We start from the raw sequence: 144,179 nt of genomic DNA, 5'->3' as shown, positions 1-144,179 counted from the left end.
TGGGGAATGTAGCCGGGCAAGTGGTGTAAGTGTCAGTAGGAGAGCATTTTGGCGACAGTGACCATAATTCGGTGAGATTTAAGGTGATCATGGAAAAAGACAAAGACGGCCCGGAAATAAGAGTTCTAAATTGGGGGAAGGCCGATTTTAATATAAGGCAGGATCTAGCCAAAGTGGACTGGGAGCAGCTACTTATAGGAAAATCCACATCAAAACAGTGGGAGACTTTCAGAAGGGAAATAGAGAGAGTACAACGCCAACATGTTCCTGTAAAGGTCAAGGGTGGGACCAACAAGCAAAGGGAACCTTGGATGACAAGGGAGATACAAAAATGCATTAGGAAAAAAAGGGGGGCTTTTGGCAGTTACAAAAGTCTAAAGACGGAGGAAGCCCTAGAGGAGTATAAAAAGTGCAGGGGCATACTTAAAAAAGAAATTAGGAGGGCGAGGAGGGGCCATGAAATAACACTGGCGAGCAAAATAAAGGAAAATCCTAAGATGTTTTATAAGTATATTAAGGGCAAGAGGATAACCAGGGAAAGGGTAGGGCCCATTAGGGACCAAAGTGGCAATCTGTGTGTAGAGCCAGATGATGTAGGCGGGGTTTTAAATGAATTTTTTGCATCTGTGTTCACTATGGAGAAAGACGATGTAGACATAGAAATCGGGCAAGGGGACTGTGACATACGTGAACATATTAGCATCGAGAGGGAGGAGGTACTAGCGGTTTTAGCAGGCCAAAAAGTGGATAAATCCCCAGGCCCGGATGAGATGTATCCCAGGCTGTTGTATGAGGCAAAGGAGGAGATTGCAGGGGCTCTGACACAAATTTTCAGAACCTCTCTGGCCACAGGGGATGTACCAGAGGACTGGAGAACAGCTAACGTAGTACCATTATACAAGAAGGGTAGCAGGGATAAACCAGGGAATTACAGGCCAGTGAGCCTAACATCTGTGGTAGGGAAATTATTGGAAAAAATTCTGAGGGACAAAATTAGTCTCCACTTGGAGAGGCAAGGATTAATCGGGTATAGTCAGCATGGCTTTGTCAAGGGTAAATCATGTCTGACAAATCTGATTGAATTTTTCGAGGGGGTGACTAGGGGGGTGGATGAGGGAAATGCTGTGGATGTGGTTTACATGGACTTCAGCAAAGCTTTTGACAAAGTCCCGCAAAGGAGACTGGTCAAGAAGATAAGAGCCCATGGGATCCAGGGTGCCTTGGCGCATTGGATCCTAAACTGGCTGAGTGGCAGGAGGCAGAGGGTGATGGTCGAAGGTTGCTTTTGTGACTGGAAGCCTGTGTCCAGTGGAGTACCTCAGGGATCGGTGCTGGGTCCCTTGCTGTTTGTGATCTACATAAATGATTTGGATGAGAATGTAAAAGGTATGATCAGTAAGTTTGCGGATGACACGAAAATTGATGGGGTGGTAAATTGCGAGGAGGAAAGCCTCAGGCTACAGGGCGATATAAACGGGTTGGTCAGATGGGCGGAAAAGTAGCAAATGGAATTTAACCCTGAAAAGTGCGAGGTGATGCATTTTGGACGGACAAATAAGGCAAGGGAATACACAATGAGTAGTAGGACCCTCGGACGTACAGAGGGTCAGAGGGACCTTGGTGTACATGTACATAGATCCCTGAAGGCAGCGGAACAGGTAGATAAGGTGGTTAAAAAGGCATATGGGATACTTGCCTTCATTAGCCGAGGCATAGAATATAAGAGCAGGGAGGTTATGATGGAGCTGTACAAAACGCTGGTGAGGCCACAGCTGGAGTACTGTGTGCAGTTCTGGCCGCCTCACTATAGGAAGGATGTGATTGCTTTGGAGAGGGTGCAGAGATGATTCACCAGGATGTTACCTGGGATGGAGTGCCTCAGCTATCAAGAAAGACTAAACAGGCTGGGGTTGTTTTCCTTGGAGCAAAGAAGGCTGAGCGGGGACCTGATTGAGGTGTACAAAATGATGAGGGGCATAGATAGGGTAGATAAAAAGGAACTTTTCCCCTTAGTAGGGGGGTCAATAACAAGGGGGCATAGATTCAGGGTAACGGGCAGGAGATTTAGAGGGGATTTGAGGAGGAACTTTTTCACCCAGAGGGTGGTTGGAATCTGGAACTCACTGCCTGAAGGGGTGGTAGAGGCAGGAACCCTCACAACATTCAAGAAGCATTTGGATGAGCACTTGAAATGCCACTGCATACAAGGCTATGGACCAAATGCTGGAAAATAGGATTAGACTGGACAGGGATTGATGGACGGCGCAGACACGATGGGCCGAAGGGCCTCTTTCTGTGCTGTATAACTCTATGACTCTATGGCCTAGAAATTCAGTTGGTTGCGCCAGCCGGTAACGCCATACGAGGGGTATATTTCCAGCGCTAGGCACTTAGCGCCCGGGCGCAGACCGATCTGCGCCAACGCCCAAATTCAGTTGACATTTAGCGCCGGCGCAAAGTGTTTGCGCCCGCTCAGCTGCGCGCGCAGCTTATGACGTCATTTCGTCGTGCAACGCTGTTTGTGCGCCCCAAACCGGAAATTCAGTGGCGCCCGCCCAATGTGGGCGTGGCGCTGCTAAGAACTGTGAAGTGGAACGCAACAGAGGCCCTGTGGGCCTCGGGGAGCGCTAATTAAAGGGCACTTACACTGACCTATAAAGCCCAGCCATTTTGCTGCAATGACTTTACTGCTTTGGATTTCTGGACAGAGACCAAGGGGCAGAGCTTACTGATTTGGGACAACATAAGAGAGGTATTTTTGGCTTCTGGCCAGTGCTTTGAAATTTGATTCATTTGATTTCACTGTTTTCAACTTTATTATGGGGGCTGTATGGGGGTCCAACCCTCAGTTGCAGCATTATGTGCGAAGGGCTTGCAGACGCTGTGAGAGAGGGCAGAGGGGCCATCAGGCGTCGGCAACGTAGGCCTTACCCACTCAGGCAATACCGGCAGCAGGTGTCCTATCTCACCATGACTGCGGCACATTGTGTTAAGAGGCTGCGCTTCAGAAGGGAGGTGGTTGCAGAGATCTGCCACCTGCTTCACAGAGATCTGCGTCCACAGCTGATGTGCAGGACGTCTCTCTCGGTGGAAGTGAAGGTCACGGTGGCTCTGAACTTTTATGCAAGCGGCTCCTTCCAAGCCGCTGCTGGGGACATAGCGAACATCTTCCAGTTCGCCGCGCATCGCTGCATCCGGCAGGTCACCGATGCACTTTTCGCGAGGAGACACCAATTCATCTCCTTCCCCATGACCCGACAGAGGCAGGAGCAGCGTGCAGTCGGATTTGCCAGGATCGCGCGCTTCCCCATGGTGCAGGGCGCCATTGACTGCACGCATGTGGCTATGCGGGCACCTATCCACAATGCCAAGGATTACCGCAACCGGAAGGGCTACCATTCCCTAAATGTACAGCTGGTGTGTGACCACAGGCAGCGCATCCTAGCTGTCAATGCCTGCTTCCCAGGAAGCAGCCACAATGCATTTATCCTGCGCCAGACTACTGTGGCTGACATGTTCGAGGCACAGCCTCCACCAAGGGGATGGCTTATCGGGGACAAGGGCTACCCTTTGTGTACATGGCTCATGACCCCGCTCCACGCGCCCAGGACCCCAGCGGAGGAGGCATACAACGAAAGCCATCAAGCCACAAGGAACATCATAGAGCAAACGATAGGCATCCTCAAGCAACGGTTCTGCTGCCTGGATCGTTCCGGCGGATCTCTACAGTATTCGCCGGATAGAGTCTCCCAGTTCGTCATCGTGTGCTGCATGCTGCACAACCTGGCTATCCGCAGGACTCAGGCACTGCCACCTGACATTGCACCACCACCTCAGGAGGACGAGCAGGAGGACCATGAGGAGGAGGAGGAGGAGGAGGAGTACCAGCCCAGGAGGGAGCCACAAGGTCCAAGGGCCGTCCGCCGGGGGCTTATTGATCGACACTTCTAGGCCCCCGTCAGGGAATGGGCTGTGGCAATGAACGCACTTGAAGGCAGCTGCACCGCAAGCCCTCAGCCGGTTAACGCAACAACCACTTGAAACCTGAGACGTGGACATGCTGAATAAAGAAAAAGCTTTATTTCACAAACTCAGGGCCCTTCCCACATGAAACAGAAAAACAGACAAGACCCCCAAAAAACAGTCAAAAACATCTGTCACTCCCAAAACCTGGGGAGGACTAACAAAACTTGGCCATCCAAATGGCTTTCATCATCGGCCTTACAAAAATAAGCCCCCCGCTCCACAACACAAACACCCCCATAAAAACAAAAAATGCCTTGATCCTCGGACTTACCAAAATAATGCCCCCCCAGAACACAAGCCCCCCAATATAAAAAAACCGCTATCACCACACTCTAATGGGTGTGCCGAGAGGGCGAGTCCTTAGACAGGCTTCTCTGGCCCCTGCCCGACCTGCTGCTCCGCCTCAACCTGGGCCCTGCGCGTGTGGCAAGGCTGGGGGAAGGCTCATGAGGGCCACAATGCGTGTCGGCAGATGCCCTTGGGGGTCGGCCTAGACAAGGCCTGGCCCGGGAGGGGCCGGCTGCTGACTGCTGCAGCTGTGGCTGGCCAGCATCAGTCTCAGCAGCAGCTCGTCGCACCTTGGCTGGGGGAGTGGCAGTGTCGGCTGCACCAATGGGGGCAAGCTGGCTGATGGCAGGCGCGCGCTGCTCGCCAGAGACACTGGCACTCGGCCGGGCTGGCAGTGCAGCAAGCGCAGCAATCTGGTGGAGGCCAGACCGCTGTGCTGCAGCAGGGCGGCGGGTGCCCTGGTGATGCTTCCGCGCCACAGCGAGTGTGGCAGAAGTGAGTGCCCGAACTGCCCTGGTATGTGCCCGCATCAGCTCTGCCAGTGTCTGGACGGCACCACTCATCTCGCGAGTCGCGTCCTGGGCTGCCGCGAGTTGCTGGACACCCCTGTCGTGCGCTGCCGCGAGTTGTTCGACCCCCCTGGCCTGTGATTCCCCGAAAGCGACCACACTATGAGCCAGGGACTCAATGGCCTGAGGCATCTGTTGCACAACCCCCATGAACTCCTGGTGGTGCTGCTCAGATGCCGCCGACATCTCATCGAGGAGGCGCACCTCCTGGGTGAGGACCGTCTCCGGACTGGAGGGCGGACTCTCCCTCTGGGGAGAAGGCCGCCGAGCTGGCCGACCCTTCCCGCGTGCCTCGAGCCCACTGGACCCAGGATCTGCCCTCCCCTGCAACACCTCCCCCCTCTGGGGAGAAGGCCGGCGTGCTGCCGGACCCTTCCCGCGTGCCTCGAGCCCACTGGGCCCAGGATCTGCCCTCCCCTGCAACACTTCCCCCTGGCTCTCCTGCAGGCCAGACGTCTCCCCTCCATTGCCATCCCCTGGAGCGGATGAGGGTTCCCCCGATGTGCCGCCTTCCTCCTGGTCCTCGTCGTCCTCCTCGTCCAAGGGCCTGGCACTCTGAGCTTCAGGGACCACCTCCTCCTCACCAGCTGAAAGCAGGAAGGCACAAGAGTAGCTTTAGAGTGAGGACAGGGCGTCAGCGAGGGAGGCCTGAGTGGTGGCATTATGCGCATTTGACGGTCAGTGCGAAAGGATGTAGATCTGAAGTGCAAGGGCAACGACAGAGGTCCAACCGGTCATGTCCTTACCAGTGGGTCCCAGTACAGGGTCCGCATCTCCGATCGCAACAGGGCCAGTCACCCGGGCACGCATGAGTCGAGCCACGCTCTCCTCCAGCTCACTGAGCGGCTGGTACTGGGGAGGGCCTCCCCCGGTGGCAGACTGGCTCCTCAAATTCCGTGCCAGCTTGGCCTGCAAGAGAAAGGGCGGCCTCTAAGTACAGTGTGGTGCCCTGTTGCTGTGTGCACTGCCTCCCATGGTCGAATAGCTTGGCCAGTGTGGTGCCCTGTTGCTGTGTACACTGCCTCCCATGGTGTAATAGCTTGGCCAGTTAGGTGCCCTGTTGCTGTGTGCACTGCCTCCCATGGTCGAATAGCTTGGCTTAGCGCCTGAAGAGAGCATTGCAACGCCAGTTTCAGCGCTCGGCCAAACTCTTGGCCAACTCTACTGAATTTCAGCGATGTGGCCTACACTTTCCGGCGTGCGCTAACTTTAGCGAACGCCCGACTTTAGCGCCCCAAAAGTGTCCAGACTGAATTTCTAGGCCTATGACTCTGTGACTCAGGCTCTCTTCACTTTACCGTTATACACACTCAGGCTCTCTTCACTTTACTGTTATACACAGTCAGGCTCTCTTCACTTTACTGTTAGACACACTCAGGCTCTCTTCACTTTACCGTTATACACACTCAGGCTCTCTTCACTTTACTGTTAGACACACTCAGGCTCTCTTCACTTTACTGTTATACACACTCAGGCTCTCTTCACTTTACTGTTATACACACTCAGGTGCACTTCACTTTACTGTTATACACACATAGGCTCTCTTCACTTTACAGCTATACACACTCAGGTTCTCTTCACTTTACTGTTATACACACTCAGGCTCTCTTCACTTTACTGTTATACACACTCCGGCTCTTTTCACTTTACTGTTATACACACTCAGGCTCTCTTCAGTTTACTGTTATACACCATTAGGCTCTCTTCACTTTACTGTTATACACACTCAGGCGCTCTTCACTTTACTGTTATACACACTTACGCTCTCTTCACTTTACTGTTACACACACTCAGGCGCTCTTCACTTTACTGTTACACACACTCTGGCTCTCCTCACTTTACTGTAATGCACACTCAGGCTCTGTTCACTTTACTGTTATACACACTCAGGCACTCTTCACTTTACTGTTATACACACTCAGGCTCTCTTCACTTTACTGTTATACTGATGCGCTATCAATTACTCATAAAAGACTGAGAGTTAAGAGAGTAACTAAAGGCTTTTATTAACAAAAGAATGAAGGTCTGCCTCGAGTGGTCGACCGGTCCAGAAATACAAAGGGCTGGGGAGCAGTCACCTTTATACTAGGACTTGTGGGAGGAGTCAGCCGAGGCATGTACACAGTGGAATACAAACAGTGGTTTACCACATTCACCCCTGGTTTAAAATTGAGTCCGGTGGGGTGAAGTGTATTAAAAGTTAGTGTATTGGAGTCTCTCCGGAGATCTTGTCTGCCGCTGTGATCGGCGTGGCGACGGCAGGGGTAGTGGAGCTTCCGGCGTCGAGTCCTGCGTAGGCTGTGGCACAGGCGTGTCGTCCTCGTAGATGTCGAGCGGGTCACGGGGCCCAGGCCTGCCGTCTGCTGGGGCTGGATATCGGATCGTGGGGGGGAGGTGGTAGTGAGTAGTGGGTTACTGCGGCCCCCGAGGGTGCAAGGTCTCTTATGGAGACTGTGTCCTCCCGCCCGTCCGGCTATGCAATGTAAGCATACTGGGGGTTGGCGTGGAGGAGGTCGACCCTCTCGACCAGGGGGTCTGTTTTATGGGTCCTCACGTGTCTTCTCAGTAGGACCGGCCCTGGGGACGTCAGCCATGGCGGTAGCGATGTCCCCGATGTGGACTTCCTTGGGAAGACAAACATTTTCTTATGAGGGGTGGTGTTAGTGGCAGTGCAGAGCAGTGACCGAATAGAGTGGAGCGCATCGGGGAGCACATCCTGCCAGCGGGAGGTTGGAAGGCCCCTAGACTTTAAGGCTAGCAGGGCGGCCTTCCAAACTGTCGCATTTTCTCTTTCCACCTGTCCGTTCCCCCGGGGGTTGTAACTGGTGGTCCTGCTTGTGGCAATACCCCTAGTTAGCAGGTACTGACGGAGTTCGTCGCTCATAAACGATGAGCCCCGGTCGCTATGGATATAGCTGGGGAAACCGAACAGGGTGAAGAGGTCATTCAGACATTTAATGACCGTGGCACTGGTCATGTCCGGGCAGGGGATGGCGAACGGGAAACGGGAGTACTCATCAATAATATTGAGGAAGTGCACATTGCGGTCGGAGGAGGGGAGAGGCCCTTTAAAATCAACGCTCAGGCGCTCGAAGGGGCGAGTGGCTTTTACCAGGTGGGCCCTGTCTGGTCTATAAAAGTGCGGTTTGCACTCAGCGCAGACTTGGCAGTTCCTGGTCATGGTCCTGACCTCCTCAATAGAGTAAGGCAGGTTGCGGGCCTTGATGAAGTGGAAGAACCTGGTGACCCCCGGGTGGCAGAGGTCATTGTGGAGGGCCCGCAGTCTATCGATCTGCGCGCTGGCGCAGGTGCCACGCGATAGCGCATCCGGGGGTTCATTGAGCTTCCCGGGCCGGTACAAGATCTCGTAATTGTAGGTGGAAAGTTCGATTCTCCACCTCAAGATCTTGTCATTTTTGATTTTGCCCCTCTGCTTGTTGGGAAACATGAAAGCAACTGAACGCTGGTCAGTGAGCAGGGTAAATCGTTTTCCGGCCAGGTAGTGCCTCCAATGACGCACAGCCTCCACAATCGCCTGGGCCTCCTTCTCAACAGCGGAGTGTCTGGTCTCCGGGCCTTGGAGGGTTCGTGAAAAGAAGGCCACGGGTCTCCCCGCCTGATTGAGGGTAGCGGCCAGAGCAAAGTCGGACGCGTCGCTTTCCACCTGGAAGGGGATGGATTCGTCCACTGCGTGCATGATGGCTTTGGCAATGTCCTCCTTGATACGGTGGAAGGCTAAGCGGGCCTCTGCCGTCAAGGGAAAGGAGGTGGACTTGTTCAGCGGTCGGGCCTTGTCCGCATAGTAGGGGACCCACTGGGCGTAATAGGAGAAAAACCCTAGGCACCTCTTCAGGGCCTTGAGGCAGTGGGAGTTCCATAAGGGGACGCATCCGGTCGGGGTCGGGGCCGATGACTCCGTGTTCCACAACACAGCCAAGGATGGCGAGGCGGTTTGTGCGGAATATGCACTTCTCCTTGTTATATGTCAGGTTCAGGAGTTGGGTGGTGCGGAGGAATTTTTCGAGGTTTGCGTCATGGTCCTGCAAGTCACAGCCGTAGATGGTCACATTGTCCAGATATGGGAAAGTGGCCTGCAACGCATTTTGATCTACCATCCGGTCCATCTCCCTTTGGAAGACGGAGACCCCGTTGGTGACGCCAAAGGGAACCCTAAGGAAGTGATAGAGGCGGCCGTTTGCCTCAAAGGCAGTATACTGGCGGTCCTCAGGGCGGATAGGGAGCTGGTGGTACGCTGATTTCAGGTCAATGGTCGAGAAGACGCGGTACTGCACGATCTGGTTGACCATATCAGCTATGCGGGGGAGTGGGTAGGCGTCCAGCAGGGTGTAGCGATTTATTGTCTGGCTGTAGTCGATGACCAGGCGCTGCTTCTCGCCGGTCTTAACGACCACAACCTGGGCTCGCCAGGGGCTGGTGCTGCCCTCAATAATCCCTTCCTTCAGGAGCCGCTCCACTTCGGTTTTAATGAAAACCCTGTCCCCGGCACTGTATCGCCTGCTCTTTGTGGCGATGGGCTTACAGTCGGGGGTAAGGTTAGCAAACAGTGGGGGGGGGGGTGACTCTGAGCGCAGCGGGCAATTTGGAAGCTACTGGCTGCGGACTGTGAGTGGGGGTAGGGGTCCACCGTACGCCATCGTAACACTTTTAAGGTGGCACTGAAAATCTAACCCCAGCAGGACGGCAGCGCAGAGCTCGGGCAGGACCAGAAGTTTAAAATGATCGTACACAGTCCCGTCTACTACGAGTGTCACCACGCAGCAGCCGCCGATGTCCGCCGACTGGGACTTGGAGGCCATAGAAATCCGCTGGTGCGCAGGCAGGACTGGGAGAGAGCAACGCCGCACCATGTCAGGGTGGATGAAGCTCTCCGTGCTCCCAGAGTCAAAAAGGCAGATTGTATCGTGACCATTTACCTTAATGTCCATTGTGGAACTGGCCAGCTGGTGCGGTCTCGCTTGGTCCAGTGTAACGGATGCCAGCGTAGGGGTCGGTGTGTCGCTGCGGGTATCAGATGAGGCGGTGTTGGGGGCCTGCTGCGTTCCGGCTCTCGTCCAAGATGGCGGCGTCCATGATCCCCATGTGGCTGGAGGCGTCCAAAATGGCTGCTGTACCGGTGGTTCGCACATGGCCGGGGAGGCCCAAGATGGCGGCCCGCATGGCCCACACGCGGCGCTGCTGGGGTTCGGGGTGGCTTTGGCCCTGCAGACGCTAGCGTAGTGTCCCTTCTTCCCGCAGCCCGAGCAGATCGCGTTTTTCGCCGGGCAGCGCGCTCTGGGGTGTTTTGCCTGGCCACAGAAGTAGCATTTCTGGCCTTGGGGCACTGCTGTCTGGCCTTGGGACACTGCTGCGGGAGTTGGGCCGTTGCTGGGGTGTGGCTGGGGTGGCACGGTGCTATGAGGCGGTCCTACCGTGTCCCAGGCTGTCATTCCCCGCGGCGTCCACGGTGCAGAGGAGTAGGCATCCATGCCCCGGTAGGCTGCATCCAATGATAGTGCGAGTTCAGAGGCCTTGTTGAGGTCGAAGTCACTCTGCTCCAACAGTCGCTGTCGGGTGTAATTGGATCTGTGGCCCGCTACAAAAGCGTCCCGGATAAGTTCCTCTGTGTACACGGCGGCCTTTACATCCTTACAACCACAGGCCCGGCCAAGCACAGACAGTGCCTGAAGGTATTCCACGGTCGATTCCCCAGGTTGTTGTTTACGACTCCCCAGAAGGTGCCTGGCGTACACTTCGTTCACTGGGCACGTGTACTGGTCCTTGAGGAGCTTGATAGCGTCCGCGTACGAGGTCGCGTCTTGGATGACCGAGTACACTCGGTGGTTCACTTTGGAGGTCAGGACATCCAATTTGTCCTCATCCGATTTGATTGCTGCGGAGGCGGTCAGGAATTTTTCGAAACACTTAAGCCAGTGAGTAAACTTGGTGGATGAGTCCGCCTCCCGATGATCTAAGTCCAGGCATGCTGGTGTGAGGATCTTCTCCATTATAAAAATTTTGTTCATAAAATTGATGCGCTATCAATTACTCATAAAAGACTGAGAGTTAAGAGAGTAACTAAAGGCTTTTATTAACAAAAGAATGAAGGTCTGCCTCGAGTGGTCGACCGGTCCAGAAATACAAAGGGCTGGGGAGCAGTCACCTTTATACTAGGACTTGTGGGAGGAGTCAGCCGAGGCATGTCCAGGCATGTACACAGTGGAATACAAACAGTGGTTTACCACATATACACACTCAGGCACTCTTCACTTTACTGTTAAACACACGCAGGCACTCTTCACTTTACTATTATACACACTCAGGCACCCTTCACTTTTCTCTTTATACACACTCAGGCTCCCTTCACTTTGCTGTTATACACACTCACGCTCTCTTCACTTTACTGTTATACACACTCAGGCACTCTTCACTTTACTGCTTTAAACACGCCGGCACACTTCACTTTACTGTTATACACACTGAGGCACTCTTCACATTACTGTTATACACATTCAGGCTCTCTTCACTGTACTGTTATACACACTCAGGCGCTCGTCACTTTACTGTTATACACACCCAGGCACTCTTCACTTTACTGTTATACACACTCAGGCTCTTTCACATTACTGTTATACACACTCAGGCTCTTTCACATTACTGTTATACACACTGAGGCTCTCTTCACTTTACCGCTATACATACTCAGGCTCTCTTCACTTTACTGTTATACACACTCAGGCTCTCTTCACTTTACAGTTATACACACTCAGGCTCTCTTCACTTTACTGTTATACACACTCAGGCTCTCTTCACTTTACTGTTATACACACTCAGGCTCTCTTCACTTTGCTGTTTTACACACTCAGACACTCTTCACTTTACTGTTATACACACTCAGGCTCTCTTCACTTTAATGTTATACACACTGAGGCACTCTTCACTTTACTGTTATACACACTCCGGCTCTCTTCACTTTACTGTTTTACACACTCAGGCTCTCTTCACTTTACTGTTATACACACTCAGGCTCTCTTCACTTTACTGTTATACACACTCAGGCACTCTTCACTGGACTGTTATACAAACTCAGGCTCTCTTCACTTTACCGTTATACACACTCAGGTTCTCTTCACTTCACTGTTATACACACTCAGGCTCTCTTCACTTTACTGTGACACACACTCAGGCACTCTTCACTTTATGTTATACACACTCAGGCACTCTTCACTTTACTCTTATACACACTCAGGCTGTCTTCACTTTACTGTTATACACACTCAGGCTCTCTTCACTTTACTGTAATGCACACTCAGGCTCTCTTCACTTTACTGTTATACACACCCAGGCACTCTTCACTTTACTGTTATACACACTCAGGCTCTCTTCACTTTACTGTTATACACATTCAGGCGCACTTCACTTTACTGTTATACACACTCAGGCGCTCTTCAGTTTACTGTTATACACACTCAGGCTCTCTTCACTTTACTGTTATACACATTCAGGCTCTCTTCACTGTACTGTTATACACACTCAGGCGCACTTCACTTTACTGTTATACACACTCAGGCTCTTTCACATTACTGTTTTACACACTCAGGCTCTCTTCACTTTACTGTTATACACACTCAGGCGCTCTTCACTTTACTGTTATACACACTCAGGTTCTCTTCACTTTACTGTTTTACACACTCAGGCTCTCTTCAATTTACTGTTATACACACTCAGGCTCTCTTCACTTTACCGTTATACACACTCAGGTTCTCTTCACTTTACTGTTATAAACACGCCGGCACACTTCACTTTACTGTTTTACACAGGCATTCTTCACTTTACTGGTATAGACACTCAGGCGCTCTTCACTTTACTGTTATACACACGCCGGCACAGTTCACTTTACTGTTTTACACAGGCATTCTTCACTTTACTGTTATACACACTCAGGCACTCGTCACTTTACTGTTATAAACACTCAGGCTCTCTTCACTTTACTGTTACACACACTCAGGCTCTCCTCACTTTACTGTTATACACAATCAGGCGCTCTTCAGTTTACTGTTATACACACTAAGGCGCTCTTCACTTTACTGTAATACACACTCAGGCACACCACTTTACTGTTATACACACTCAGGCACCCTTCACTTTACTGTTATACACATTCAGGCTCTCTTCACTTTACTGTTATACACACTCAGGCTCTCTTCACTTTACTGTTATACACATTCAGGCTCTCTTCACTTTACTGTTATACACACTCAGGCTCTCTTCACTTTACTGTTATACACACTCAGGCTCTCCTCACTTTACTGTTATACACAATCAGGCGCTCTTCAGTTTACTGTTATACACACTAAGGCGCTCTTCACTTTACTGTAATACACACTCAGGCACACCACTTTACTGTTATACACACTCAGGCACCCTTCACTTTACTGTTATACACATTCAGGCTCTCTTCACTTTACTGTTATACACACTCAGGTTCTCTTCACTTTACTGTTACACACTCAGGCACTCTTCACTTTAATGTTATACACACTCAGGCTCTCTTCACTTCACTGGTATACACACTCAGGCGCTCTTCACTTTACTGGTATACACACTCAGGCTCTCTTCACTTTACTGTTATACACACTGAGGCACTCTTCACTTTACTGTTATACACGCTCAGGCTCTCTTCACTTTACTGTTATACACACTCAGGCTCTCTTCACTTTACTGTAATGCACATTCAGGCTCTCTTCACTTTACTGTTATACACACTCAGGCTCTCTTCACTTTATTGTTATACACACTCAGGCTCTCTTCACTTTACTGTTATACACACTCAGGTTCTCTTCACTTTATTGTTTTACACACTCAGGCTCTCTTCACTTTACTGTTATACACACTCAGGCTCTCTTCACATTATTATTTTACACACTCAGGCTCTCTTCACTTTACTGTTATACACACTCAGGCTCTCTTCACATTATTATTTTACACACTCAGGCTCTCTTCACTTTACTGTTATACACACTCAGGCTCTCTTCACTTTACTGTTATACACACTCAGGCTCTCTTCACATTATTATTTTACACACTCAGGCTCTCTTCACTTTACTGTTATACACACTCAGGCTCTCTTCACTTTACTGTTATACACACTCAGGCTCTCTTCACATTATTATTTTACACACTCAGGCTCTCTTCACTTTACTGTTATACACACTCAGGTTCTCTTCACTTTATTGTTTTACACACTCAGGCTCTCTTCACTTTCCTGTTATACACACTCAGGCTCTCTTCACTTTCCTGTTATACACACTCAGGCGCACTTCACTTTACTGTTATGCACACTCAGGCGCTCGTCACTTTACTGTTATACACACTCCGGCTCTCTTCACTTTACTGTTATACACACTCAGTCTCTCTTCACTTTAATGTTATACACACTGAGGCTCTCTTCACTTTACTGTTATACACACTCCGGCTCTCTTCACTTTACTGTTTTACACACTCAGGCACTCTTCACTTTACTGTTATACACACTCAGGCACTCTTCACTTTACTGTTATACACACTCAGGCTCTCTTCACATTACTGTGATACACATTCGGCTCTCTTCACTTTACTGTTTTACACACTCAGGCTCTCTTCAATTTACTGTTATACACACTCAGGTTCTCTTCACTTTACTGTTATGCACACGCCGGCACGCTTCACTTTACTGTTTTACACAGGCATTCTTCACTTTACTGTTATTCACTTTTCTGTTGTACACACTCAGGCGCTCTTCACTTTACTGGTATACACACTCAGGCATTTTTCACTTTACTGTTATACACACGCCGGCACACTTCACTTTACTGTTATAAACACTCAGGCGCTCTTCACTTTACTGTTATACACACTCAGGCACTCGTCACTTTACTGTTATACACACTCAGACACCCTTCACTTTTCTCTTTATACACACTCAGGCTCTCTTCACTTCACTGTTATACACACTCAGGCTCTCTTCACTTTACTGTTATAAACACTCAGGCGCACTTCACTTTACTGTTATACACACTCAGGCGCTCTTCACCTTACTGTTATACACTCAGGCGCACTTCACTTTACTGTTATACACATTCAGGCACTCTTCACTTTACTGTTATACACACTCAGGCGCACTTCACTTTACTGTTATACACATTCAGGCACTCTTCACTTTACTGTTATACACACTCAGGCGCTCTTCACTTTACTGGTATAAACACTCAGGCGCACTTCACTTTACTGTTATACACATTCAGGCACTCTTCACTTTACTGGTATACACACTCAGGCTCTCCTCACTTTAATGTTATACACACTCAGGCACTCTTCACTTTACTGTTATACACACTCAGGCACTCGTCACTTTACTGTTATAAACACTCAGGCTCTCTTCAATTTACTGTTATACACACTCAGGCTCTCTTCACTTTACTCTTATACACACTCAGGCTGTCTTCACTTTACTGTTATACACACTCAGGCTCTCTTCACTTTACTGTTATACACGCTCAGGTTCTCCTCACATTATTATTTTACACACTCAGGCTCTCTTCACTTTACTGTTATACACACTCAGGCTCTCTTCACTTTACTGTTATACACACACAGGCATTCTTCACTTTACTGCTTTAAACACGCCGGCATACTTCACTTTACTGTTATACACACTCAGGCTCTTTCACATTACTGTTATACACACTGAGGCTCTCTTCACTTTACCGCTATACATACTCAGGCTCTCTTCACTTTACTGTTATACACACTCAGGCTCTCTTCACTTTACTGTTATACACACTCAGGCTCTCTTCACTTTACTGGTATACACACTCAGGCACTCTTCACTTTACTGTTATACACACTCAGGCACACTTCAGTTTACTGTTATACACACTCCGGCTCTCTTCACTTTACTGTTATACACACTCAGGCGCTCTTCACTTTACTGTTATACACACTCAGGCACACTTCAGTTTACTGTTATACACATTCAGGCTCTCTTCACTTTACTGTTATAAACACTCAGGTTCTCTTCACTTTACTGTTTTACACACTCAGGCTCTCTTCAATTTACTGTTATACACACTCAGGCTCTCTTCACTTTACTCTTATACACACTCAGGCTGTCTTCACTTTACTGTTATACACACTCAGGCTCTCTTCACTTTACTGTAATGCACACTCAGGCTCTCTTCAGTTTACTGTTATACACACTCAGGCACTCTTCACTTTACTGTTATACACACTCAGGCTCTCTTCACATTATTGTTTTACACACTCAGGCACTCTTCACTTTACTGTAATGCACACTCAGGCTCTCTTCACTTTACTGTTATACATAATTACGCTCTATTCACTTTATAGTTATTCACACTCAGGTTCTCTTCACTTTACTGTTACAAACTCAGGCGCTCTTCACTTTACTGTAATACACACTCAGGCTCTCTTCACTTAACTGTTATACACACTCAGGCTCTCTTCACTTTACTGTTATACACACTCAGGCACTCTTCACTTTACTGTTATACACACTCAGGCATTCTTCAGTTTACTGTTATACATACTTAGGCTCTCTTCACTTTACTGTTATTCACTTTACTGTTATACACACTCAGGCATTCTTTACTTTACTGGTATACACACTCAGGCGCTCTTCACTTTACTGATATACACACTCAGGCACTCTTCACTTTACTGTTATACACACGCCGGCACACTTCACTTTACTGTTTTACACAGGCATTCTTCACTTTACTGTTATACACACTCAGGCACTCGTCACTTTACTGTTATAAACACTCAGGCTCTCTTCACTTTACCGTTATACACACTAAGGCGCTCTTCACTTTACTGTAATACACACTCAGGCACACCACTTTACTGTTGTACACACTCAGGCACTCTTCACTTTACTGTTATACACACTCAGGCGCTCTTCACTTTACTGTAATACACACTCAGGCACACCACTTTACTGTTGTACACACTCAGGCTCTCTTCACTTTACTGTTATAAACACTCAGGTTCTCTTCACTTTACTGTTACACACTCAGGCACTCTTCACCTTACTGTTATACACACTCAGGCGTTCTTCACTTTAATGTTATACACACTCAGGCTCTCTTCACTTTACTGTTATACACACGCCGGCACACTTCACTTTACCGTTATACACACTGAGGCACTCTTCACATTACTGTAATACACATTCAGCTCTCCTCACTTTACTGTTATACACACTCAGGCACTCGTCACTTTACTGTTATAAACACTCAGGCACTCTTCACTTTACTGTTATACAAACTCAGGCTCTCTTCACACTACTGTTATAAACACTCAGGCACTTTTCACTTTACTGTTATACACTCAGGCACTCTTCACTTTACTGCTTTAAACACGCCGGCACACTTCACTTTACTGTTATACACACCTAGGCACTCTTCACTTTACTGTTATACACACCCAGGCTCTCTTTACTTTACTGTTATACAAGCTCAGGCTCTCTTCACACTACTGTTATACACACTCAGGCACTCTTCACTTTACTGTTATACAAACTCAGGCTCTCTTCACACTACTGTTATAAACACTCAGGCACTTTTCACTTTACTGTTATTCACACTCAGGCACTCTTCACTTTACTGTTATACACACTCACGCTCTCTTCACTTTACTGTTATACACACTCACGCTCTTTTCACTTTACTGTTATACACTCAGGCACTCTTCACTTTACTGCTTTAAACACGCCGGCACACTTCACTTTACTGTTATACACACCTAGGCACTCTTCACTTTACTGTTATACACACCCAGGCTCTCTTTACTTTACTGTTATACAAGCTCAGGCTCTCTTCACACTACTGTTATACACACTCAGGCACTCTTCACTTTACTGTTATACAAACTCAGGCTCTCTTCACACTACTGTTATAAACACTCAGGCACTTTTCACTTTACTGTTATTCACACTCAGGCACTCTTCACTTTACTGTTATACACACTCACGCTCTCTTCACTTTACTGTTATACACACTCACGCTCTCTTCACTTTACTGTTATACACACTCAGGCACTCTTCACTCCCACACACGGAGCAGTAGAACGGCCATTCCCTAGTGTGAATGTCCTCATGTGACATAAGGTGGGCTAAATGAGTGAATCCCTTCCCACACTCGGAGCAGTTGAACGGTCTCTCCTTGGTGTGAACTTGCTGGTGTTCAGCGAGTTGCAATGAGTGGCTGAACCTCTGCCCACAGTGCGAGCAACTGAATGGTCTCTCAGAGTGTGGAGGAGCTGGTGTTCGGCCAGACGGAATGACTGCTGGAACCTCTTCCCACAGTGAGAGCAACAGAACGGTCTCTCGTCAGTGTGAACTCGCTGGTGTTCAATCAGCTCCTCAGAGGATTTAAAGCTGTTCCCACAATCAGAGCATTTAAAAGGTCTCTCATCAGCGTGATCAAGTTGGTGTGCAGTGAGGTGGGATCAACAAATGAATCCCTTCCCACACAAGGAGCAGAATGGCCTCTCCCTATTGCGAGCTCGCTGGCGTGTCAGCATGCTAGACAATTGAGTAAATCCCTTCCAATAGAGAGCAGGTGAACAGCCTCTCCCCAGTCTCCAGCTTGGACAGTTAATTGAATCCCTTCCCACAGTCCCCACATTTCCATGGTTTCTCCGTGGGGCAGGTGTCCTTGTGTCTCTCCAGGTTGGATGATCAGTTGAAGCCTCGCCCACACACCGAACACGTGTACGGTTTCTCCCCGCTGTGAACGGTGCGATGTTTTTTCAGGCTGTGTAACTGGTTAAAGCTCTTTCCACAGTCAGTGCATTGGAACAATCTCACTCGCGTGTGTGTGTCTCGGTGCTTTTCCAGTCACACTGCTGTTTGAAATCTTTTCCCACACACAGAACAAACATTTCTCCTTCCACATTCAAAGCACGATGATATTCAGGTCTTGATGAATCGAGTGAATCTGTAAGCTCTTCACATGATGTTTGGTTTGAGTTTCTCGTTTGCATATTTTCCCCTTCGAATACCCTGTAAAAGGAATTTACAAAAGTCATCACTGTAAGTACAGGATAGAAATTCAGAACAGACAATTCTAGTTTCTATGGAACATTCTCTCCTCTCTTGCTCCCCCAAAGCTGTAAATCCCCATCCCACACACTCTCCCTCCTCCCTGTGCTGAAATCCAAACGCATCGCACCGTCTCCAATATTTATTTCCTCCACTCCCAGTTTCCACCCTCCCTCTACCCTGGTTGGATTCAGTTCTACACTCGCTGTGTGCAGAGTGAGAATAAAATCAATGAACTGCTGATTTTCTCTGCGGGTCACTGGGCCTTTTTGGATGGACCAATAGGGTGAGACTGGGTTGGCCCAGGATCACATGTGTTCGGCTGGGAGAGCGGGAGGCTCCGCTCGGCCATGCAGAGAGCTCTGTGGATGGAGAAGAATGTCAACCAGAGTCTGCCGGATCTGCACAAACTCTCCACTGGGAGCGCCGACCCTCATCTGTGTGAATTCCTGGAGACCCGCTATCTGGATGAACAAGTGAAGATGATCAACAAGCTTGGAGATCACATCACCAACTTAAAGAGACTGGGACCCCTGCCTTGCAGGGAATGATGGCTTGTGACTTTGTACAAAGAGCCGAGACCTGAGCTCTGTAATGTCATTAACTGTAAATAAAATGTTCAATCTTAAATTAAAAAAAGATTATTTAAAAAAAACAAGAATCAGCCTAATTCAGGGGCCACTAATATGGGAGAAACATGTGGTCCAATCAAACTGACAGAGACCCTGAAGCCCCGCCCACTCTTTGTTCCAGCCCAAAGTACCGCGCATGCGCCGTGAGACCCACATGTCCAAGATGGTGGCCAGTGACCCGGATCACCCGGGCAGTTACTGACCGGGCCTGTAACCGGGGAAACACGGGGCTTGTGGCTCTTATTCGCAGCCTCAGACCTACACCAGGTATTTATAAAGCTTTTAAACCCACCCGTGGGTCCAAACGATTCCCTGCGACAACAATCTCCTTCCGGAACCCGGCCGCTGACCCGCCTATTCTGTTCAGATCATCGCCACCACTCGCACTGCGCATGCCCAGAGCAAATACTTACTGCGCTGGCGCACTCGGCTCCTGTCATCATTGATAGGACACCTTCCGCCGCGCGGGGGATTCTGGGTTAATGCACCACCATTGTTGTCATCGACGTGAACACCATATCTCCCCTCTACACTGTCCCATCAAACACTCCCAGGGCAGGTACAGCTCGTGTTAGATACAGAATAAAGCTCAAAGCACCCTCTACAATATCCCATAGAAACATAGAAGATAGGAGCAGGAGTAGGCCATTCGGCCCCTCGAGCCTGCTCCGCCATTCAATGTGATCATGGCTGATCATCCAAATTAAGTACCCAGTCCCTGCTTTCTCCCCATACCCCTTGATCCCTTTAGCCTTAAGAAATATATCCAACTCCTTCTTGAATATATTTAATGAATTGGCTTCTACTGCCTGGGAGTGGAGTGAGCAGCGACGCCTGACCAGAGCGGACCTGCGTGAGGTGCCAGCAGCGTGGCAACTTTAAAAGGAGGGGCGGGGCGAGGCCCAACCACAGCGGCTGACCTGGGAGTGGAGTGCGCAGCGACGCCCGACCAGAGCGGACCTGCATGAGGTACAAGCAGCGTGGCAACTTTAAGAGGGGCGAGGCGAGGCCCGACCAATTCAACAGCAGGGGAGAGAGGTAAAAAGTAATCAAAGTGTGACGTCACCAGGAAGCAGGTAAGTGATTGGCTGGTGAGTATTTCTCTCTTTTATTAAACTTTAACGCTGGTTTATAGTTTCTAAGGTCTCTCTAGTGTAGCAGGGACTGTTGGTAAACCAGTTAACTGTAGTGTAATTAGTGGGATTGATTGATTTAATTTAAATTCAATTAATTAAAGGGTAAGTCATGGCAGGACAGCCGGGCCCCATGATCTGCTCCTCCTGCGATATGTGGGAACTCAGGGACACTTCCTGTGTCCCTGACAACTACATGTGCAGGAAGTGCATCCAGCTGCAGCTACTGACAGACCGCATTGCGGCGCTGGAGCTGCAATTGGATACATACTGGAGCGTTCACGATGCTCAGGACATCGTGAATAGCACATTTACGGAGTTGGACACACCACAGGTAGAGGTTGGACAGGAAGAAAGGGAACGGGTGACCAACAGGCAGAGTACTAGGCGCAGGCAGGTAGTGCAGGGGTCCCCTGTGGCCATCCCCCTCTCCGACAGATACACCACTTTGGGTACTGTTGGGGGGGATGGCTTAACAGAGGAAGGCAGCAGCAGCCAACTTCCTGGCACCAGGGGTGGCTCTGCTGCACAGAATGGGAGGAAAAAGAGGGGTAGAGCTACAGTAATAGGGGATTCAATTGTAAGGGGAATAGATAGGCGTTTCTGCGGCCGCAAACGAGACTCCAGGATGGTGTGTTGCCTCCCTGGTGCAAGGTTCAAGGATGTCTCAGAGCGGCTGCAGAACATCTTGCAAGGGGAGGGTGAACAGCCAGCTGTCATGGTGCATATAGGCACCAACGATATAGGTAAAAAGCAGGATGAGGTCCTAAAAGCGGAATATAGGGAGTTAGGAGATAAATTTAAAAACAGGACCTCAAAGGTAGTAATCTCAGGATTGCTACCAGTGCCACGTGCTAGTCAGAGTAGAAATAGAAGGATACTTCAGACGAATACGTGACTCGAGGAATGGTGCCAGGGGGAGGGATTCAAGTTCCTGGGACATTGGAACCGGTTCTGGGGGAGGTGGGACCAGTTGAAAGCGGACGGTTTGCACCTGGGCAGGGCTGGAACCGATGTCCTAGGGGGAGTTTTTGCTAGTGCTGTGGGGGAGGGTTTAAACTAAAATGGCAGGGGGTTGGGAACCTGAGCAGGGAGACAGAGGACAGGGAAACCAGGATAAAAGCAAAAGATAGGAAGGAGAAAAACAAAAGTGGCAGTCAGAGAAATCAATGGTTTAAATCAAATATGGCCACAGTAAAGAATGATTCTAATAGGTCTAAGAGCGTTAAAAAAACAAGCCTGAAAGCTTTGTGTCTTAATGCGAGGAGCATTTGTAATAAGGTGGATGAATTGGCTGCGCAAATAGAAGTAAACAAATACGATTTGGTTGGGATTACGGAAACGTGGCTCAAGGAAGGCCAGGACTAGGAACTCAACATCCAGGGGTATTCGATATTCAGGAAAGATAGGCAAAAAGGAAAGGGACGTGGGGTAGCATTACTGGTTAAAGAAGGGATTAACACAATTGTAATGAAGGATATTAGCTCTGATGAGGTGGAATCTGTATGGGTAGAATTGAGAAATACTAAGGGGAAAAAAACGTTAGTGGGAGTGGTTTATAGACCTCCAAACAGTAAGGCGAGGTTGGGGATGGCATTAAAAGGGAAATTAAAGAAGCGTGCAATAAGGGCACAGCAGTCATCATGGGTGACTTTAATCTACATATAGATTGGGCCAACCAAATTAGTAACAATACTGTGGAGGAGGAATTCCTGGAGTGTTTATGGGATGGTTTCCTGGACCAATATGTTGAGGAACCAACCAGAGATCAGGCCATCTTAGACTGGGTATTATGTAATGAGGAAGGATTAATTGGCAATCTTGTTGTACGAGGCCCCTTGGGTCTGAGCGATCATAATATGATCGAATTCTTCATTAAGATGGAGAATGAAGTATTTGACTCGGAGACTAGGGTCCTCAATTTAAATAAAGGAAACTACGATGGTCTGAGGAGCGAGTTGGGTAGGATTGATTGGGGAATGGCACTCAAAGGGTTGATGGTGGATAGGCAATGGCAAACATTCAAAGACCGAATGGATGAACGACAGAATTTGTTCATCCCAGTTTGGCATAAAAATAAAACAAAAAAGGTGACCCAACCGTGGCTAACAAGGGAAATTAGGGACAGCATACGGTCCAAGGAGAGGGCATATAAATTGGCCAGAAAAAGCAATAATCCTGAGGATTGGGAGCAGTTTAGGATTCAGAGGAAAAAGGGATTAATTAAGAAAGGGAAAATAAAATATGAGAGTGAGCTTGCAGGGAACATAAAAACTGACTGTAAAAGCTTTTATAGATATGTGAAGAGAAAAAGATTGGTGAAGTCAAGCGTAGGTCCCTTGCAGTCAGAATCAGGGGAATTTATAATGGGGAACAAAGAAATGGCAGACCAACTAAATACATATTTTGGTTTTGTCTTCACAAAGGAGGACACAAATAACCTCCCAGAGATGCCGGGGAACATAGGGCCTGATGAAAGGGTGGAACTGAAAGAAATCAGTATTTGTAGGGAAATGGTGTTAGGAAAATTGATGGGACTGAAGGCCGATAAATCCCCAGGGCCTGATAGTCTACATCCCAGGGTGCTTAAGGAGGTGGCCCTAGAAATAATGGATGCATTGCTGGTCATCTTCCAGAACTCGATAGACTCTGGAACGGTACCCATGGATTGGCGGGTAGCTAATGTTACCCCACTATTCAAAATAGGTGGTAGAGAAAAGGCGGGGAATTATAGACCGGTAAGCTTGACATCGGTAGTGGGGAAAATGCTAGAGTCCATTATAAAAGATGTAATAGCAGAGGACTTGGAAAGCAGTGACTGGATCGGACAAAGTCAACATGGATTTACAAAAGGTAAATCATGCTTGACTAATCTACTGGAATTTTTTGAGGATGTAACTGGTAAAATAGATAAGGAAGAACCAGTGGATGTGGTGTATTTGGACTTTCAGAAGGCTTTCGATAAGGTCCCGCATAAGAGATTAGCGTGCAAAATTAAAGCACATGGGATTGGGGCAAGGTATTGACTTGGATAGAGAACTGGTTGGCGGACAGAAAGCAAAGAGTTGGAATAAACGGGTCATTTTCCGAGTGGCAGGCAGTGAATAGTGGGGTACCGCAAGGATCGGTCCAAGGACCCCAGCTGTTCACAATATATATTAATGATCTGGACGAGGGAATTGGATGTAATATCTCCAAATTTGCAGACGACACAAAGCTGGCTGGGAGGGTATGCTCTGAGGAGGATGTCGTGAAACTTCAGTACGATTTGGACAGGTTGGGTGATTGGGCAGAAACATGGCAAATGCACTATAATGTGGATAAATGTGAGGTTATCCACTTTGGTGGCAAAAACAGGAAGGCAGATTATTATTTGAATGGCAATAGATTGGGAGAAGGGGAACTGCAAAGAGACCTGGGCGTTCTTGTGCACCAGTCGCTGATGGTAAGCATGCAGGTGCAGCAGGCGGTTAAGAAGGCAAATGGTATGTTGGCCTTCATAGCAAGAGGGTTCGAGTACAAGAACAAGGATGTCTTGCTGCAGTTGTACAGGGCCTTGGTGAGACCGCACCTTGAGTATTGTGTGCAGTTTTGGTCGCCTTAACTGAGGAAGGACGTTCTTGCCATGGAAGGAGTGCAGCAAAGATTCACCAGGCTGATACCTGGGATGGCAGGAATGACGTATGGGGAGAGATTGTGTCGATTGCGCCTATACTCACTGGAGTTTAGAAGACTGAGAGGGGATCTCATCGAAACCTATAAATTTCTGTCAGGCCTGGACAGACTAGATGCAGGAAGGATGTTTCTGATGGCTGGGGAGTCCAGAACCAGGGGTCATAGTCAAAGGATAAGGGGTAAGCCATTTAGGACTGAAATTAGGAGGAATTTCTTCACCCAGAGAGTGGTGAACCTGTGGAATTCTCTGCCACAGAGGGCGGTGGAGGCCAGTTCATTAAGTATATTCAAGAAAGAGTTGGATATATTTCTTAAGGCTAAAGGGATCAAGGGATATGGGGAGAAGGCAGGGACAGCGCACTGTATTTGGATGATCAGCCATGATCTCATTGAATGGTGGAGCAGGCTCGAAGGGCCGAATGGCCTACTCCTGCTCCTATCTTCTATGTTTCTATGTGGCAGAGAATTCCACAGGTTCACCACTCTCTGGGTGAAGAAATTCCTCCTAATTTCTGTCCTAAATTGCTTACCCTTTATCCTTAGACTGTGACCCTTGGTTCTGGACTGCCCCGCCATCGGGAACATCCTTCCTGCATCTAGTCTGTCCAGTCCTGTCAGAATTTTATAAGTTTCAATGAGATCCCCTCTCATTCTTCTAAACTCCAGCAAGTACAAGCCCAATCGACCCAATCTCTCCTCATATGTCATTCCTGCCATCCCAGGTATCAGTCTGGTGAATCTTCGCTGAACTCCTTCCATGGCAAGAACATCCTTCCTCAGATAAGGCGACCAAAACTGCACACAATGCTCAAGATGTGGTCTCACCAAGGCCCTGTACAACTGCAGCAAGATGTCCTTGTTCCTGTACTCAAACCCTCTCGCTGTGAAGGCCAACATACCATTTGCCTTCCTAACCGCCTGCTGCAACTGCATGCTTACTTTCAGCCACTGGTGCACAAGGACACCCAGGTCTCGTTGCACTTCCCCTTCGCCCAATCTATTGCCATTCAGATAATAATCTGCCTTCCTGTTTTTGCCACCTCACATTTATCCACGTTATATTGCATCTGCTATGCTTCTGCCCAATCACCCAACCTGTCCAAATCATCCTGGAGTTTCTCGGCATCCTGCTCTCAGCACACACGCCCACCCAGCTTTGTGTCTTCTGCAAATTTGAAGATATTGCATCTAGTTCCCTTGTCTAGATCATTAATATATATTGTGAATAGCTGGGGTCCAAGGACTGATCTTTGCAGTACCCCACTAGTCACTGCCTGCCACTCGGAAAATGACCCGTTTATTCCAACTCTTTGCTTTCTGTCTGCCACCCAGTTTTCTATCCAAGTCAATACCTTGCCCCCAATCCCATGTGCCTTAACTTTACACGCTAATCTCTCATGCGGGACCTTATCGAAAGTCTTCTGAAAGTCCAAATGTACCACATCCACTAGTTCTCCCTTATCTATTTTACCAGTTACATCCTCAAAAAGTTCCAGTAGATTAGTCAAGCACGATTTACCTTTTGTAAATCGATGTTGACTTTGTCCGATCCTGTCACTGTTTTCCAAGTGCTCAGCTATTACATCTTTTATAATGGACTCTAGCATTTTCCCCACTACCAATGTCACGCTTACCGGTCTGTAATTCCCTGTTATCTCCCTACCACCTTTATTGAATAGTGGGGCAACATTAGCTACCCTCCAATCCATGGGCACTGTTCCAGATTCCATCGAATGTTGGAAGATGATCAGCAATGCATCTACCATTTCTAGGGCCACTTCCGTAATTACCCTAGGATGTAGATTATCAGGCCCTGGGGATTTATCGGCCTTCAGTCCCATCAATTTCCTTAACACCATTTCCTTAGAAATACTGATTTCTTTCAGTTCCTCCCCTTCATCAGACCCTATGTTCCCTGACATCTCTGGGAGGTTATTTGTGTCCTCCTTTGTGAAGACAGACCAAAATATGTATTTAGTTGGTATGCCATTTCTTTGTTCCCCATTATAAATTCCCCTGATTCTGACTGCGAGGGACCTACACTTGACTTCACCAATCTTTTTCTCTTCGCATATCCATAAAAGCTTCTAGTCAGTTTTTATGTTCCCTGCAAGCTTACTCTCATATTCTATTTTCCCCTTCTTAATTAATCCCTTTGTCCTCCTTTGTTGAATCCTAAACTGCTCCCAATCCTCAGGTTTACTGCTTTTTCTGGCCAATTTATATGTCCTCTCCTTGGATCTTATGCTATCCCTAATTTCCCTTGTTAGCCACGGTTGAGTCACCTTTTTTGTTTCATTTTTATGCCAAACTGGGATGAACAAATTCTGCAGATCATCCATGCGGTCTTTAAACTTGCCAATACCTATCCACCGTCAACCCTCTGAGTGACATTCCCCAATCAATCCTACCCACCTCGCACCTCAGACAATCATAGTTTCCTTTATTTAAATTCAGGACCCGAGTCTCTGAATCAACTGCTTCATCCTCCATCTTAATGAAGAATTTTGTCATATTATGATCGCTTTGACCCAAGGGGCCTTGTACAACAAGATAGCTAATTAATTCTTTCTCATTACATATTGGTCCAGGAAACCATCCCGTAAACACTCCAGGAATTCCTCCTCCACAGTATTGTTACTAATTTGGTTGGCCCAATCTATATGTAGATTAAAGTCACCCATGATGACTGCTGTGCCCTTATTGCACGCTTCTTTAATTTCCCTTTTAATGCCATCCCCAACCTCTGCATTACTGTTTGGAAGTCTATATACCACTCCCACTAACGTTTTCTGCCCCTTAGTATTTCTCAATTCTACCCATACAGATTCCACATCATCAGAGCTGATATCCTTCCTTACAATTGTGTTAATCCCTTCTTTAACCAGTAATGCTACCCCACCTCCCTTTCCTCTTTGCCTATCTTTCCCGAAGATTGAATACCCCTGCATGTTGAGTTCCCAGCCTTGGCCACGTTTCCGTAATCCCAATCAAATCATATTCGTTTACCTCTATTTGTGCAGCTAATTCATCCACCTTATTACGAATGCTCCTCGCATTAAGACACAAAGTCTTCAGACTTGTTTTTTTAACGCTCTTAGACCTATTAGGATTATTATTTACTGTGGCCATATTTGATTTAAACCGTTGATTTCTCTGACTGCCACTTTTGTTTTTCTCCTTCCTATCTTTTACTTTTATCCTTGTTTCCCTTTCCTCTGTCCCCCTGTTCAGGTTCCCAACCCCCTGCCATTTTAGTTTAAACCCTCCTCCAGAGCACTAGCAAACACTCCCCTTAGGACATCGGTCCCCGCCCTGCCCAGGTGCAAACCGTCCCGTTTGAACTGGTCCCACCTCCCCCAGAACCGGTTCCAATGTCCCAGGAATTTGAATCCCTCCCGCCTGCATCATTCTTCTAGCCACGTATTCATCTGAAATATCCTTCTATTTCTACTCTGACTAGCACGTGGCACTGGTAGCAATCCTGAGATTACTACCTTTGAGGTCCTAATTTTTAATTTACCTCCTAACTCCCTATATTCAGCTTTTAGGACCCCATCCCGTTTTTTACCTATATCGTTAGTGCCTATATGCACCACGACAACTGACTGTTCATCCTCCCCGAGTTAGATACAGAGCAAAGCTCCCTCTACACGGTCCCATCTAACATTCCCAGGGCAGGAACAGCACAGGTTAGATACAGAGTAAAGCTCCCTCTACACTGTCCCATCAAACACTCCCAGGGCAGGTACAGTACAGGTTTGATGCAGTCACTGACACCAATCTCCTCCTGTCTGATATAAACCAACCCCACAGGCCCAGAAAGATTAAACTCAACCCGTTACTTGGATTGGACTTGTCTCTGTTCCTATGCCGAGGAGATTGCTGTACCAGAAGGGGGGGATAACATTTGGGGACTCTCGATTCTCCACCAATTCCCATTCCCCTTCTTTCTGGTGGATAATGGAGATGCCAGTGTGTGTAATGTGCAAGTCAGTAAGAATTGTCAGCGTGGATTAATCAGCAGTGTTTAATTGGAAATGTTAATCAGTGGAACTTTTCAGACAATAAATTGTAGATTTTGTACCAAAGATCAATTTAGGGTTAAAATAAATTTCATAATTGTCAAATAATTTCTTATGAAAGTCCTAAATTAAGGGGAAAGATCACAGACAGTGGTTCTTAAAGGGACATTGACTTGTTGGGGCTGCAATCAGCTATATATCCAGAATATTAATAACCCTATAACTGGGCTGCAGTTTACTTTCAGCAGAAATAAACCTCAACTGTCAGGATGATTTCAGTCCTGGATGTGATGAATAGCCACAATATCAGAATGTAACTTCTGCAGTCACTTGTGAGCTCGCTGGTGTCTCAGCAGGTTGAATGACAGAGTGAATCCCTTCCCACACACGGAGCAGGTGAACGGCCTCTCCCCAGTGTGAACAGACTGGTGGCTCCGCACGTGAGATGACAGAGCGAATCCCTTCCCACACACAGAGCAGCTAAACGGCCTCTCCCCAGTGTGAACTCGCTGGTGTTGCAGCAGGGTAGATGAACAAGTGAATCCCTTCCCACACTCTGAGCAGGTGAACGGCCTCGCCCCAGTGTGAACTCGCTGGTGTCTCAGCAGGTGGGATGACTGAGTGAATCCTTGCCCACACACGTAGCAGGTAAAAGGCCTCTCCCCAGTATGAACTCGCTGGTGTATCAGTAGGTAGGATGAACTGGAGAATCCCTTCCCACACACAGAGCAGATCACTGGCCTCTCCCCAGTGTGAACTCGCTGGTGTGTCACAAGGTTGGATGATTTAGTGAATCCCTTCCCACACACCGAGCAGGTGAACGGTCTCTCCCCAGTGTGAACTCGCTGGTGTATTAGCAGGGTGGATGACTGAGCGAATCCCTTCCCACACATGGAGCAGGTGAACGGCCTCTCCCCAGTGTGAGTGCGCTGGTGTAGCATGAGGTCAGCTGACATCCTGAACCTCTTCCCACAGTGAGAGCAACTGAATGGTTTATCGTCAGTGTGAATTCGCTGGTGTTGAATTAGTCCCGCAGAGCTTTTAAAGCAGTTCGCACAGTCGGAGCATTTAAAAGGTCTCTCGTCAGTGTGAACTTGCTGGTGTTTCTGCAGGGTGGATGAAGTAGTGAATCCCTTCCCACACTCTGAGCAGGTGAACGGCCTCTCCCCAGTGTGACTGCGTTGATGAATTTCCAGCTTGGACGGGGAAATGAATCCCTTCCCACAGTCCCCACATTTCCACGGTTTCTCCATGGCGCGGGTGCCTTTGTGTCTCTCCAGGTTGAACGATCAGTTGAAGCCTCGTCCACATACAGAACACGTGTACGATTTCTCTCCACTGTGAATGGTGCAATGTTTTTTCAGGCTGTGTAACTGGTTAAAGCTCTTTCCACAGTCAGTGCACTGGAACACTCTCACTCGTGTGTGTGTGTGTCTCGGTGCTTTTCCAGTCACACTGATGTTTGAAATCTTTTCCCACGGACAGAACAGACAAACATTTCTCCTTCCACATTCAAAGGCCGATGATATTCGGGTCCTGATGAATTGAGTGACTGTCAGATCTTGATGTGATGTTTGGTTTGAGATTCACGTCTGCAAATCCTCCCCTTCTGATACCCTGTAAAAGAAGTTTACAAAAATCATCACTAAGTATATGATAGAAATTCAGAAGACAATTTTAGTTTCTGTACAACGTTCCTTCACACGTGGGGATTCTAACCCTGGGACTGTACATGGTGATCACTAAACACAAAACCCAGGCTGTTAATCATTTTCAGCTGCTGGACTTAGTGTGTGTCCCACAGCATCTCTCTCACTTTTAACATGTGAATAGAGCATCATGCCTGTAAACCTGGTTTGAAATTTAAATTCCCTCACCAAATGTATTTAACAAAAGATGAACAAGTAAACACATCACAGCCCACTAATCCAGCGCTACATTCACAGGAGGAAGTCTGTTATCTAACTCCACGAATGGACACAATAAAGAAAGATCCCAAATGTAAGAGTCCCTCGAATCCTTTGAAAAGACCTTTCAAATCCTGACCGGTTCCTTCCTTATTCTAGAATTCCCCAGCCTTGTGGGAGTCGACATTGGTCAAAAACTGCTAATTGGACATTTTTAACTGATTTTTCAGCTGTTTCAAGCTGACCAGGTCCTTCACTCAGAGAATCTCCAAGGAGACTCTTTGATTTAAACCCAGCTCTCCCCTCTTTTATATCCAGGATAAGATAACCGGGAATTTAAATACCTGACCACTCAAATTGAAAAGGGCCCGATATACAGACTGAAACAATCACACAGCTCTGGGTCAGTTTGAATTATTCCTATCTCCAGCCTGTAACCGATGAAACTTGTAATACTGAGGCTGAAATTCCACTTCCGGGTGCCGGATTCCGACCCCGGGGCTGTACATGGGGATTCTAACCCTGGGACTGTACACGGGGATTCCGGCCCTGGGATTGTACACGGGGATTCTAACCCTGGGACTGTACACGGGGATTCTAACCCTGGGACTGTACACGGGGATTCTAACCCTGGGACTGTACACGGGGATTCTAACCCTGGGACTGTACACGGGGATTCTAACCCTGGGATTCTAACCCTGGGACTGTACACGGGGATTCTAACCCTGGGACTGTACACGGGGATTCTAACCCTGGGACTGTACATGGGGATTCCAACCCTGGGACTGTACACGGGGATTCTAACCCTGGGACTGTACATGGGGGATTCTAACCCTGGGACTGTACACGGGGATTCTAACCCTGGGACTGTACACGGGGATTCTAACCCTGGGACTGTACATGGGGATTCTAACCCTGCGTCTGTACATGGGGATTCTAACCCTGGGACTGTACATGGGGATTCTAACCCTGGGACTGTACATGGGGGATTCTAACCCTGGGACTGTACATGGGGGATTCTAACCCTGGGACTGTACATGGGGACGCAGCTCTGAATGAATGAAAGATTTGCATTTCTATGGTGCCTTTCACAACCTTGGTTGCCCCAAAGCGATTTATAGCCAATGAAGTACTTTTTGAAGTGTAGTCACTGGTCAGTGTAGGGCAGGTGACAGCCAGTTTGCGCACAGCAAGCTCCTGCAAACAGCAATGTGATAATGACCAGATAATCTGGTTTTTTTTTTTTTTTTTTTTTATAAATGATGTTGATTGAGGGATAAATATTGGCCAGGATACCGGAGATAACTCCCCTGCTCTTCTTTGAAATAATGTCCTGGGATCTTTTACGCCCACCTGAGAGGAGAGCCAGGGCCTCGGTTTAACGTCGCATCTGAAAAAACGGCACCTCTGACAGTGCAGCACGCCCTCAGCACCGCACTGGAGAGTCAGTATAGATTTTTGTGCTCAAAAGTCTCTGGAGTGGGCTTTGAACCCAAAACCTTCTGGGCCTCTTTTACAATTCTGTGGCATGTAAACTCTAAGCTTGGCACTTACCAACACCTTCAGGAGAGATGGTGAGAAATGCCGTGTGTGGAGAGTGAGGATAAAATAACAGACATTGATTGGCTCTCCCGGCCACTAGGACCCAGATGGCAGGAGACACTGAAGCCCCGCCCACTCTATGTTCCTGTACTAAGATGGCCGCGCATGCACCATTAAACAATGAATCAAAATGGCGTCGCACTAGAACGTTCCGCCCTCCTTTACAATAAGAACATAAGAAGTAGGAGCAGGAGCAGGCCATACGGCCCCTCGGGCCTGCTCCGCCATTCAATAGGATCATGGCTGATCTGAACCTAGACTCACGTCCACTTCCCTGCCCGCTCCCCATAACCCTTAATTCCCTTATCAGCTAGGAAACTGTCTATCTCCGTTTTAAATTTATTTAATGCCGCAACTTCCACAGCTCGCTGAGGTAGCAAATTCCATAGATTTACTACCCTCTGAATGAAGAAGTTTCTCCTCATCTCAGTTTTGAAAGGGCAGCCCCTTATTCTAAGATTATGCCCCCTAGTTCTAGTCTCACCTATCAGTGGAAACATCCTCACCGCATCCACCCGATCAAGCCCCTTCACAATCTTATGTTTCGATAAGATCGCCTCTCATTCTTCTGAACTCCAATGAGTAGAGGCCCAACCTACTCAACCTTTCCTCATAAGTCAACCCCCTCATCTCCGGAATCAACCGAGTGAACCTTCTCTGAACCGCCTCGAGAGCAAGTATATCTTTTCTTAAATATGGAAACCAAAACTGTACGCAGTATTCCAGGTGTGGCCTCACCAGTACCCTGTATAACTGAAGCAAGACTTCCCTGCTTTTATACTCCATCCCCCTTGCAATAAAAGCCAAGATTCCATTGGCCTTTCTGATCACCTGCTGTACCTGCATACTAACCTTCTGTGTTTCATGCACCAGGACCCCCAGATCCCTTTGTACTGTAGCACTTTGCAATTTCTTTCCATTTAGATAATAACTTGCTCTTTGATTTTTTCTGCCAAAGTGCATAACCTCACACTTTCCAACATTATATTCCATCTGCCAAATTTCTGCCCACTCACTTAGCCTGTCTATGTCCTTTTGCAGGTTTTGTATGTCCTCCTCACTCACTGCTTTCCCTCCCGTCTTTGTATGGTCGGCAAACTTGGATACGTTGCACTCGGTCCCTTCCTCCAAATCGTTAATATAGTTTGTAAAGAGTTGGGGTCCCAGCACTGACCCCTGCGGAACACCACCAGTCACTGATTGCCAACCCGAGAATGAACCATTTATCCCAACTCTGTTTTCTGTTAGATAGCCAATCTTCCACCCATGCCAGTATATTACACCCAATCCCGTGATTTTTTAATCTGGTGCAATAACCTTGTGTGGCACCTTGTCAAATGCCTTTTGGAAGTCCAAATACACCACATCCACTGGTTCCCCTTTATCCACCCTGTTTGTTACGTCTCAAAGAATTCGAGCAAATTTGTCAAACATGACTTCCCCTTTATAAAACCATGCTGACTCTGTCCGATTAAATTATGCTTATCCAAATGTCCTGTTACTGCTTCCTTAATAATGGACTCCAACATTTTACTAACCAGTGAGGTTAGGCTAACTGGTCTATAGTTTCCAGCCTTTTGTCTACTTCCCTTTTTAAATAAGGGCGTTACATTAGCAGTTTTCCAATCTGCTGGGACCTTTCCTGAATCCAGGGAGTTTTGGAAAATTAACACTAATGCATCCACAATCCCTACCGCTACTTCTCTCAAGGCCCTAGGATGTAAGCCATCAGGTCCAGGGGATTTATCCGCCTTTAGTCCCATTATCTTACCGAGTACTACCTCCTTAGTGATTTTAATCGTGTTTAACTCCTCTCCCCCTATAGCCCCCTGTTTGTCCAGTGTTGGGATATTTTTAGTGTCCTCTACTGTAAAGACTGATACAAAATATTTGTTCAGCGTTTTTGCCATCTCCATGTTCCCCACCACTAATTTCCCGGTCTCGTCCTCTAAGGGACCAACGTTCACTTTAGCCACCCTTTTTCTTTCATGTAACTGTAGAAACTCTTGCTATCTGTTTTTATATTTTTTGCTAGTTTACTTTCATAATCTATCTTCCCTTTCTTAATTAATCTTATAGTAATTCTTTGCTGGCTTTTAAATGCTTCCCAATCTTCGATCCTCCCAATAGATTTGGCTACTTTATATGCCATTGTTTTCAGTCGGATACTATCCTTAATTACTTTAGCCACGGATGGCTGTCTTTTCTTTTATGCCCCTTTTTCCTCAGTGGAATATATTTTCCTTGAAAGTTGTGAAATATCTCCTTGAATGTACACCACTGCTCATGTACCGTCTTACACTTTAATCTATTTTCCTAGTCCACTTTAGTGAACTCTGCTCTCATACCTTCATAGTCTCCTTTATTTAAGCTTAGTACACTGGTTTGAGATCCAACTCTCACCCTCCAACTGAATTTGGAATTCAACCATGTTTGGTCACTCAGTCCAAGGGGATCCTTTACTAGGACATTTTTTATTAATCCTGTCTCATTACACAACACCAGATCTAAGATTGCCTGCCCCCTGGTTGGTTCAGTACCATACTGCTCAAGTAACCCGTCCCTAATGCACTCTATGAACTCTTCCTCAAGGCTGCCCTGCCCAATTTGATTTGTTCAGTCAATATGAAAGTTAAAATCCCCCATGATTATAGCTGTTCCCTTATTACAAGCCCCAACAATTTCCTGATTTATACTCCGACCAACAGAGTTGCAACTGTTAGGAGGCCTATAGACGATGCCCACTAGTGACTTTTTCCCCTTCTTATTCCTTATCTCCACCCAACTGTTTCACTATCCTGATCCTTTGACCCAATATCATTTCTCACTATTGCAGTGATTCCATCCTTTATTAACATAGCCACCCCACCTCCCTTTCCTTTCTGTCTGTCCTTCCTAATTGTCAAATACCCCTGGATGTTTAGTTCCCAGTCATGTTTCTGTAATGGCCACCAGATCATACCCATGTGTAGTTATTTGTACCGTCAACTCGTCTATTTTGTTACGAATGCTGCGTGCATTCAGATAAAGAACTTTTAAATATGTTTTGTGACAATTTATTCCTGCTTTTACCCCCTTTACTACTTTACCTTTATCTTTATACATTCTGTCCCTTCCTGACACACTCTGGTTTTTAATTCCCCCACTGCTACCTTGCTCTATTGCCTTCTCCGCTGACATTTTTATTTTTTGCTCTCTTGAAACCTCCCCCCCACTAATTAGTTTAAAGCCCTCTCTACAGCCCTAGTTATTCGATTCGCCAGGATTCTAGTCCCAGCACTGGCCAAGTGAAGCCCGTCCCAACGGAACAGCTCTCTCCTGTCCCAGTACTGGTACCAGTGTCCCAAGAAGCAAAACCCATGTCTCCCACACCAGTCTTTGAGCCACGCATTTAACTGATTTTATTTACCCTAGCCAAATTTGCTCGTGGCTCAGGTAATAATCCGATTATTACCCTAGTGGTTCTGTTCTTTTAAAAATTTGGCCCCTAGCTGCTCATACTCCCTCAACAGAACCTCTTTCCTTGTCCTATCTATGTTGTTGCTACCAACATGGACCACGACAACTGGATCCTCCCCCTCCCACTCCAAGTTTCTCTCCAGCCCAGAGGGCAGCACGGTGGCATAGTGGTTAGCACTGTTGCCTCACAGCGCCAGGGACCCGGGTTTGAATCTGGCCTCGGGTGACTGTCTGTGTGGAGTTTGGCACATTCTCCCTGTGTTTGCGTGGGTTTTCTCCGGGTGCTCCGGTTTCCGCCCACAGTCCAAAGATGTGCGGGTTAGGTTGATTGGCTATGATAAATTGACCCTTAGTGTTAGGGGGATTAAATACGTGGGGTTACGGGGATAGAGTGGGATATGCGTCGGTGCAGGCTCGATGGGCCGAAATGGCCTCTATCTGCACTGTGGGGTTTCTGTGATTCTGGAGATGTCCTTAACCCTGGCACCGGGCAGGCAACACAGCCTTCGGGACTCTCGCTCTCGGCTGCAAAGAACCCTATCTATCCCCCTAATGATACTATCCCCTACAACATTTCTTTTTACTCCCCACACTTCAATGGCCCCCCATTCCACGGTGCTGTGGCCAGGTTGCTCATCCTCCCTGCAGTCCCTGTTCCCATCCCCACAGGGAGTAAGAGCCTCGAACCTGTTGGACAAGAGCAAGGGCTGCGGCTCCTCCAACACTACCTCCTGGATCCCTGTACCTGCCTCACTCATAGTCACACCCTCCTGTCCCTGACCACGGACTACATCTGAATTAGTTAATCTAATTGGTGTGACTACTTCCTGGAACACAGAGTCTAGGTAACTCTCCCCCCTCCCTGATGTGTCGCAGTGTTTGAAGCTCGGACTCCAGCTCATCAACACAGAGCCGGAGTTCCTCGAGCAGCCAACACTTACTGCAAATGTAATCACTGTGAACATCAATGGTGTCCACCAGCTCCCACATATTGCAGCAGCAACACATCACCTGCTCTGCCATTCTATGTAATTAATTAAATTTATTATTATTTTTAAATGATATATTTAAGGGCCCTGGTTTACAAACTGTCCCGCTACACCACAGAGATCTTAACAACTATAAACCACAGAGTTAAAGTTTTAAAAAAAAGATATACTCCCAACCAAATCACTTACCTGCTTTGTGGTGACATCACACCGTGATTACTTTTTACTTCCCTCCCTCCGAGATTGGCGAGGCCTACCCGCGCTCGGGCTCACCTTTTATAGGTCGCTGCCGCTCGAGTTCCCGCCACTGCCGCACTGAGGCCTACCGACGCTCGGGCTCACCTTTTTATACTGCCGCCGCTCGAGTTCCCGCCGCTGCCGCACTTAAGCCTACCCACGCTCGGGCTCACCTTTTATACTCACCGCTCGAGTTCCTGCCGCTGCCGCACTGAGGCCTACCGACGCTCAGGCTCACCTTTTATACTGCCGCCGCTCTGATGGCAACTATGTTCCTGTACTAAGATGGCCCCGCATGCACTGTTACACAATGAATCAAAATGGCGCCGCACTAGAATGTTCCGCCCTTCTTTACAATGATGGTGACCGTTAACCTGGGCCTGTTAGCGGGAGAAATCCCCGCAGCTGCAAACACGGGATTTTCAGGTTATTATTCAGGGCTTCCGACCTACCCCAGTTGTTTAGAAAGCCGCCTCACCTACCTACCGGACCATTATTCTTCTGCGCTCCTCGATTCTTACCCGCTGCGGAATCGCGTTCCCGGCTTCGGTTCCTGTACATGCTCGATATACCCCCCACCGCGCCTGCACACTGGGCTCCTGCAGTCTGGGTGCGGCACATTCCCCACCGTGGGGAATGCTGGGTAAAAGCCCCCGGAAAGACCATGTTAGTGACCAGAACAGGATTTACTGTGATTGCATTGAGGACTGAACCATGTTCATTCCAGCAGTTATGGTTTGTTTCTGCTGATCGTAATAACCTGCGTTGTAAAATAGTGAATAAATCAGCTTTGTTTCAAACACACAGTGTGCCAAATATTTGATTTGATTTCTCCATGATAAGAGAAGAATGATTAATGATCTGTTACCAACTGTTTAATTTTTGGGCCTTTGCTTACTCTAGATTATTTCCGTTTTCATCTAGTTCACCTTCTATCACATCAAACCCCAAGCTTGCTCCGTTTGAGTATACGACTTGTGGGTGTCATAGACTGAACTGTAGTGTCTCACTTACACTCATCTTCACACCACAAGGACTGGAGTGCATCATCACCACAGGTAATTAAATGTTAATAAATTAAGTTTCCTTTAATGTTTTAAGTTAAGTTACAGTTTATTTGTTAGCACAAAAAAAGAGTACGCTCAGCTGCAATTCCTTTGAACAATAGCTTTATAGAACTGTCTTGCATAAGTTTTGAAATGTGTTATCATCTGTATCTGTATTACCCTTTGTGGATTCGATTTAGTAAAACTCCTCCACACGTACTGCATGTGATAACCATTGAAATGTTCTGATCTTTGTAATAGTAATTTCTGAGCTTGATGGTCTCGTTGATTTAATCTCGTTACTAACATACCTTGCACTATTTCTTTAATCGAGATAATTGCTTCAAATACTTCCATTATCAGGTCTTTAACTCCTCCATTGATCCCTGTCTATGATCCTTTGTTAGGAGCTAGGGTTAGGGTGTAGGCTTACGGGTTAGTGGTTGGGGCTCGTGGTTATTGGTTAGGATTGGGGTCAGTGGTTGTGGCCAGTGGTTATTGGTTAGGATTGGGGTTAGTGGTTGGGGCCAGTGGTTATTGGTAAGGATTGGGGTTAGTGGTTGGGGCCAGTTGTTATTGGTTAGGATTGGGGTTAGTGGTTGGGGCCAGTTGTTATTGGTTAGGATTAGGGTCAGTGGTTGGGGCCAGTGGTTATTGGTTAGGATTGGGGTTAGTGGTTGGGGCTAGTGGTTAGGATTGGGGTTAGTGGTTGGGGCCAGTGGTTATTGGTTAGGATTGGGGTTAGTGGTTGGGGATAGTGGTTATTAGTCAGGATTAGGGTTAGTGGTTGGGGGTAGTCAATTGGAGGTTAGGCTTAGGATTTAATGATTAGGGTTCGAAACCACTATTAACAACTTCTTTTTTCATTTCATGTTTTTTAACCTCACACAGATGAGTCACGGAACAGCCTCATGAATTGTTCATTCAAGGAACATTCTTTCTGGCTGGAGCCTGATTTTTTCCCTTCTTTCACATCTCTACAGTTCTCACGGAAAAATACATACACTTTGGAATTTGGGGACAAGAACAGGCGGATCCAGGTGTTGGGCTAGTTACATCCAATCATCAGCCTGCCTGAAAAGGGCTTCTGAAAATAACCTGTCACCATCTGATTCCACCGTCATATCTTCATCCAATACCTGCCTTTCACCTTCATTAAAGCAGGTTTCACCACCATGACCATTCTCCACACTGAGGCTCTCTGATTTCCATTTATCGTCTCAGTGTAAGTGGTCCCTGGATTTGGTGTCACAATGTAAGTGGTCCCTGGATTTGGTGTCACAATGTAAGGGGTCCCTGGATTTGGTGTCACAGTGTAAGTGGTCCCTGGATTTGGTGTCCAGATTCTTTTCCAGCCATTTTGAGCTGTCCCTTACCCCGACACCAGAAAGTCAACAAACCCTTCAGGACTCTCGATCCTGACTGTAAAGACAACTATCTATTCTTCTAATTATAGAATCCCCTATACGACAATGTTTCCACTCTGCTTCTCCACCCCTTGGACAGCCTCCTGTTCCATGGTGCCTTGGGCAGCATTCTAGCTGTCCTTCCCAGTCTTTCTCCTGATCCTCACCAGGTATTGAGTACTTTGTACTTGGACAGGAGCAGTGTCTGCTGGACTTCCTTCACTACTTCTACATTCCCCTTTCCCGGCTGACTGACAGTCACACACTCCCCTTCCTGCACCTGTGCTTTCTTCTGGTGTGTGACTGTACTCGAGTAAATTATCCAGTAATTCCTGCTCCTCCCTTATATGTCGGAGTGTCTCTAGCTCGGACTCCAGCTCACTGACTCGGAGCTGGAATGTCATGAGGCAGAGACATTTGCTGCAGATGTGGCAGTCTGGGACAGTCTCGTTGTTCACAAACTCCCACATACTAAAATCCCCACACACTGCCTGGTCTTTATGAATGAATGAATTTTATTTTTTGTTATCTGTAATTTATTTCATAAACTGTGATCAATTACTTTGCTATTTATCAGTTATGAGCATCTTTAAAAGTAGTTAGAATTTAATCACTTACATAGTTTTCCTTTGACTTACACTTACTTGCACCACGCTCTAGATCTATGGTCACCCGGTGCGGAGGGGAGCAGGCAGGTTGGAGAACCTCCTCGTGGGTCAGCTCCTGGGCCTGGCCAAGAAAGCCATTAATTGGTCCAGGCAGCGGGCGGTCGAGGGGGTCGTTCAGCCCGATTGCCTGCCTCTCTTCCGCGGCCATGTTCGCGCCCGGGTGGCCCTGGAGATGGAGCACGCGGTGTCCGCCGGCACACTCGAGGCCTTCCGCGACTGGTGGGCACCGCGGGGACTGGAGTGCATCATCACCCCGACAACCACATTTTAATTTAATTTGTTAAGTTTCATTGTAAAGTCTTATTAGTTACAGTTTATTTGTTTAAGTGTGCATGTAAAAGAGTACACTTACTTGCACTAATAAATCCTTACTAAGTCAAGCTTAACACTAACCACTAAAGAGACTAAAAACACAAAGGAATATCAATGCACTTACCGATATACTTATGTTAATTTACTCAGCTGTGTGTTGATTATGATAGAAGCATAGAAGATAGGAGCAGGAGTAGGCCATTCGGCCCCTCGAGCCTGCTCCACCATTCAATGAGATCATGGCTGATCATCCAAATTCAGTACCCTGTCCCTGCCTTCTCCCCATATCCCTTGATCCCTTTAGCCTCAAGAAATATATCCAACTCTTTCTTGAATATATTTAATGAATTGGCCTCCACCGCCCTCTGTGGCAGAGAATTCCACAGGTTCACCACTCTCTGGGTGAAGAAATTACTCCTTATCTCTGTCCTAAATGGCTTACCCCTTATCCTTAGACTGTGACCCCTGGTTTGGACTCCCCGACCATCGGGAACATCCTTTCTGCATCTAGTCTGACTAGTCCTGTTAGAATTTTATAAGTTTCAATGAGATCCCCTCATTCTTCAAAACTCCAGCGAGTGTAAGCCCAATCGACCCAATCTCTCCTCATACGTCATTCCTGCCATCCCAGGTATCAGTCTGGTGAATCTTCGCTGCACTCCCTCCATGGTAAGGCGACCAAAATTGCACACAGTACTCAAGCTGTGGCCTCATCAAGGCCCTGTACAACTGCAGCAAGACATCCTTGTTTCTGTACTCGAATCCTCTCGCTACGAAGGCCAACATACTATTTGCCTTCTTAACCGCCTGCTGCACCTGCATGCTTACCTTCAGCGACTGGTGCACAAGGACACCCAGGTCTCGTTGCACTTCCCCTTCTCCCAATCTATTGCCATTCAGATAATAATCTGCCTTCCTGTTTTTGCCACCAAAGTGGATAACCTCACATTTATCCACATTATACTGCATCTGCCATATCACCCAACCTGTCCAAATCATACTGGAGTTTCTCGGCATCCTCCTCACAGCACACATGCCCACCCAGCTTTGTGTCGTCTGCAAACTTGGAGATATTACATCTAATTCCCTCGTCTAGATCATTAATATATATTGTGAATAGCTGGGGTCCTACCACAGATCCCTGCCGTACCCCACTAGTCACTGCCTGCCACGCAGAAAAGAGCCGTTTATTCCAACTCTGCCAACCAGTTCTCTAGCCAAGTCAGTACCTTGCCCCCAATCCCTTGTGCTTTAACTTTATATGCTAATCTCTTATGCGGGACCTTATGTAAAGCCTTCTGAAAGTCCAAATATACCACATCCACTGGTTCTACTTTATCTATTCTACCAGTTACAACCTCAAAAAATTCCAGTAGATTAGTCAAGCATGATTTACCTTTTGTAAATCCATGTTGACTTTGTCCGATCCCGTCAGTGTTTTCCAAGTGCTCTGCTATTACATCTTTTATAATGGACTCTAGCATTTTCCCCACTACCGATGTCAGGCTTACCGGTCTATAATTCCCCGTTTTCTCTCTACCACCTTTTTTGAATAGTGGGGTAACATTAGCTACCCTTCAATCCATGGGAACTGTTCCAGAGTCTATCGAATTTTGGAAGATGACCAGCAATGCATCTACTATTTCTAGGGCCACTTCCTTAATTACCCTAGGATGTAGATTATCAGGCCCTGGGGATTTATCGGTCTTCAATCCCATCAATTTCCCTAACACCATTTCCCTACAAATACTGATTTCATTCAGTTCCTCCCTCTCATTAGACCTTATGTTCCCTGACATCTCTGGGAGGTTATTTGTGTCCTCCTTTGTGAAGACAGAACCAAAGTATGTATTTAATTGGTCCGCCATTTCTTTGTTCCCCATTATAAATTCCCCTGATTCTGACTGCCAGGGACCTACGCTTGACTTCACCAATCTTTTTCTCTTCACATATCTAAAGAAGCTTTTACAGTCAGTTTTTATGTTCCCTGCAAGCTTACGCTCATACTCTATTTTCTCCCTCTTAATTAATCCTTTTGTCCTCCTTTGCTGAATCCTAAACTGCTCCCAATCCTCAGGTTTACTGCTTTTTCTGGCCAATTAAATGTCCTCTCCTTGGATCTTATGCTGTCCCTAATTTCCCTTGTTAGCCACAGTTGAGTCACCTTTTTTGTTTTATTTTTATGCCAAACAGGGATGAACAAATTCTGTAGTTCATCCATGCGACCTTTAAATGTTTGCCATTGCCTATTCGCCATCAACCCTTTAAGTAACATTCCCCAATCAATCCTACCCAACTCGCACCTCAGACCATCGTAGTTTCCTTTATTTAAATTCAGGACCCTAGTCTCTGAGTCAAATACTTCATTCTCCATCTTAATGAAGAATTTGATCATATTTTGATCGCTCCATCCCAAGGGGCCTCGTACAAGATTGCTAATTAATCCTTTCTCATTACATAATACCCAGTCTAAGATGGCCTGATCTCTAGTTGGTTCCTTGACATATTGGTCCAGGAAACCATCCCGTATACACTCCAGGAATTCCTCCTCCACAGTATTGTTACTAATTTGGTTAGCCCAATCTATATGTAGATTAAAGTCACCCAATAACAGCTGAGCCCTTATTGCACGCGTCTCTAATTTCCCATTTAATGCCATCCCCAACCTCCGCATTACTGTTTGGAGGTTTGTATACAACTCCCACTAATGTTTTCTGCCCCTTGGTATTTCTCAGCTCTACCCATACAGAGTCCACATCATCAGGGCTAATATCCTTCCTTACTATTGTGTTAATCTCCTCTTTAACCAGCAATGCTACCCCACCTCCTTTTCGCCTGTCTTTCCTGAATATTGAATACCCCTGGATGTTGAGTTCCCAGCCTTGGTCACCCTGGAGCCATGTTTCTGTAATCCCAATCATATCATATCCGTTTACATCTATTTGCGCAGCTAATTCATCCACCTTATTATGAATGCTCTTCGCATTAAGACACAAAGCCTTCAGGCTTGTTTTTTTTTAAACACTCTTCGACCTTTTAGAATTATTATTTACTGTGGCCATGTTTGATTTAAACCCTTGATTTCTCTGACTGCCACTTTTGCTTTTCTCCTTCCTATCTTTTGCTTCTATCCTTGTTTCCCTTTCCTGTCTCCCTGCACAGGTTCCCAACCCCCTGCCATTTTAGTTTAAAGCCTTCCCAACAGCACTAGCAAATACTCCCCCAGGGACATCGGTCCCGGTCCTACCCAGGTGCAAACCGTCCAGTTTGTACTGATCCCACTTCCCCCAGAATGTCCCAGGACTTTGAATCCCTCCCCCTTGCACCATTCCTCTAGCCACGTATTCATCTGAAATATCCTTCTATTTCTACTCTGACTAGCACGTGGCACTGGTAGCAATCCTGAGATTACTACCTTTGAGGTCCTATTTTTTAATTTACTTCCTAACTCCCTATATTCAGCTTTTAGGACCTCATGCTGGTTTTTACCCATATTGCTAGTACCTATATGCACCATGACAACTGGCTGTTCACCCTCCCCCTCCAGAATGCTCTGCAGCCACTCCTTAACATCCATGACCTTTGCACCAGGGAGGCAACATACCATCCTGGAGTCTAGTTTGTGGCTGCAGAAACGCCTATCTATTCCCCCTACAACAGAATCCCCTATTACTCTTCCACTCTTCCTCCTCCCGTTCTGTGCAGCAGAACCACCCACGGTGCCAGGAAGTTGGCTGCTGCTGCCTTCCCCCGATAAGCCATCTCCCGCAACAATATCCAAAGCAGTATATCTGTTTGAGAGGAGGATGTCTACAGGGGACCCATGCACTACCTGCCTGCGCCTACTGCTCTGCCTAGCGATCACCCATTCCCTTCCTGCCTGTGCAGCCTTTATCTGCGGTGTGGCCAACTGATTAAACGTGATATTCACGACGTCCTCAGCATCGCGAATGCTCCAGTATGTATTCATTCGCAGCTCCAGCGCCGCAATGTGGTCTGCCAGTAGCTGCAGCTGGATACACTTCCCACACACATGGTCGGCAGGGACACAGGAAGTGTACCCGATTTCCCACATAGTGCAGGAGGAGCATGCCATGGGGCTGGCATGTCTTGCCCTTTAATTAATTCAAATCAATACCACTAATTACACTACAATTAAATGATATACTCAAGGGCCCTTGTTTTCTAGCACTCCCCGCTACTCAACAGCGACCTTAGCAACTACAAACCACAAAATTAAGACCTTTCAAACCGTATAAACTATTAACCTAAACTGTCAAACTATAGAGTAGTATAAATACTCACCTGGCCGTACTCACACAATCAGCTGCTTCCCCTGCGCAGGCGTCACTTTCTGTACTGCGACGTCACTCTCGAATTCTGCCGCCGCTCCTGCTGCTCGACTGGGCCTGAAAATCACCGGCCTTTATTTTCACCCACAGCCGCTGCTCCCTTGCAGAGCCGCCGCTCCCGATGATGTCACTTTTTCGGTGTCCTCCGGTGCGATTATTTATTATTTACTGTTGCTCCATGGTTTAAATTACTGAGCACCTCCTTCCCCCTCAACATCTAATTCCCATTCTCACCAAATTCCCCTTACCTTCTTCTTAGGCAGTCCCTCGGAACAGAGGATGACTTGCCTCCACACTAAAAATGAGGTCTCAGGTGACTGATGAGTCCACTGTGGGACCTACAGTCTCTGTCACAGGTGGGGCAGACGGTGGTTGAAGAGGCAGGTGGGTGGGGTGCTTGGGTTGACGTGCGCTCCTTGCGCTGTCTGCGCTTGGCTTCCACTTGCTCCCGGCGAAGAGGTGTTTGGCGCCTTCCCAGATGCTTCTCCTCCACTTTGTGCGGTCTTGGGCCAGGGATTCCCAGGTGTCGGTGGGATTGTTGCACTTTTTCCAGGAGACTTTGAGGGTGTCCTTGAAGCATTTCCTCTGTCCACCTGGGGCTCTCTTGCCGCGTCGGAGCTCCGAGTAGAGCGCTTGTTTTGGGAGTCTTGTATCGGGCATGCGGATGATGTGGCCCATCCATCGGAGCTGATCGAGCATGATCAAAGCTTCGATGCTCGGTATGTTGGTCTGAGTGAGAACATTGATGTTGATGCGCCTATCCTGCAAATGGATTAGCAGGATCTTGTGGAGGCAGCGTTGGTGGTATCTCTCCAGTGCTTGGAGATGCCTGCTGTTGTGTCTGTGTGTTGATAGAGACACTGAAGACAGGAGTTGGTTTCACAGGTGTTTACTGAACAAAGTCTGGAGGGGAACTAACTGATACAACACAATATACAGGCTTATATAGCCCGAGTGGCCATTACCGGCATTACAGTACACATGGGGCTCTTAAAGGCACATACACTACAATTCCTCCCCTTTTAGTCAACCAGTACATAATATTTTAAGTAATTATTAATTACATGTTACAAGAAAAATAATCTACACCTTGCTGCAGTTAATTAATTATAAGTCAGTCTCTCTGGAGGCTTCCTGACTCGGTCCGGATAACGCCTCGGTGGTGTAGTAGGTTCTTTTGACAAGGCTGATTCGGCTTGAATGGCAGTGTCAGGTTCATCGGGTTCCATTATCACCGGATCGGAGGTAGATATGGGTATCTCTACTTCATCGTTAGACGTAGAGAGTTGTGGTGTAGGTTGTCCCCTTTCGGATGACTCTATGATTTGGTCAGCATGGCGCCTTATTATGCTTTCTCCGATGTCCACGGTATACATCAGCGGTCCTAGTAGTGTGCAGATAGTTCCAGGCTGCCATTTCTCGGTACGGTACTCCCTGGCCAAAACTTGTTGACCTATCTGGAAGGTTCTAGTTGGCCTTTCATTCATGCCTTGAAATTGCCGGTTCTCCACGTCCCTTCTGATGTTGGGCTTGATCAAATCCAGCCGGCATCTTAGGCTTCTATTGAAGAACATCATGGCGGGAGTTTGGTTTGTAACCATACGTGTTGCATTCCTGTATGCGAACAAGAAGTTATCCACCTTGTGCTGAAGTTTTATGTCTTCATTACCCATGGCCTTTATGGCCTTCTTGAAGGCCTGGACAAACCTTTCAGCCAATACATTGGTGGCGGGAAGGTATGGGGCGGACGTGTAGTGCTTAACCCCATTGTTTTTTTTTTTTTTTTTAAGAACTTCCTGAATTCTTCGGACACAAATTGCGGTCCATTATCAGAACAGATCTGTTCCGGCAGCCCATTCCTGGCAAATATGGTCCTTAATACTGTGATGGTTTTTTCCCCGTGGTGGTGGAGGACATCTTTATTACCTGCGGCCACTTGGAGTGTGCATCAACCGCGATTAAGAACATCGAGTCCATAACTGGACCAGCAAAGTCGACGTGTACCCTTTGCCAGGGAGATGAGGGCCACTCCCATGGCTGTAGAGGGGCTTGGGGTGGAGCGTTTTGGACCTTCTGGCATCCGAGGCAGCTCGTCATTTCTTCGATGTCTCCATCGAGACCTGGCCACCATACAAAAGCCCTGGCTAGGTTCTTCATTTTCACTCCACCCAGATGCCCCTCGTGAAGCTCCTTTAGCACTTTATCCTGGAGTTTGGGTGGAATCACCACTCTGTATCCACACATCAAGCTTCCTCGGCACAGACAGCTGTTCTCTTCTTTGCGAGAATGCTGGCAACAGTGGTTCGCCATGTGCTGGCCATCCCTTCACTGTTAAATCGTAGACTCGAGAGAGAGAGAGAGAGAGAGAGAGAGAGAGAGAGGGGGAGGGAGTCAGGTCATTTCTAGTTTCCCTTTCAATGGCAGAATTTGTTACTGGTAGACATTCGACTATGGTCGAGTGGAAAATCTCCACTGGGTCTACGGTAGGTGCTTCTTCTACCGTTGGCAACGGTAGCCGCGATAACACGTCAGCATTCCCATGCTGTTTTGATCCTTTGTATTCTATGTTGTATTGGTGTGCCCCTAGAAAAAGGGACCACCTCTGTAGCCTTTGTGCTGTCATAATGGAAACACCCTTTAGGGTTGAATATGGAGATGAGGGGTTGATGGTCAGTCAACAAGATAAATTTTTGTCCGTGTAGGTAATGGTTGAATTTCTTCACTCCCCATACCAGGCTGAGTGCTTCCCTGTCGATTTGGGCATAGTTACGCTCAGCCGAGTTCAATGAGCGTGACGCAAAAGCTATCGGCCGTTCCGAGCCATCAGGGAATTTATGCGACAATACTGCTCCTATGCCGTAAGGGGATGCATCACACGCCAGTCTGATTGGCAGTGATGGGTTGTAATGAGCCAAAACTTCTTTGGACGTGATTAAGTCTTTGCATTTATGGAAGGCACGTTTACAGTCTTCGCTCCATTTCCAAATTACTCCTGTTTGTAGCAGTTCATTAAGAGGGTGCAGAAGAGTTGATAAGTTCGGTAAAAATTTACGATAGTAATTTATTAATCCCAGGAACGACCTTAATTGTGAAACATTCTCAGGTGCTGGGGCTTTTATGACCGCTTCAATTTTCTCAGGTGACTTATGCAGCCCTTCCTTATTAATTATGTGGCCACAATATATTTGATTTTGGAAAAATTCGTACTTGGGGCGATTTGCTCGTAGGCCCCGTTCTCTCAGCCTAGTGAGCACCTGCTCCAAATTGGCAAGGTGCTTGTTGTCGTTTTCTCCTGTTACAAGGATGTCGTCTAGGTAGCATTGAGTCCCCGGAATCCCTTGGAGGACTTGCTCCATAGCTCTTTGCCAGATAGCTGGAGCGGATGCTACTCCGAAGACCAGTCGATTGTACTGGTACAGACCTTTGTGTATTTATCGTGAGATTTTTTTTTTTTTTTTTTTTAATATATAAAGAGGCCTCTTCAACCTCCATCTGTAGATATGCCTGTGCCAAGTCAATTTTGGTGAAACGTTTCCCTCCGGATAGTGAGGCGAAAATATCTTCTATCCTCGGAAGAGGATACTGTACCGTGTGAAGGACCGGGTTTACAGTCACCTTGAAGCCTTCACAGATGCGAATTTTTCTCTGTTCTTCAGATTTATCATTATTCAATGCTTTCTTCATGACTGGAACGATGGGTGTTGCCCACTCGCTCCAATCTATTTTGGATAATACGCCTGCTTTTTCCAAATTCTCCAGCTCTGCCTCGACTGCTGGACGAATTGCGTATGGCACCGGTCTTGCCTTAAAAAATTTGGGAATTGCTGCATCTTCCACTTTTATTGAGGCGGTGATGCCTTTCAAGGTTCCTAGTTTCTCTTTAAAAGACATCTTGGCCAATGCCAAAGTAGTGTTTCATCGTTCAGGTATGACGTCATCATCGTTTTTTTTCTTACTGGTCACCGTCAGTGCCTGAATGGAGTGCCAGTCTAAACGTTTTTTCCTGATCCATTCACGTCCCAACAGCGGTGGACCACCATTTTGTAGAATGTATAAATACAACTTTTGTATTTCCTTGCCGTTGTATATAACAGGCACCCTTATTTTTCCTTTGGGGTATACTTTCTGCCCCGTATAGGTTTTCAAGATAATGGATGTGTCTTTTAAAGGTATATGCGGAAATAGCCGCTCGTAATCCCGTCGATTTATGACGGTCAGAGCTGATCCTGTATCTAGCTCCATTTTAACTGGGGACCCTGCTATCGTGAGGGTAACCCAAATGGTCTGGTAATCTTCTTTGGCAATTACATTATGTAATTTGAGACAACTTAGTCGCTTGTTTTCGGAGTCGCTAGCGCTCTTCTGGTCTTCGGAGCTACTGTCAGTCATCATTTGTACCTTTCTGTACTTTTCTTTATTGATTTTTTTTTTCCCCGTCTGTGGATTTTTTTTGTCCAGATCGGCATACCCGTGCAATGTGTCCAATCTTTCCGCATTGCCTGCATGCTTTGTCCTTGAACCAGCAGTCCCTCTGGTCATGGGTGGATCTGCCACAGCGATAACATCTCTCGAAACCCTGTGTCATTTCATGGGTGCCGAAGTCCTGTGTCTTTTGTTGTATCTCTGCAGCTCCTCTTGCTGCTGCTTCGTATGATACAGCCATACTGAAAGCCTTGTCCAGTGTTAAATCTTTTTCAGAAAGCAGCCTTTTTTGTGTTCCTTCACTTAAGAGACCGCAGACGAATTTGTCTCGAAGATAATCTGCTAGCCCTGCCCTGAATTGGCAGTGTTTTGATAGCTTTCTTAATTCGGTGAGGTAATCAGCGTTACTTTCATTCTTGTGTTGATTTCTCTTGAAGAATTTGAATCGTTCCGCTATCAGCAGCGGTGTTGGGTTTAAGTGCTCCTGTAGGGTATCAACAAATTCTTTAAAATTCTTGTCCTTTGGTTTGGCTGGAGTGATTAAATTTCGTAACAGCCCGTATGTCTTTGCGCCCATTAGATTTAGCAGTACTGAAGCTTTTTTTTCATCTTCTATTCCATTTGCGGTGCAATATACCTCCACTCTTTCCATGTATGTGGTCCAATCCTCTATCTCGTTATCAAAAGCATCAATATTGCCAGACTTAGGCATCCTAGAAATAAAATGGCGCTTCCCGCACTTTTCTTTCTTTTCTGCAGAAAAGATATGGCGCTTCCCGCGCTTCCCCGCCGCTGCTGCCGATGACAACGCTGTTTCCCGCGGTTTCCGTTCGTTTTATTTATTTATTTACAGTTGGAGACTCGTTCCCGCTGGACTCTCTCCAGGTCTGAACGCCGACCTGCTTGCAGCGCCGGCCATCTCCAGAGTGCTCCCTCCCAGTCTGTTACTGCTTGCCTCTGCTTTCGCTGCTTGGCCCAGCTGTTGAGCCAGCCACTGGAGCCCCAGCCCGACACCCAGGAAGGATTATTGCAGTACCTGCCACCAGCTTGGCTAGCTGGTGAAACCACAGCTTTTTCTTTTTCTTGATTTTTCTTCAACTTTGGACGCCAGAGGGATCGATGTCCTTGAGGTGCTGCCAAATTGCAGGCAAGTCCGTTTCCAATTCGTCGCCACTGTTGTGTCTGTGTGTTGATAGAGACACTGAAGACAGGAGTTGGTTTCATAGGTGTTTACTAAATAAAGTCTGGAGGGGAACGAACTGATACAACACAATATACAGGCTTATATAGCCCGAGTGGCCATTACCGGCATTACAGTACACATGGGGCTCTTTAAGGCACATACACTACACCTGCTGTACATGGTCCACGTCTCTGAAGCATACAGGAGGGCGGGTATCACTACTGCTCTGTAGACCATGAGCTTGGTGCTGGGTTTGAGGTCCTGGTCTTCAAACACTCTCTTCCTCAGGCGACCGAAGGCTGCACTGGTGGTGCCTTTGTTGACAGTAGGCTCCCAAGGTATGGAAAGTGGTCTACGTTGTCCAAGGCCTTGTTGTGGATTTTGATAATCAGGGGGTAGTACTGTGTGGCAGGGGCAGGTTGGTAGAGGACCTTTGTCTTACGGATGTTTAGTGTAAGGCCTATGCTCTCGTACGCATTGGTGAAGGTGTTGATGATGGTTTGGAGTTTGATCTCCGAGTGAACACAGACGCAAGTGTCGTCTGCATACTGTAATTCGATGACAGAGAATGGGATGGCCTTGGATCTGGACTGGAGGCGACGGAGGTTCCCCGTTTGTTCTGTAGATTAGCTCCACTCCAGCGGGGAGCTTACCGAGGGTGAGATGGAGCATTGCAGCCAGGAAGATCTAGAAGAGCGTTGGTGCGATGACACAGCCTTGCTTGACCCCGGTCCGTTTAGCAAGTCCGTTTATCACCCTGTTTAGCAACTCACTCCATTAAATAGATTCTCCAGCTCTGCGCCACACCGCTCATCCTCCTCCTATTCTCTACTCCAAAGGTATCTCTGTCCTCAGCTATTCCACTCACTTCTCCTGCACATTGTTGTTGAGCAAAATGGCAACGGTTATTACCTAGAACACTCCGCGGGCTAGAATAGGCCCTATCAATGCTGCAGAGGCTGGTGCGCAGGCGCGTGGTGGGCACGGTGCAGGGCGGGTCCCACGTGTGTGCAGTGCCGCCAGTCGGGTGATGGTGGCGGAAGGCGGGGAGAACATTCCGGAGCGGGAAGGAGGTGGCGGAGCGCAGGGGAGCAATAGAACCGGCGGGGAGGCTTTATAAACACCCGGGGTGGGCCTCCGGCCCCGAACAAGAGCCTCCGGGCCGGGCGTTTGTCCCGAGCGGGGCGGCAGCTGTGGGGTTTTCTCCCGGTGACAGGCCCGGGTTAACGGCCGCCATCTTGAGAGGCTCAGGGGGCAGCAGGGCGCATGCGCGGCCCCCTTGGCCAGGAAGAGAGAATATTGTCAATTTCTATCCTGGACTCGCAGTGATGGCTTTTGTAAACTCCTTTTACAGGCTGTGAGAAGGGCAGCATTTACACACCGCAATCTCAAACCAAACATCACATCAAGATCTGACAGAGTCACTCCATTCATCAGGACCTGAATATCATCGGCCTCATTGAATGTGGAAGGAGAAATGTTTGTCTGTTCTGTCTGGGAAAAGATTTCAAACATCAGCGTGACTGGAAAAGCACCGAGACACACACACACCCGAGTGAGAGTGTTCCAGTGCATTGACTGTGGAAAGAGCTTTAACTAGTTACACAGCCTGAAAAAAACATTGCACCGTTCACAGTGGGGAGAAACTGTACACGTGTTGTGTGTGGACGAGACTTCAACTGATCGTTCAACCTGGAGAGACACAAGGACGCCCGCACCACAGAGAAACCGTGGAAATGTGGGGACTGTGGGAAGGGATTCAAATATCCGTCTGAGCTGGAAACTCATCGACACTGTCCAACTGGGGAGAGGCCGTTCACCTGTTCCGTGTGTGGGAAGGGATTCACTCAATCATCCCACCTCACTGAACACCATCTTGTTCACACCACGAAGAGACCTTTTAAATGTTCTGACTGTGAGAAGAGCTTTAAAACAACAAAGGATCTGCTGAGGGACCAACGCACTCACACTGGGGAAGAGACCGTTCATCTGCTCCATGTGTGGGAAGGGATTCACTCAGTCATCCACCCTGGTCACACATCAGCAAGTTCACACTGGGGAGAGGCCTTTTATCTGCTCTGTGTGTGGGAAGAGATTCATTAGTTCTTCCCGTTTCATTGTACGCCAACACACTCACACTGGGGAGAGGCCGTTCGCCTGCTCGGTCTGTGGGAAGGGATTCACTCGGTCATCCCACCTGCTGAGACACCAGCGAGTTCACAAGTGACGGCAGGGGTTGGATTCTGCTGTTGTTAATCACATCCAGGACTGAACCATGTTCATTCTGTCAGTTGGGATTTGTTTCTGCTGATGTTAATAACCCTATAACTGGGCTGGAGTTTCATAGAATCTTACAGCACAGAAGGAGGCCATTCACTCCATTGTGCCTGTGTTGGCTCTCTGGTAGAGTTATCCAATTATTCCCACACCCCAGCTCTTTCCCCATCGCCCTGCAATGTTTCCTTCTCAAGTATTCCCATTTATAAGCTGTTATTGAATCTGCTTCCACCACCCTTTCAGGCAGTGCATTCCAGATCACAACAACTCGCTGCCTAAAAAAATTCTCATCTCCCCTCAGATTGTTTTGCCAATTATTTTTAAATCGGTGTCCTCTGGTTACCAACCCTTCTGCCAGTGGAAACAGTTTCTCCTAATTTACTCTATCAAAACTCTTCATAATTTTGAACATCTGAATTAAATCTCCCCTTAAATTTCTCTGCTCTAAATAGAACAATCCCAGTTTCTCCAGTCTCTCCACATAACTGAAAACCCTCACCCCGGTACCATTCTAGTAAATCTTTTCTGCATCCTCTCCAAGGCCCGAGCCTCGCTGTCACTGTCCCTTTAATCCAATACTGACCCCTGGGGAACACCACTGTGTACGACCCTCCAGTCTGAGAAACAACCGTTCACCACCACTCTCTGCTTTCTGTCTCTGAGCCACAGTTACTGTCCCTTTAATCCCATGGGCTTTCATTTTGCTAACAAGTCTCAACCCTCTCCTGTACTTCATCAAAAAACTCAATCACGTTAGTCAAACATGATTTGCTTTTAACAAATCTGTGCTGACTTTCATTTATTAGCCCAGACTTTTCCAAATGTGAACGAATTTTGTCCTGGATTATTGTCTCACCACCGACATTAGGCTGACTGGCCTGTAGTTGCCGGGTTTATCCCTCGCCCCTTTTTAAAAAAAAAATAAAAACAGGGGGGGTAACATTTGCAATCCTCCAGTCCTCTGGCACCACCCCCATATCCAAGGAGGATTGGAAGATTGTGGCCAGAGCCTCCACAATTTCCACCCTTACTTCCTTCAGTAACCTAGGATGCATCCCATCCGGACCAGGTGACTTATCTACTTGGAGGACTGCCAACCTTTTCAGTATATCCCTCTATTTTTATCCTATCCAATGTCGCTACTACCTCCTCCTTTACACCAACACCAACAACAACTTGGATTTATATAGCGCCTTTAACGTAGTAAAACGTCCCAGGGTGCTTCACAGGAGCGTTATTAAACAAAATTTGACACCAAACCACAGAGAAAAGAGGCCCACAGCCTGTTCATCCTTTCCTGATATGTATACCCTCACATTTCTGGTATCATCCTTGTAAATCTTCTCTGCACCCTCTCCAGTGCCTCTATATCCTTGTTATAATATGGTGACCAGAACTGTACGCAGTACTCCAAGTGCGGTCTAACCAAGGTTTGATACAGGTTTAGCATAACTTCCCTACTTTTCAATTCTATCCTTCTAGAAATAAACCCTAGTGCTTGGTTTGCTTTTTTATGGCCTTGTTAACCGGTGTTGACACTTTTAATGATTTGTCTATTTGTACTCCTAGATCCCTTTGCTCCTCTACCCCATTTAGATTCTTATTTTCCAAGTACTATGTGACCTCCCTATTTTACTCACCAAAATGTAATACCTCACATTTATCTGTGTTGAATTTCATTTGCCAATTATAGGCCCATTCTTCAAGTTTATTAATGTCTTCCTGTAATGTGTTGCAGTCCTCCTCAGTATTGGCTATGCCCCTCAAGTTGGTGTCATCCGCAAATTTAGAAATTGTGTTTTTGATTCCAAAGTCTAAATCGGTAATATAAATTGAACAAATAGAAGTTTGATTGGTCCACATGTTTCTCCCACATTAGTGGCCCCTGAAAGGGAGCCTTGTTGGGCTGATTCTTGTCTGGTGACCCTGGGCCAACCCAGTCTCACCCTATTGGTCCGTCCGAAAAGGCCCAGTGACCAGCAGAGAAAATCAGCAGCTCATTGATTTTATTCTCACTCTGCACACAGCGGGTGTAGAACTGAATCCAACCAGAGTAGAGGGAGGGGGAAAACTGGGAGTGGAGGAAAGAAATGTTGGAGATGGTGCGATGGGTTTGGATTTCAGCACAGGGAGGAGGGAGAGAGTGTGTGGGACGGGGATTTACAGCTTTGGGGGAACAAGAGAGGAAAGAATGTTCCATAGAAACTAGAATTGTCTGTCCTGAATTTCTATTCTGTACTCAGCGAGGACTTTTGTAAACTCCTTTTACAGAGAATCAGATGGGGAGGATTTACAAACAGGAAACTGAAACCAAACATCATGTCAAGATTTGACAGAGTCACTCAATTCATCAGGACCTGAATATCATCGGCCTTTGAATGTGGAAGGAGAAATGTTTGTCTGTTCTGTCCGTGGGAAAAGATTTCAAACATCAGTGTGACTGGAAAAGCACCGAGACACACACACCCGAGTGAGAGTGTTCCAGTGCACTGACTGTGGAAAGAGCTTTAACCAGTTATACAGCCTGAATAAATATCGCACCATTCACAGTGGGGAGAAACCGTACACGTGTTCTGTGTGTGGACAAGGCTTCAACGGATCGTCCAACCTGGAGAGACACAAGGACACACACACCACAGAGAAACCGTGGAAATGTGGGGACTGTGGGAAGGGATTCAATTAACTGGCCCAGCTGGAAACTGGGGATAGGCTGTTCACCTGCTCCCTCTGTGGGAAGGGATTCACTCGTTCAGCCCACCTTTTAACACAAGGACATTCACACAGGAGACCGTTCCCATGTTTTGTGTGTGGGAAGGGAGTCGCTTGTTCAGTGCACCTTTTGACACACAAGCGAGTTCACACTGGGGAGAAGCCATTCACCTGCTCCATGTGTGTGAAGAGATTCACTCAGTCATCCAACCTGCTGAAACACCAGCAAGTTCACAAGTGACTGCAGGGGTTGGATTCTGCTGTTAATCACATCCAGGACTGAACCTTGTTCATTCTGACAGTTGGGGTTTGTTTCTGCTAATGTTAGTAACCCCTATAACTGGGCTGGAGATTAATATTTTGATATCTGCCAAATAAATCAGCTTTGTTTCAAACAGTGTATCGAGTCCTTGATTTCTCCAAGATAAGAGGAGACTAATTGATGACCTGTTACCGACTGCTCCATTTTTGGGCCTTTTCTCCTTTCTAACTCTAGATTATTTCAGTTCTCATACCTTCGGTTACTCTCATGGACAAGTCCCAGCTCCCCATACCTTCCAGAGTGCCTCTCCTAGCCTTGGTATCCAGGGAAGGTATCAGTAACACGCCCGGGGTCACTAAACACAAAACCCAGTCTGTTAATCACTGCCAGCGAGTGGACTTAGTGTGTGTCCCACAGCATCTCTCTCACCTTCGATATGTGAATAGAGCATCAAAACCTGGTTTAAATTTAATTCCACTCAGCAAATGTATTTAACAAGTAAACACATCACATCAAATCATTGGCAAAAATCCAGAGGGGAGATGAGACATTTTTTGCTCCGTGAGTTGTGATCTGGAATGCACTGTCTGAAAGGGGGTGGACGCAGATTCAATAGTAACTTTCAAAAGGGAATTGGATCTACTTAAAGGAAAAGTTTGCAGGGCTCTGGGGAAAGGGCCAGGGAGTGGGATTAATTGGCAACTCTTTCAAAGATGATCACGGCCCTATAAGGCAGTTCTATATTCACAGGAGAAAGGCTGATATCTAACTCCCTGAGAATAGAGAAAGATCCCAACTCTCTGAAAACACCTTGAATTCTTTCTAAAAGCCTTTCAAATGCTGACAGATTCCTTCCTTCTTTTGAAATTCCACTTCTGTGCGCCGGGGGTGCAGGCAGTGCTGGGCACAGAGGGAGCAGCAAACCAGGTTCAGAGTGGGCTCGCTGGGTGTCCCTTACCCGGGGTTTTCCGATGAGCAGCAAACCGGGTTCAGAGTGGGCTCGCTGGGCGTACCTTACCCGGGGTTTTCCGATGAGCAAACCGGGTTCAGAGTGGGCTCGCTGGGCGTACCTTACCCGGGGTTTTCCGATGAGCAAACCGGGTTCAGAGTGGGCTCGCTGGGTGTACCTTACCCGGGGTTTTCCGATGAGCAAGTTAATAAGGGCGTTAAAAATAGCAAACCAAGCACTGGGCTTCATTTCTAGAGGGATAGAATTGAAAAGTCGAGAAGTTGTGTTAAACTTGTGTCGAACCTTGGTTAGACCACACTTGGAGAACTCGGCACAGTTCTGGTCTCCATATTATAAAGAGGATATAAAGGCACTGGTGTCGGTGCAAAGATTCACAGGGTTGATCCCAGAACTGAGAGGATGTACTTATCAGGAAAGACTGGACAGGCTGGGGCTCTTTTCTCTCGACCTGATGAGAGGTCTTTAAAACTGGGAAGAGGTTTGATAGGGTAGATGTAGAAAAGATGTTTCCTTCTGAGGGGGGAGTTCAAAACTGGGGGCCATAAATATCACAGTCACCAATAAATCCAACGTGGAATTCTTTACCCAGAGTGTGCTGGGCACAGAGGGAGCAGCAAACCGGGTTCAGAGTGGGCACGCTGGGTTTGCCCGTGACCTGGGCTTTCCGTTGAGCATGTGCTGGGGCCCAGTGGGATTTCACTGCTCTGGGGCATTTCTGAGTGTGTCACAGGAACATTAGGAACAGGAGGAGGCCATTCAGCCCCTCGAGCCTGCTCCACCATTCAATTAGATCAGGGCTGACCCGTATCTTAACTCCATTTACCCGCCTTTATTCCACATCCCTTGGAACAATTACCTCACAAAAATCGATCATCTCAGTCTTGAAAGCTTCAATCGACCCCCAGCATCCACAGCCTTTTGGGGGGGGGGGGGGGGGGGGGGGGGGGGGGGGGGGGAGAGGGAAAGAGAGTTCCACATTTCTACTACCCTGTGTGTGAAAAAGTGCTGCCTGATTTCACCCCTGAATGGCAGAGCTCTAATTTTAAGATTCTGGCCTCTTGTTCTTGATTCCAGCACCAGAGGAATCCTCCATGGCCTCCCCTCTCCTTATCTCTGCGAACTCCTCCAGCCCGACAACCTCGGAGATCTCTGCGTTCCTCCAATTCTGGCCTCTTGCACATCCCCGATTTTAATCACTCCACCATTGGCGGCCGTGCCTTCAGCTGTCGAGGCCCCAAGCTCTGGAATTCCCTCCCAAACCTCTCCACCTCTCTATCTCTCGTTCCTCCTTTAAGACATTCCTGAAAAACTACTGCTTTCAACAAGCTTTTGGTCATCTGCCCCAATATCTCGTGGCTCAGTCAAATTTGGTTTGATAACGCTACAGTGAAGCACCCTGGGATGTTTTACTACGTTAAAAGCGCTATCTAAATGCAAGTTGTTGTTGTCATTCTCCAACCCCCCTCAACCCGACTCCTTTCACCCCTACGCTCCAACCCCCCTCACCCCAACTCCCCGACCCCCCTGTAATGAAATCTGTTTGTCTTGCCTGTATCCGTTTTGCACTCATGTATATTACCCTCCCCCACACGGTGTATAGTTTCACTTCCTCTTTCCGGACTAACCTGGAAGGTTCCAGGTCTTGGCTCTTGGCTCCGCCCCGGACTTCTCTTACTTAAAAATCTCAGGATCTGTATGACTCATTCCTGTGAGCCAGTCGGTGTGTTGAGATGTTAGCTCTGATCTTAGTGATTAAAAGCCAACTTGTTTAAGCCTATAACTTCTAGTTGTGGTTATTGAAGGCACATCAATTTTAATCACTAAAGAATACTAGGATGGATCGACTCCTAAAACCAGAGCGTCTGGACTTGGATCCACATTCTGCTGAAGCATCAAATCAATTTGGACACTGGCCCAAATGCTTCGAACTCTTCGCGAGGTCCTCATCCGCTAGCGAGGTAGATAAACTGAGTCTACTGACTACTTGCGTTGGTCATCAGATTTATTCATTCATCCAGGACGCCACCTCTTACACGGAGGCCATCACTATCCTGAAGGCCCAATACCAGAGGCCAGTAAACGAAGTGTATGCCAGACATCTGCTGGCTACACGCAGGCAGCAACCTGAGGAATCAATGGACGATTTCTTACAGGGCCTAAAGGACTTGGTCCGGGACTGTAACTGCAAGGCCGTGACGGCCAACGTGTACTCTGACGAATTGGTCCGCGATTCCTTCATCACGGGCCTCAAATCGAATTATACCCGGTAGAGACTGCTGGAGAAGGAGGTCCTGGACTTAAAAAAGGCAGTGGCCACTGCGCGATCGCTGGACGTGGCCCAGAAAAACTCTGACTCTTATTCTTCCGGCCATGCGGCCCTCACCGCCTCGTGCGCGCCGCCATCTTGGAATCAGCCATCTTCCCCATCCAGGTCTCAGACCAGCTCTACACCGCCGGAGTCCCCACACAGAAGTTCACCCAGGAGTCCTACTACAGCGGCAATGTCTCGAGGCCCGAAATGCTACTTCTGCGGCCAGGCCAAGCACCCCAGACAACGATGCCCAGCGAAGGACGCTACATGCTTCAAATGTAAGAAAAAGAGGCATTTTAGCAAAGTCTGCAGGGGGAATCCGATTTCCAACTCCATCACCGCCTCGTGCGTGCCGCCATCTTGGGAGCCGCCATCTTTTCCCGACTCAACGGCCACCCAGGGTCCAACAGTGGCTTCGATCACGGTGGATCAATCGAGGCCACATCCGTTGACAAAATCCATGATGGACATCCAAGCAAACGGGAATTTAACAAAATGTTTAATTGACTGTGGGAGTACCGAGAGTTTTATCCACCCTAGCCTGGTACGGCGGCACTCATTAACGGTAACCCCTACACTGAGCAGAATTGCTATGGCTGCTAAGCCCCACACTTCGGACATTTTGGGCTACTGTGTGGTAACACTGACTGTAAAAGGCACGGACTACAAGGATTTTAAACTCCTCGTGATGCCAGAACTCTGTGTTAATGTAATCTTGGGCCTGGACTTCCAGTGCCACCACGAAAGTGTCACGCTAGCATATGGCGGGTCCCAGCCGCCACTCACATTCTGTGGCCTATCAACCTTAAAAATCAGCCCGCCCTCTTTATTCCCTAATCTCGCTCCGAACTGTAGGCCCATAGCGACCAAAAGTAGACGGTACAGTCTGGAAGACAGACACCTTATCAAGGCGGAAGTGGACAGACTCCTGCGGGAAGGCATTATTGAATGCAGTACCAGTCCGTGGCGTGCCCAAGTAGTCATAGTTAAAAATAGCGAAGAAACGGATGGTAATTGACTACCGCCAGACTGTTAATATTTATACCCAGCTGGACGCCTACCCTTTACCCCGCAGATCAGAAATGGTCAACCAGATTGCGCAATACCGAGTCTTCTCGACTATCGACCTCAAATCCACGTATCACCAGCTCCCCATTAGAACGGAGGACCTCCCATACACCGCCTTCGAGGCGAACGGACGCCTCTACCATTTTCTCAGAGTGCCCTTCAGGGTAACAAATGGGGTCTCGGTCTTCCAACGTGAGATGGACCGCATGGTTGACGAGAATAAACTACAAGCTACCTACCCCTATCTGGACAATGTCACTATCTGCGGGCACAACCAGCAAGACCACGATCTAAATCGCGAGATTTTTAAAAACTGCCCTAAAGTTGAATCTAACCTACAACGAAGACAAATGTGTCTTCAACACAACCTGTCTCTGTATCCTCGGCTGTGTGGTGGAAGATGGGGTAATTGAACCGGACACTGACCGATTACGCCCCCTAAAAGGAATTGCCCCTGCCACACAATCCCAAAGCTTTAAAAAGGTACCTGGGATTTTTTTCATATTATGCCCAATGGGTGCCCAATCCCTCATTAAATCGACGTCCTTCCCACTATCAGCTGAAGCTCGGGAGGTTTTCACCAGTATCAAACAGGACATTGAAAGGGCTGCACTGTATGCAGTGGACGAAAGCATTCCCTTTCAAGTCGAAAGCGATGCGTCAGACTTTGCCGTAGCTGCGACCCTCAATCAGGCTGGGAGACCTGTGGCCTTCTTCTCCCGAACCCTTCAGGGACCTGAAATCAGGCACTCTTCTGTCGAGAAGGAGGCACAGGCTATAGTGGAGGCAGTGCAGCACTGGAGACACTACCTAGCCGGCAAACGTTTCACCCTGCTCACCGACCAGCGGTCGGTGGCTTTCATGTTTAATAACAAAGGGGGAAAATCAAGAATGACAAAATACTCAGGTGGAGGATCGAACTATCCACGTTCGACTATGATATTATGTACAGGCCGGGAGCCCTTAATGAACCCCCAGACGCCCTATCGCGGGGAATGTGTGCCAGCATTCATACGGACAAATTACAGGGTCTCCACAACGACCTCTGTCACCCAGGGGTCACCCGACTATACCATTTTATAAAGTCCCGCAATCTGCCCCACTCCATCGAGGAGGTCAGGGCAATGACCAGAGCCTGCCGCATCTGTGCGGAATGCAAGCCTCGTTTCTACAGGCCTGACCGTGCACACCTTATCAAAGCCACACGGCCATTCGAGCGCCTAAGTCTGGACTTCAAGGGACCCCTTCCCTCTGCCGACCGTAACGTATACTTCCTCAATATCATCGATGAATATTCCCACTTCCCCTTCACCATTCCCTGCCCAGACATGACCAGTGCCATGGTCATCAAGTGTCTCTGTAATCTATTCTGCATGTTTGGCATGCCGAACTACATACACAGCGATAGGGGGACGTCATTTATGAGTGACGAACTGCGCCAGTTCTTGCTCTCGAAGGGGATAGCCACTAGCAGAACCACTAGCTACAACCCCCGGGGTAATGGGCAAGTGGAAAGGGAGAATGCTACTGTTTGGAAGGCTGTCACGTTAGCCTTAAAGTCAAAAGGCCTTCCGACCTCCCGCTGGCAGGAAGTCCTCCCAGACGTGCTCCACTCCATAAGGTCTCTGTTATGTACAGCCACTAACGCTACCCCTCACGAAAAGATGTTCATTTTCCCCCGGAAATCCACCTCGGGCATATCTCTACCCGCGTGGCTGACGTCTCTGGGGACAGTACTATTGCGGAAGCACGAGGGAGGCCATAAAACGGACCCCCTTGTGGAAAAGGTACAGCTCCTCCATGCAAACCCTCAGTACGCCTATATCGAATACTCTGACGGGTGAGAGGACACGTTCCATAAAAGACCTCGCTCCCTCGGGGAGCGGAGAGAACGATGAGAGACTACCCAAGGAAGACCTACACCAAAAAGAGAGACAGGACACCCAGGAGGTATCAATACCCAACTTTAACCTGGAGAACACTGCAGATAACCTGGAAGACACTGCGGAGGCCCGGACAGCGGAGGAACCAGAATCCACTCCCCTAGAGGCACCCCAACCGGCTTTGCGCCGATCACTGAGAACCGCAAAACCTCCTAACAGACTCACTTATACCAACTTTTAAGAAACATCACCCCGATGGACTAAATCTAAAGAAGGGGTGAATGTAATGAAATCTGTTTGTCTTGATCCTGTACTCATGTATATTACCCTCCCCCACACGGTGTATAGTTTCACTTCCACTTTCCTGACTAACCTGGAAGGTTCCAGGTCTTGGCTCTTGGCTCCGCCCGACTTCTCAAAGATCTCAGGATCTGTATGACTCATTCCTGTGAGCCAGTCGGTGTGTTGAGATGTTAGCTCTGATCTTAGTGATTAAAAGCCAACTTGTTAAAGTCTATAACTTCTAGTTTTGTGGTTATTGAAGGCACATCACCCCCTCACCCCAACTCCCCTTTCACCCCTACTCTCCAACCCCCCTCACCCCTTAAGAACATAAGAAATAGGAGCAGGAGTAGGCCAATCGGCCCCTCGAGCCTGCTCCACCATTCAATAAGATAATGGCTGATCTGATCCTAACCTCAAATCTTCTATCATTCTCCATCCACCCGAACCCATGTGATCTCCCGGGAGAGGCGAAAAACCAGATAAAAACCCAATGGCCAATTTGGGAGAAAAAATCTGGGAAATTACTCTCCGACCCATCTAGGCGATCGAAACTCATCCAGGAGATCACTCTGTCCCTATATTTTCTACAGTACTTACCTTCTGTAAAGGCGATCTCCACCCCAGCCAGGAACAGGAATAAAAACCATCTCCTGAAATCTAACAGAATTAGAACACAAGAAGTAGGAGCAGAACCAGGCTACACGGCCCCTGGGCCCGCTCCACTACCCACAGGGCTATGACCATTCCGAACCTAGACTCATGTCCAATTTCCTGCCCGCTCCCCGTAACCCTTAATTCCCTTTACTTCTAGGAAACTATCGATTTCTGTTTTAAATTTATTTAATGATGTAGCTTCCACAGCTCTCTGGGGCAGCAAATTCCACAAACCTACCACCCTGAGTGAAGAAGTTTCTCCTCATCTCAGTTTTGAAAGAGCAGCCCCTTATTTTAAGATTATGCCCCCTAGTTCTAGTTTCACCCATCATTGGGAACATCCTCACCGCATCCACCCGATCAAGCCCCTTCACAATCTTATATGTTTCAATAAGATCACCTCTCATTCTTCTGAGCTCCAATGAGTAGAGTCCCAATCTACTCAACCTCTCCTCGTATGACCACCCCTTCATCCCTGGGATTAACCGAGTGAACCTTCTTTGTACTGGCTCCAAAGCAAGTATGTCCTTTCTTAAGTATGGACACCAAAACTGTATGCAGTATTCCAAGTGCGGTCTCACCAATACCTTGTACAACTGCAGCAAAACCTCCGTTTTTATATTCTATCCCCCTAGCAATAAAAGCCAACATTCCATTGGCCTTCTTGATCACTTGCTGCACCTGCATACTAACTATGAGTTTCGTGCACTAGGACCCCCAGATCCCTTTGTACTACAGTACTTTCCAGTTTCTTGCCATTAAGATAATAACTTGCTCTACTATTTTTCCTGCCAAAGTGCATAACCTCACACTTTCCAGTATTGTATTCCATCTGCCAAATCTCTGCCCACTTACTTAGCCTGTCTATGTCCCTTTGCAGGTTTTTTTTATGTCCTCCTCACTCACTACTTTCCCTCCCATCTTAGTATCATCTGCAAACTTTGATATGTTACACTCGGTCCCCTCCCCCAACTCCTCTTTCACCGCTACTCTCCAACCCCCTCACCCCAGCTCCTCTTTCACCCCTACTCTCCAGCCCCTCTCTCATCAGCCATTGACATCAATTGTCAGTGTATGTTCCATTGACAGCAGTCAGGATTTGAAAGGTATCTACAAATGATTCTAGAGGGTCTTTGAGTTGGGATCTTTCTTTATTATGTCCACTCGATGAGTGTGATAACAGACTTTCTCCTGTGAATGTAGAGCTGGAGTATTGGGTCATGATGTGTTTACTTGTTCATCTTGTTGACTCTAAAATTGGAGTCTTGTGGTTTCAGGCACCAGATACTCAAGCTCACAACAACAAATTGTCTTTCACTGACTTTATTAACAGCACTGCAAAGATACAGAGTATAGTTACCCGATCCAGAGAACAGGGATAATACAGTGGATTCAGAGCTCTCTTCTCCCCAGGTCTGTTCTAACAAGCTGTGACTACACTGCGATATTTATATTTAACTTGTTTATTACATTATTGACCTGACCCTGCCCAAACCATAACCACAAGGCTATCGGTCATTGTTCTGACTGTGACCACAAGGCTGTGTCACTATCACACACACACCCCGTTTCCTTGTTTCACATCTCCATACACAGACCATCTCTTTACACATCCCCTTTCTACACAATTACAGCCAACATGAGCAAGGACGTCAGGCTCATTCAAAGACACTCATTTCATGACAGCAAAGGTTACACTGGGACTAATCTTCAGTTATTTTCATTACAGGCACAATGCAGAGTAAAGATGAGACTTGCATTTATACCGCCTCTTTCATGACCTCAGGACGTCCCAAAACACTTTACAGCCAATGAAGTACTTTTGAAGCGTAGTCACTGTTGTAATGTAGAAAACGCAACAGCCAATTTGCGCACAGCAAGATCCCACAAACAGCAATGTGATAATGACCAGATCATCTGTTTTATTTTAGTGATAAATATTGGCCAGGACACCAGAGATCACTCCGCTGCTCTTCTTCTCAATAGTGCCATGGGATCTTTTCCACCCGAGAGAGCAGACGGGGTCTCGGTTTAATGTTTCATCTGAAAGACGGCACTTCCGATAGTGCAGCACTCCCTCAGTACTGCACAGGAGTGTCAGCCTAGGTTCTTGTGCTCAAGTCTCTGGGCTGGGACTTGAACCCACAACCTTCTGACTCAGAGGCGAGAGTGCTGCCCACTGAGCCAAGGCTGATACAGCAGCACCTCAACACTGCCTCATCACCCTGCAAGCTTCTGTTAAATATATTTGCTGAATAAATTTAAAACCAGGTTCTGAGGTGTGATGCTCTATTCACACATCGAAGGAGAGAGAGATGCTGTGGGTCACACACTAAGTCCAGGAGCTGAAAGTGAGTAACAGACTGAGTTTGTGTTTAGTGACCCCGGGCGTGTTACCGATACCTTCCCTGGATACCAAGGCTAGGAGAGGGACTCTGGAAGGTATGGGGAGCTGGGACTTGTCCATGAGTGTAACTGAAGGTATGAGAACTGAACTAATCTAGAGTTCAAAAGGAGAAAAGGTCCTAAAATGGACATCAATTAGTCCCTAATCTTGGCAAAATAACAAACACAACACAGCCCAGTAATAGGGGTTAATAACATTGGTCGAAACAAACATAGGATGTGATTAACAGCAGAATCCTATCCCTACAGTCACTTATGAACTTGCTGGTGTCTCACCAGGTAAGATGATCGAGTGAATCCCTTCCCACACACGGAGCAGGTGAACGGATTCTCCCTAGTGTGAACTCGCTGGTGTGTCCGCAGGTTGGATGAAGTAGTGAATCCCTGCCCACACAGAGCAGGTGGTGAACAGCCTCTCTCCACCGAGTGCGTTGGTGGGCCTTGAGACTGGATGATAGAGTGAATCCTTTCCCACACACGGATCAGGTGAATGGCCTCTCCCCAGTGTGAACCCCTTGGTGCGTTCGAAGATTGGATGCATGAGTGAATCCCTTCCCACATACAGAACCGGTAAACGGCCGCTCCCCAGTGCGAACTCGCTGGTGTTGAATGAGGTGAGATGACTGCCTGAAGCTCTTCTCGCAGTGAGTGCAACTGAACTGTCTCTAGTCAGTGTGAACAAGCTGATGTTTAATAAAATCTGCAGAGAGTTTAAAGCAGTTCCCACAGTCAGAGCATTTAAAAAGGTCTCTCATCAGTGTGAACTCGGTGTAAATGGAGGCTGGACGACAGAGTGAATCCCTTCCCACACACGGAGCAGGTGAACGGCCTCTCCCTGGTGTGACTGCGTTGATGAGTTTTCAGCTCAGATGGGTAATTGAATTGCTTCCCACAGTCCCCACATTTCTACGGTTTCTCCATGGTGTGGGTGTCCTTGTGTCTCTCCAGGTTGGACGATCAGTTGAAGCCTTGTCCACACACACAGAACACGTATACGGTTTCTCTCCGCTGTGAATGGTGGGATGATTTTTCAGGCTGTGTAACTGGTTAAAGCTCTTTCCACAGTCAGTGCTTCTTCTTCTTCTTAGGCAGTCCCTCGGAACACTCTCACTCGGGTGTGTGTCTCTCAGGGCTTTTCCAGTCACGCTGATGTTTGAAATCTTTTCCCACAGACAGAACAGGCAAACATTTCTCCTTCCACATTCAAAGGCCGATGATATTCGGGTCCTGATGAATGGAGTGACTGTCAGATCTTGATGTGATGTTTGGTTTGAGTTTGCGGTGTGTAAATGCCCTTCTCAGCCTGTAAAAGGAGTTTACAAAAGCCATCACTGAGTGTCCAGGATAGAAATTGACAAGATTCTCTCCTCCTGGTTCCTGGCCAAGGGGGCCACGCATGCACCCTGCTGCTCCCTGAGCCTCTCAAGATGGCGGCCGTTACCCCGGGCCTGTCACCGGGAGAAAGCCCCGCAGCTGCCGCCCCGCTCGGGGCAAACGCCCGGCCTGGAGGCTCTTGTTCGGGGCCTCAGGCCCACCCCGGGCGTGTGTGAAGCGGATAATGTTGAGTGTTTCAATAATAGGGCCTGGGGCCGCACTCGGGGTGTGAGCAGCCCGCGTCCCCCCCGGGGTTCATTTTTTTTTTTCATCCGTTACATAATAAATTAGTTACATTCATTAACCAATTATGGTCAACAATATAAATACAACAATAAATTTTACAGGTAAATCAATAATATTTACAGTACAAACTGCAACTATTTAATAAACCAAGAATTCCTACACGCCAGTCCAACTGGCATCGCTCAATCATTCCTCTATTCGTTCGTTCGCTCAAACGTAAGTTCCATGTGCATGACTGCGTACAGGTGTGCCATTTCTATCTGCGTGCATGCCTATGTGTTCGTTCATCCGTCCGGCAGGCTTCACTCACCAAGCGGGCCTTCATCCTGGGGAGCGAGGGCCCTTCATTCGGTCGAACGCAAGTTCCATTGAGTATGCGTGCATATATTTGTATCCACATGCGTGCGTTCACTAGAGCGTTCGTTCGTTTGATTAAGGAAGGCTTTAAACACTAAATAACACCACAAGATACAAAATCCCACAACCATATCAAAAAATCACTTAAGACTTCAAGTAAACTACTTTTAACCAGAACCCGAAACTTCTTCAACAAACAAGTAATACCAGTTCAACGCCAGTCCTATTGGCACTCTAATAACTCCTCGTCTTATCCAACCATATAATGTCATAATCCTTATCCACAGTCTTCAACCTTTCCACAGAAAAGAAGCCAACCACTTTCTCAAATCCCGTAAAAGAAGAAAACGACTACTCAAATTCCCTTCTTGCTGTTATCACTCACAGGACCCAGCCATCAAGACATAAGAACATAAGAAATAGGAGCAGGAGTAGGCCCATCGGCCCCTCGAGCCTGCTCCGCCATTCAATAAGATCATGGCTGATCTGATCCTAACCGCCAATCCACTATCACAGAACCATCTCCTGAATCTAACAGAATTAGACACACGAAATAGGAGCAGGATCAGGCTACATGGCCCCTGGGCCCGCTCCGCTACCCACAGGGCCATGACCGATCCGAACCTAGACTCATGTCCAAATTCCTGCCCGCTCCCCGTAACCCTCAATTCCCTTTACTTCTAGGAAACTGTCTATTTCTGTTTTAAATTTATGTAATGATGTAGCTTCTACAGCTTTTTGGGGCAGCATATTCCATGGACCTACCACCCTGAGTGAAGTAGTTCCTCCTCATCTCAGTTTTGAAAGAGCAGCCCCTTATTCTAAGACTATGCCCCCTAGTTCTAGTTTCACCCATCATCGGGAACATCCTCCCGCATCCACCCGATCCAACCCCTTCACAATCTTATATGTTTATGTTTCAATAAGATCGCCTCTCATTCTTCTGAACTCCAATGAGTAGAGTCCCAATCTACTCAACCTCTCCTCATATGTCCATCCCCTCATCCCTGGGATTAGCCGAGTGAACCTTCTTTGTACTGACTCGAGAGCAAGTATGTCCTTTCTTAAGTATGGACACCAAAACTGTACGCAGTATTCCAGGTGCGGTCTCACCAATACCTTGTACAACTGAAGCAATACCTCCCTATTTTTATATTCTATCCCCCTAGCAATGAAAGCCAACATTCCATTGGCCTTCTTAATCACTTGCTGCACCTGCATACTAACCTTTTGAGTTTCGTGCACCAGGACCCCCAGATCCCTGTGTACTTCAGTACTTTCCAGTTCCTTGCCATTAAGATAATAACTTGCTCTACGATTTTTCCTGCCAAAGTGCATAACCTCACACTTTCCAGTATTGTATTCCATCTGCCAAATCTCTGCCCACTTCCTTAGCCTGTCGATGTCCCCTTGCAGGTTTTTTATGTCCTCCTCACTCACTACTTTCCCTCCCAACTTAGTATCATCTGCAAACTTTGATATGTTACACTCGGTCCCCTCCTCCAAATCGTTAATATAGATTGTAAAGAGTTGGGGACCCAGCACTGACCCCTGCGGAACACCACTAGTTACTGATTGCCAGTCTGAGAATGAACCATTTATCCCAACTCTCTGCCTTCTGTTAGATAGCCAATCCTCTATCCATGCCAGAATATTACCCCAATCCCGTGATTTTTTATCGTAAGCAATAATCTTTTGTGTGGCACCTTGTCAAATGCCTTTTGGAAGTCTAAATACACTACGTCCACTGGTTCCCCTTTATCCACCCTATATGTTACTTCCTCAAAGAACTCCAGCAAATTTGTCAAACATGACTTCCCCTTCATAAAACCATGCTGACTTTGTCCTATTAAATTATGATTATCCAAATGTCCTGTTACTGTCTCCTTAATAATGGACTCCAAAATTTTACCTACCACAGATGTTAGGCTAACCAGTCTATAGTTTTCAGCCTTCTGTCTACTGCCCTTTTTAAATAAGGGTGTTACATTAGCAGTTTTCCAGTCTGCCGGGACCTTTGCCGAGTCCAGGGAGTTTTGGAAAATTATTACCAATGCATCCACAATCCCTACCGCCACTTCCCTCAAGACCCTAGGATGTAAGCCATCAGGTCCAGGTGATTTATCCGCCTTGAGTCCCCTTATTTTACCGAGTACCACTTCCTTAGTGATTTTGATCGTGTTTAGCTCCTCCCCCCCTTTAGCCCCGTTTGTCCAGTGTTGGGATATTCTTAGTGTCTTCTACTGTAAAGACTGATGTAAAATATTCATTCAGTGTTTTTGCCATCTCCATATTTCCCACCATTAATTTCCCAGTCTCATCCTCTAAGGGACCAACATTTACTTTAGCCACCCTTTTTCTTTTTATATAAACTATAAAAACTCTTACTATCTGTTCTTATATTTTTTGCTAATTTACTTTCATAATCTATCTTCCTTTTCTTAATCAATCTTTGTTATTTTTTGCTGTTTTTTAAAGTTTTCCCAATCCTCTATCCTCCCACTAGATTTGGCTACCTTATATGCCCTTGTTTTTAGTCGAATACTAGCCTTAATTTCTTTACTTAGCCACGGATGGCTGTCTTTTCTTTTACACCCTTTTCTTAGTGGAATATATTTTTTTTGGAAGTTGTAAAATAACTCCTTAAATGTACACCACTGATCATGTATCGTCTTACCCTTTAATCTATTTCCCCAAGCCACTCAATTCCGCTCTCATACCTTCATAGTCTCCTTTATTCAAGCTTTCGTTATTCCTTGCCGATATTACTTTGTTTTCCCCTTCATCTTCCTTTTACTTCTTTTTAATTTTTATCCCGTTCTCTTTTCCCATCTTATGGCTGTTCAAGCACCATACTATAGATGAAAACAGTCTGTCTTTCCTCCACCAAAATGGCGGCGCACAAACCGGCCCACATCACCGAAACAAAGCCTCACAGCTGCCACCAAACAGAACACAGGCAGGGCCGCTGGAACTCATTCGGGCCCGATACCGTTCTTCACCTTTAGAAACCGTGCAGCATGCTCACCCACAGCATCTCCCGACTCCGCTTCTGGCGACCAGCCGCTCCGTCCTTGACCTCCCGCCTAGGACACTCGCCTCTGGTTCTTCCACCCTGGGCCTTCCGCACTGTTGTTCAGGTTTAAAGGTCAAGCCCCGCCCCTCACACACTCCGATTGGTTGGAGGAAGTCCGCCCGCTCGGTCCTCCAGCACCGCCCCGCTCTTCCTATTGGTTCAGAGCTCCCGTCAATCAACCGGGCAGTGTGAGCTGAGCATGCGCGGGCCTTGGCAGCAGCCGCTGACACATCAGGTGAGAGGTCAGGGAGCGGGTTCATGAACCCCGGGGGGGACACGGGCCGCTCACACCCCGAGCTCAGGGAGCGGGTTCATGAACCCCGGGGGGACGCGGGCCGCTCACACCGCGAGCTCAGGGAGCGGGTTCATGAACCCCGGGGGGGACACGGGCCGCTCACACCCCGAGCTCAGGGAGCGGGTTCATGAACCCCGGGGGGGCGCGGGCCGCTCACACCCCGAGCTCAGGGAGCGGGTTCATGAACCCCGGGGGGACGCGGGCCGCTCACACCGCGAGCTCAGGGAGCGGGTTAAATTATTATACCAAGAAAGCAGTATGAGTGTCGGAGCGCACTGTGGACAGGATCTGCCCAGTGCTCATGGTAAAATAGTGAAATCTTTGCTATTCCGATCTTCTACTTGATCGGCCCTTCCCTCAGACTGCTCAAGCAGGGCAGAGAGAAACAGAAATCTCCTGACAGAAGCAGCACCTGAAGTTACATTGAGTGAAATACAGTCTGTCCACAAGGTCCACACAGGCTTCGTTGCTATAGAAACGATCACAACATTTATATCGGACCCAATGAAAGGTCTAATCAGAAACTGCCCTCGGGCTCCTTTCACCAAGCTGCCGCCAATGACCTCACAGACAGGCAGCAAATTCAATTGAAACTATTGTATTGGCAAACAGGTGACTGAATGCTCGTGTATTTCAACTGCTATATTCCAGGATATGTGAAATATATCTGAGTTTATATGAAGGTTTATACAGGGATCTTAATCTCGCAAGTCAAATTATTTTCCCAATGCAATCGAGAGTAATCTTCAGGTAACTAGTGTATCTCTCATGGCGTTGCTCAGGGTGAATACAATCTGGTGTGGGGGTCAATGATTACTGTGATTGAAAAATGTTAAATGGTGATTTTATTATACACCATTATAGGAGTGTTAATATTATAGGGCTCAAATTCTATGAGCATATGCAGATTTGCATAGAAGCTGTAATTAGTGGCCTTGATTATAATTAAAAATTCATCTAACTATGTAAAAAAAAAACAAAGATAAATAAATAAATAAACCCGGGGGGGACGCGGGCTGCACACACCCCGAGTGCGGCCCCAGGCCCCATTATTAAAACACTCAACATTATTCGCCTCCCCACAACTACCCGCCAGTTTAAGACACAAATTCAGGCACAACCAGGAAGTGCTGGGAAATCCCCAGCGAGTCAGGGAGCGTCTGTAAATGGAGGGAAAGGGTGACTGGTCAGGGAGCGTCTGTAAATGGAGGAGAAATGGTGACTGGTCAGGGAGCGTCTGTAAATGGAGGAGAAATGGTGACTGGTCAGGGAGCGTCTGTAAATGGAGGAGAAATGGTGACTGGTCAGGGAGCGTCTGTAAATGGAGGAGAAATGGTGACTTGTCAGGGAGCGTCTGTAAATGGAGGAGAAATGGTGACTGGTCAGGGAGCGTCTGTAAATGGAGGAGAAATGGTGACTGGTCAGGGAGCGTCTGTAAATGGAGGAGAAATGGTGACTGGTCAGGGAGCATTTGTAAATGGAGGAGAAATGGGAACTGGCCAGGGAGCATCTGTAAATGGAGGACAAATGAGGACTGGTCAGGGAGTGTCTGTAAATGGAAGACTGGCAGCTCAATATTCCGGGGTATAGAATCTTCAGGCGAGACAGAGGGGGATGTAAAAGAGGAGAGGATGTCGCAATATTAATCAAGGAGTCAATTACTGCAGTAAGGAGGGATGATATCTTAGCAGGTTCCTCTAATGAGGCCATATGGGTAGTACTTAAAAACAAAAAGGGGGCAAGCACTTTGCTGGGAGTGTACTATAGGCCCCCAAACAGTCAGGGGGAGATAGAGGAACAGATATCTAGGCAAATCTCAGAGAAGTGTAGAAATAATAGGGTAATAATAGTGGGGGATTTCAACTTCCCCAATATTAACTGGGATAGTCAGAGTGTGAAAGGCTTAGAGGGTGCGGAATTCTTAAAGTGCGTCCAGGAGAGCTTTTTGAGCCAGCATGTAGAAAGTCCAACAAGAGAGGGGGCGGTACTGGACCAAATTCGAGGGAATGTAGCTGGGCAAGTGGTAGAAGTGTCCGTAGGAGAGCATTTTGGTGGCAGTGACCATAATTCGGTGAGATTTAAGGTAGTCATGGAAAAGGAAGATGGACCAGAAATAAAGGCTCTAAATTGGGGGAAGGCCGATTTTAATATAATAAGGCAGGATCTGGCCAAAGTGGACTGGGATCAGCTACTTAGAAACATAGAAACATAGAAGATAGTAGCAGGAGTAGGCCATTCGGCCCCTCGAGCCTGCTCCGCCATTCAATGAGATCATGGCTGATCATCCAAATTCAGTACCCTGTCCCTGCTTTCTCCATATATCCCTTGATCCCTTTAGCCTTAAGAAATATATCTAACTCCTTCTTGAATATATTTAATGAATTGGCCTCCACTGCCTTCTGTGGTAGAGAATTCCACAGGCTCACAACTCTCGGGGTGAAGAAATTCCTTCTCATCTCTGTCCTAAATGGCTTACCACTTATCCTTAGACTGTGACCCCTGGTTCTGGACTCCCCGGCCATCGGGAACATCCTTCCTGCATCTAGTCTATCTAGTCCTGTTAGAATTTTATAAGTTTCAATGAGATCCCCTCTCATTCTTCTAAACTCCAGCAAGTATAAGCCCAATCGACCCAATCTCTCCACATACGTCATTCCTACCATCCCAGGGTATCAGTCTGCTGAATCTTCGCTGCACTCCCTCCATGGCAAGAACACCCTTCCTCAGATAAGGCGACCAAAACTGCACACAATACTCAAGATGTGGTCTCACCAAGGCCCTGTACAACTGCAGCAAGACATCCTTGTTACTGTACTCGAACCCACTCGCTACGAAGGCCAACATGCCATTTGCCTTCTTAACCGCCTGCTGCACCTGCATGCTTACCTTCAGCGACTGGTACACAAGGACACCCAGGTCTCGTTGCACTTCCCCTTCTCCCAATCTATTGCCATTCAGATAATAATCTGCCTTCCTGTTTTTGCCACCAAAGTGGATAACCTCGCATTTATCCACGTTATATTGCATCTGCCATGCTTTTGCCCAATCACCCAACCTGTCCAAATCATACTGGAGTTTCTTGGCATCCTCCTCACAGCACACACACCCACCCAGCTTTGTGTCGTCTGCAAACTTGGAGGTATTACATCTAGTTCCCTCGTCTAGATCATTTATATATATTGTGACTAGCTGGGGTCCCAGGACCGATCCCTGTGGTAGCCCATTAGTCACTGCCTGCCACTCGGAAAAAGAGACGTTTATTCCAACTCTTTGCTTCCTGTCTGCCAACCAGTTCTTTATACAAGTCAGTACCTTGCCCCCAATCCCATGTGCCATAACTTTACATGCTAATCTCTTATGTGGGACCTTATCGAAAGCCTTCTGAAAGACCAAATACACCACATCCACTGGTTCTTCCTTATCTATTCTACCAGTTACACCCTCAAAAAATTCCAGTGGATTAGTCAAGCACGATTTACCTTTTGTAAATCCATGTTGACTTTGTCCGATCCTGTCACTGTTTTCCAAGTGCTCTGCTATTACATCTTTTATAATGGACTCCAGCATTTTCCCCACTTGTAGGAAAATCCTCATCAGAGCAGCGGGAGTCTTTCAGAAAGGAAATAGAGAGAGTACAATGCCAACATGTTCCTGTAAAGGTCAAGGGTGGGACCAACAAGCCCAGGGAACACTGGATGGCAAGGGATATACGAGAATGGATTAGGAAAAAAAGGGAGGCTTCTGGCAGATACAAAGGACTAAAAACAGTGGAAGCCCCACAGGAGTATAGAAAGTGCAGGGGGTACTTAAAAAATAAGTTAGGAGAGCGAAGAGGAGGCATGAAAATACACTGGCGAGCAAAATAAAGGAAAATCCCAAGGTATTTTATAAGTATATTAAGGGCAAGAGGATAACCAGGGAAAGAGTAGGGCCCATTAGGGACAAAAGTGGCAATCTGTGTGTAGAGCTGGAAGATGTGGGTGAGGTTTTAAATGGATATTTTGCATTTATGTTCACTATGGAGAAGAACGAGGTAGGCATAGAAATCAGGCAGGGGAATTGTGATATACTTGAACAAATTAGTATTGAGAGGGAGGAGGTACTAGCAGTTTTAGCGGGCTTAAAAGTGGATAAATCCCCAGGCCCAGATGAGATGTATCCCAGGCTGCTGTGTGAGGCAAAGGAGGAGATTGCAGGGGCTCTGACACAAATTTTCAGAACCTCTCTGGCCACAGGGGAGGTGCCAGAGGACTGGAGGATAGCTAACGTAGTACCATTATTCAAGAAGGGTAGTAGGGTTAACCAGGGAATTACAGGCCAGTAAGCCTAACATCAGTGGTAGGGAAATTATTGTAAAAAATTCTGAGGGACAGAATTAGTCTCCACTTGGAGAGGCAAGGATTAATCAAGGATAGTCAGCATGGCTTTGTCAGGGGGAGATCATGTCTAACCAATTTGATTGAATTTTTTGAGGGGGTGACTAGGTGTGTGGATGAGGGTAGTGCAGGTGATGTAGTCTACATGGACTTCAGTAAGGCTTTTGACAAAGTCCAGCATGGGAGACTGGTCAAGAAGGTAAGAGCCTATGGGATCCAGGGCAATTTGGCACATTGGATCCAAAATTGGCTGAGTGGCAGGAGGCAGAGGGTGATGGTCGAAGGTTGTTTTTGTGACTGGAAGCCTGTGTCCAGTGGTGTACCGCAGGGATCGGTGCTGGGCCCTTTGCTGTCTGTACTGTACATTAATGATTTAGATATGAATGTAGGAGGTATGATCAGTAAGTTTGCAGATGACACAAAAATTGGTGGAGTGGTAAATAGCGAGGAGGGAAGCCTCAGGCTACAGGACGATATAAATCGGTTGGTTAGATGGGCAGAACAGTGACAAATGGAATTTAACCCTGAAAAGTGTAAGGTGATGCATTTTGGGAGGACTAACAAGGCATGGTAATACACAATGAATGGTAGGACCCTAGGAAGGACAGAGGATCAGAGGGACCTTGGTGTGCATGTACATAGATCCCTGAAGTCAGCAGGACAGGTAGATAAGGCGGTTAAATAGGCATATGGGATACTTGCCTTCATTAGCCAAGGTATAGAATATAAGAGCAGGGAGGTTATGATGGAGCTGTACTACACACTAGTTAGGCCACAGCTGGAATACTGTGTGCAGTTCTGGTCGCCACACTGTAGGAAGGATGTGATTACATTGGCGAGGGTGCAGAGGAGATTCACTAGGATGTTACCTGGGCTGCAGCGTTTCAGCTATGAAGAGAGACTGGACAGGCTGGGGTTGTTTTCCTTAGAGCAGCGAAGGCTGAGGGGGGACCTGATTGAGGTGTACAAAATTATGAGGGGCATAGATAGGGTAGATAGAAATGAACTTTTCCCTTTAGTAGAGGGGTCAATAACCAGGGGGCATAGATTCAAGGTAAGGGGCAGGAGGTTTAGAGGGGATTTGAGGAAAAGCTTTTTCACCCAGAGGGTGGTTGGAATCTGGAACTCACTGCCTGAAAGGGTGGTAGAGGCAAAAAGATTGGTGAAGTCAAGCGTAGGTCCCTTGCAGTCAGAATCAGGGGAATTTGTAATGGGGAGCAAAGAAATGGCAGACCAATTAAATACATATTTTGGTTCTGTCTTCACAAAGGAGGACACAAATAACCTCCCAGTGATGTCGGGGAACATAGGGTCTGATGAAAGGGAGGAACTGAAAGAAATCAGTATTTGTAGGGAAATAGTGTTAGGGAAATTGATGGGATTGAAGGCCGATAAATCCCCAGGGCCTGATAATCTACATCCTAGGGTACTTAAGGAAGTGGCCCTAGAAATAATTGATGCTTTGCTGATCATCTTCCAGCATTTGACGGAATCTGGAACAGTACCCATGGATTGGAGGGTAGCTAATGTTACCCCACTATTCAAAAAAGGCGGTAGAGAGAAAACGGGGAATTACAGATCGGTAAGCCTGACATCGGTAGTGGGGAAAATGCTAGAGTCCATTATAAAAGATGTAATAGCAGAGCACTTGGAAAACAGTGACAGGATCGGACAAAGTCAACATGGATTTACAAAAGGTAAATCATGCTTGACTAATCTACTGGAATTTTTTGAGGATGTAACTGGTAAAATAGATAAGGGAGAACCAGTGGATGTGGTGTATTTGGTCTTTCAGAAGGCTTTCGATAAGGTCCCGCATAAGAGATTAACGTGTAAAGTTAAGGCACATGGGATTGGGGGCAAGGTATTGACTTGGGTAGAGAACTGGTTGGCAGACAGAAAGCAAAGAGTTGGAATAAACGGGTCATTTTCCGAGTGGCAGGCAGTGACTAGTGGGGTAGCGCAGGGATCGGTCCTTGGGCCCCAGCTATTCACAATATATATTAATGATCTAGACAAGGGAACTAGATGTAATATCTCCAAATTTGCAGACGACACAAAGCTGGGTGGGCGTGTGCTGTGAGGAGGATGCCGAGAAACTCCAGGATGATTTGGACAGGTTGGGTGATTGGGCAAAAGCATGGCAGATGCAATATAACATGGATAAATACGAGGTTATCCACTTGGTGGCAAAAACAGGAAGGCAGATTATTATCTGAATGGCTATAGATTGGGAGAAGGGGAAGTGCAACGATACCTGGGTGTCCTTGTGCACCAGTTGCTGAAGGTAAGCATGCAGGTGCAGCAGGCGGTTAAGAAGGCAAATGGTATGTTGGCCTTCGTAGCGAGAGGGTTTGAGTACAGGAACAAGGATGTCTTGCTGCAGTTATACAGGGCCTTGGTGAGACCACATCTTGAGTATTGTGTGCAGTTTTGGTCGCCTTATCTGAGGAAGGATGTTCTTGCCATGGAAGGAGTTCAGCGAAGATTCACCAGGCTGATACCTGGAATGGCAGGAATGACATGAGGAGAGATTGGGTCAATTGGGCTTGTAGTCGCAGGAGTTTAGAAGAATGAGAGGGGATCTCATTGAAACTTATAAAATTCTGACAGGACTGGACAGACTAGATGCAGGAAGGATGTTCCCGATGGTCGGGGAGTCCAGAACCAGGGGTCACAGTCTAAGGATAAGGGGTAGGCCACTTAGGACAGAAATGAGGAGGAATTTCTTCACCCGGAGAGTGGTGAACCTGTGGAATTCTCTACCACAGAAGGCAGTAGAGGCCAATACATTAAATATATTCAAGAAGGAGTTGGATATATTTCTTAAGGCTAAAGGGATCAAGGGGTATGGGGAGAAAGCAGGGACCGGGTACTGAATTTGGATGATCAGCCATGATCGCATTGAATGGCGGAGCAGGCTCGAGGGGCCGAATGGCCTACACCAGCTCCTATCTTCTATGTTTCTATGAACCCTCACAACATTCAAGAAGCATTTAGATGAGCACTTGAAATGCCATAACATACAAGGCTACGGACCAAGTGCTGGAAAATGGGATTAGAATAGACAGGGCTTGATGGCCGGCGCGGACACGATGGCCTCTTTCTGTGCTGTATGACTCTATGAGAAATGGGGACTGGTCAGGGAGCGTCTGTAAATAAAGGAGAAATGGAGACAGGTCAGGGAACGTCTGTAAATGGAGGAGAAATGGTGACTGGTCAGGGAGTGTCTGTAAATAAAGGAGAAATGGAGACGGGTCAGGGAGCCTTTGTAAATGGAGGAGAAATGGTGACTGGTCAGGGAGCGTCTGTAAATGGAGGAGAATTGGTGACTGGTCAGGGAGCGTTGCTAAATGGAGGAGAAATGGTGACTGGTCAGGGAGCGTCTGTAAATAAAGGAGAAATGGAGACGGGTCAGGGAGCGTCTGTAAATGGAGGAGAAAGGGAGAAAGTCAGGGAGCGTCTGTAAATGAAGGAGAAATGGTAACTGGTCAGGGAGCATCGCTAAATGGAGGAGAAATGGTGACGGGTCAGGGAGCGTCTGTAAATAAAGGAGAAATGGAGACGGGTCAGGGAGCGTCTGTAAATGGAGGAGAAATGGTGACTGGTCAGGGAGCGTCTGTAAATGGAGGAGAAATGGTGACTGGTCAGGGAGCGTCTGTAAATGGAGAAAGTCAGGGAGCATCTGTAAATGAAGGAGAAATGGTGACTGGTCAGGGAGTGTCTGTAAATGAAGGAGAAATGGTGACTAGTCAGGGAGCGTCTGTAAATGAAGGGGAAAGGGAGAGTGATCAGGGAGGTTTGTAAATGGAAGAGAAATTGTGACAGGTCAAGGCGTGCCCCTCACCAAAATAGTGAGATATAACAGAAGAAAAGCTTGTAAGGAAGGACAGAGCATTGGAAAGAAGGTTAGAGCCAGAGTCAGCACCTTCTGGGAAGGAGAACCAGTGAGTGTAGAACTGAACCCAGCCAGAGTCAGCACCTTCAGGGGAGGAGAGGGAGGGGAACCAGTGAGTGTAGAACTGAACCCAGCCAGAGTCAGCACCTTCAGGGGAGGAGAGGGAGGGGAACCAGTGAGTGTAGAACTGAACCCAGCCAGAGTCAGCACCTTCAGGGGAGGAGAGGGAGGGGAACCAGAGAGTGCAGAACTGAACCCAGCCAGAGTCAGCACCTTCAGGGAAGGAGAGGGAGGGGAACCAGTGAGTGTAGAACTGAACCCAGCCAGAGTCAGCACCTTCAGGGGAGGGAGAAAAGTCGACCGAAAGGAAAAATGATGGAGATGGTGCGATGGATTTGAATTTCAGCACAGGGAGGAGGGAGAGTGTGTGGGACGGGGATTTACAGCTTTCGGGGAACAAGAGAGGAAAGAATGTTCCATAGAAACTGGAATTGTCTGTTCTGAATTTCTATCCTACTTACAGTGATGACTTTTGTAAACTCCTTTTACAGGGTATTGGAAGGGGAGGATTTGCAGACGGGAAACTCAAACCAAACATCACGTCAAGATCTGAGCGAGTTACTGGATTCATCAGGACCTGAATATCATCGGCCTTTGAACGTGGAAGGAGAAATGTTTGTCTGTTCTGTCTGTGGGAAAAGATTTCAAACATCAGTGTGACTGGAAAAGCACCGAGACACCCACACCCGAGTGAGAGTGTTCCAGTGCACTGACTGTGGAAAGAGCTTTAACCAGTTACAGAGCCTGAAAAAACATCGCACCATTCACAGCGGGGAGAAACCGTACACGTGTTCTGTGTGTGGAAGAGGCTTCAACTGATCGTCCAACCGGGAGAGACACAAGGACACCCGCACCATGGAGAAACCGTGGAAATGTGGGAACTGTGGGAATGGATTCAATTACCCGTGAGCTGGAAACTCATCGACGCACTCACACTGGGGAGAGGCCGTTCACCTGCTCCTTGTGTGGGAAGGGATTCATTGATTCATCCAACCTGCTGACACACCAGTGAATTCACACTGGGGAGAGGCCGTTCACCTGCTCCATGTGTGGGAAGGGATTCACTCGTTCATCCAACCTGCTGAGACACCAGCCAGTTCACACTGGGGAAAGGCTGTTCACCTGCTCCGTGTGTGGGAAGGGATTCATTGATTCATCCAACCTGCTCACACCAACGAGTTCACACTGGGGAAAGGCCATTCACCTGCTCCGTGTGTGGGAAGGGATTCACTCGTTCATCCAACCTGCGGACACACCAGCGAGTTCACAAGTGAGTGCAGGGGTTGGATTCTGCTGTTCTTGCTGCTGTTAATCACATCCAGGACTGAACCGTGTTCATTCGGACAGTTGGGATTTGTTTCAGCTGATGTTAGTAACCCCTATAACTGGGCTGGAGTTTAACCTGTATCAGTGTCAAATAAATGAGCTTTGTTTCACACATGCAGTGTGTCGAGTCCTTGATATCTCGACAATAAGACCAGCTGATTGAGGACTTGTTACAAACTGAGTGGAATCCACCTGAGAACTGAGTTCCCACAACTTGTTAAAAGATGGATCTACAAGATGTCCAAGTCTGACAGGACAGAAAATTCTATTATATCACAGGGTCCACTTCAACCCTCCAGGGCAGTGAGCCCCTGTAATATTGGGTTTTAACCTATGGGAAATATTCTGATAATCTGTTATTGTCACGGGGCAAAGCAGCCTTGTTACTTTAACATCAGTTTAATCAAACTCAATGGGCAATCCGATCTCCAAAGGGAAACGTCTCCTTAAAGCTGATGGTGTCGGCAGTTCTACAGCTCATTTCTCAGTGTGAGTGTGTCAGAGTGAAAAGCTTTAACAACAGCCGATGTTTCACAAAGGGAGACCTCACCAGACCAAAGGCCATTGGTGGAGTTTAATGGGCTGTTTGTGTCACTGGGCTACAGGAGGCCATTTTTAACTGAAGGAAAACTGGTCACAGCAAACAGAGAGTTTAACAGACTGTCCCTGGTCCACTCGAACCCCCACCTTCTCTCTCTCACTATTTATGGGCACTGCTGCAGTAATTGCTCCTCTGACCTTTCCTCTCTTGTCCCTCCTACACCCCTAATACACGGCCCGACACAATCTCCCTCCCCCGACATCCTCACTGTGCTGGAATCCACACCAGTCTCCCCATCTGCTCCTTGTACTCTCCCTGGATCCCTGGACCCTAAAACTACTGAACTCAGTCTTCCCCTCCTGAAGTCTACAGGCTCTAAAACTAATACAGTGGCTGTATAAAGGCTCCAGAGCCCAGGTAAGGCCTCAGTGCGAGAATCGGCGGAAATCGTGGGCTGAGCGGCTGTATAAAGGCTCCAGAGACCCCGGTAAGGCCTCAGTGCGAGAATCGCGGGCTGAGCGGTTGTATAAAGGCTCCAGAGACCCCGGTAAGGCCTCAGTGCGAGAATCGCGGGCTGAGCGGCTGTATAAAGGCTTCAGAGACCCAGGTAGGTTTACCAATCTCCAGTCTCGGACCTCAGAGGGAAGGGGAGAGGTAAAAAGTAATCCAAGTGTGACGTCACCAGAAAGCGGGTAAGTGATTGGTTGGTAAGTATTTCTCCCTTTTTAAGCTTAAATCTCTTTGGTTTATAGTTTCTAAGGTGTGATATTCACCATCTAGAATCAGGGCAGAGGGTATTTAAGAATAATATTAATAAATTTAATTAATTACATAGAATGGGAGATCAGGTGATGTGTTGCTGCTGCAATATGTGGGAGCTGGTGGACACCATTGATGCTCACGGTGATCACATTTGCAGTAAGTGTTGGCTGCTCGAGGAATTCCGGCTCCGTGTTGAAGAGCTGGAGTCCGAGCTTCAAACACTGAGACACCTCAGGGAGGGGGAGAGTTACCTGGACTCTGTGTATCACGAGGTATTCGCACCAATTAGATTAATTAATTCAGATGTAGTCCGTGGCCAGGGTCAGGATGGTGTGACTAGAAGTGAGGCAGGTACAGGGATCCAGGAGGTAGTGTTGGAGGAGCCGCAGCCCTTGCACTTGTCCAACAGGTTCGAGGCTCTTACTCCCTGTGAGGATGGGAACCGGGACTGCGGGGAGGATGAGCAACCTGGCCACAGCACCGTGGAGCGGGGGGCCATTCAAGTGGGGGGAGTTAAAAGAAATGTTGTAGTGGTAGGGGATAGTATCGTTAGGGGGATAGATAGAGTTCTTTGCAGCCGAGAGCGAGAGTCCCGAAGGCTGTGTTGCCTGCCCGGTGCCAGGGTTAAGGACATCTCCTCTGGACTGGAGAGAAACTTGGAGTGGGAGGGGGAGGATCCAGTTGTCGTGGTCCATGTTTGTAGTGTCCGTGTGTAGATAAAGACACTGAAGACAGGAGTTGGTTCATAGGTATTTACTAAGCAAGTCTGGGGGGGGGTTTCTAAAGGATATACACAATACACAGGCTTATATAGCCCAAGTGGCAATTACCGGCATTACGCACACCTGGGGCTCTTAAAGGCACATACACCATAATTGCTCTTAAAGGCACATACACCACAATTCCTCCCCTTCTAGCTAACTAGTACACCATATTTTAAGTAATTATTAATTACATGTTATATGCAAAATAGTATACATTGCTGTATTAATTAATTATAAGTTAGTCTCTCAGGAGGCTTCCTGACTCGGTCCGGATAATGCCTCGGGGGTGTAGTAGTTTCTGGTGGTGTAGTAGGTTCTTCTGGCAAGGCTGATTCGGCTTGAAGGCCAGTGTCGGGTTCATCGGGCTCCAGTATCACCGGATCGGAGGTAGATATGGGTATCTCTACTTCATCGTTAGATGTATAGAGTGGTGGTGTAGGTTGTCCCTTTTCGGATGACTTGATGATTTGGTCAGCATGGCGCCTTATTATGCTGTCTCCGATGTCCACGGTATACATCAGTGGTCCTAATCGTGTGCAGATAGTTCCAGGCTGCCATTTCTCGGTATGGTAGTCCCGGGCCAAAACCGGTTGGCCTATCTGGAAGGCCCTAGTTGGCCTTTCATTCATGCCCTGAAACTGCCGGTTCTCCACGTCCCTTCGGATGTTGGGCTTGACCAAATCCAGCCGGCATCTTAGGTTTCTATTGTAGAACATCATGGCGGGAGTTTGGTTAGTAACCATATGTGTTGCATTCCTATATGCAAATAAGAAGTTATCCACCTTGTGCTGAAGTTTTATGTCTTCATTACCCATGGCCTTGATGGCCTTCTTGAAGGTCTGGACAAACGTTTCAGCCAATCCATTGGTGGCGGGATGGTATGGGGCGGACGTGTAGTGCTTTACTCCATTGTTCTTTAAGAACTTTCTGAATTCTTCGGACACAAATTGCGGTCCATTATCAGAACATATCTGCTCCGGCAGCCCATTCCTGGCAAATATGCTCCTTAATACTGTGATGGTTTTTTCCGTGGTGGTGGAGGACATCTTTATTACCTCCGGCCACTTGGAGTGTGCATCAACTGCGATTAAGAACATTGAGTCCATAAATGGACCAGCAAAGTCGATGTGCACCCTTTGCCAGGGAGATGAGGGCCACTCCCATGGATGTAGAGGGGCCTGTGGCGGAGCATTTTGGACCTTCTGGCATCCTAGGCAGCTCTTGGTCATGTCTTCGATGTCTCCATCGATACCTGGCCACCATACAAACGCCCTAGCTAGGTTCTTCATTTTCACTCCACCCAGATGCCCCTCGTGAAGCTCCTTTAGCACTTTATCCTGGAGTTTGGGTGGAATCACCACTCTGGATCCACACATCAAGGTTCCTCGGCACACTGACAGCTGTTCTCTTCTTTGCGAGAATGCTGGCAACAGTGGTTCGCCATGTGCTGGCCATCCTTTCACTGTTAAATCGTAGACCCGTGAGAGAGTAGGGTCATTTTTTTGTCTCCCTTTCAATGGCAGAATTTGTCACCGGTAGACATTCCACTATGGTAGAGTGGAATATCTCTACTGGGTCTACTGTAGGTGCCTCTTCTATCGTTGGCAACGGTAGGCGTGATAAACCGTCAGCATTCCCATGCTGTTTTGACCCTTTGTATTCAATGTTGTATTGGTGTGCCCCTAGAAAAAGGGACCACCTCTGTAGTCTTTGTGCCGTCATAATGGGGACACCTTTTTTAGGGTTGAATATGGAGATGAGGGGTTGATGGTCTGTCAGCAAGGTAAGTTTTTGTCTGTGTAGGTAATGGTTGAATTTCTTCACTCCCCATACCAGGCTGAGTGCTTCCCTGTCTATCTGGGCATAGTTACGCTCAGCTGAGTTCAATGAGCGTGACGCAAAAGCTATCGGCCGTTCCGAGCCATCAGGGAATCTATGGGACAATACCGCTCCTATGCCGTAAGGGGATGCATCGCACGCCAGTCTGATTGGTAGTGATGGGTTGTAATGAGCCAAAATTTTCTTGGATGTGATTAAGTCTTTACATTTATGGAAGGCACGTTTACAGTCTTCGTTCCATTTCCAAATCACTCCTGTCTGTAGAAGATCATTAAGAGGGTGTAGAATAGTTGATAAGTTCGGTAAAAGTTTATGATAGTAATTTATTAACCCCAGGAATGACCTTAATTGTGAAACATTTTCAGGTGCTGGGGCTTTTATAACTGATTCAATTTTTTTCAGGTGACTTATGCAACCCTTCCTTATTAATTATGTGGCCACAATATGATATCTGATTTTGGAAAAATTCGCACTTGGGGCGATTTGCTCGTAGGCCCCATTCTTTCAGCCTCGTGAGCACCTGCTCCAAATTGGCAAGGTGCTCGTTGTCGTTTTCTCCTGTTATAAGGATGTCGTCTAGGTAGCATTGAGTCCCCGGAATCCCTTGCAGGACTTGCTCCATAGCCCTTTGCCAGATAGCTGGAGCTGATGCTATTCCAAAAACCAGTCGATTGTACTGGTACAGGCCTTTGTGTGTGTTTATTGTGAGATACTTTTTAGAGGTCTCCTCAACCTCCATCTGTAGATATGCCTGTGCCAAGTCAATTTTTGTGAAACGTTTCCCTCCGGATAGTGAGGCGAAAATATCTTCTATCCTCGGAAGAGGATACTGTACCGTGTGAAGGACCGGGTTTACAGTCACCTTAAAGTCCCCACAGATGCGAATTTTTTTCTGTTCCTCAGAGTTATTTTTCAATGTTTTTTTCATGACTGGAACAATGGGTGTTGCCCATTCGCTCCAATCTATTTTGGATAATACGCCTGCCTTTTCCAAATTCTTCAGCTCTGCCTCGACTGCCAGACGTATTGCGTATGGCACCGGTCTTGACTTAAAAAATTTTGGAATTGCTGTATCTTCCACTTTTATTGAGGCGATGATGCCTTTCAAGGTTCCTAGTTTCTCTTGAAACACTTCTTTGGCGTTGGCCAAGATGTCTTTTAATCGTTCAGGTATGATGTCATCATTGTTTTTTTCCTTACTGGTCACCGTCAGTGCCTGAATGGAGTGCCAGTCTAAACGTATCTTCCTTATCCATTCACGTCCCAACAATGGTGGACCACCATCTTGTAGAATGTATAAATACAACTTTTGTATTTCTTTGCCGTTGTATACCACAGGCACCCTTATTTTTCCTTTGGGGCAGACTTTCTGCCCCGTATATGTTTTTAAGATAATGGATGTGTCTTTTAGAGGTATATGCGAAAATAGCCTCTCGTAATCTCGTCGATTTATTACGGTTAGAGCTGATCCTGTATCTAGCTCCATTTTAACTGGGAACCCTGCTATTGTGAGGGTAACCCAAATTGTTTGGTAATCCTCTTTGGCAAGTACATTATGTAATTTGAGACAGCTTAGTCTCTTGTTTCCGGAGTCGCTATCGCTATTCTGGTCTTCGGAGCTATTGTCCGTCATCATTTGTACCTTCCTGTACTTTTCTTTATTGATTTTTTGTTTTCTGTCAGTGGATTTATTTTGTCCAGATTGGCATACCCGTGCAATGTGTCCAATCTTACCACATTGCCTGCATGCTTTGCCCTTGAACCAGCAGTCCCTCTGGTTATGGGTGGATCTGCCGCAGCGATAACATCTTCCGAACTCCTGTGTCATTTTATGGGTGCCGAAGTCCTGTGTCTCTTGTTGTATCTCTGCAGCTCCTTTTGCTGCTGCTTCGTATGATACAGCCATACTGAAAGCTTTGTCCAATGTTAAATCTTTTTCAGAAAGCAGTCTTTTTTGTGTTCCTTCACTTAAGAGACCGCAAACAAATTTGTCTTGAAGATAATCCGATAGTCCTGCTCCGAATTGGCAGTACTTTGATAGCTTTCTTAATTCGGTTAGGTAATCAGCGTTACTTTCATTCTTGTGTTGATTTCTCTTGAAGAACTTGAATCGTTCCGCTATCAGCAGCGGTGTTGGGTTTAAATGCTCCTGCAGGGTATCAACAATTTCTTTAAAAGTCTTGTCCTTTGGTTTGGCTGGAGTGATTAAATTTCATAACAGCCTGTATGTCTTCGCGCCCATTAAGTTCAGAAGTACTGAAGCTTTTTTTTCATCTGTTATTCCATTTGCAGTGCAATAAACCTCTACTCTTTCCACGTATGTGGTCCAATCTTCTATTTCGCCATCAAAAGCCTCAATATTACCAGATTTAGGCATTTCAGAAAAGATATGGCGCTTCCCGTGCTTTTTTTTTCTCTCTCTCTAGCAACGATATGGCGCTTCCCGCGCTTTCCCGCCGCTGCTACCGATAACAACGCTGTTTTACTGTGGTTTTCGTTTATTCACTTTTGGAGACTCGTTACCGACGGAGGTCTAAACGCTGACCTGCTTGCCGCGCCGGCCGTCTCTCGAGTGCACCCTCCCAGTCCGTTATTGCTTGCCTCCAATTTCGCTGCCTGTCTCAGCTGTAGAGCCCGCCGCTGGAGCTCCAGCCTGATGCCCAGGAAGGATTAGCGCAGTACCTGTCACCAGCTTGGCCAGCTGGTGAAACCACAGTTTCTCTTACTTCCTTGAGTCTTCTGGACGCTGGAGGAATCGATGTCCTTGAGGTGCTGCCGAATTGCAGGTAAGTCCGTTTCCACTTCGTCGCCACTGTAGTGTCCGTGTGTCGATAAAGACACTGAAGACAGGAGTTGGTTCATAGGTATTTACTAAGCAAGTCTGGGGGGGGGTTTCTAAAGGATATACACAATACACAGGCTTATATAGCCCAAGTGGCAATTACCGGCATTACGCACACCTGGGGCTCTTAAAGGCACATACACCATAATTGCTCTTAAAGGCACATACACCACAATGTTGGTACCAACGACATAGATAGGACAAGGAAGGAGGTTCTGCTGAGGGAGTTTGAGCAGCTAGGGGCCAAATTAAAAAGCAGAACCACAAGGGTAATAATCTCTGGATTATTACCTGAGCCATGAGCGAATTTGGCTAGGACAAATAAAATTAGAGAGTTAAATGCGTGGCTCAAAGACTGGTGTGGGAGAAATGGGTTTTGCTTCCTGGGACACTGGCACCAGTACTGGGGCAGGAGGGAGCTGTTCCGTTGGGACGGGCTTCACTTGGCCAGTGCTGGGACTAGAGTCCTGGCGGATCATATAACTAGGGCTGTAGAGAGGGCTTTAAACTAACTAGTGGGGGGGAGGTTCCTAGAGAGCAAATAATAAAAATGACAACAGAGAAGGTCATAGACTTAGGTAGCAGTGGGGAAATTAAAAACCAGAGCATGTCAGGAAGGGGCAGAAGGTATGGAGTAAAAGGTAAAGTAATAAAAAGGGCAAAAGCAGGAACTAAGTGTCACAAAACATCTTTGAAAGTTCTCTTTCTGAATGCACGTAGCATTCGTAACAAAATAGATGAGTTAATGGCACAAATAACTACATATGGGTATGATCTTGTGGCCATTACAGAAACATGGCTGCAGGGTGACAAGGCCTGGGAATTAAACATACCAGGTTATTTAACGATCAGGAAGGACAGGCAGGAAGGAAGGGGAGGTGGGGTGGCTATGTTAATAAAGGAAGGAATCACTGTAATACAGAGAAATGATATTGGGTCAAAAGATCAGGATAATGAAACAGTTTGGAGGTAAGGAATAATAAGGGGAAAAAAACACTAGTGGGCGTAGTCTATAGGCCTCCGAACAGTGGCAACTCTGTTGGACGGAGTATCAATCAGGAAATAGTTGAGGCTTGTAATAAGGGAACATCTATAATTATGGGGGATTTTAACTATCATATTAATTGGACAAATCAAATTGGGCAGGGCTGCCTTGAGGATGAGTTCATTGAATGTATTAGGGATGGGTTTCTTGAGCAGTATGTAACTGAACCGACCAGGGGGCAAGCAACCTTAGATCTGGTCCTGTGTAACGAGACAGGATTAATTAAAAATGTCCTAGTAAAGGATCCCCTTGGAATGAGTGACCATAACATGGTTGAATTCCATATTCAATTAGAGGGTGAGAAGGTTGGATCTCAAACAAGCGTGCTAAGCTTGAATAAAGGAGACTATGAAGGTATGAGAGCGGAATTGAGTAGAGTGGATTGGGAAAATAGATTAAAGGGTAAGACGATACATGATCAGTGGTGTACATTTGAGGAGTTATTTTACAACTTCCAAAAAAAATATATTCCACTGAGAAGAAAAGGGTGTAAAAGAAAAGACAGCCATCCGTGGCTAAGTAAAGAAATTAAGGATAGTATTCGACTAAAAACAAGGGCATATAAGGTAGCCAAATCTAGTGGGAGGATAGAGGATTGGGAACATTTTAAAAGACAGCAAAAAAATAACAAAAAGATTGATTAAGAAAGGGAAGATAGATTATGAAAGTAAATTAGCAAAAAATATAAAAACAGATAGTAAGAGTTTTTATAGTTATATAAAAAGAAAAAGGGTGGCTAAAGTAAATGTTGGTCCCTTAGAGGATGAGACTGGGAAATTAATGGTGGGAAATATGGAGATGGCAAAAACACTGAATGAATATTTCATATCAGTCTTTACAGTAGAAGACACTAAGAATATACCAACACTGGACAAACAGGGGGCTAAAGGGGGGGAGGAGCTAAACACGATCAAAATCACTAGAAGTGGTACTCGGTAAAATAATGGGACTCAAGGCAGATAAATCACCTGGACCTGATGGCTTACATCCTAGGGTCTTGAGGGAAGTGGCGGTAGGGATTGTGGATGCATTGGTAATAATTTTCCAAAACTTCCTGGACTTGGCAAAGGTCCCGGCAGACTGGAAAACTGCTAATATAACACCTTTATTTAAAAAGGGCAGTAGACAGAAGGCTGGAAACTATAGACCAGTTAGCCTAACATCTGTGGTAGGTAAAATTTTGGAGTCCATTATTAAGGAGACAGTAACAGGACATTTGGATAATCATAATTTAATAGGACAAAGTCAGCATGGTTTTATGAAGGGGAAGTCATGTTTGACAAATTTGCTGGTGTTCTTTGAGGAAGTAACATATAGGGTGGATAAAGGGGAACCAGTGGACGTAGTGTATTTAGACTTCCAAAAGGCATTTGACAAGGTGCCACACAAAAGGTTATTGCTTAAGATAAAAAATCACGGGATTGGGGGTAATATTCTGGCATGGATAGAGGATTGGCTATCTAACAGAAGGCAGAGAGTTGGGATAAATGGTTCATTCTCAGACTGGCAATCAGTAACTAGTGGTGTTCCGTAGGGGGTCAGTGCTGGGTCCCCAACTCTTTACAATCTATATTAACGATTTGGAGGAGTGGACCGAGTGTAACATATCAAAGTTTGCAGATGATACTAAGATGGGAGGGAAAGTAGTGAGTGAGGAGGACATAAAAAACCTGCAAGGGGACATAGACAGGCTAAGTAAGTGGGCAGAGATTTGGCAGATGGAATACAATACTGGAAAGTGTGAGGTTATGCACTTTGGCAGGAAAAATCGTAGAGCAAGTTATTATCTTAATGGCAAGAAACTGGAAAGTACTGAAGTACAAAGGGATCTGGGGGTCCTGGTGCACGAAACTCAAAAGGTTAGTATGCAGGTGCAGCAACTGATTAAGAAGGCCAATGGAATGTTGGCTTTCATTGCTAGGGGGATAGAATATAAAAATAGGGAGGTATTGCTTCAGTTGTACAAGGTATTGGTGAGACCGCACCTGGAATACTGCGTACAGTTTTGGTGTCCATACTTAAGAAAGGACATACTTGCTCTCGAGTCAGTACAAAGAAGGTTCACTCGGTTAATCCCGGGGATGAGGGGATGGACATATGAGGAGAGGTTGAGTAGATTGGGACTCTACTCATTGGAGTTCAGAAGAATGAGATGCGATCTTATTGAAACATGTATGATTGTGAAGGGGTTGGATCGGGTGGATGCGGGGAAGATGTTCCCGATGATGGGTGAAACTAGAACTAGGGGGCATAGTCTTAGAATAAGGGGCTGCTCTTTCAAAACTGAGATGAGGAGGAACTCCTTCACTCAGAGGTTGGTAGGTCCATGGAATATGCTGCCCCAAAAAACTGTGGAAGCTACATCATTACATAGATTTAAAACAGAAATAGACAGTTTCCTAGAAGTAAAGGGAATTAAGGGTTACGGGGAGCGGGCAGGAATTTGGACATGAGTCTAGGTTCGGAATGGTCATGGCCCTGTGGGTAGCGGAGCGGGCCCAGGGGCCGTGTAGCCTGATCCTGCTCCTATTTCGTGTGTCTAATTCTGTTAGATTCAGGAGATGGTTCTGTGATAGTGGATTGGCGGTTAGGATCAGATCAGCCATGATCTTATTGAATGGCGGAGCAGGCTCGAGGGGCCGATTGGCCTACTCCTGCTCCTATTTCTAATGTTCTTATGTTCTTATGAAGTTTGGTGTCCCTCAGTCCCGACTCCTTGATTTAGCTCCCCTTCTCTCCTCCTCTTTCCCCCTTGGTTGTGTTCCACACTCTGGGCCTTGGGCCTTCCCCGGGGATTCTCAGTATGAACAGGTGGGATGTGTTTGGAGACAGGGTGTCCCGGCTCTCCACCTTTAAAGGGACAAGGAGACGACCAGCTGGGCTGAATGGTGCTGCTTTATGACGTCACTGCAGTGCCTAGCAACCAGCCTCCCTGAGCCCTGCTCATTATGGGCTGGGTTTACATAGAAACATAGAAACATAGAAGATAGGAGCAGGAGTAGGCCATTCGGCCCTTCGAGCCTGCTCCACCATTCAACGAGATCATGGCTGATCATCCAAACCCTAGCACCCGGTCCCTACACCAACAGCCATCCCACCCAAGCCGTATCCCCGTAACCCTGTAACCCCACGTATTTAATCCCCCCTAACACTAAGGGCCAATTTTTATCATGGCCAATCAACCTAACCCGCACATCTTTGGACTCAGCTCAGTGCTGTTACAGGAAGGGAAACAGGAGCAGGATTCGCCCAGTGTGGAGCCCAGGATTAATGGGGAGATGTACAGGATCAATTTATTCCTTATTGAGTGAGAAATGTCATTGTCCCGGACACTCCCTGTCCCTCGGTATCTGTGTCGGGGAGCAGCTGATGGGTTTACTCTGTATCTAACCCATGCTGTACCCGACTGGAGAGTGTTTGATGCTGACACTAGAGGCTCAGCTCCACGAGCACAACATTTAACCCAAAGATGATCTGATAAACCCATCAGCTTCTCCCCTGGACACAGGTCCTGAGGGACAGGGAGTGTCTCTGATATTTTGGTCGGTGTCGTTGATGAAGTTTAAACACCTCGCTCACATCTCCTCTCACCCTGCTTTGTTCCAATGAGAAGTGCCCCAGTTTCTCTCGTCTCTCCTCCTGGGAAAGAGAAGTTCGCCTCAGTTAGAAACTCAAACAGGCGCTTCACTGCAGACAGGCCATCATGAGGAAACATTTCTTTACCCAGCGAGTTATTATGATCTGAAATGCACTGCCTGAAAGGGTGGAGGAAGCAGATTCAAGAGTAACTTTCAAAAGGGAATTGGATAATATTTGAAGGGAAAACATTTACCGGGATATGGGGAAAGAGCAAGGGAGTGGGACTAATTGGATAGCTCTCCCAAAGAGCTGGCACAAGCATGGTGGGCCGAATGGCCACCTTTTGTGCTGTATCATTCTCTGATTCTCTGATAACTAAAGCCTCTCATCCATGGTATAACCTCAGTGAATTTATTCTGCTGCCTCTCTGTGGCCCCGACATCCTTCCTAATGTAAGATTCCCAAAACTTATTCTTACTGCAGCCGAACCGATGGTTTTGTTTTCTACGCCCCATTTATAAAAAACCTCGGGTAACATTTTTAAACCACTTTATAAACTTGTCCTCCAACTTTTAAAGATTTGTGGATCTGATCTCCCTGTAGATTTTAGAGATATTAACATAACATGGCTGAAATACATTGACATCAAATGTCTGATATAAAGTGTATTGTGGGAAAGAGAAGTTTAGTCTGAGTTAGAAACTCAAACAGACGTTTCACTGCAGACAGGTCGCCATGGCAACACTGATAAGACATTCCATTCTATTTTCTCTCCACGGATGTTGCCTGGCCTGCTGAGTTTTTCCAGCATTTTCTGTTGTTATCTTATCACTGAATCTACTGGTTGGAATCTGTAATCAGATCAGGAGAAAGAACAGAGTTTGTCTGTTATTAACCACAATATAAACTTAGAATCATAGAATGGTTACAGCACAGAAGGAGGCCATTCGGCCCATTGAGCCCGTGCTGGGTCTCTGCAAGAGCACTTCAGCTAGTCCCACTCCCCGCCCTTTCCCCGTAACCCTGCAAATGTTTTCCTTTCAGGTACTTATCCAATTCCCTTTTGAAAGCCGTGATTGAATCTGCCTCCACCACCCTTTCAGGCAGTGCATTCCAGATCCTAACCACTCGCTGCGTAAAAAAGTTTTTCCTCATGTCACCTTTGGTTCTTCTGCCAATCACCTTAAATCTGTGTCCTCTGGTTTTCGACCCTTCCGCCAATGGGAACAGTTTCTCTCTCTCTACTCTGTCTAGACCCCTCATGATTTTGAACACTTCTATCTGATCTCCTCCCAACCTTCTCTGCTCTTAGGAGAACAACCCCAGCTTCTTCTGTCTATCCACGTAACTGAAGTCCCTCATTCCTGGAACTATTCTTATAAATCTTTTCTGCACCCTCTCTAAGGCCTTCACATCCTTCCTAATGTGCGGGGCCCAGAATTGGACACAATACCCCAGTTGAGGCCGAACCAGTGTTTTATGAAGGTTCATTATAACTTCCTTGCTTTTGTACTCTGTGCCTTCCTTGCTTTTGCTGCCTCTTGTTGCTGGCTCCAGGCACTGGAGCGGTTCCTGTGTGTTCAGCTCTCAGCTGCAGTCAGTACCTGGGCCGGGCTCAGCACTTTACCCAGCACATCTCTGTCCACGTTGTCATACTTGACACGGAGGGGCTGCGCAGGCTTCTCGTCCACCTCGGTCAGGACAAGAGGTCCCGACCTCTCGTACAAGTCTACGGGCATGTTGTGGCCACAGTGCAGACAGCCCGGGCTTAGGCTGCGCGAGCTGGAGCCGCGTGAGCTACACTGGAGAAGGTTGAGATTCCAGAAATCGTGGGGAACCAAGGGGCTAATGAGAGTGAGGAACTTAAAGTAATTCATATCAGTCGAGAAAAAGTACTTGAGAAACTAACGGGACTAAAAGCCGACAAATCCCCTGGACCTGACGGCCTACATCCTAGGGTTCTAAAAGAGTTGGCTGCAGAGATAGTGGATGCATTGGTTATGATCTTCCAAAATTCACTAGATTCTGGAAAGGCCCTCGTGGAATGGAAGGTAGCAAATGTAACCCCACTATTCAAGAAAGGAGGGAGAGAGAAAACAGGGATCTACAGGCCAGTTAGCCTGACATCAGTCCTCGGGAAAATGCTGGAATCCATTATTAAGGAAGTGGAACAGGGCACTTAGAAAATGATTATATGATTAGGCAGAGTCAACATGGTTTTATAAAAGGGAAATCGTGTTTGCATAAAGCTCCAAAGTGGGTTCCAAATCATTAATGCCCCAGATTCTAAGATTGGGAAGTGAACAGCTGTGAAACGGTAGGTTTTAGACCACTTCTGCAGCTTTCACCTATTCACAGCAATCCACAGTCATTGAGAACCCGACATACTTACCTGACGTGATAGTCGCTCTCCGGGAACCTCATTAAAAACCTGGGAAAATGGTAAGTACATGGGAAAATGGTGCTTAACTACCTTTTAACAAGCTTTAAAGTATCTAAATTGACTGACCTGCCGCTTGGTGTCGGGTCTGTTCAGGGATGACAGACCCAACACTTAGGAAACTCACAAGGAGGCGGTTCAGAGCGGGATACCGACCCACTGTCAGTTTTTGTGATTTTGACAGCGGACTCGCCTCCAAACCTGCACTCTGAGCACCGACAAAATTCAGCCCTTAGAGAACTGCATACAGTTTTGGTCACCATATTATAAATAGGATATAGAGGCACTGGAGAGGGAGGAGAGAAGATTTAGAAGGATGATACCAGAAATGCGAGGGTATACATATCAGGAAAGGATGAACAGGCTGGGTCTCTATTCTCTTGAAAAAAGGCTGAGGGGTGACCTAATAGAGGTCCTTAAAATTATGAAATTTTTTTGATAGAGTGGATACAAAGAGAATGTTTCCACTTGTGGGGGAAGAGCAGAAGTAGAGGCCATCAATATAAGATAGTCACCAAGAAATCGAATAGGGAATTCAGAAGAAACTTCTTTACCCAGCGAGTGGTGAGAATGTGGAACTCGCTACCACAGGGAGTGGTTGAAGCGAATAGTATCGATGCATTTAAGGGGAGGCTGGACAAGCAGATGAGGGAGAAGGGAATAGAGGGATATGGTGATAGATTTAGATGAGGAAAGACAGGAGGAGGCTCGTGTGAGGCAACCACAGAAGGCAGTTGAGGCCAATTCATTAAATATATTCAAGAAGGAGTTAGATATATTTCTTAAGGCTAAAGGGATCAAGGGATATGGGGAGAAGGCAGGGACAGGGTACTGAATTTGGATGATCAGCCATGATCTCATTGAATGGCGGAGCAGGCTCGAAGGGCCGAATGGCCTACTCCTGCTCCTATCTTCTATGTTTCTATGTATGAAGCAGAAACACTGACATGGACTGGTTGGGCCGAATGGCCTGTTTCTGTGCCGTATATCCTGTGTAATCCTATGTAATTCTAACAATCTCAGTTTTGCAATTTTCAATTCACTATTTCCTGTAAACCGATTGTTAAAACCTGAGCCAGTGTGTTGTGAGACAAAGAGCCTTGTGTCCAATAAGGGGAATAAAGGCCCACAGCCTCCCCTGGCCCCGGGCCCTGAACAAGGGACTGGAGAAATTCGCTGCCCTGCGGATCAGACAATCAGCCGGCGCTAGTCCCGCCCCTCGGGCGTCACGATTCGTTGGAGGACCCGCCGCCGGCTCGCTCCCCCAGCCCCGCCCCGCTCGCTCCCTATTGGTCGGAAGCTCCTGTCAATCAGGCCGCGGGCCCGGGTCACGTGTCTCTCACTGGGCGGAGCTGCAGGTCGGCGGGAGCGGGGGCGGGAGATTAATAAACTGCGGGTAGGCTGTGCCGCAGGGTTTATAAAGATGGTGGAGGGAGCAGGTTAATGAACCCCGGGGTGACGCGGGCTGCTCACACCCCAAGTGCGGCCCCAGGCCCCATTATTAAAACACTCAACATTATCTGCTTCACACACACCCGGGGTGGGCCTCAGGCCCCGAACAAGATCCTCCGGGCCGGGCGCTTGCCCCAAGCGGGGCGGCAGCTGCGGGGATTTCTCCCGGTGACAGGCCCGGGGTAACAGCCACCATCTTGAGAGGCTCAGGGGGCAGCAGGGCGCATGCACAGCCCCCTTGGCCAGAAACCAGGAGGAGAGAATCTTGTCAATTTCTATCCTGGACTCACAGTGATGGCTTTTGTAAACTCCTTTTACAGGCTGTGAGAAGGGCAGCATTTACACACCGCAAACTCAGACCAAACATCACATCAAGATCTGACAGAGTCACTCCATTCATCAGGACCCGAATATCATCGGCCTTTGAATGTGGAAGGAGAAATGTTTGTCTGTTCTGCCTGTGGGGAAAGATTTCAAACATCAGTGTGACTGGAAAAACACCGAGACACACACACCCGAGTGAGAGTGTTCCAGTGCACTGACTGTGGAAAGAGCTTTAACCAGTTACACAGCCTGAAAAAACATCGCACCATTCACAGCGGGGAGAAACCGTACACGTGTTCTGTGTGTGGACGAGGCTTTAACCGATCGTCCAACCTGGAGAGACACAAGGACACCCGCACCACGGAGAAACCGTGGAAATGTGGGAACTGTGGGAAGTGATTCCCATCCGAGCTGTAAACTCATTGATGCAGTCACACCGGGGAGAGGCTGTTCACCTGTTCTGTGTGTGGGAAAACATCACTTGTTTCCCACTTGGCACAAAAAGAATATATTAATGGCAACAACTCATTTGAGTTGATTTGAAATAGTTTCGTTTACATATTGAATCATGTTTCTCTCATTGTATTTCCCAACTCAGATTCATGGCCTCATTTATTTTCTTCCTCTGAGCCCCTGAACCTCATCTGGCAGTGTAATGTTAGCGAGTGGTGATTGATGGCCCTGGGAACCAATAGGAAGAGAGTTCAGAGGCCGGAGGGCCAAGGGAGCAGCGAGTTCGGCCACCAATCATGGTGTTTGAGGGGCGGAACTTGAGTCGGCCAGTCAGGTGAGTCAGTGTGAACTCCTGTTAAACAATTTATCTTTTAAAACTTAAATTCAGATTTTGTTTGTCAACAGAACAGTTTAACATTTGTCAGTATTTTGTTTCCCTGGAGTTCCTATTATGAGTTTCAGACACTTCAGTGCCAAGTGGACCAGGTGTTTACAACCCTCTTAATAAGGAGAAACTGACTCCAGTGTCAGAAGGGTCGGTAACCAGAGGACTCAGATTTAAGGTCATTGTCAAAAGAACCAGCGGCGACATGAGGAAAGAATTTAAGCAGCGAGTTGTTATGACCTGGAAGGCACTGCCTGAAGTGGTGGTGGAAGCAGATTCAATGGCAACTTTCAAAGGGGAATTGGAGAACTACTTGAATTGGGAAACAAATTGCGGGTCTGTGGGGATAAAGCAGAGGAGTGGGCCTAAATTCAAAGAGCTGGCTCTGGGACAATGGGCCGAAAGGCTGTACCATTCTCTGATTCTATGAACTCTGCATTCCTCCAATTCTGGCCTGTTGTTCATCCCCCGCTTCCTTCGCTCCACCATTGGTGGCCGTGCGTTCAGTTGCCTCGGCCCTCAGATCAACTTTTGCCCATTCCACTCTTGTGAAGCACCTTGGAACGTTTTACTACGTTAAAGGCGCTATGTAAATACAAGTTGTTGTTGGTGTGCTACCATTGGCCTCAGCTTTTCCAGACAGAATCAGCCAGGGACAGCGGCTGTGCTGCTCCCCATGGTCGAAATGCTGGCAGCTCGCCGTATAGGCCCACAAGCCCAGAATTGCTATTAGCGAGGTACTGGAGGGCAAAGAGTGACTGGGGCCAAACCCGATCATCGAGCAGCACCTTGAGGAGAGAAAGGGAGAAAAATCCAAATTTCTATCCTGTATTTACAGTGATAACTTTTGTAAACTCCTTTTACAGGGCATTAGAAACCAAACATCACGTCAAGATCTGACAGAGTGACATGCTTCATCAGGACCTGAATATCATCGGCCTTTTAATATAGGAGAAATGTTTGTCTGTGGGAAGAGATTTCAAACGTCAGTGTGCCCGAGACACACAGACCCGAGTGAGAGTGTTCCAGTGCACTGACTGTGGAAAGAGCCTTAACCAGTTACACAGCCTGAAAAAACATCGCACCGTTCACAGCGGGGAGAAAACGGACACGTGTTCTGTGTGTGGACAAGGCTTCAACTGATCATCCAACCTGGAGAGACACAAGGACACCCGCACCACGGAGAAACTGTGGAAATGTGAGGACTGTGGGAAGGGATTCAGTTCTTCATCGAAGCTGGAAATTCATCGACACAGTCACACCAGGGAGAGGCCATTCACCTGCCCCGTGTGTGGGAAGGGATTCACTCATTCATCCAACTGTCTGGTACACCAGCGAGTTCACACTGGGGAGAGGCCATTCACCTGTTCCATGTCTGGGAACAGATTCACTTGTTCATCTGAGCTTGTGAAACACCAGCACATTCACACTAGAGAGAGGCTGTTCCCCTGCTCCATGTGTAAGAAGGGATTCACTCGTTCATCCGAGCTTCTGAGACACCAGTGCATTCACACTGGAGAGAGGCCGTTCACTTGCTCAACATGTGGGAAGGGATTTAATCGACCATCCAAACTTCTGACACACCAGCGCATTCACACGGGGGAGAGGCCATTCACCTGTTCCGTATGTGAGAAGGGATTCACTAATTCATCTGACTTTCTGAAACACCAGCGAGTTCACGCTGAGGAGAGACTGTTCACCTGCTCCATGTGTGGGAAGGGATTCATTCAGTCATCCAACCTGCTGAGACACCAGCGAGTTCACACTGGGGAGAGGGCGTTTACCTACTCCGTGTGTGGGAAGGGATTCACTCGGTCATCGCACCTCACTGGACATCAACTTGTTCACACAGATAAAAGACCTTTTAAATGTTCTGACTGTGAGAAGATCTTTAAAAGCACAAAGGATCTGCTGATACACCAGCGAGTTCACATCGGGGAGAGGGCGTTCACCTGCTCCATGTGTGGGAAGGGATTCACTCAGTCATCCAACCTGCTGACCTACCAGCGAGTTCACACCGGGGAGAGCCCGTTCACCTGCTCAGTGTGTGGAATGGGATTCACTCGGCCATCCCAACTGCTGACACACCAGCAAGTTCACCAGTGACTGCAGGGGTTGGATTCTGCTGTTGTTGCTGCTGTTAATCACATCCAGGACTGAACCATGTTCATTCTGACAGTTGGAGTTTGCTTCTGCTGGTGTTAATAACCGTATAACTGGAGTTTAATATTCTGGATATATCTATATATATAAATCGGTACTTCTGTCATTCTATCTGTCATCGCGTGTGCGTTGCGGGTATGCACTCGAAAGTTACAGGGCGTACCTACGCGCGCGTTACCTCCAAAGAAAGCTTACGCTTCTGAGACGGTTTTAAGCATATTTACGTTTCGGCCGGGCTAAAATTGCGCCCGCGGTATCCCAAAAACCTTCAACATTCCGCTCATTAACATCTCATTATCCGCTCATTAGCGACAGAGTGACCTCGAGCTTGACCAATCGTACGCCGGGTTGCTGGCGTGTGCCGCCGGGCCAATCGGTGCGTGTGTGGCCGGGCTTTATCGTTCTGAACCGAGGTGAGTCGCCGCCATCTTGATTCCAAACTTTTCCTTTCTTTTTCCCGCTTTCTGCGTCTTAAAAAAAACGTTGCTTTTAAAACACATATTGTTTTTAAAAAAATGATTTAGAAAGTAATTAACTTATCTAATCTCATTAATTTTCCTACCTTTCCCCGTTTTTCCAGGTAGGCCTAGAAGCCTCGGCGTCTCCTCCGCACCCACGCCTGAGCTAGGCACCTCCCGGCCCCACTCGAAGGCTGGAGGGCCGAGCCTCAGCCCAGTGCCGCTAGGGTGCGCACGCAGCAGGAGCTGAGATGCGCTGTCTCTCTCTGGCTGGCCGGGGGGCGGGGCTTGCTGAGCGTCCAGCGTTACCCTGGCAACCGGGCCCGCCGGACGTCTCCCACAGCCGCAATCGGCGGTCTTCACCTCGGGGGGGCCACGACCCTCGGGGGGGGCGGGGGGGGCCGCGACACTCGGGGGGCGGGGGGGGGCCGCGACCCTCGGGCGGGGGGTGGGGGGCCGCGCGCGCAGCAGGAGCAGCTGAGACGCAGCGTCTCTCTCTGTGGCTTGGTCAGCGTCACGGTTACCCTGGCAACCGGGCCCGCCGGCCGAGAGAGACGCCGCGTCTCAGCTCCTGCTGCGCGCGCAATCGGCGGTCTTCACCTCGGGGGGCGACCCTCGGGGGGGGCGCCCCCCGCCCTCCCTCCCCCCCTTTTCCCCCCCGCCCTCCCTGCCCTCCCTTCCCCGCCCTCCCCCTCCCCCCTCCCTCTCCCTCCCCCCGCCCTCCCTTCCCCTCCCCCTGCCCTCCCTTCCCCCCCGACCTCCCTTCCCCTCCCTCTGCCCTCCCTTCCCCTCCCCCTCCCTCCCCCCCTCCCCTCCCTCTCTTCCCCCAGTCGCTCTCTCTCTTCCCCCCAGTCGCTCTCTCTGTTCCCCCCGTCGCTCTCTCTCTTCCCCCCAGTCGCACTCTCTCTTCCCCCCAGTCACTCTCTCTCTTCCCCCCAGTCGCTCTCTCTCTTCCCCCCAGTCACTCTCTCTCTCTCTCTTCCAACAACAACATTCCCTCGAAAAAGCCTCGGCACCGCCGGGCACTTCAGCTAGTGTCAAATAAATCAGTTTTGCTTTCAATGCATTCCTGTAGATTTTTGTCACCATTCCTCCTTAATTTATAGATGCTCCCTAACCAGTCATCATTTCTCCTTCATTTACAGATGCTCCCTGACCAGTCACCAATTTGTCTTCATTTACAGACACTCCCTGACCAGTCACCATTTCTCCTTCATTTACAGATGCTCCCTGACCAGGCACCATTTCTCCTCCAGTTACAGATGCTCCCTGACCTGTCACCATTTCTCCTCCATTTACAGACACTCCCTGACCAGTCACCATTTCTCCTCCTTTTATAGACGCTCCCTGACCGTCTCCATTTCTCCTCCATTTGCAGACGCTCCCTGACCAATCACCATTTCTCCTCCATTTACAGACGCTCCCTAACCAGTCTCCATTTCTCCTCCATTTACAGACGCTCCCTGACCAGTCACCACATCTCCTCCATTTACAGATGCTCCCTGACTTCCTGTCTGTCACGGAGTTTGGTGCAGGGCCCCTTTGCTGAGGGAACAGGCGGGTGGATAATGTTCACTGTTTTTATAATCAGGCCTGGGGCTGCACTCGGTGCAGTGACGGAGGAAATGCAGTGGATGTTGTGTAGATGGATTGTCAAAAGGTGTTTGATAAGGTGCTGGACAGGAGGCTTGTTGATCAAATTAAGGCTCACGGTATTAAAGGGAGTGGGGCAGCGTGGATAGGAAGTTGGGTAAAGGGCAGAAAACAGAGAGTAGTGGTTAATGGATGTTCTTCAGACTGGAGATGTGTGAGGTGATAGATTTAGGAGGAAGATAAACATAGGAAATGTACATGAAATGGTAAAACTTTGAAAGGAGTGGAGGAGCAGAGAGACTTAGGGTGTAAGATTCTAGCTAATGCCTCGTCTTATTAACTTGCAGGTTCAAACACTCCCAGGGCAGGTACAGCACGGGTTAGATACAGAGTAAAGCTCCATCTACACTGTCCCATCAAACACTCCCAGGGCAGGTACAGCACGGGTTAGATACAGAGTAAAGCTCCATCTACACTGTCCCATCAAACACTCCCAGGGCAGGTACAGCACAGGTTAGATACAGAGTAAACCTCCCCCTACATTGTCCCATCAAACACTCCCAGGGCAGGTACAGCACGGGTTAGATACAGAGTAAACCTCCCTCTACATTGTCCCATCAATCATTCCCGGGGCAGGTACAGCACAGGTTAGATACACAGTAAAGCTCCCTCTACATTGTCCCATCAATCACTCCCGGGGTAGGTACAACACGGATTAGATACAGAGTAAATCTCCCTCTACACTGTCCCATCAAACACTCCCAGGGCAGGTACAGCACGGGTTAGAGTCCGAGTAAAGATCCTTCTGTGATTCTGCAATTATTTACACAGGAGATCCCCAGTACCCACATTCCTGATAATCCAGCAGAATTTTCACAGGGATAAACCCTGCAAGAGATTTCACTGCATTGACACTAATCTCCTGTGTGATATACTCGCTGGAGTTTAGAAGAACGAGAGGTGATCTCATTGAAACATACAAGATTCTGATGGGGATTGACAGGGTAGATGCTGAGAGGTTGTTTCCCCTGGCTGGTCTGTCTCGAACTAGGAGTCATAGTCTCAGGATAAAGGGTAGGCCATTTAAGACTGAGATGTGGAGGAATTTCTTCACTCAGAGGGATATGAATCTTTGGAATTCTCTGCCCCAGAGGACTGTGAATGCTGAGTCTTTGAGTATATTCCAGACTGAGATAGATAGATTGTTGGACTCATGGGGAATCAAGGGATATGGAGATTGGGCAGGAAAGTGGAGTTAGAAACATAGAAGATTGGAGCAGGAGTAGGCCATTCGGCCCCTCGAGCCTGCTCCGCCATTCAATGAGATCATGGCTGATCATCCAAATTCAGTACCCTGTTCCTGCCTTCTCTCCATATCCCTTGATCCCTTTAGCCTTAAGAAATATATCTAACTCCTTCTTGAATATATTTAATGAATTGGTCTCTACTGCCTTCTGTGGTAGAGAATTCCACAGGTTCACCACTCTCTGAGTGAAGAAATTCCTCCTCATCTCTGTCCTAAATGGCTTACCCCTTATCCTTAGACTGTGACCCCTGGTTCTGGACTCCCCCGCCATCGGGAACATCCTTCCTGCATCTCGTCTGTCTGGTCCTGTTAGAATTTTATAAGTTTCAATGAGATCCCCTCTCATGCTTCTAAACTCCAGCGAGTACAAGCCCAATTGACCCAATCTCTCCTCATACTTCATTCCTGCCATCCCTGGTATCAGTGTGGTGAATCTTTGCTGCACTCCCTCCATGGCAAGAACATCCTTCCTCAGATAAGGCGACCAAAACTGCACACAATACTCAAGGTGTGGTCTCACCAAGGCCCTGTACAACTGCAGCAAGACATCCTTGTTCCTGTACTCGAACATACCATTTGCCTTCTTAACTGCCTGCTGCACCTGCATGTTTACCTTCAGCGACTGGTGCACAAAGACACCCAGTTCTCGTTGCACTTTCCCTTCTCCCAATCTATTGCCGTTCAGATAATAATCTGCCTTCCTGTTCTTGCCACCAAAGTGGAGAACCTTGCATTTATCCACATTATACTACATCTGCCATGCATCTGCCCAATCACCCAACTTGTCCAAATCATACTGGAGTTTCTCGGCATCCTCCTCACAGCACACACGCCCACCTAGCTTTGTGTCGTCTGCAAACTTGGAGATATTACATCTAGTTCCCTCGTCTAGATCATTAATATATATTGTGACTAGCTGGGGTCCTAGGACCGATCCCTGCGGTACCCCACTAGTCACTGCCTGCCACTCGGAAAAAGAGCCGTTTATTCCAACTTGTTGCTTCCTGTCTGCCAAGCAGTTCTCTATCCAAGTCAGTACCTTGCCCCCAATCCCATGTGCCTTAACTTTACACGTTAATCTCTTATGCGGGACCTTATCGAAAGCTTTCTGAAAGTCCAAATACACCACATCCACTGGTTCTCCCTTATCTATTCTACCAGTCACATTCTCAAAAAATTCCAGTAGATTAGTCAAGCACGAGTTGAGGTCGATGATCAGCCATGATCTTATTGAAGGCTTGAGGGGCCCAATGGCCTACTCCTGCTCCTATTTCTTATGTTCTTAACCCCACAGTCACTGACACCAATCTCCTGCTGTCTGATATAAACCAGCCCCAGTCACTGACACCAATCTCCAGTCTGGTATAAACCAACCCCACAGTCACTGACACCAATCTCCTCCTGTCTGATATAAACCAACCCCACAGTCACCGACACCAATCTCCTCCTGTCTGATATAAACTGACCCCAGTCACTGACACCAATCTCCAGTGTATGTCAGACTGAAGTTGTTTACAATCCTGATGAGCTTTTACGCTATTCCTAGTTGAGTTCGAGATCTCCAATGAAACACTCCACACACCTTAATCCCCCTGAGCACAGGCTTTATTTTTAACATTCTGCAATAATACAACTCATATACTAAATGAGTGCAAAATATTTACATGGGAGATTCTACAAAGGAATATTTATTGTAATATTTACATTACATTTATATAAGACTCATAATCTAACAAGCTGTATCCATGAACTCAGACTTTGATCATTGCCAAGCCTGAGAGGCACGAAAGGATGTTCGACTCTTTTAAAATGCCAATTAGAATGACATTGTCATCAATCGATGTCACATTACCGAGAGAGCCCCTGTTTAAAGGGGCACAATCAACTCCAAATTATAATTAAATCAGAAGCGAATACTGTTGCTGGTGTTGACAATTGACTCCAGTCCCTCTGATGCCCACCGGTCACGGAAGGCCTCCAGCGTCCCGACGGACAACGCGTGCTCCCACTCCAGGGACAGCCCGAAGGATGTTCCACCTTGGCTGTAGCCATCAGCTTTCTTCTTCCCGGGGTGCTCTCTGACCTAAGTTGCAAACTGTTCCTGTATTTAAAGCCCAATCAGGTATAGCCCATGTGACCCTGATTACCTCGGCCAATCAAACCATTGAGCTGAAAGACATTCATCAAACAAAGCATTCCATTGGATGGCTGTTTAGGGTTCATCGAGTAACCGCTTCCTAGTCATTGGAGCTACGAGGAATCTGCAAGTCAGAACAATGTCAGAGTTTGCTTTTACTGGGACATTTCAAGAAACAAATGGCCTTCACGGTTCCGCTCAGTCCACACAGGCAGAGTTCTCAGCTCTGCTGGTTCTGTTTCAGCTTAAAAGGGATAATTAGAGCCTGTTCTGTCTGAGGTGATTACAAGCTAATAGTTCACTAGACACGGGTCTATAATACAAAGTTTACTCATATTAAACATACATGTATATAAAACAAAGCAAGACTTTACTTTTATGACTATTTCATATAAAATCTGATCTTCTAATAAAACCCAGCTTTCTTACCGTCCACTCCTGGAGGCCCCACTCCCTGAGCCTACAACCTTCAGCAGGGTCAATGGTGGAGTTCCACAGCGGGAGTGATTCCAGAGTGACTGTCGGGATCGCACCCCTGTGGATGTCCCGTGTCGTGTATTTTTTTAGTTATCCTGGTGTCTAACACACACATCAATAAAACAGGGAATTCCTGGAAACACGCTGCAGGTCCTTCTTTATCTGGAGATCAAATGTCTGTTGTATAATTGTACCAGCAGTTAACAGGCTCCTGTGAACTCCTCCATCTGCTATTTTAATGTAGGCCTTAACCAATTTATTTTAAACGGGTTTATTTTAAATGGGTTAATGCCTGCCTTAAAATGGTAGACTCAGGACTGTCACACAATCATGTTAAATCTTCGTGGAATAATTACCTGTGATTTTTAGACTAGAAACTTAAACCTGCCGTTTCACTTTCAGTCAGGAGCAGATCGCAGTTTGACACCAATCTCTGATTTGACAGCACGTTTCCAGCGTTCACCGTTGTTCTTCCTGACTCTAAACACAGTTGTAAAGAAGCCTTCTGTTCCGTGCCTAGGAGCTCTGAACCATGGAAGAGAGCGGCTGGGACACATTTCTTACAGGCCTCAAGATTACCCACACGGGGACTTTGCTGTCAGTGAAGAGAGACAAGAAAGGCCAAAGTGCCGTTTGCCCCTCTCAGTGTGGCCCTGAAGGACTGTGTCCAGGCTGAAGTTCTGTTCCTGCCGTACGATCCTCCCCCAGATTGTCCTTTCTGAGCTCCAGCCAGGTGATGCTAAACACTCAGGTGGGAAAGAAGAAAATCTACAACAATGTGTTTTAAAGAAAGCTGATTATTTGACATTTATAAAAGAAAGACTTGCATTTCTATAGCGCCTTTCACGACCTCAGGACATCCCAAAGCACTTACAGGCAATGAAGTACTTTTGAAGTGGAGTCACTGTTGTAATGTGGCAGCCAATTTGCATACAACAAGCTCCCGCAAACAGCAACATGATAATGACCAGGTAATCTTATTTTTTTTGTTATGTTGATTGAAGGATAAATATTGACCAGGACACCGGGGATAACTCCCCTGCTCTTCTTCGAAATAGCGCCATGGGATATTTTACGTCAACCTGAGAGGGCAGATGGGGCCTCGGTTTAACGTCACCAGAATATTAAATTCCAGCCCAGTTATAGGGGTTACTAACATCAGCAGAAACAAACCCCAACTGTCAGAATGAACACGATTCAGTCCTGGATGTGATTAACAGCAGCAATAACAGCAGAATCCAACCCCTGCAGGCACATGTGAACTCGCTGGTGTCTCAGCAGGTTGGATGAATCAATGAATCTCTTCCCACACACAGAGCAGGTGAATGGCCTCTCCCCAGTGTGAACATGCTGGTGTTTCAGTAGTTGGGTTGAATGAGCGAATCCCTTCCCACACATGGAGCAGGTGAACGGTCTCTCCCCAGTGTGAACTCGCTGGTGTGTCAGCAGATCCTTTTTGCTTTTAAAGCTCTTCTCACAGTCAGAACATTTAAAAGGTCTCTCATCAGTATGAACAAGCTGGTGTTTAGTGAGCTGGGATGACTGAGTGAATCCCTTCCCACACACGGAGCAGGTGAACGGCCTCTCCCCAGTGTGAGTGCGCTGGTGTACAGTGAGGTCAGATGATCGCCTGAACCCAATCCCACAGTGAGAGCACCTGAACGGTCTCTCATCAGTGTGAACACGTTGATGGCATGTCAGTTCCCCGGAACTTTTATAGCTCTTCCCGCAGTCCGGGCATTTAAAAGGTCTCTTGTCTGTGTGAACTCGCCGGTGCTTCAGCAGGGCAGAGGAATGAGTGCATCCCTTCCCACACTCGGGGCAGGTGAACAGTGTCTCCCCAGTGTGACTGCGTCGATGAATTTCCAGCTCAAACGGGTAACTGAATCCCTTCCCACAGTCTCCACATTTACACGGTTTCTCCCCGGTGTGACTGCGCTTGTGTCTCGACAGGCCAGATGATCGGCTGAATCCTCGTCCACATTGAGAACAGGCATACGGTTTCTCCCCGCTGTGAACAGTGCTTTTTGCTTCCATGTTCAAAGGCTGATGATATTCAGGTCCCAATGAATCAAGTGACTCTGTCAGATCTTGATGTGAGGTTTTGTTTGAGTTTCCCGTCTTCAAATCCTCCCCTTCTAATACCCTGTAAAATGAATTTAAAACAGGAAAAAGGGAGCGTGAGAGAGAACCCACAAAAACACAAAGGCAAGTTGTGAAATTGAGCTCAATGAATCAGGTCATTTGTGGGGTCGGCACCAGAAAAAAGTGACCATGAAAACTGCCGGATTGTCGTAAAAACCCATCTGGTTCACTGATGTCCTTCAGGGCAGGGAACCTGCCACCAGTCTGGGCCGACACAAGACTCTGGCCTCTATGGGAGGAGAGAGAGATGTGGGAGGGCGAGGGCTCGAAGGAGAGAGACTTTATACAACTTTGACAAAACCTCCCAAACCTGCGACCTACAGTTTGTAGAAGGACAAGGGAAGCAGGTACATGGGAACACAATCACCACCAAGTTCCCCTCCCAGTCACTCACCATCCTGACTTGGACAAATATCACCGTTCGTTGCTGAGTCAAAATCTGGTAACTCCTGGCATTGTGGGAGTACCTTCACCACACGGACTGCACTGGTTCAAGAAGAAGGCCCACCACCCCCTTCTCAACAGGACACTGGGGATTGGCAACATATGCTGGCCTTGTTAGCAATGCCCATATCCCAAGAATTAATTAAAAAAATCTGTAGATGTAAAACGGATTAAAAGCCTCTACAGAAATACTTGTTCCTAAAACAATAATCTTTTACATTGTAGGGACAGTGTCTGTTTAACAACCTAATCTCCCCTAGAATCCACCTCCCCTTAACAGTCTCACATTGGAAATTGTTGGGTCCTCCTGGGCTCAGAAGTACTGGGGGTTAAACCCAGCAGCTTCTCCTCCATCTCTACTCCAACTCAAACTGAAGCAACAAAAAGACCTACACAGGCAGCCAGGGGGCGACTTCCGCATCCAGCGCCCACCCTGATACAAGCCGGCTCTGGATTGGCGGCTCTGCTGTGTCGATCCAGTTGTGGTTTCTCCTGTCTGGGGGAGGCGCTGCACCCTGGGTTTCCTGGTGCTGGGCCCGGCCGCTCTGATTCGGGGCCTGAGACGCGCACTCGGTGTTGCTGAGGCCGCGCTCGCCCCCGCTCAGTGTCCTGGAGCCACACCGCGCATACTCCGCGCAGGAAGGCGCTCTCCGGGGACCAGCCCTTCCCGCGCCTGCGCGCTGCGCCCCTGCTGATGGAGCTAGGCCGTATTCACCAGCGCGGGGCACGCTGGGTAAGGGCAGCCGCCATGTTCAGTATTGTGTTTCCCTGGAGTTCCGGTTCTGAGTTTCAGACACTTCAGTGCCAAGTGGACCAGGTGTTTAAAGCTCATTCATTCCCCGCGCTCCATGTCGCTGTTAGTTAAAGGTACAGAGATTGATTTCCCTCATTGTGCCTCTGTTTGTGATATTTAGAGAAAGAAAGACTTGCATTTATATAGCGCCTTTTACGACCAGCGGACGTCCCAAAGTGCTTTACAGCCAATTAAGTACTTTTGAAGTGTAGTCACTATTATAATGTAGGAAACGTAGCAGCCAATTTGCACACAGCAAGCTCCCACAAACAGCAATGTGATAATGACCAGATAATCTGTTTCTGTGATGTTGATTGAGGGATAAATATTGGCCAGGACAACGGGGATAACTCCCCTGCTCTTCTTCGAAACAGTGCCCTGGGATCTTTTACGTCCATTCAAAAGAGCAGACGGGATCTCGGTTTAACATCTCATCTAAAAGGCAGCACCTCTAGCAGTGCAGCAGCTCACTACCACACTGGAGAGTCAGCCTACATTTTTGAGCTCAAGTCTCATGGAGTGGAACTTGACCCCACAAGCCATTACTGACTCAGAGGTGAGGGTGCTACCAACTGAGCCGCGGCCTGACACAAGCACAATGGTTCACCTCTCTACACCTATAGTAGTTAAAGTAACATCCTTCCTGTTAGTAGTGAGCCACATTCTGTACTGGGGGAGACTGCTTTCTATTTTGGTGGCTTCAGCCTTTTAAATTCTCATCCTCCAGCCGTACAACCCTATGAGACCCCTGCACTCCTCCAACTCTGGCCTCTTGTGCAACCCCCACTTCCTTTGCTCCACCATTGGTGGCCATTCCTTCAATTGCCTAGGCCTTAAGATTTTTGGCCAAGCTTTTAGTCACCAGTTCTAATGTCTCCTTCTTTGGCTCGGTGTCAATTTTTGACTGATTCCACTGTTGCGAACCGCCTTGGAATATTTTACTATGTTAAAGACGCTATGTAAATGCAAGTTGTTGATGCTGTGCTACTATAGGCTTCAACTTTGCCAGACAGAATCAGCCAGGGATGGTGGCTGTGATGCTCCCCATGGTAGAAATGCTGGCAGCTCACTGTATAGGCTCACAAGCTCAGAATTACCATTTGACAAAGTACTGGAGGGAAAACAGTGACTGGGGCTCAACGCCACCATCACGCAGCACCTTCAGGAGAGAAAGGGAGAAAATTCAGAGCCTGCGATGAATCTGGATTTCAAACGGCGAGTGTGTGGGATGGGGGAGAGTGTGTGGGACGGGGGAAGAGTGTGTGGGACGGGGGAAGAGTGTGTGGGACGGGGGAAGAGTGTGTGGGATGGGGGGGAGAGTGTGTGGGACGGGGGATTTACAGCTTAGGAGGGGCAAGAGAGGAAAGAATGTTCCCGAGAAACTAGAACTGTCTGTTCAGAATTTCTATCCTGTACTTCCAGAGATGACATTTGTAAATTATGAGGACAGATTGCATAGACTAGGCTTGTTTTTCCATGAATATAGACGATTAACAGGTGATGTAATTGAGGTGTTTAAGATGATTAAAGGAGTTGATAGGGTAGATAGAGAGAAAAACCCTCGTAAAACTGAGGTCAATGGGAATCGGGTGAAAACGCTCCACTGGCTGGAGTCATACCTAGCACAAAGAAAGATGGTTGAAGGTCAATCATCACAGCCCCAGGACATCGCTGCAGGAGTTCCTCAGGGCAGTGCCCTAGGCCCAACCATCTTCAGCTGCTTCATCAATGACCTTCCCTCCAACATGAGGTCAGAAGTGGGGATGTTCGCTGATGACTGCATAGTGTTCACTGCCATTCACAACTCCTCAGATAATGAAGCAGTCCATGCCCGCATGCAGCAAGACCTGGACGATGTTCAGGCTTGGGCTGATAAGTTGCAGGTAACATTCGCGCCACATAAGTGCCAAGCAATGACCATCTCCAACAAGCGCGAGTCTAACCACCTCCCCAATGGTATTATCATCGCCAAATCCCCCACCATCAACATCCTGGGGGTCACCATTGACCAGAAACTTAACTGGACCAGCCACATAAATACTGTGGCAACAAGAGCAGGTCAGAGGCTGGGTATTCTGCGGTGAGTGTCTCACCTCCTGACTCCTCAAAGCCTTTCCATCATCGACAAGGCACAAGTAAGTAGTGTGATGGAATATGCTCCACTTGCCTGGATGAGTGCAGCTCCAACAACACTCAAGAAGCTTGACACCATCCAGGACGAAGCAGCCCACTTGATTGGCACCCCATCCACCACCTTAAACATTCACTCCCTCCACCACCACCAGCGTACCGTGACTGCAGTGTGTACCATCTACAAGATGCATGGCAGCAACTCACCAAGGCTTCTTCGGCAACACCTCCCAAACCCTTGACCTCTTCCGCCTAGAAGGACAAGGGCAGCAGGCGCATGGGAACACCACCACCTCCAAGTTCCCCTCCAAGTCACACACCATCCTGACTTAGTATATCGCCGATCCTTCATCGTCATTAGGTCAAAATCCTGGAAATTCCTCCCTAACAGCACTGTGGGAGTACCTTCACCACACGGACTGCAGCGGTTCAAGAAGGCAGCTCACCACCACCTTTTCAAGGGCTACTAGGGATGGGCAATAAATGCTGGCCTTGCCAGCGACGCCCACATCCCATATACGAATAAAAAATAGTGAGCAATTTTGGCAGATGAGAGCAGGACCCGATAATGCTTGATGTGGTCTAGCCAGATCTGGCGGTGAATGGCTAAACCAGTTGTCCGCCATATCCGTTCAAGTCTGCGTCCCTTGCACTTAAGGGAGCGAAGATGAGAGCCGGACCAGGGGGACCGGCCAGGGTGAGAGAGAGTAATTGTTTTAATAGGGACTAGGGCATCAAAGGTGGTGGTGAGGGTGTGGCTGAGCAGATCGATAGCTGCAGAAATGTCATGGTGAATGGAGGGCCAGAGGCTGGACAGTTGGGATTTCATAAGGACAATTGTAAGAGAGTTGGGAGAGAGTTTTTTTCAGGGGCAGACACAGAAGGGTTGGGGGATGTGGGTGGAAGGGGGATGTGGGTGGAGAGCGAGATGAGGAAGTGGTCAGAGTTGGTCTTATCTGCAATTGACATGTGGGAGTAGCGAGGCCACAAGAGATGGCAAGGTCGAGGGGGTGGCTGTGAATATGGGTTGGGGAGTTTACGTGGAAGGAGAGATTAAGGGAGGACAGGAGGCTCAGGAACTCAGAGGAGAGAGAACATGATGAATTAAGAAATCACACAACACCAGGTTATAGTCCAACAGCTTTATTTGAAATCACAAGCTTTCGGAGCGCTGCTCCTTCACCTGATGAAGGAGCAGCGCTCCGAAAGCTTGTGATTTCAAATAAAGCTGTTGGACTATAACCTGGTGTTGTGTGATTTCTTACATTCGTCCACCCCAGTCCAACACCGGCATCTCCACACCATGATGAATTAAGATGGAGGTTGAAATCACCGAGGATGAGAAGTCGTTCGGTGCAGAGGCTGAGGGAGAACAGTGAAGAAATCTCAGTAATAACATTTTTATGGTAATTGGGTGGGCGGTAGAGAACAAGAATTATAAATGGAGGAGAAACTGCTGGAGGAACAGAACAGAAGGAGGCCATTCGGCCCATCGAGTCTGCACTGGCTCTTTCGAAGAGCAAGCCAGTCAGTCCCACTCCCGGCTCTTTCCCCAGATCCATGCATTTTTTTCTCCAACTATTTATCCAGTTCTATTTTGAGGTTACTATTGAATCTGTATCCACCCCCTATCAGGCAGTGCATTCCCAATCCTAACCACTCCTTGTGTAAAGATGTTTTTCCTCATGTCTCCGCTGGTTCTTTTGCCAATCACCTTAAATCTGTGCCCTCTGGTCACCGACCCTTCAGCCATTAGAAACAGTTTCTCTTTATTTATGGGAACGGTGACATAGTGGTCATGTTACTGGTAATCCAAAGGCCTGGACCAATGATCCGGAGCCATGAGCTCAAATCCCACCACGGCAGCCGGGGAACCCGACTTCAGTCAATTCAATAAATCTGGAACAAAGACAGTTCAGGTGACCATGAAACTACCGGATTGTCAGTAAAACCCATCTGGTTCACTAATGTCCTTTAGGGAAGGCAATCTGCTGTCCTTACCCGGTCTGGCCGATATGTGACTCCAGACAATGTGGTTAACTCTTACCTGCCCTCTGAAACGGCCCAGCGAGCCACTCAGTTGTAACGAACCGCTACGATTCACCACACGGACGGCAGCGGTTCAAGAAGGCGGCGCACCACCACCTTCTCAGGGATATAGACAGGTTAACTGTGAAGGATTCGAAAATTTCATACATCTCCCCGCCCCCCCCCCGCCGAAGATTTATTTGGTTTTTAAAAGAAACCCTGGTCAGGCTGAGTTTTAAAATCCAGGGCACAACAAAATGGCTGCGGTCAGACCTCGTGACCGAAAGCCTGTCAGTTTCAATTCGGACCCTGGCAAGCTAACAGCTTGTGCATTTCAATGTCTGCAGCAAGAAGATCACGAAACCAGACAAGACCTTTGCATATGCATTGGGGACAAACCCAATTACAATCAGACCTACGCATAAAGGCCATCAAGGTGTTTGCTCAAACAATCAAAATAATCAGCGGGGCCATCGAGACTGGGCTGGCTCCCATCAAAGAACCTGTTTGACAAAGGAGAGCAGTTGCAGAACCGGCAGGAACCGATTACCGGCCATCCAAGTCGATGGGCCAAGATCGGTACCTTCTGTTTAATTCCAGCCCGCTCAAATCAGACAAAAGAATGAGCTGATTGAGCACAGAGATAAGGACTACCGAGGGGGGTATGACTAGCCTCTCGAGAAGTCATTCTCTCTCTCTCGCCTCGCCATCAACCAAGGAAGAAGACCATCGAAGGAGAGCCCGTCCAGAGAGGTAGGATACCCTGTCAGAGACCTTTTAATTACTGGGGTTTCTCTACCTGGACGGTGAAGCCTGCGCAACAGCGGAACCACGTGACATTGGCAGGCAACAGGGCAAAGGAGCAAGGCTTTCTTTCAACATCTCGGACCGGTGAGCATTATACTTCTGACCCATCGCAAGTTAATCTAGCTAGGTGTAGAGGGTGGGAGTTAAGGGGAATGCTGAATTGTCATTTTAGCCATTTTCCCTCGCTGTGCCGTTTTCTCCTCCCTTGTTATGTGTAAGTGTACTGCATTCCTATCATCTTTTTGTATAGTATTGTTATCTTATTTTCTCTGATAATAAATTTTGGTTTTCTTTGTACCAAACCACTGGTCTGCTCGTTTGTCTATATCGCTATCTGCCAATAAGCCCGGGGATCAGAACTAAGGGGTGAGCGATTCGAACCGCTCAGATATAAGGCAGCCAGAGACACAACCGACTGGCCAAAGCAAGTAGCAAAACCCCCTTACAACTGAGTGGGCGATAAGGTGGCAGATGGAGTATTAAGTAGGGAAATGTGAGGTTATTCACTTTGGTAGGAAGAATAGAAAAACAGAATTCTTTTAAATGGTGAGAAACTATTAAATGTTGGTGTTCAGAGATTTAGGTGTCCTCGTCCAGGAAACATAGAAAGTTAGCCTGCAGGTTGTTGCAATGGGATGTTGGCCTTTATTGCAAGGGGGTTGGAGTATAAGAGTAAGGAAGTCTTGCTACAATTGTACAGGGCCTTGGTGAGACCACACCTGGTGTACTGTGCACAGTTCTGGTCTCCTTATCTAAGGAAGGATATACTTGCCTTGGAGGCGGTGCAACGAAGGTTCACTGGATTGATTCCTGGGATGAGAGGGCTGTCCTATGATGAGAGATTGTGTAGAATGGGCCTATACTCTCTGGAGTTTAGGAGAATGAGAGGTGATCTCATTGAAACATACAAGATTCTGAGGGGGATTGACAGGGTAGATGCTGAGAGGTTGTTTCCCTGGCTGGAGTGTCTCGAACTAGGAGCCATAGTCTCAGGATAAGAGGTTCGGCCTTTTAAGACCGAGATGAGGAGGAATTTCTTCACTCAGAGGGCTGTGAATCTTTGGAATTCTCTGCCCCAGAGGGCTGTGGATGCTCAGTCATCTATATATATATAAAGCGGCTCTTCTGTCTGTCTGTCCGCCTGGTCTCTATACGTTTGGAAGTTACAGAGCGTACCTACGCGCGCGTCGCCTCAAAAGAAAGCTTGCGATTCCGGACCGGTCATAGGCGTATTTACGTTTCGGCCGGACAAAAATCCCGCCCGCGGTATCCCAAAAACGTTCAGCGTTCCGCTCATTAGCATCTCATTAGCGACCGTGTGACGTCGAGGTCTTCCTACAGTTGAGTGTTGAGTGACTCGACGATTGACCAATCCTACGCTTCGGTGACCTGACCGGTCGACCAATCGGTGCGTGTGTGGGCGGGCCTTATCCTTCTGAACCGAGGTGAGTGGCCACCATCTTGATTTTCCACGATTTTTTCCCCCACACTTTCTGTGTGTTAGGGAACTAAGGTAAATATTTCAATTATATGTTAGGCAATTAATTAACAATTTATTTGAGTTTTATATTGTGTTTAGCAACCCCCCCTCCTCCTCACCCTCGCGCAGGGGGGACTCGGGGCCTGAAGCTGAAAAAATTTCTCTCTCTCACTCTCTTTCTTCCCTCTCTCTCCTTCTCCTCTTCACTCTCTCTCCTTCTCCTCTTCGCTCTCTCCTCTTCCCTCTCTCTCCTTCTCCTCTTCCCTCTCTGTCTCTCTCTACTTCCCCCTCTCAGGTGTCGCGGACGGAGCGCGGGCGCGCCGCCCGAAGTTTCCCGCTCGCTAACGGCCTTGCCGGCTCCCGCGGGCCGCTCGCACTGACCGCGCATGCGCCGCCCGCACTCACCGCGCGTGCGCCGCCCGCCCGCACGCAGCGGCCGTCCATCAGCCGCGCGATACGCGGGGGACCTCAGCAACGGCACCGGACCTCAGGCGCTAGGCAGGGGGAGGGGCCGGAGAGAGGGACAGAGGGGAGTGGGGGAGCGGGGGAGGGAGGGAGAGAGGGGAGGGAGGGAGAGAGGGGAGGGGAGAGAGGGGAGGGGAGGGGAGGGGAGAGAGGGATAGGACAGGGAGAGGACATGACAGGGAGAGGGGGGACACACAGGGGCAGGGAGACCAAATGCCCCAAAATTGCCCTCGCGCCCCAAAATTGCCCTCGCAACACGGGGCTCGCTAGGCAGGGGGAGGGGCCGGAGAGAGGGACAGAGGGGAGTGGGGGAGCGGAGGGAGAGAGGGGAGGGGAGGGAGGGAGAGAGGGGAGGGGAGGGAGGGAGAGAGGGGAGGGGAGGGAGGGAGAGAGGGGAGGGGAGGGAGAGAGGGGAGGGAGGGATAGGACAGGGAGAGGACATGACAGGGAGAGGGGGGACACACAGGGACAGGGAGACCAAACGCCCCAAAATTGCCCTCGCAACGCGGGGCTCCCCAGCTAGTTGAGTATATTCAAGGCTGAGAGAGAGATTTTTGGAATCAAAGGATATGGGAATCGGGCGGGAAAGTGAAGCTGAGGTCGAAGATCAGCCATGATCTTATTGAATGGCGGAGCAGGCTCGAGGGGCCGCATGGCCTACTCCTGCTCCTAATTCTTATTCTTTTCTCGAGGGCAACTAGGGATGGGCAATAAATACTGGCTTTGCCAGTGACGCCCACATCCCGAGAATGAATTTAAAAAAAATTCTAGACTGCAACAATACTGGCCAGTTGCCCAATCTGATCAAAGTGCAGATGGCTGGTGCTGACAAGATACAGATCAGCAGGAGTCGGATCTGAGGCAAGAGGAAGTGGTGAGGATGGATGGAGGACTGAGGGACCTCGGCAAGAGCCTGTGCATCATCATGGGCACCTCCAGGGGTCTGGGGAAGAGGCTGTCCCTGGTGCTGGCTCCCAGGCTGCGGGCTGGCTCCCACCTGGTGCTGATGGCCGGGTCCGGGGACAACCTGCGGGAGGTGCAGCGCCAGGTGCTGGAAGCAGCGCCTCTGCTGGGCGGCGGGTTGAGGGTGAGCCGTGTGGAAGCCAAGCTCAGCGAGGCAGAGACGGTGCAGCGGGTGCAGAGCTCGGTCACTGGTGGCCAGGACCAGGACCAGGACGGACCTCCGGAGCGGCTGCTCCTCATCAACAACACGGGTGAGGGCCGGAGGCTTGTTGATCAAATTAAGGCTCCCGGCATTAAAGGGAGTGGGGCAGCGTGGATAGGAAGTTGGGTAAAGGGCAGAAAACAGAGAGTAGTGGTTAATGGATGTTCAGACTGGAGGGATATAAACACTGGTGTCCCCCGGGTCAGTGTTGGCACCATTGCTCTTCTCAATATAGAGAAATGTTCTGGGCTTGGGTTTATGGGGCAAGATCAAAATCTCTAGATGATGCCAAAAAAGGGACCTTGGCCAACTGTGAAAGGAAGGCCCGTCAGTGACTTCAGTGAATACACAGGTTATAAATGGGGCAGAGAGATGGCAGATGCAGTTTAACGCAGAGAAATGGGAGGTGATACATTGTTCTTCCTCCTAAAATCTAAAAATTGTACATGAAATGGTAAAACTTTGAAAGGAGTAGAGAAGACTTAGGGTGTAAGATTCTAGTGAACCCCTTGTCCTATTAATCTGTAGATTCAAGTGTCCAGCGTCACCAACTTTAATACTCCATTAAGAAGTTTATGAGTTTATACCGTATCGGCTTTGGGTTAAATAATGTGGTCATCGAGGCAAACACCACGTATCCCATCAGACATTCCCAGGGCAGGTACAGCATGGGTTAGATACAGAGTGAAGCTCCCTCTACACTATCCCATCAAACACTCCCGGGGCAGGAACAGCACAGGTTAGATACAGAGTAAAGCTCCCTCTACATTGTCCCATCAAACACTCCCAGGGCAGGTACAGCACAGGCTAGGATTACATTACACAGGATATACGGCACAAAAACAGGCGATTCGGCCCAACCGGCGTTTATGCTCCACTCGAGGCTCCTCCCATGTTTTCTCATCTAAATCTATCACCATAACCCTCTATTCTCTTCTCCCACATATGCCTGTCCAGCCTCCCCTTAAATGCATCTCTACGATTCGCTTCAACCACTCCCTGTGGTAGCGAGTTCCACATTCTCACCACTCTCTGGGTAAAGAAGTTTCTTCTGAATTCCCTAGTTGTATTCTTGGTGACTATCTTATTTTGATGGCCTCTAGTTATGCTCTTCCTCACAAGTAGAAAACTTGGGGGTGTGGCAAACAGTGATGATGATATCAATCAACTGCAACAGGACATAGAAAGGCTAGCAGAATGGGCAGACAAGTGGCAGATGGAAATTAATACAGAGCAGTGTGAGGTGATGCATTTTGGCAGAAGGAACAGGGAGAGGCAATATACACTTAATGGCACAGTTTTAAAGAGTGTACAAGGACAGAGGGACCTGGGAGTTAATGTGCATAGGTCCCTGAAGGTGGCAGGACATATTGAGAGAGTGGTTAGCAAAGCATATGGTATCTTGGGCTTCATAAATAGAGGTATTGAGTACAAAAGTAGAGAAGTTATGCTGAACCTTTATAAAGCGCTGGTTAGGCCACAACTGGAGTATTGCATCCAGTTCTGGTCACCACACTTTAGGAAGGATGTGAAGGCCCTCGAGAGGGTGCAGAGGAGATTGACCAGAATGGTTCCAGGGATGGGGGATCTTAGCTACAAGGACAGATTGGAGAAGCTGGATTTGCTTGCATTAGAGCAAAGGAGGTTGAGGGGTGATTTGATAGAGGCGTACAAGATTATGACAGGTTTGGATAGGCTAGGCGGGGAAAAGCTGTTCCCACTAGTTGATGGTACAAGGACTAGGGGACACAGATTTAAGGTTTTGGGCAAGAGATACAGGGAGGACGCGAGGAAAAATATTTTTACGCAGCGAGTGGTGATGACATGGAACTCGCTGCCGACGGAAGTGGTGGAAGCGGAGGCACTCAATGTTTTCAAGGGGAGACTGGATAGGCACTTGAGGGAAATAAACTTGCAGGGCTACGGGGATAGAGCGGGGGAATGGGACTGACTGGATTGCTCTACAGAGAGCCGGCATGGACTCGATGGGCCGAATGGCCTCCTTCTGTGCCGTATGACTCTATGACTCTGTGTCTACTCTATCAAAACTTTTCATAATTTTAAAGACCTCTATTTGGTCACCCCTCAGCCTTCTCTTTTCAAGAGAAAAGAGTCCGAGCCCTTTCATCCACCCTCGCATTTCTGGTACCATCCTTGTAAATCTTCCCTGCACCCTCTCCAGTGCTTCTATATCCTTTTTATAATATGGCGACCAGAACTGTACGCAGTACTCCAAGTGCGGTCTAACCAAGGTTCGATACAGGTTTAGCATAACTTCCCGACTTTTCAATTCAATCCCTCTAGAAATAAACCCTAGTGCTTGGTTTGCTTGTTTTATGGCCTTGTGTTGCTACTTTTAGTGATTTGTGTATTTGTACTCCGAGATCCCTTTGCTCTTCTATCCCAGTTAGACTCTTATTTTCCAAGTAATAAGTGACTGCCCCTTTTTTCCTACCAAAATGTAATAGCTCACATTTATCTGTGTTGAATTTCATTTGCCAATTATATGCCCATTCTTCAAGTGTATTAATGTCCTCCTGTAATTTGTTGCAGTCCTCCTCAGTATTGACTGTCTCCCCCCTGCCCCACCCCCTTTGGCGTCATCTGCAAATTTAGAAATTGTGTTTTTGATTCCAAAGTCTAAATCGTTAATGTAAATTGTGACCAGCAGTGGTCCCAGCACTGATCCTTGTGGAACACCACCACCCACCTTCAGCCACTGTGAATAGCGACCCTTTACCCCGACTCTCTGCTTTCTGTCCTGAAGCCAGCCAGCAATCCATTCTGCTATTTGTCCCCTGACTCCACATTCCCTGACCATATTCATTAGTCTATTGGGTGGCACCTAATCGAAGGCCTTTTGAAAATCCAGATAAACTACACCTACTCCATAGGGATAGGACGGGAAAGCAGGGTCGAAGTCATAGAATCATAGAATGGTTACAGCACAGAAGGCGGCCACTCAGCCCATCGAGCCCGTGCCGGCTCTCAGCGAGTCCCACTCCCCGCCCTTTCCCCGTAGCCCTGCAAATTTCTTTACTTCAGGTACTTATCCAATTCCCTTTTGAAAGCCGTGATTGAATCTGCCTCCACCACCCTTTCAGGCAGTGCATTCCAGATCCTAACCACTCGCTGCATAAAAAAGTTTTTCCTCATGTCGCCTTTGGTTCTTCTGCCAATCACCTTAAATCTGTGTCCTCTGGTTCTCGACCCTTCCGCCAATGGGAACAGTTTCTCTCTATCTACTCTGTCCAGAACCCTCATGATTTTGAACACCTCCATCAAATCTCCTCTCAACCTTTTCTGCTCTAAGGAGAACCACCCCAGCTTCTCCAGTCTATCCACGTAACTGATGTCCCTCATCCCTTATCCCTGGAATCATTCTCGTAAATCTTTTCTGCACCATCTCTAAGGCCTTCACATCCTTCATAAAGTGCGGTGCCCAGAATTGGACACAATACTCCAGTTGGGGCTGAACCAGTGTTTTATAAAGGTTCATCATAACTTCCACACTTTTGGACTCTATGCCTCTATTTATGAAGCCCAGGATCCTGTAAGCCTTTCTCAACCTGCCCTGCCACCTTCAACGGTTTGTGCACACATACCCCCAGGTCTCTGTTCATGCACCCACTTTAGGATTGTACCCTTTAGTTTATATTACCTCTCCTCGTTCTTCCTACCAAAATGTATCACTTCGCACTTTTCTGCGTTAAATTTCATCTGCCACATGTCCGCCCATTCCACCAGCCTGTCTATGTCTTCCTGAAGTCTATCACTATCCTACTCACTGTTCACAATACTTCCATGTTTTGTGTCATCTGCAAATTTTGAAACTGTGCCCTGCACACCCAAGTCCAGGTCATTAATATATATCAAGAAAAGCAGTGATCCTAGTACTGACCCCTGGGGAACACCACTGTGTACCTTCCTCCTGTCTGAAAAACAACCGTTCACCACTATTCTCAGTTTTCTGTCACTTAGCCAATTTCGTATCCATGTTGCCACTGTCCCTTTTATTCCATGGGCTTCAACTTTGCTGACAAGCCTATTATGTGGCACTTTGTCAAACGCCTTTTGGAAATCCATGTACACCACGTCAAACCACATTACCCTCATCAACCCTCTCTGTTACCTCATCAAAAAACTCAATCAAGTTGGTTAAACATGATTTGGCCTTAACAAATCCATGCTGGCTTTCCTTAATTAATCCACACCTATCCAAGTGACTGTTAATTTTGTCCCCGATTACTGTTTCTAAAAACTTCTCCACTACCAAGGTCAAACTGACTAGCCTGTAGTTGCTGGGTTTATCTTCACACCCTTTTTTGAACAATGGTGTAACATTTGCAATTCTCCAGTCCTCTGGCACCACCCCCGTATCTAAGGAGGATTGGAAGATTATGGCCAGAACCTCCGCGATTTCCTCCCTCAATTTCCTCAGCATCCTAGGTGCATCCCATCCGCTCCTGGTGATTTATCTACTTTAAGTACAGCTAGCCTTTCTAATACCTCCTCTTTATCAATTTTTATCCTATCAAGTGTCTCCACTACCTCCTCCTTCACTGTGTCTATGGCAGCATCCTCTTCCTTGGTGAAGACAGATGCAAAGTACTCTTTTAGTACCTCAGCCATGCCCTCTGCCTCCATGCATAGGTCTCCTTTGTGGTCCCTATTGGCCCCACCCCTCCTCTTACTACCCTTTTACTATTTAAATGCCTATAGAAGACTTTTGGATTACCTTTTATAGTGGCTGCCATTCTATTCTCATACCCTCGCTTTGTCCCTCTTATTTTCTTTTTCACTTCTCCTCTGACCTTTTTATATTTAGCCTGATTCTCAGTTGTATTTATAACCTGCCATCTGTCATACGCGATCTTTTTCTGTTTCATCATATTCTCTAACTCTTTCGTCATCCAGGGAGCCCTGACTTTAGTTGCCCTGACTTTCCCCCTAGTGGGAATGTACCTCAACTGTACCTGAACTATTTCCTCTTTAAAGGCAGCCCATTGTTCCACTACAGTTTTGTTGCCAATCTTTGATTCCAGTTTACCTGGGCCAGATCCGTTCTCATCCCACTGAAATTGGCCTTCACCCAGTTAAACATTTTTACTCTAGATTGCTCCCTGTCCTTTTCCATAGCTAATCTAAACCTTATGATACTGTGATCACTGTTCCCTAAATGTTCACCTACTGACACTTGCTCCACTTGACCTACCTCATTCCCCAGAACCAGATCCAGCAATGCCTCCTCCCTCGTCGGGCCGGAAACATACTGATCAAGAAAGTTCTCCTGAACACACTTCAGAAATTCTTCCCCTTCTCTGCCCTGAACACTATTACAATCCCAGCCTATATTAGGATAGTTGAAGTCCCCCATTATCACTACTCTATAGTTTTGGCCCCTCTCTGTAATTTCTTTGTAAATTTGCTCCTCCATATCTTCCCCACTATTTGGTGGTCTATAGAATACACCTAGTCGTGTAATGGCACCTCCATTATCTCTGAACTCTAGCCATATAGATTCTGTCCTTGACCCCTCCAGGACATCCTCCCTCTCCAGCACTAACATTCTCCTTGACCAATACTGCCACGCCACCTCCGATCTTTCCTATCTTTCCTGAACACTCTATAACCAGGAATATTTTATACCCAATCCTGCCCTTTTTTGAGCCAGGTCTCAGTTATTGTCACAGCATCATATTCCCATGTGGCTATTTGTGCCTGCAGCTCACTTACCTTGTTTACTGCGCTTCGTGCGTTCACATACATACACTGTAAACCCATCTTAGACCATCCTGTATTCTCTCTTAGTTTGACCTCACCTAATACCTTACTATATCTTACTTTAGTGCTTTCTGCCTCTCCCAATCCTTTGAGCACTTTATTTCCCCTTTCTAATGTTTCATCCTGGTGCCCATCCCCCTGCCAAATTAGTTTAAACCCTCCCCAACAGCACTAGCAAACCTCCCCATGAGGATATTGGTTCTGGCCCTGTTGAGTTGCAAGCCTTCGGGTCTGTACAGGTCCCACCTCCCCCAGAACCAGTCCCAATGCCTCAGGAATCTAAAGCCCTCCCTTCTGCACCTTCTCTCCGGCCACACGTTCATCTGCTCGATCCTCCTATTTCTATATACTCACTAGCACGTGGCACCGGGAGTAATCCGGAGATTACTACCTTTGAAGTCCTGCTTTTCAATCTCTTTCCTAGCACCCTGAATTCTGCCTGCAGGACCTCATCCCTCTTTCTACCTATGTCGTTGGTACCGATATGGACCACGACCTCTGGCTGTTCACCCTCACCCCTCAGAATATTCAGGGCCTGGGGCCAGGGGAGGCTGTGATGCTTTAAAAGAAAAAGAAAGACTTGCATTTCTATAGCGCCTTTCACAACCACCGGATGTCTCAAAGCACTTTACAGCCAATGAAGTACTTTAGAAATGGAGTCACTGTTGTAATGTGGAAAACGCGGCAGCCAATTTGCGCACAGCAAGCTCCCACAAACAGCAATGTGCTAATGACCTGATAATCTGTTTTTGTTATGTTGGTTGAGGGATAAATATTGGCCGGGACACTGGGGATAACTCCCCTACTCTTCTTCAAAATAGTGCCATGGGGTCTTTTACATCCACCTGAGAGAGCAGGTAAAGGATCCCCTTGGAATGAGTGACCATAACATGGTTGAATTCCATATTCAATTAGAGGGTGAGAAGGTTGGATCTCAAACAAGCGTGCTAAGCTTGAATAAAGGAGACTATGAAGGTATGAGAGTGGAATTGAGTAGAGTGGATTGGGAAAATAGATTAAAGGGTAAGACGATACATGATCAGCGGTGTACATTTAAGGAGTTATTTTACAACTTCCAAAAAAAATATATTCCACCGAGAAGAAAAGGGTGTAAAAGAAAAGACAGCCATCCATGGCTAAGTAAAGAAATTAAGGATAGTATTCGACTAAAAACAAGGGCATATAAGGTAGCCAAATTTAGTGGGAGGATAGAGGATTGGGAAAACTTTAAAAGACAGCAAAAAATAACAAAAAGATTGATTAAGCAAGGGAAGATAGATTATGAAAGTAAATTAGCAAAAAATATAAAAACAGATAGTTGAGTTTTTATAGTTATATAAAAAGAAAAAGGGTGGCTAAAGTAAATGTTGGTCCCTTAGAGGATGAGACCGGGAAATTAATGGTGGGAAATATGGAGATGGCAAAAACACTGAATGAATATTTTATATCAGTCTTTACAGTAGAAGACACTAAGAATATCCCAACACTGGACAAACAGGGGGCTAAAGGGGGGGGAGGAGCTAAACACGATCAAAATCACTAAGGAAGTGGTACTCGGTAAAATAAGGGGACTCGAGGCGGATAAATCACCTGGACCTGATGGCTTACATCCTACTGTCTTGAGGGAAGTGGCGGTAGGGATTGTGGATGCATTGGTAATAATTTTCCAAAACTCCCTGGACTCGGCAAAGGTCCCGGCAGACTGGAAAACTGCTAATGTAACACCCTTATTTAAAAAGGGCAGTAGACAGAAGGCTGGAAACTATAGACCGGTTAGCCTAACATCTGTGGTAGGTAAAATTTTGGAGTCCATTATTAAGGAGACAGTAACAGGACATTTGGATAATCATAATTTAATAGGACAAAGTCAGCATGGTTTTATGAAGGGGAAGTCATGTTTGACAAATTTGCTGGAGTTCTTTGAGGAAGTAACATATAGGGTGGATAAAGGGGAACCAGTGGGCGTAGTGTATTTAGACTTCCAAAAGGCATTTGACTTCCAAAAGGCATTTGACAAGGTGCCACACAAAAGATTATTGCTTAAGATAAAAAATCACGGGATTGGGGGTAATATTCTGGCATGGATAGAGGATTGGCTATCTAACAGAAGGCAGAGAGTTGGGATAAATGGTTCATTCTCAGACTGGCAATCAGTAACTAGTGGTGTTCCGCAGGGGTCAGTGCTGGGTCCCCAACTCTTTACAATCTACGAGTGTAACATATCAAAGTTTGCAGATGATACTAAGATGGGAGGGAAAGTAGTGAGTGAGGAGGACATAAAAAACCTGCAAGGGGACATAGACAGGCTAAGTAAGTGGGCAGAGATTTGGCAGATGGAATACAATACTGGAAAGTGTGAGGTTATGCACTTTGGCAGGAAAAATCGTAGAGCAAGTTATTATCTTAATGGCAAGGAACTGGAAAGTACTGAAGTACAAAGGGATCTGGGGGTCCTGGTGCACGAAACTCAAAAGGTTAGTATGCAGGTGCAGCAAGTGATTAAGAAGGCCAATGGAATGTTGGCTTTCATTGCTAGGGGGATAGAATATAAAAATAGGGAGGTATTGCTTCAGTTGTACAAGGTATTGGTGAGACCGCACCTGGAATACTGCGTACAGTTTTGGTGTCCATACTTAAGGACATACTTGCTCTCGAGTCAGTGCAAAGAAGGTTCACTCGGTTAATCCCGGGGATGAGGGGATGGACATATGAGGAGAGGTTGAGTAGATTGGGACTCTACTCATTGGAGTTCAGAAGAATGAGAGGCGATCTTATTGAAACATATAAGATTGTGAAGGGGTTGGATCGGGTGGATGCAGGGAGGATGTTCCCGATGATGGGTGAAACTAGAACTAGGGGGCATAGTCTTAGAATAAGGGGCTGCTCTTTCAAAACTGAGATGAGGAGGAACTACTTCACTCAGAGGGTGGTAGGTCCATGGAATATGCTGCCCCAAAAAGCTGTAGAAGCTACATCATTGCATAAATTTAAAACAGAAATAGACAGTTTCCTAGAAGTAAAGGGAATTAAGGGTTACGGGGAGCGGGCAGGAATTTGGACAGGAGTCTAGGTTCGGATCGGTCATGGCCCTGTGGGTAACGGAGCGGGCCCAGGGGCCGTGTAGCCTGATCCTGCTCCTATTTCATGTGTCTAATTCTGTTAGATTCAGGAGATGGTTCTGTGATAGTGGATTGGCGGTTAGGATCAGATCAGCCATGATCTTATTGAATGGCGGAGCAGGCTCGAGGGGCCGATTGGCCTACTCCTGCTCCTATTTCTTATGTTCTTATGTTCTTATGACAGGGCCTCGGTATAACGTCTCCGCCGAAAGACGGCACCTCTGACAGTGCAGCACTCCCTCAGCACTGCACTGGAGTGTCAACCTAGCTTTATGTGCTGAAGTCCCTGGAGTGGGACTTGAACCCACAACCTTCTGACTCAGAGGGGACTTATTCCCATTATTGGACACAAGGCTCTTTGTTTCACAACGCACTGTCTCAGATTTTGAAGATGTTTCATTCACCAGAAAAAGATGAAGTACAACATTAAATAAATCTCGAATGAAAAGTTTGTATCAGTGATGATGACCATGAAACTATCGGATTGTGTAAAAACCCATCAGGTTCACTAATGTCCTTTAGGGAAGGAAATCTGCCGTCCTTACCCGGTCTGGCCTATTGGTGACTCCAGACCCACAGCAATGTGGTTGACTCTTAACTGCCCTCTGAAATAGCCCAGCGAGTCACTCAGTTGTATCCAGAAGGCGGCTCACCACCACCTCCGAGGGCAATTAGAGATGGGCAATAAATGCTGGCCTTGCTGGCGATGCCCACATCCTGTGAATGAATAAAAACACATAGTGGTCAGCTTCAGAACATAAGAATTAGGAGCAGGAGTCGGCCATTCGGCCCCTCGAGCCTGCTCCGCCATTCAATAAGATCATGGCTGATCTTCGACCTCAACACCACTTTCCCACCTGATCCACATATCCCTCGATTCCCCTAGAGTCCAAAAACCTATCTCAGCCGTGAATATACTCAACGATTCAGCATCCACAGCCCTTTGGGGCAGAGAATTCCAAAGATTCACAACCCTCTGAGTGAAGAAATTCCTCCTCATCTCAGTCTTCAATGGTCGACCTCTTATCCTGAGACTGTGACCCCTAGTTCTGGACTCTCCAGCCAGGGGAAACAACCTCTCAGTATCTACCCTGTCAATCCCCCTCAGAGTCTTATATGTTTCAATGAGATCACCTCTCATTCTACCAAGTCCAAATAAACACTCCCAGGGCAGGTACAGCACAGGTTAGATACAGAGTAAAGCTCCCTCTACACTGTCCCATCAAACATTCCCATGACAGGTACAGCACGGGTTAGATACAGAGTAAAGCTCCCTCTACACTGTCCCATCAAACACTCCCAGGGCAGGTACAGCACGGGTTAGATACAGAGTAAAGCTCCCTCTACACTGTCCCATCAAACACTCCCAGGGCAGGTACAGCACGGGTTAGATACAGAGTAAAGCTCCCTCTACACTGTCCCATCAAACACTCCCAGGGCAGGTACAGCACGGGTTAGATACAGAGTAAAGCTCCCTCTACACTGTCCCATCAAACATTCCCATGGCAGGTACAGCACAGGTTAGATACAGAGTAAAGCTCCCTCTACACTGTCCCATCAAACACTCCCAGGGCAGGTACAGCACGGGTTAGATACAGAGTAACGCTCCCTCTACACTGTCCCATCAAACACTCCCAGGGCAGGTACAGCACGGGTTCGATACAGATTAAAGCTCCCTCTACACTGTCCCATCAAACATTCCCAGGACAGGTACAGCACAGGTTAGATACGGAGTAAATCTCCCTCTACACTGTCCCATCAAACATTCCCAAGACAGGTACAGCACGGGTTAGATACAGAGTAACGCTCCCTCTACACTGTCCCATCAAACACTCCCAGGGCAGGTACAGCACGGCTTAGATACAGATTAAAGCTCCCTCTACACTGTCCCATCAAACACTCCCAGGGCAGGTACAGCACGGGTTAGATACAGAGTAAAGCTCCCTCTACACTGTCCCATCAAACACTCCCAGGGCAGGTACAGCACAGGTTAGATACAGAGTAAACCTCCCTCTACACTGTCCCATCAAACACTCCCAGGGCAGGTACAGCACGGGTTAGATACAGAGTAAAGCTCCCTCTACACTGTCTCATCAAACATTCCCAAGACAGGTACAGCACGGGTTAGATACAGAGTAACGCTCCCTCTACACTGTCCCATCAAACACTCCCAGGGCAGGTACAGCACGGCTTAGATACAGATTAAAGCTCCCTCTACACTGTCCCATCAAACACTCCCAGGGCAGGTACAGCACGGGTTAGATACAGAGTAAAGCTCCCTCTACACTGTCCCATCAAACACTCCCAGGGCAGGTACAGCACAGGTTAGATACAGAGTAAACCTCCCTCTACACTGTCCCATCAAACACTCCCAGGGCAGGTACAGCACGGGTTAGATACAGAGTAAAGCTCCCTCTACACTGTCTCATCAAACACTCCCAGGGCAGGTACAGTGCAGGTTAGATACAGAGTAAAGCTCCCTCTACACTGTCCCATCACACACTCCAAGGACAGGTACAGTACAGGTTAGATACAGTCACTGACACCAATCTCCTCCTGTCTGATATAAACCAACCCTACAGGCCCAGAAAGATTAAACTCAGCCCGTTACTATAACTGGACTTGTTTCCATTCCCGTGCCGAGGGGATTGCTGTACTAGACGGGCGGGGCAACATTTGGGGACTCTCGATTCTCCACCAATTCCCATTCCCCTTCTTTCTGGTGGATAATGGAGGTGCCACTGTGTGTAATGTGCAAGTCAGTAAGAATTGTCAGTGAGGATTAATCAGCAGTTTCTAATGTTAATCAGTGGAACTTTTCAGACAATAAATTGTAGATTTTGTACCAATGGTCAATTTGGGGTTAAAATAAAATTCATAATTTTATTGTCAAATTATTGCTTATGAAAGTCCTAAATTAAGGGGAAAGAGCAGACAACGATTCTTAAAGGGACACTGCAGTCCCAACAAGTCAATCAGCTATATATCCAGAATATTAACCTCCAGCCTAGTAATAGCGGATATTAACATAAACAGAAATAAACCTCAACTGTCAGGATGATTTCAGTCCTGGATGTGGTGAACAGCAGCAATAACATCAGAATCCAACCCCTGCAGTCACTTGTGAACTCGCTGGTGTCTCAGCAGGTTGGATGAACGGGAGAATCCCTTCCCACATACGGAGCAGATGAACGGCCTCTCCCCAGTGTGAACTCGCTGGTGTGACAGCAGGGTGGATGAATCAGTGAATCCCTTCCCACACACGGAGCAGGTGAACGGCCTCTCCCCGGTGTGAACTCGCTGGTGCCTCAGCAGGGTGGATGAGTGAGTGAATCCCTTCCCACACACGGAGCAAGTGAACGGCCTCTCCCCAGTGTGAGTGCGCTGGTGTACATTGAGATGTGATGACTGCCTGAATCTCTTCCCACAGTGAGAGCAACTGAATGGTTTCTCGTCAGTGTGAACTCGCTGGTGTTGAATCAGTTCCTCAGAGCTTTTAAAGCAGTTTGCACAGTCAGAGCATTTAAAAGGCCTCTCGTCAGTGTGAACTCGCTGGTGTGTCAGCAAGTTGGATGACTGAGTGAATCCCTTCCCACACATGGAGCAGGTGAACGGTCTCTCTCCAGTGTGACTGCGTCGATGATTTTCCAGCTCAGACGGGAAATTGAATCCCTTCCCACAATCCCCACATTTCCACGGTTTCTCCATGGTGCGGGTGTCCTTGTGTCTCTCCAGGTTGGAAGATCAGTTGAAGCCTCGTCCACACACAGAACACGTGTACGGTTTCTCCCCGCTGTGAATGGTGTGATGTTTTTTCAGGCTATGTAACTGGTTAAAGCTCTTTCCACAGTCAGTGCACTGGAACACTCTCACTCGGGTGTGTGTGTCTCGGTGCTTTTCCAGTCACACTGATGTGTGAAATCTTTTCCCACAGACAGAACAGACAAACATTTGTCCTTCCACATTCAAAGGCCGATGATATTCAAGTCCTGATGAATTGAGTGACTCTGTCAGATGTTGATGTGATGTTTGGTTTGAGTTTCCTGTCTGCAAATCCTCCCCTTCTGATACCCTGTAAAAGGAGTTTACAAAAGTAATCATTCTAAGTACAGGATAGAAATACAGAACAGACAATTCTAGTTTCCATGCAATGTTCTTTCACACGTGGGGATTCTAACCCTGGGACTGTACATGGGGATTCTAAGCCTGGGACAGTACATGGGGATTCTAACCCTGGGACTGTACATGGGGATTCTAACCCTGGGAGTGTACATGGGGATTCTAACCCTGGGAGTGCACATAGGGATTCTAACCCTGGGACTGTACATGGGGATTCTAACCCTGGGACAGTACATGGGGATTCCAACCCTGGGACTGTACAGGGGGATTCTAACCCTGGGACTGTACATGGAGATTCCAACCCTGGGACTGTACATGGGGATTCTAAACATGGGAGTGTACATGGGGATTCTAAACATGGGTCTGTACATGGGGATTCCAACCCTGGGTTTGTACATGGGGATTCCAACCCTGGGTCTGTACATGGGGATTCTAACCCTGGGACTGTACATGGGGATTCCAAACCTGGGACTGCACATGGGGATTCTAACCCTGGGACTGTACATGGGGATTCTAACCCTGGGACTGTAGATGTGGATACTAACCCTGGGACAGTACATGGGGATTCTAACCCTGGGATTGTACATGGGGATTCTAACCCTGGGACTGTACATGGGGATTCCAACCCTGGGATTGTACATGGGGATTCTAACCCTGGGACTGTACATGGGGATTCTAACCCTGGGACTGTACATGGGGATTCTAACCCTGGGATTGTACATGGGGATTCCAACCCTGGGACTGTCCATGTAGATTCTAACCCTGGGACTGTACATGAGCATTCTAACCCTGGGACTGTACATGGGGATTCTAACCCTGGGACTGTACATGGGGATTCTAACCCTGGGACTGTACATGGAGATTCCAACCCTGGGACTGTACATGGGGATTCCAACCCTGGGACTGTACATGGGGATTCCAACCCTGGGACTGTACATGGGGATTCTAACCCTGGGACTGTACCTGGGGATTCTAACCCTGGGACTGTACCTGGGGATTCTAACCCTGTGATTGTACATGGGGATTCCAACCCTGGGACTGTACTTGGGGATTCCAACCCTGGGACTGTACATGGAGATTCCAACCCTGGGACTGTACATGGGGATTCTAACCCTGGGACTGTACATGGGGATTCTAACCCTGGGACTGTACATGGAGATTCCAACCCTGGGACTGTACATGGAGATTCCAACCCTGGGACTGTACATGGAGGCCCGGCTCTGGGGCTCTTCTGTTGCAATTGTTTGGGAGATAAACCGTAAGCTTGCCAATTACGATCGGCTTTAGGAGAGATGGTGATAAATCCGATGTGTGGAGAATGAGGATAAAATAAATTAGCCAACATCTTCCTCGGGCACTGGGACCCGGTTGAGAACAAACACTGAAGCCCCGCCTGCTCTATATTCCGGTACAAACATGGCCGCGCATGCGTTCTGTTACGCAATAACTCAAGACGGCGGCGCACTGAACCGTCCTGCACAAAGATGGCGGCCGTTAACCTGAGCCTGTGCCGGGAGAAGGCCCCGAAGCTGCAAACGCGGGACGTTTAGGGTATTATTCGGGGCGTGCGGCCTACACCAGTTATTTATGAAGCCTCCACACCAGATCCATTACGCCCCTGCGCCCGGCTTCCTCTTACCCGCTGCTGAATCGCGCTGTGAGCATCTGTCCGCCTGCAGCTTCAGTCCGTCTCCAGTACTGCACTGCGCATGCGCTAAACACACTCTGGGTACCGCGCATGCGCTAAACACACTGGGTACCGCGCATGCGCTAAACACACTGGGTACCGCGCCTGCGCGCTTGGCTTCTGTAGTCTGGGTGCCTCTTTTTTATGACCCAAATCAACATTTTTAACTTTTACTTAAACAAATCAACTGTAAATTAATAAAACTTTAAATAAAACTTAACAAATTAAATTAAAATTATATTGTTAGACTGGGTGCTTCTTCTTTATGACCCAAATCAACTTTTTAACCTTTTACTTAAACAAATCAACTGTAAATTAATAAAACTTTAAATAAAACTTAACAAATTAATTTAAAGTTGTATTGTTAGACTGGGTGCGGCACATTCCCCACCGCCCGGAATGCTGGGTAAAAGCCCCGTAATTGAAAGAGCATATTACTGAACAAAACATGATTTATTGTGTTTGCATTGAGGACTGAACCATGTTTATTCTAGCAGTTACGGTTTGTTTCTGCTGAACTTAATAACCCCTGTACCTGGTAGATTCCCATCCCCTATAATAGATTCTAGAACGGTCCCAGCGGATTGGAATGTCGCAAATGTAACCCCGCTATTCAAGAGAGCAGGGAAAGAGAAAGCAGGGAACTATAGGCCAGTTAGCCTGGCATCAGTCGTCGGGAAAATGCTGGAATCCATTATTAACGAAGTGGTAACATATCTCCATTTATAATTTGCTATCTTCCTCTGTCTAACTTTCAATCTATCTGTCTCCATCACTCCTGCTATCTATCTGCCTCTATCTAACATTTGTTTGTACACGATGAGATTCCCACCTCCTGACCCACTACCCTTTGGGTTATCACAGAACCTGGTCTCCAGTTTGAATTCAATTCAAATCGCTTTATTGGCATGACAAGTTACATCTTATGTTGCCAAAGCATCGAAAAACATTCATGTTTGTTCACAAAAATACAGATCTGTCCATACAGTGTATAAACAGATATATCCCTGAGTGTATAAATATACTTTCATGTAATTTATATATACTCTTTTCTTATATTTAGTGGTTGTCCCTCTGTTTATGGCAAGCTGTAACATAGTGTGCCGTTAGTGTTACACAATTTCTCTCCTCCCCTAGTAGGTATGGGAGTTTTTGGTCGTCATTCAAATTTCTGAATTCCGGGCATATTTTTGTGAATTTTGGGTAGAAATTCTCCCTTATACCCTGATATTTTCTACAAGCTGTGAGGAAGTGCATCTCTGTCTCCACCACTCCCTGACTGCAGTGAGAGCATATCCTGTCCTCTCTTGGTAGCCGGGTCTGCCTGTGTCTACCTTTTTCGATCGCCAGGCTATGTTCACGAAGGCTAGGCTATTGTCAAGGTTTTTCTCAGTTTGCTATCCTTTACCATGGTCAGGTAATCAGCCATGTTGTATTGTCTGTTTAGGGCCAAGTAGCAATTGAGTTTGCTTTGGGTTTTTGTTGTTTCTGCCCAATATGACAGATATTTTTCCTTTTGCTTAGCGACGATTGTGTTGGGTCGAATTCTTTGTGTTACGCTGTCACTGTCCTGGGGCTGGTTATTGTTAGTAGTGTTAGTAGTTACTTCACTGAGTCCCAGGACTAGTTGACTGAGGGTATTCTTCTTTATGGTCCTCTCTTGGCATTTCAGGGCTTCGTAATGATAGCATTGGGGGTTGCTCATTTCTAGGTGTTCCCAAAATTTGGTGGCTCTTTTTTGGATAGTGATTATTAATGGATATTGGCCTAGTTCTGCCCTGCATGCATTGTTTACGGTTTTCCTTTGAGTCCGGAGGATACTTTTACAGAATTCTGCATGTAGGATCTCAATTGGGTGTTTGTCCCATTTTGCAAATTCTTGTTGTGTTAGCGGTCCCCACACCTCACTGCCATAGAGTACAATTGGTTCAATTACTGATTTGAAAATTTTGAGCTAAATGCAAATTGGGATTTCTATTTGGATTGATTTTTTAATGGCATAGAAAGCCCTTCTTGCTTTCTCTTTCAGTTCATTCACAGCCAGGTTGAAATTTCCCATAGAACTGATTTTTAAGCCCAAGTATGTGTAGTTAGTGATTTGTTCAATTTTGGTTGTTCCTAGTGTGAAATTTATTTTGGGTCCCTGATGTCTGGATCTTTGCTGGAACACAAGGACTTTGGTTTTTTGGGGATTTATTGTCAGGGCCCAAGTCTGGCAGTACGACTCCAGCAGATCCAGGTTCTGCTGTAGACCCTCCTTAGTTGGTGACAGCAGAACCAGGTCATCTGCATAGAGGAGGAATTTAACCTTGGATTCATATAGGGTGAGGCCGGATGCTGTAGATTGTTCAAGTAGTTTTGCCAATTCATTTATGTAAATATTAAAGAGTGTCGGTGAGATTGGCGAGCCCTGCGCCACCCCCCGCCCCTGTGGGAAGTATTTTGTTTGTTTGTCTCCAATTTTAACTGCACATTTGTTGTTTGTATACATTGATTTAATTACATCATATGTTTTTCCCCCTACCCCGCTTTCGATAAGTTTCAGGAATAAACGGTCATGCCAGATGGAATCGAAAGCCTTCTGGAAATCTATAAAGCATGCGTAGATTTTGCTTTTGTTTTGATGAACGTGTTTGTCAATTAGGGTCTGTAGGGTGAAGATATGATCTGATGTTCTGTAGTTTGGCAGGAATCCAATTTGGCTTTTACTCAAGACATTGTGCTCCTCAAGGAAGTTTATAAGTCTTTTGTTTATGATACTACAGAATACCTTCCCCAGGTTACTGTTTACACAGATGCCTCGATAGTTATTTGGGTCGACTTTGTCCCCACTTTTGTATATGGGCATTATGAGTCCTTTGTTCCAGATATCAGGGAAGTAACCGACACTCAGAACCAAGTTGAAGAGTTTTAGGATAGCCAGTTTCATTTTATCGTCTGTGTGTTTAATCATCTCGCTTAGTATGCCGTCTGCCCCGCAAGCTTTTCCTGGTCGCAGGTCCTTGAGTTTTTCAAAAAGTTCTTTTTCTGTTATTATGGAGTCTAGCGGGTTTTGGTTATCTTTTATGGCCATTTCGAGCTTTTCCAGTTTTTTGCATATTTGGTGTTGCTCTGGCCTTAGTGTGTTTTTCTGGTATAATTTTTCAAAGTGGTTTTCCCATGTGTCTCCATTTTGAATGGCCAATTCGTCGTGTTGTTTTTTGTGTAATGTATTCCAGTTGTCCCAGAAACAATTGGAATCAATGGATTCCTCAATGGAGCTGAGTGTATCTATATATATAAAGCGGCTCTTCTGTCTGTCTGTCCCGATGTCTGTCTGTCTGTCCGTTCTCTATACGTTTGAAAGTTACAGAGTGTACTGACGCGCGCGTCGCCTCAAAAGAAAGCTTGTGATTCCGGACCGGTCATAGGCGTATTTACGTTTCGGCCGGACAAAAATCCCGCCCGCGGTATCCGAAAAACGTTCAGCGTTCCGCTCATTAGCATCTCATTAGCGACCGTGTGACGTCGAGGTTGACCAATCGGACGGCGGGTTCCTTCCTACAGTTGAGTGTCGAGTGACTCGACGATTGACCAATCCTACGCTTCGCTGACCTGACCGGTCGACCAATCGGTGCGTGTGTGGGCGGGCCTTATCCTTCTGAACTGAGGTGAGTGGCCGCCATCTTGATTTTTCACAATTTTTTCCCCACACTTTCAGTGTGTTAGGGAAGTAAGGTAAATATTTTAATGATGTGTTAGGGAATTAAATAACAATTTAATGGGGGGGGAGAGCCTCGGGAAATCGCGGGGGGGGAGAGCCTCGGGAAATCGTGGGGGGGGGAGCCTCGGGAAATCGCGGGGGGGGGAGAGCCTCGGGAAATCGCGGGGGGGGGAGAGCCTCGGGAAATCGCGGGGGGTGGAGAGCCTCGGGAAATCGCGGGGGGGAGAGCCTCGGGAAATCGTGGGGGGGGTGGTGGGGAGAGCTGATGAGTTTAAAAAAAACAAGAGGCCGCCAGTTGCGCGGCCGCCTTGACGACGGCACGCATTCGCACGGCCCCCGTTACCCCGGCAACGGGGCACTCCGGCGGTCTTGCCTGCTCCCCGCGGGCCGCCTCACGCCGCCCGCGCATGCACTGACCACGCATGCGCCACCCGCACTGACCGCGCATGCGCCGCCCGCACTGACCGCGCATGTGCCGCCCGCGAGAGCCCGCTCCCGGCGCCGGCCGCCGCTCAGCATTCCCGCTATCGCAACGGCACCGGACCTCAGGCGCTAGGCAGGGGGAGGGGCCGGAGAGAGGGACAGAGGGGAGCGGGGGAGGGGAGGGAGGGAGACAGGGGAGGGAGGGAGGGGAGGGGAGGGAGAGAGGGGAGGGGAGGGAGGGATAGGACAGGGAGAGGACATGAAAGGGAGAGGGGGGACACACAGGGGCAGGGAGACCAAGCGCCCCAAAATTGCCCTGGCAACGCGGGGCTCCCCAGCTAGTTCTTAATATATTGCTCTTTTTTGGTTCTGAGTGTGTTTCTGTATTGTGTTAGTGTCTGACAATAAGTAAGGCATAATTCCTCATTTTCTGGATGTCTGTATTTTTGGTTTGATATTTTTCTAAGTTTTTTCCTCATGTTATGGCAATCTGGGTCAAACCATTTTTCATAGTTTTTTGTTTTGGGTTTGTTCTTGCGAGCTTTCAAGTTTGACCTTGTTGCCAAATTATCAAAAATATTGTTTTAGTTATTCACTGCCCGGTTTACGCCTTCTTTATTGTGAGTGTATATGTTATCCAGAAAGGTGTCCAAGAGAGCTTGAGTTGATTCATTGCTAATTGCTTTCTGGTATTTTTCCGTGTCGTTTTTGGCCCATCTGTACGATTTTTTGGTGTTGTACAGTTTACTGGGTTGTGTTTCTGTGTTGTTTGTTTCTGTCTTTTTAAGATACATAGTAATTTGACTGTGATCTGACAGTGTTGTTTGTGGTTTGACTGTGAATGCTCTGAAAGAGGATGGGTCCAAATCCGTAATCATATAGTCTACGGTGCTGCAGCCAAGAGGTGAGCAATAGGTCGATCTTCCTAGGAGGTCTCCCATGAACCTACCATTGACAATGTACAGACCCAGGCTTCGACAGAGCTGCAGGAGCTGTTTTCCGTTGGTATTTGTCTGCTTGTCGCAGTTATGCCTGTATGGAAGGGAAGGGATATCGAAGTGGTTATTCCCGAATATGCAATTGTTTCCCTGATTATTGGTGAACTCTGGTTCTTCGCCAGTTCTTGAATTGAGGTCACCACAGATCAACACTTACCCCTGGGCCTGGTATTGGATAATTTCCCCCTCAATGTTGGAGAAGGTGTCCTCTTTAATGTACGGGGATTCCATTGGGGGGATATAGAGTGCGCAAATGAAAACATCTTGGGTGTTAGAGATAATCTCCCTCTCAATTTTGAGCCACATGTGGTTTTCGCCCTTTTTTATAAATTTGATGCAATTCTTAAGCTCTGTTTTAAACCAAATCAGTATGCCTCCGGAGTCTCTGCCTTGGGTTACTCCTGGCAATTTATTGGAGGGGACCACCAGCTCTGTGCACCCTTGGGGACGGCCAGTGTGTCCTTTTCCTTTATACCAAGTTTCCTGTAAAATGATAATATCTAGATCTTTAGTTTCATCTATGAACTCTGGGGTCCTACTCTTCACGTCGAGCACCGAAGAGCGTAGACCTTGGATATTCTAGGTCGAAATATATAAGGATTTCATGTTAAGTTTGATCTTTTAGTATGATATGTTAAAGAATGATATGTGTTTGTCGTGTCTAAATGTGGGAAAAAAAGATCATCTCAGTTGTCTATAAATGCTAATACTACTTGGTTACAATTTTTTCTATTAATTAGTCCTTGATTTTTTTCATTTTCTGATCCCTAAGGCGGAAGTAGATGCTGCTGCATGTCTGCTTATTGTCTCTTAATGGATTGTCTCTGTCTGAGGTATTGCGTACGCCCTGTGCATCTCTCCCTCTGTCTGGCTGGGAGCCGTCCTGTTCCCCTGTGGGACAGGAGTGGTGCAGGTCTGATATTGTTGTTGTGCATGGGGATCCTCTCTGGTCCCGGTTGGTGTGGTGGCCAGAGAGGATCCCCATGCATCTCTGGTGGTTGGGGGGGGGGTCCTCTTGGAGTCTGGGTATGGACCCGGTTAAAAGCGACGTCCTTCAGGGCTTTAGCAAAGATCGATATTCGTTTCCTGTGGATGTGGACGTGGTCGTAAAGACATTCCTCATTGAGGGTGGGGTGTTGGGCCAGGTGCACGTTGTGTTTTGATTCACAGTCTCTTGCTATGCTGGCATTTATCTCATGAATTGTGTTGCTGTTAAAGTCTGTTCTCGGCAATATTGTGGAAACAGTGATTCTAGTGTTTGGAAATGTATTGCTTGCCTTCCTAATCACTGCTCTGAGCGATGTTGCTACCTCTTTCTGCTGGGCCTTTAGGTCATTTGTGCCCGTGTGTATTATTATGTGTTGGGGGGAGCCTAATCGGGTTTTGGTCAGCCATTCCATGACTCTGTCTGTTGTTGGGCACCAGATCTTTTCTACTTTACTTCTAGGGAAGAGCTTTTTCTCCCATAGAAATTTCCCATTTGAGTCTATGAGTATTACGATGTCAGCCTTGTTTGTGTTTACTGTCTGGTGGCTTTTGCCTGGACCCATGGCGTGTGTGTTGGGCTGGGGTGGTCGTGTCTGGTGTGTGTGCTCCTCTTGTGAGCGGCTCGCTTGTGGTTCCACGGTGGTGGGGGAAGACTGAGCTTCAGTATGCTGGTTGGTCTGTGTGGCACCCCTTGTATTGTGTGTCTGCTGCTGTTGTTCAGTGTGGGAGTGCAGCTGTTCAGTCGGGCTCTGTATTGTCTTATCTCTAGCCTCTGGCTGCTGGTCTAATGGTGCTATCTCTCCTCTATGGCTCTCTTTGTTTTCCTGCAGCTCTTTCACCTGATTCCCAAGTAGATTCACCTGATTCTCCAGTAGATTCAGCTCTCTCCTGTATCTCTCCCTCTCTTGCTTTTGTTCGTGTTTCAGTTTAAGGACCTCCTCTCTAAGTTTAACCATCTCTGTCTCTAACTGATTAAATTTATCCTTTAGTTGTATCTGGCTGTGTGATCCCGGGGTATGTGTCTGGTCGGCCCTGGAAGGCTCACTCACTTCCTGGCTAGGCTGCTCTTCTCTTGGTGAGCTGGAATTGGTAGGGGGACTATGTGTGGCTTCCTCCCTGGTAATTACGCTGGGGTTAGTCAGTTGTATCATGTGGCTGTGGGTCCCCGGGGTTAGTGTCTGGTTAGAACTGTGTGGCTCGTTCACCTCCTGACCAAGTTGATTTCCTCCTGGTGAGTTGTCAATGGTGGGGGGAGCGCGGGTCGCTTTTCCCCTGTTAGCCACTCTGGGGCTGTTCCTTCCCCTCTCAGTTATTTCTTTCAGTGTCTTGAAGGCCGTTTCAAAGTTGTCGAGGTTGCCTTGCACTAATATTGTTCCGTTATCGTACATGTTGACAGTCGTGGTTGCACTGTCCCCTGGTTTCTTAATTTTCATTTTGGACCCATTAGCGGTTCTTTCCTGCTTAACCCTGGTATAGTGTGATTTTATTGCTGTGATCCAAGCCGCTGGCTGATCTGAGTAAAAAATGAGATTACATTTTTTCCCAGTGCTGTACCGGCCAGCAATAAGAGTTTCTGGTTTTTCTCTCAGCTGCTCATGCTTGATCGATTTTATAGCATTTTTTCTGGTGTTGGGGGGAATCTGGAAGAGGTTGCTCTCAGTGTGCCTCGGGAGCTGCTGTGACTCCTCTGATTCGCTCATTATTGGTAGTGTAGAGGTAGAAAGTATTGTTGATCTTAGAATAAGCTTTTCTGGGGCCTCAGGTTTGGTGTTTCCCTCTCCCTGCTCGCGACCTTTCTCAGTCCCCGGACTCGCTCGCTCTCCAGCCCCTCCCCAGGCCCCGTACTCTGTCCTGGTCTGTGTCTGGGATTTGCTGATTCCCGGTGTCTCCCGGCTGCTCCCCTCCCTCTCAGAGGTCTCTGGGCCTCTGTTTTTGCCTGGCTCCTCGGGTCTTTCTCTGGCTTCAGGCTCCCTCCCCAGGACCCGTACTCACTGTCTGCGCCTGGGAGCCGCTGCCTCATGGTGCCCTCGGGCTGCACCCCTCTTCCTCAGAGGTCTCCAGGCCTCTGTCTCGGTCCGGCTCCTCCAGCCCCTCCCCGGTCCACGGTCCTGTGTTCCGGCCACCGCTCTGGAAGCTCCGACCCCCTGCCGCTGTGGCCCCATGCGGCCGCTGTTGAGTTGCCGCTCTCCTGCTGTTGCGGCCTCCCCGAGTCACCTCGCTCCGGCTGCCGATGCGGTCCTGTGCGGCCTCCCCGAGTCACCTCGCCTCGGTTGCCGATGCGGTCCCGTGCGGCCTCCCCGAGTCACCTCGCCTCGGTTGCCGATGCGGTCCCGTGCGGCCTCCCCGAGTCACCTCGCCTCGGTTGCCGATGCGGTCCCGTGCGGCCGCTGTTCGGATTCTTCTTTGGTTTGTGTATTCCTCTCCTTCTTTCTTTTTGCTTTGGCTTTTCTTTGTTTTCTACTTTCCTCTGTTTTTTTTTTTTCCTTTCTTTTTTTGGGTCCCGTCTTTGGCGCTCTTTTTTTTTTCTCCGGGTTTTTTTCTTCTTTTCTTTCTGTGTTTAAACTAACCTTAAACTTAAACTAAATTAAACTAAACTAAACTGAACTAACTTAGCAAAAATTAATACTTCTTTAAACTTGAAATGTAACCTTTTTTCCCCACTTTAGACACTAAACCTGCAGTAGATCAGGTGTCAGTGCGCACTTAGATTTTCATAACCTGCTGATGACACTGAGCGTTTTCCACGTTCTCGTCACGAACTGCAAACAGCGAATGGTTTCTATTCAAAGTCACTCAGTGTCCTTCTGTAGCCTTGATTTTTTTGTCTGTCTGTCTGTCCGTCTGTCCGTCCCGCCATTGAAAGACCATATTAGTGAATAGAACATGATTTACGGTGATTGCATTGAGGACTGGACCATGTTTATTCTAGCAGTTACGGTTTATTTCTGCTGAACTTAATAACCCCTGTACCTGATAGATTCCTTTCCCCTATAATAGATTCTAGAATGGTCCCAGCGGATTGGAAGGTCGCAAATGTAACCCCGCTATTCAAGAGAGGAGGGAGAGAGAAAGCAGGGAACTACAGGCCAGTTAGCCTAGCATCAGTCGTCGGGAAAATGCTGGAATCCATTATTAAGGAAGTGATAACAGGGCACTTAGAAAATCATAATATGATTAGGTTTTATGAAAGAGAAATGTTTGACAAATTTATTCGAGTTTATTTGAGGATGTAACTAGCAGATCTGTTTCTCTATCTCACAATCTTTCTATCATTATCTACATATTTATGTATCCCCAGACATCTATCTATTTCTCCATTTATATTTTGCTATCTACCTCTGTCAAATTTCCTTCTATCTGTCTCCATCACTCCTTCTATCTATCTGCCTCTATCTAACATTACGTAAGTCTATATATCACTGAACCTTTCTTTGTCTCGTGGCCGGAGCTATTCCTATTGTTATGATGCACATCATTTCTGGGAACCAACTACAAACCTGCCCTGTTGGACACTGTGGAGGGGGATGGAGTGGGGAGTGCCAAGGAAAATAGAGAAGCATAGTATTAATGAAAATATACCTGCATTATCTGATTATTAATGTATCTCAAGATTGGGCCATGGAATGAAAACCCCCGTTTACCCTTCGCGTTTATTTCTAGAATTAAGTTAAGATCAGTAGCGTCAAAGGGTTCATTCTGGGCCTGTTGTGAGATGGCTTCTTTCATTTGGAGAGACAGGAAGGTTGTGGCAACTGCTCTCACTACAACTGGGATAGAGGGGGTGGGGGAGGATGCGGTTAGATTGCCATTCCTAATGACTGTTCAATCAAACCTGAGTGAATGATGAGGGGAGACATGACCTGGCAACCATGTGATGATCCCCTCCCCCCACACACAGAGGGATATCCGTCCCACACTCGGTGTTCCAGGCTCCTAACGGAAGAATAACAAATGGGACTAGTTCTGGAAGATTCTCCTGTCCTCTTGAGACCTCAGGAAGAGAGTGAACTGTACGGACATGGGGAAAAACTGGAAGAATTGAAATGGAGGACTTCAAAGAACCTGCCGTCAGTCCGTCAGCCTCACAGCAGCTGTCCAACGTTGTAGAGTTTGTTGACTATATAATGTACCACTTGCTTAAATTATGGCTTAGATATTACAAATTCAATATTAATTCTGATGATCAAGATGACAATTGATGGAAATTCAAAAAAAATGTTGGAGAGTCATGTAGTGTATGTACCTTTAAGAGAGAACTACTTTTACAGCTCCTGTATACTGTAGTACCGACAGTGACCACACCTGTATATAAGCCTCGAGCATGCCTCTGTACCCCCAGTCTTGAGACTACCCTACTCCAGTAAACACCTGTTGATTGTTAAGTTACAACATCCGTGCAGTTACTGGAAAACATCATACTCTCAGAATCACAGATCTAACAGTGGCGACGAGTGTTGATTCGAATCTACCTGCAACTCTGTATTCCCTTCTAGGATTCGCTCCGGGAGGGCGGTGGAAGAAAGTTGAGGCCAGAAGCATGGGCATCGACCACGAGCAACCGCCCAGTCATCTGGCAGAGAGTGAACATTGCAGGGGAGGCTGTTGAGAGCCGGGCTTGGTTCCCCAGCCACGACGATCAGCAACAGACTGACAACAGGTACAGCGCAGACCCTTCCCGGACAGCGGCGGCTGGAGCCGATCGACGGCAGAGAAAAAGCCGAGCAGCGTCGAGGAAAAACAAAACGGAGAGAGAGACGGTGAAGCAGCAGCCGGGTTCAGGACCGAGCGGCGGAAACGGGAAAGGTGCACAGAAAAAAACGCGCAGAGCACAGCCAGGGCTCAAGGGCTGAACAGTGTCCACGGGGAGAAGAAGGTAGAGCATGGGAGACGCCATTGAGCTGCGGAGAAGAGGTAAGAGTGCGGGAGACGCCATTTTTAGAAGCCGCAGCAAAGAAAGGTTCAGTGATATATAGACTTACGTAATGTTAGATAGAGGCAGATAGGTAGAAGGAGTGATGGAGACAGATAGAAGGAAGAAAGGAAAGTGCGGGAGATGCCATTTTGTGCCAGCGGAGAAGAAGGGAGAGCGCGAGAGACGCCTTTGTTGACAGTTAAATCACACCCAGGGATGCCGAAGAGTGGCAGTATCTCTACGTTCGACAATGAAGTCAAAGATTGGGCGACATATGTGGAACGTATTGAGGTGTACTGCAGGGCGAATGAAGTGCCAGATGCTAGGAAAGCACTGGTTTTGTTAAATTCCATGGGTGCAAAAACTTATGGCTTACTGCGAACGCTAATAACCCCAGAGAAGCCCGTGAATAAGAATTTCGAAAGCATAGTAGAAATCCTACAGGACCACTTAAACCCCACACCGCTGCTGATAGCAGAAAGATTTAAGTTCCATAAAAGGAACCAACATAAAGACAAAAGTAATGCTGAGTACTTAACGGAACTGCGCAAGCTATCGAAACGCTGCCAGTTTGGAGTGGGAGTAGCAGATACGTTAAGGGACAAGTTTGTGTGTGGGCTTCAAAGTGAAGGAACCCAGAAACGGCTTCTATCAGAAAAGGATCTTATGCTGGACAAGGCTTTCAGCATGGCAGTATCACACGAAGCAACCGCAAGGGGCGCTGCAGAGATACAATGGAGACCGCAAGAATATGGCACCAATGAAATATCCTATGGAACAGGGAAGTGTTATCGCTGCGGCCGAACAACACATGACCAGAAGGATTGTTGGTTCAAGGACCAAGTGTGCAGACAGTATGGAAAAGCAGGACACATAGCAAGAGTCTGCAGGTCTGGGAAGAAAACCAACAGCAAGAAATCTCCACAGGAGAAGTACAAAAAGGTACATAAGGTGATGGACAGTAGCTCAGATGAACAGAAAAGTGATACAGACTCCGGAAGCAAGGAGCTGGGTTGTCTGAAACTACATAAGGTAACCAAAATGGAGGATCACCAGACTATCTGGGCTACACTCAAGATAGACGGAGTCCAAGTGAAAATGGAATTGGACACAGGATCAGCCCTAACAGTCATAAACCAAAGGGACTACAAGCGGCTATTTTCACATGTACACTTGAAAGCTACAGAGATTGTCTTGAAGATGTACACGGGGCAAAAAGTCTACCCCAAAGGAAAAATAAGGGTGAAAGTGTAGTGTATGTGCCTTTAAGAGCCCCATGTGTGCTGTAATGCCGGTAATGGCCACTCGGGCTATATAAGCCTGTATATTGTGTTATATCCGTTAGTACCCCTCCAGACTTTGCTTAGTAAACACCTATGAACCAACTCCTGTCTTCAGTGTCTCTATCAACACACGGACACTACAGTGGCGACGAAGTGGAAATGGACTTACCTGCAATTCGGCAGCACCTCAAGGACATCGATTCCTCGGGCGTCCAGAAGACTCAAGAAAGTGAAAGATGCTATGGTTTCACCAGCTGGCCAAGCTGGTGGCAGGTACTGCGCTAATCCTTCCTGGGCATCAGGCTGGGGCTCCAGCGGCTGACTCTACAGCTGGGACAAGCAGCGAAATTGGAGGCAAGCAATAACAAACGGGGAGGGAGCACTCGGGAGACAGCCGGCGCTGCAAGCAGGTCGGCGTTCAGACCTAGACAGAAAGTCCGGCGGGAACGAGTTTCCAACTGTAAATAAATAAATAAATAAAAAAAGAACGGAAACCGCGGGAAACAGCGTTGTCACGGCAGCAGCAGCGGGAAAGCGCAGGAAGCACCATATCTTTTCTAAGATGCCTAAGTCTGGCAATATTGATGCTTTTGATAGCGAAATAGAGAATTGGACCACATATGTGGAAAGAGTAGAGGTATATTACACTGCAAATGGAATAGAAGATGAAAAAAAAGCTTCAGTACTGCTGAATTTAATGGGCGCAAAGGCATACGGGCTGTTACAACATTTAATCACTCCAGCCAAACCAAAGGAAAAGGATTTTAAAGAAATTGTTGATACCCTGCAGGAGCACTTAAACCCAACACCGCTGCTGATAGCGGAATGATTCAAATTCTTCAAGAGAAATCAACACAAGAATGAAAGTAACGCTGATTACCTCACCGAATTAAGAAAGCTATCAAAACACTGCCAATTCGGGGCAGGACTAGCAGATTATCTTCGAGACAAATTCGTCTGCGGTCTCTTAAGTGAAGGAACACAAAAAAGGCTGCTTTCTGAAAAAGGTTTAACACTGGACAAGGCTTTCAGTATGGCTGTATCATACGAAGCAGCAGCAAGAGGAGCTGCAGAGATACAACAAAAGACACAGGACTTCGGCACCCATGAAATGACACAGGGTTTCGAAAGATGTTATCGCTGCGGCAGATCCACCCATAACCAGAGGGACTGCTGGTTCAAGGACAAAGCATGCAGACAATGCGGAAAGCTTGGACACATTGCACGGGTATGCCGATCTGGACAAAATAAATCCACAGACAGGAAATAAAAATCAATAAAG

The 144,179-nt window shown here is 47.5% G+C and overlaps 3 protein-coding genes and 1 pseudogene across 6 annotated transcripts; 1 reads left to right on the top strand and 3 right to left on the bottom strand.

Moving 5' to 3' along the window:
• Window positions 1-4,056: 4,056 nt before the first annotated feature.
• On the bottom strand, window positions 4,057-10,983 carry LOC147118662 (uncharacterized). The gene is made up of 3 exons (XM_085984518.1): window positions 9,818-10,983; window positions 5,630-5,792; window positions 4,057-5,470 (listed from the first exon to the last, which is right to left on the bottom strand). Exons 1-3 carry the CDS (start codon window positions 10,904-10,906, stop codon window positions 4,359-4,361), a joined length of 2,364 nt encoding a protein of 787 aa, XP_085840644.1. The 5' UTR covers window positions 10,907-10,983; the 3' UTR covers window positions 4,057-4,358.
• Window positions 10,984-28,438: 17,455 nt separating this feature from the next.
• On the bottom strand, window positions 28,439-69,993 carry LOC147118661 (uncharacterized). 3 transcript variants are annotated; one of them, XM_085984528.1, is made up of 2 exons: window positions 69,863-69,993; window positions 28,439-30,066 (listed from the first exon to the last, which is right to left on the bottom strand). In XM_085984528.1, the coding sequence occupies exon 2, from the start codon at window positions 29,700-29,702 to the stop codon at window positions 28,776-28,778; it is 927 nt and encodes a 308-aa protein (XP_085840654.1). In that variant the 5' UTR covers window positions 29,703-30,066; window positions 69,863-69,993; the 3' UTR covers window positions 28,439-28,775. The 3 variants fall into 3 exon arrangements, with proteins under 3 accessions (XP_085840654.1, XP_085840656.1, XP_085840655.1); XM_085984530.1 differs by having other exon boundaries at window positions 69,867-69,993; XM_085984529.1 differs by lacking the exon at window positions 69,863-69,993 and adding an exon at window positions 69,555-69,852.
• Window positions 51,716-104,911, top strand: LOC147118660 (uncharacterized; annotated as a pseudogene). Its single transcript, XR_015077868.1, has 4 exons — window positions 51,716-52,247; window positions 79,450-79,801; window positions 97,795-98,867; window positions 104,828-104,911. The product of XR_015077868.1 is annotated as an uncharacterized LOC147118660 (transcript).
• A 617-nt stretch (window positions 104,912-105,528) lies between these two features.
• On the bottom strand, window positions 105,529-130,647 carry LOC147118659 (uncharacterized). Its single transcript, XM_085984544.1, has 4 exons — window positions 130,544-130,647; window positions 127,907-128,857; window positions 120,145-120,151; window positions 105,529-106,093 (listed from the first exon to the last, which is right to left on the bottom strand). The coding sequence occupies exons 2-4, from the start codon at window positions 128,491-128,493 to the stop codon at window positions 105,623-105,625; spliced, it is 1,065 nt and encodes a 354-aa protein (XP_085840670.1). The 5' UTR covers window positions 128,494-128,857; window positions 130,544-130,647; the 3' UTR covers window positions 105,529-105,622.
• Window positions 130,648-144,179: the final 13,532 nt, after the last annotated feature.

The sequence above is a fragment of the Somniosus microcephalus genome, chromosome 4, assembly GCF_052327205.1.
Source record: "Somniosus microcephalus isolate GS21.2 chromosome 4, FLI_Smic_1.0, whole genome shotgun sequence".
NCBI lineage: Eukaryota > Metazoa > Chordata > Chondrichthyes > Squaliformes > Somniosidae > Somniosus > Somniosus microcephalus.
The sequence above is the reverse complement of the archived record's forward strand: the minus strand, read 5'-3'. Positions and strand labels throughout refer to the sequence as shown.

Coding starts and splice junctions, on each gene's coding strand:
- LOC147118662 (XM_085984518.1), bottom strand. CDS start 10,906: ATGAACAAAATTTTTATAATGGAGAAGATCCTCACACCAGCATGCCTG. Junction 5,793..9,817: donor GTTCCACAATGGACATTAAG/GTAAATGGTCAC, acceptor TTTCTCTTGCAG/GCCAAGCTGGCACGGAATTT. Junction 5,471..5,629: donor CCCTGTACTGGGACCCACTG/GTAAGGACATGA, acceptor TCCTGCTTTCAG/CTGGTGAGGAGGAGGTGGTC.
- LOC147118661 (XM_085984528.1), bottom strand. CDS start 29,702: ATGGAGAAACCGTGGAAATGTGGGGACTGTGGGAAGGGATTCATTTCC.
- LOC147118659 (XM_085984544.1), bottom strand. CDS start 128,493: ATGGAGAAACCGTGGAAATGTGGGGATTGTGGGAAGGGATTCAATTTC.